The 144,179-nt window shown below is 39.9% G+C and overlaps 1 protein-coding gene, 1 non-coding gene and 1 pseudogene across 7 annotated transcripts; all 3 read right to left on the bottom strand.

Moving 5' to 3' along the window:
- Positions 1-32,869: 32,869 nt before the first annotated feature.
- On the bottom strand, positions 32,870-47,833 carry LOC134728879 (coxsackievirus and adenovirus receptor-like; annotated as a pseudogene).
- Positions 47,834-67,610: 19,777 nt separating this feature from the next.
- Positions 67,611-109,592, bottom strand: LOC129392909 (POTE ankyrin domain family member B3). Of its 6 annotated transcripts, none has more exons than XM_063595682.1 (12): positions 103,106-109,592; positions 98,615-98,729; positions 98,282-98,455; positions 95,350-95,456; positions 93,875-94,012; positions 91,296-91,366; positions 85,417-85,487; positions 83,965-84,009; positions 82,756-82,922; positions 74,188-74,311; positions 70,605-72,547; positions 67,611-69,001 (listed from the first exon to the last, which is right to left on the bottom strand). In XM_063595682.1, exons 1-11 carry the CDS (start codon positions 103,624-103,626, stop codon positions 72,326-72,328), a joined length of 1,755 nt encoding a protein of 584 aa, XP_063451752.1. In that variant the 5' UTR covers positions 103,627-109,592; the 3' UTR covers positions 67,611-69,001; positions 70,605-72,325. The 6 variants fall into 6 exon arrangements, with proteins under 6 accessions (XP_063451752.1, XP_054953189.2, XP_063451753.1 ...); XM_055097214.2 differs by having other exon boundaries at positions 67,611-70,259; positions 70,773-72,547; XM_063595683.1 differs by having other exon boundaries at positions 67,611-68,949; positions 70,788-72,547.
- LOC117977373 (U6 spliceosomal RNA) lies at positions 92,489-92,595 on the bottom strand. The gene has a single exon (XR_004668508.1). It is a non-coding gene; the product is annotated as a U6 spliceosomal RNA (small nuclear RNA).
- Positions 109,593-144,179: the final 34,587 nt, after the last annotated feature.

The following is a 144,179-nucleotide window of genomic DNA, read 5'->3' as shown; positions in this document are numbered from 1 at the left end:
TAGAGAGGGAAGCTGGAACTCATACTTCTGAATTTAAACGGGAAATAGACAAAGATGTTATGTGTTTATAAAAGGTTTTAAAATCACAACAAATGCTGAATATACATCACTTTCTAGTATATGTAATACTTACCAAATGGGACGCATATTAGGTTGCAAAAGAAATTACAAAAAACTGGAGCTAGGGACCAAAGGACTAACATAACTCAAAACAAAAAACACGCCCCATATAGTTTAGGAAAAAACGGCACAGTGATTTAATGGTAAATCACTATAAACATGAAGGGATTCACCCAGAGTTCAAGACAACAACATGTGTCAGCCTGACTTTCCGAATGACTGCACAGGAAAGGCTGCCATCCAAGGAAGCACAGAAAAGGACACCCCTTAGGTCCTGGATGGAGGAGGATGACCCCCAATACTGGATGGAGAAGGATGCCCCCCAGTCCTAGATGGAGAAGGATGCCCCCCAGTCCCAGATGGAGAAGGATGCCTCCCTCAGTCCTGGATGGAGATGGATGCCCCCTAGTTACTGGATGATAAAGGATGTTCCCCAAGTCCTGGATGGAGAGGGATGCTCCCCAATTCCTGAATGGAGAAGGATGCCCCTAGTTCTACATGGAGAAGGACAACCCCCAGTCCTGAATGAAGAAGGATAACCCCCTAGTCCTGGATGAAGAAGGATGCCCCCCAAGTCCTAAATGGAGAAGGATGCCCCCAAAGTCCTAAATGGGGAAGGATGCCCCCCAAGTCCAGTTGAAGAAGAATTTCCCCCACTCCAGAATGGAATAGGATCCCCTTCAAGTCCTGGGTAGATAAGACATCTCCCAAGTCCTGGGTGGAGGACACCCCTCAGGTCCTGGATGGAGAAATGATGCCCCCTAGGTCCTGGATGGAGAAGGATGTTCCCCAAGTCCTGCTTGGAGAAGGTGGCTCTGGGGACCGCATGGGGAAGGATGCCCCTTTTCCAGCCTCCCCATCCATACTTATCCTGACCTGTTAGTGTAGAACAAAGAGATTTGGAGGAAGAAACACAGGACTAAACTTTACTCAGAATGTTTTCCTTTTAATCAACATTTTATAAATTCTAATTTTTATTTGATAAAAATAAGTGAAATGTATGACATAAACACAGTGTAACAACCGATTAGACCTATTTTTCCAATCTGAGTCCTGGCTACCGGCTCTATTAGTTATTCTACTTTTCTGTATTTGTAAAGCTTCTCAAAATTAAAGATAAAAGAGTTTATTGCTAGTAACATGTATAAATAGACATTGAATAAAATGTGACTCTTTAAAAATTAGTTTATTCTATGGGCTTCTTTTGAAAGGTTATGGTGTACTAAAATTACTAGCGGATCTTTATTACAAGCTCACTGGTAAAAATAGACAACGTGGAAATGTTCTAATTTGTTAGAAATTAGTGTTGAATATTAATCAAAACTTTAAAACCAAAATACATGGACATAAGAATAAATTATTCGACTTAATTATCCACTGACTTTAAATTCTAATTGCTAAATTTACTTTTTGCCCATTTCACCTCCTTCAAATCTCCAAGTAACTCTTCATTGTTCTCTCCTGTCAATATTTTATTCTCCCTTATTTTTTTTTCTATTTCCTGATTTTTTGAACAACTCCAAGGGAGTTGTGTTTTGCTTGTGTTGAATGACGTCATTACACCAACCCGTTAGGCAACTAGACCCTCATCAAGGTGAGCACTAGGAGACTTCAGACCACAGAGCCTCTCCTGATTTTTGACTCAGGTTACCTGGCAACTGTGTTTAAATTATGAGTTGTTTAATTTTTTTAGATCCCCTATAGATAAAGAAGGATTTTAATAACCATCAATTTAAAATGCACTGGGACACTTCATGACTGACATTTCTTGCAGTTTCTGTGCTGCGGCCTCATGAGTAACTGTCTGTAAGAAACATCATGTTCCTCATTCTGCCCTTGCTCCTTGGGCTCCAAAGGGAAAGACCAGAAATTCTGTGGATATAAAACATGGAAACATTCATTCTTTAAAGAAAAAGGTGGTAAAGCAGAGATGAGGAAAGGATGGTATTGAATACATGCAAATGGATAAAATATGAATGATCATGTTCTCATGTTCAACTCAATTTTTAAAAGTGGATGTATGAGCAGTGCGAGCATTTAGTCAGGCCATGGTGGGCCTGTGGGCTAGAACAAGAGGCCACACTCAAGGAGAGATGGCACTCACGACGCGGGGCCTCTGCTCCTTTATGACTCCCCTTCCTCAGTGACCCAGAGCACCCTCCTATCACAGCCTGTAGGGGAGAGGAAGGTGTTAGGGCACTTTGAATCACAGCGGAGTGTGTGTATACATGCTCTCCTCACATGCCACAAATCTGCATCGCTTTATAATATTTCAATAGATTATGAGTAAGGAAGATCGCTGCAGAACCAGTAAAAGCTGCCCTCCCAGACAATGCGCTAAATTGGGTTTTACAAAGTATTGTGAGAGATCTCGGGAGAGGGGGAGCAACCTGCTCATAGATTTTGCCAAAATCAACATTTAAACACCTCCGTTAGGCAGAAGAGCAGCGCTACTGGAATTAGTTAGCAGCTCTTTCCTGCTGGACATCTCTCAGCCTCCAGACCCTACAGAGAAGAGGCCATGACCTAAAAGCAGTTTAAAAGCTTGAAAAAATAGAAGCTAAGGATTAAGCAAATATCGAAATTTAGAAAAGGAGAGAAGACTTTATTTCTTGTCACCCCACAGGCTGGGAAGAACAGCCTCCTGCCGAGACCAGAGATGGGCACTTCCAGGAGGAGGGGTTGGGGCAGGAGCTTTGGGGTGAAAAGGTTGGCTAAAGATACACAGTCATCAGGTGACAGGCATAACAACATAAAACCAGTTGTAGGTGACACAGAATGATTCTGATATTGATGTTCAATTCCACACACTAACAGACGTGAGAACCTCATTCACCGCACGTGGAGAAGGCACTGTATCTGCTCCGTGGTGGTCCAGATGACTTATGTTTATCGTTGCCTGGGTCTGCATTTTCTCTTCTCTAGAGTTTGCTTATCCTGCAAAGCTTGTGCTGGGAAATCATTTCTAGGATTGAGTTTAAGCTGAGCCTCAGAGTTTTTATTGCAGCTACGGTGGATATGGCTTGGTTCCCTGCAGTACTCTCTGGAAAGCACCTTCCTCCATTTGAAATCCCTGACGTGGTACCTCCTACAGCCTGCACAGCTCTGGCCTCTGCCATGGGTCTCATGGCCTCTGCTGCTAAAACTAGAGAGGAGGTTCATCCCCTGCCTCTTTATAGAGAAGAGCCACTTGCTGACTGAGCTGAAAAGGGACTCCCCACAGAGCAGGCTCACCAGTGTCCCGACAGCTGGGCAGATCATGGGGATGGGGAATTCTGAGCAGACCCTCTTCAGAAACTGAGTCTCAAGGGGCCTTGGGGAACTTGGTCAGCAGATGGCAAGACTTCATCTGTCAGTGGGCGGGTCAGCTCAGCGGGACTCCTGTCTTTGGAACTGAGACTCAAGTCTCTACTCTGTACCAAGACAGAGATGGAGGCCAGGAAAGAAGACACACAACCATTTTCCATCATCTAGGGGCAAGGCAGGGCTTGGCATGAGGCAGAACCGGGCTCCATCAATGCCACATGTCAGGAGGAACCCCTTTTCTGTTTCAATCCCTCCTGCCCATTTCTGGGAGCCATTAGAGAGGCCTGACATAGTTTTTTTTCTCCACGGTCTGAGGATGTGATAGGATTTCATTCCCGCCCCACCTTGTGGTTGGATGGAATCATGTGCCCAATTCTGGTCAAGATCAAGAAACTGAGGTATCATTTTTGTTTGTGTGGGACCAGGAAAATGGCTCTAATTTGGCTTTATGTTTGTGCATGTGTGTGAGAACGGACAGGTAAATGTGTGTAATGGAGAGTGGGTAGGTGAGTGTGTACGTGTGTGAGAGTGTGTATGTGAGTTGTGTGAATGTTTGTGAAGAAATGTGTGATAGTGGTGTTTGAACTCGGCAGTATGAGTGTGTATGTGGAATATAACTGCGTGAGGATGTGTAAATATGAGTGCATATGTGTGTTAATGTGTGTAAGTGTGTGAATAAGCCATGTGAGTGTGGTGTGTGAGCTTGGGCCCATGAGTGTGTGTGCGCGTCTGTGTGAGCATGACAGAGTGTGTGAGTTTGGGGTGTGTGCAGGCCACAGCCAGTCCCTCCTGGGGTACTAGATCTTTCCAACCCAAGCACCTCAAGTCGTTCTCCTTCCTCACTCCATCCTGAGCTTCCCAGCCAACTGCTTCTCATCCAAACTCCCACAGGGAAACAGTCCCTGGGACTAGGGGCTCTGAGCATGGCACAGTGCCAAGTCTCCTCCCTGGCCACCTCCTGAGAACCTGGGTGTAGCACAAAACAGTCAAATATGTTCCTCTTCTGTCATCACTAACTAGAGCTCCACAGCTTCCCAGATTGCCCTGTTAGCTCTTCACCATAATTAGCTACTTTCTGATATCATACTAACATTCCTTAATTATTCCCTCAGAAACAAAGCAAATCCGTGGGATGCAGAGGGTACGCTGATGACTTCTGCTGGGGAGAGAAGCCCAAACACACGTCCTGGGCAGAGCCCAGAGACCTGGAGTGTGGCTGCCAGTGGGCACCCGGCTGAGGGACAAGCAGGTGGGCCTCAGTGGTGGCTGCCAGGTCCCTGGACGCCGGGGGCCACCGGCCTTGCCTCTCCTCTGCCTCGGAAGCACCGGAGGCTTTGGGGATCTGGTGGTCCTCCAGCCCTGAACGTGGACCTGGTGTGATAAAGGGAAGTTTGCCATCTCCATCCTCCTCAAGCTGCCTGTGCACCCCAGTAGCACCCACCCTCTCTGTGCTCCCGTCTGCACCGCCTGTCCTGGGGTCCTTCTTTGTGCTGCACCCAGTGACAGGAACCAGTGTCCCGACTGTGACTTGCTTCCCCCCTCAGGGACACACAAGCACTTTCACATCGAGGCTACTTTTCACCCCTTCTGCCTCCTGCAGGGACGCTGCATGCAGAGGCAGGAGGACAGAAGGGCTGGTCTCAGGTGTGGCTTCTCTCACACCTGGCGCAGGTGGCCACTCCCCTTCCCCCCCACCCCCACTCCCCCACCCCACCTCAGCTCCCGGGTGTGAATGAGAAGGGGGAACCAAGAGATCATCGTTACACGGGACATGCCACAAACCCCAAAAAGACCCATTTGGTGAAAAGAAGTAAAACCACCACAAGGCTATTTTGGCCTGAGGTGGTCTCATGGCTGAAGCAGCCGCTGGTCTCTTGCCTGGGCTACTCAAATAGTAACCCGGTGTGTCCTCCCATGTGCATTTTCCCTCGGGTTGATCAAAAACACTTTGTCATCCTCCCACTCCTCAATAGAGCAGAAGGGAACGAAAGGCAACTACAGGGCCTTACAGAGCTGCTCCGGGGGCCACGGGAAACTTATCAGCATCCTAGAAAAGACAAAACCAGTGGGTTGCATGTGGCCTCTGACACCTGCCACCCTGACTGCAGGGAGTGGCCTCCCCCACCTTTCACCTTCCCATCATTAGTAAGCGAAGTGACCCCCTACGCCTGGACAAAGCGCTCGAAAGCCCAGGCCCGCGGGTTAGCTCCAGCCGCTCGGCTTGACAGGGGTCAGGGAGGCGGGCCAGCCCCACAGCCAAGTCACAGCTCCCGGGCCTGGTCGCACCTGAGCAGTGCGGCCTCGGGCTGCTGCTGGCGCTGCAGGCTCCGCGCCTGACCCTCCAGCCTGCGCAGCGGGCACTCGGCCGGGAAGCACCTCTCCAGCAGGCGGCTCAGCACCACGTTCACGCGCCCGCGCCTGTGGCCGCGCGGGCCCCAGCTCCACGCAGCGCTCACAGACCGTGAGGCAGGGCAGCGTCACAGACTTGTGCAGCAGCCGCGGGCAGCCAAGCAGGTCGCGGGGCGCGCCGGGCGCCAGGGCCGGCCTTCCCTAGCCTTGAGCTCGCCGCCCGGCTTCCCCGCCAACAGTGGCCATTCGCGCAGGCCGGGACACACCAGGCCGCCCGCCAGCTCCCCGAGCTCCTCCGGCCGCAGCGCCTCCAGCCTCCCGGCTACATGGAACGCGCCCAGGGCCACCGGGAGGCGACCGGCGCGGGCCAGCGCGTCCCCCAGCCTCAGGCACCGGCCGCGGTCGGGCTGCGCCAGCAGGGCCAGCATGGAGCGGAAGAGCCCGACTGCTTTCTGGTACTCGCTCGCGCGGAAGGCCTCGTCGCCCTCCTCCAAGCGCTGGGCGATTGGCTTCCCGCAGCAGCAGCCCGACACTGGGGCGGCGGCGGCGGGACCGGCTCAGTGCTGATCCCCGCGGGGCTGCGACCATGCGGGCCTGGAGCGAAGGCGCGGAGCAGGGGCGATGAGCTGCTGCGGGGAACTGGCTGGCGGGAGCGCGGCCACAGCCTTCGCCTGCAGAACCAAAAAAACGGTTTTAAAAATCTTTTTTTTTTTTCCTCCATATACATCAAATCATAGGAAATTTTATTAATTTCAGCCAGCTTACTTCCCCCCTTCATTTCCTTTTATGAATCATGGCATTAAAATAGACAAATCCCTTTTTGCTCTCCCGTGTTTTGGTACAATAACAGATAACAATCTTTAGTCCCCTAAAAGGCAATGTGAGATATGATTTTATAAAGTATGTTGAATTAGAAATGTTTCCCAGAATAAAAAATAAAAATAGAAAACAAAAACAAAAAACAATCAGAAGAAGAAATATTTTCAAGGGCAAGCTTGTCTGTGTATAAAATTATATATACAGTATAATCATAATTAAAGAACAAAATGAAAACAGGAATGGATAATCAAAAGTGTTAAGTGGTCTGATGTGGGGGAATGTAAAAAACTAAAAATGTTAATATACGGCAATTGGAAAATTTCATTATGAATTTTCATGTGATAGAACACTACGTATTGGAGAATTAAGTAAAGTACCATGCAAAAACTGTGCCTGGGTCATTGAGATACTTAAGTTCTCTTCCTCTAAATAACCAACTGGATCAGCTTTTATCGTTGAAAAATAACCAATTAGCATAGTAGAATTGTAGTTGATCTGCCCGCCTCAGCCTCCTAAAGTGCCAGGATTACAGGCGTGAGCCACCGTGCCCAGCGGTAGTCATCTAACTTTCTAAGAACACATTGTGGCCTAAAGCTCAATGCTCTCTTTGTTGTTCTCCATTACTACAAAAGGTTTAACTAATTTTTAAACATACATTACATGCTGAATTGTACTTAAATAGAACATGCTCATTGTAGGAAATGCAAAAAATATGAAATGGAAACCAACTACAATTCTACTATGCTAAAAATCTTTTTAACATCCGCAGAACGTGAAGAATTACATTGGAAATTGGTTAGAGATTGTATTGGACCTATAGATTGATTTGAGTATGATGGTCATTTTAACAGTATTAACACTTCTAATTCAAAAAACGGGATAACCTTGTCTTTATTTGTATCTTTTCAATTGATTTTTATCAATGTTTTATAGTTTTCATTTTAGACGTCTTTATTTTGCCAGGCATTTTTTTTTATAGCTATTTTCAATGGGGATTCCTTTTTCAGATAGTATGCTGTTGGGTATAGAAATGCACCTGATTTTTCTATGCTGATTTTGTATTCTAAAACTTTACTGTATTCATTTACTATTTCTGTTTTTCAGTATAGGGTCTTTTATACATAAGATCATGTCATCTGCAAACAGGGACAATTTGACTTTCTTTTTGTTTTTCAATTTGGATGTCTTTTCTTTCTCTTTTCTAATTGCTCTAGCTAGGACTTCCAGTGCTATGTTGAAGAGAAGTTATTAAAGTGAACATCCTTGTCTTGTTCTTGATCTTAGAGACACAGTTTTCAATTTTTCCTTATTCAGTATCATGTTGGCTGTGGGTTATCACATATGGCCTTTATTTTATTGAGTTATATTCTTTTTATAACTGATTTGTTAAGAGATCTTATGTTTACAAAAAACATTGAATTTTGTCAAATGCTTTTTCTGTATCTATTTAAATGATTATATGATTTTTATCTTACCTTATCGAATGTGGTGTATCACATTTATTGATTTATATATCATAAGCCCTCCTTGCCTCCCTGGAACAAATACAACCTGATTATGGTGAATCATCTTTTTAATGTGCTTTCAAATTATGATTACTAGCATTGCTGGTTTTGAATTTTTGCATTTATGTTCATCACTGATATTGGCCTGTAGTTTAGTTTTTCACTGTTCTTGTCGCATTTTGGAATAAGGTAATTCTGTCTTCATAGAATGAGTTTGGAAGAGTTTCCTCCTTTTCACTTTTTTTGGAACAGTTTGTAAATAATTAGTATATGTTCCTCTTTAAATGTTTTGAAGAATTCAGCAGTATAAGCATTGGATCCTCAATTTTTATTTTCTTCTCCTTCCCTCCCTTCCTTCCTTCCTTCCTCCCTCCCTCCCTCCCTCCCTCTGTCTCTCTTTTCTTCCTCTTTCTTTCTTTCTTTTTCTTCTTCTTAAATATTTTTGGTTTAGAGACATGGTCTTTCTTTGTCACTCAGGCTGGAGTACAGTGGTGCAATCATAGCTCACTGCAGCCTCAAATTCCTGGTCTTAAGTGATCCTCCTGCCTCAGCCTCCCAAGTTGTTAGGGCTGCAAGTGCACACCACTACACCTGGATAATTTTTATTTTTATTTTTGTAAAGACTGGGTCTCACTATGTTCCCCAGGCTAATCTGGAACTTCTGGCTTCAAGTAATCCTCCTGCCTTGGCCTCCAAAGTGTGAGATGACATGTGTGAGACACTGTGCCAGGCCCTCCAGATTTTCTTGTATTGAGAGACAATGCTTCAACCTCATTATTTGTTATTGGTCTGTTCGCATTTTGTATTTCTTAATTCTTCAATTTTGATAGGTTATATGTGTTCAGAAACGTATTTATTTCTTCTAGGTTTTCTAATTTATTAGCATATAATTTTAGTACTTTCTCATGATTCTTTGTATTTCTGTAGTAACCATTTTAATGTCTTTTTTCATCTCTCATTTTATTTATGTGAATCTTCTCTCTTTTTTCTTAATCTGACTAAAGATATATCAATTGCGTTTATCTTTTCAAAAAATAACTTTTTATTTCATTGATCTTTCATATTTTTGTCTCCATTTTGTTTATTTGTGCTCTGGTCTTCATTATCTATATTCTTTTACCAATTTGGGGCTAAGTTTGTTCACGTTTCTATAGTTCCTTGAAATGCATTCTTAAATTATTAATGAGAGTTTTCTTTCTTTCATATAGAAATTTATTTCTACGAACTTCCCTCTGAGGACTTTTTCTGCTGTATTTCATAAGTTTTTATATGTTATGATTTCATTTTCATTTGTCTTAAGAATTTTTAAAATGAAACAAAATTTATTTTTTAACCCATTGTTTGTTTAGGGACACGTTGTTTAATTTGTATGTATCTGCACAATTTCTGAAGTTCTTGTTGTTTATTTCTAGTTTTATTCTATATTGTCAGAAAAGATGTGATATAATTTTGATTTTTTTTTGAATTTGCTAAGGCTCATTTTGTGCCTAATTTCCATGATATGATCTATCATGGAAAATGTTCCATGCGCAGTAGAGAAGACTGTGAATTATGCAATTGTTGGATAACATGTTCTGTAAATGACTGCTAAGTTATTTGGTCTAGAGTTCAGTTTAAATATGATGTTTCTTTGTTGATTTTCTGTCTTGATAATCTGTTTATTGCTGAAAGTGGAATGTTAAGGTTTCTGACTATTATTTTATTGCTGGCTGTTTCTCCTGTTAGATCTATTAACGTTTGTTTTATATATTTAGGTGCTTCAATATAGAGGGAATATATATTTACAATTATATTATCTTGTGATATTGATCCCTTTATCATTATATAATGGCTGTATTTGTCTGTTTTTATAGGATTTTGCTTGAAGCGTATGTTATCTGATATAAATATATCTATACTGGCTTTCTTTCGGTTTCCATATTTATAAAATATATTTTTCCGTCTGATCACTTTCAATTTATGTGTGTATTTACAGATGAAGTGAATTTTCTGTAGAAAGTTTATAGTTAGGTCTTGTTTTTAATCAGTGTAGCCATTATATGTCTTAAATGGGATAATCCATTTACATACAAGATAATTATTGATAGGCAAAGACTTGGTCCTGCCATATTATTACTTGTTTTCATTTTTTTTAAATTTGTACTTTGATTTATTGATTGATTTCACTGTCTTCCTTTGTGATTAAGCGATTTACTCTATCAGTGTGTTTCGGTTTCTTTTTTTTTTAATTTTTAGAGTATCTTTTAAAAATTTTTGCTTTGTGGTTACCACAAGGCATGCAAAGAATATTTTATGGTTACAATAAGTTATTTTAAAGAGATAGCAACTTAATTTTGATTCAAAAAGAGGGGAAAAGAAACCACTCTACTCTTTAACTCCCTCACTCCCTCACATTTTACATTTTTGATGTCTTAATTTACATCTTTGTATATTGCGATTCCTTAACAAATTATTCTAATTATTATTATTTTATTTGTATCGTATTTTAACCTTCCTACTAAGGATATATAAGTGGTTTACATCCAATTATTACCATATTAGAGCATTCCAAATTTGTCTGAATCCTCACTTCTATCTGTGGGTTTATACCTTCAGATTTTTTGTGTTACATATTGCTGCTATTTCCTTTCAGTTCGAAGAACAATATTTAGCATTTCTTGTAAGGCTGGTTTGATTACAGTGAATTCCTTTGCTTTTTGTTTGTCTGAGAGTGTTTCAATCTCTCCTTTATTTCTAAATGATAGCTATGCTGGATACTTTATTCATGGTTGACAGTTTTTTTAATTCAGCACTTGAATCTACTATCCTACTCTCTCCTGGCCTGTAGTGTTTCTGCTGACAAGTCTGCTGCCAGGCATATTGGAATTCTCTTATGTGTTGTTTCCTTTTTCTTAGTCCTTTCAGGGTCTTCTCTTTGTCTTTGACCTTTGAGAGTTTAATTATAATATGTCTTTGGTTGTCTTATTCAGATTAAATATGATTGGGCAATTTGACCATCCTAAACATTTTAATCTTTCTCCAGATTTAAAAAGTTTTCTGTTATTTCTTTGAATAAACTATCTCTTTTGCATTCTTAGTTCCCCTTTAACACCAATGATATGTAGATTTGCTCTTCTGTTGGTGTCCCACAAATCTCATAAACTTTCTTTGTTTCTTTTCATTCTACTCTGACCATGTATTTTCAAACAGCCTGTCTTTGAGCTCACTGTTTCTTTCTTCTGCTTGATCAGTTCTTCTGTTGATGCCTTCCATCGGATTTTCAAAGTGTCCATTGAACTTTGCTGCTCCAGGATTTACATGTGATTTTTCCCATTATTTTGATTTCTTTGTTGAATTTCTCTGGTACATTTCTGAATTGTGTCTCTGCTTTCTCAGTGTTCAGGCTCTTCTTAAAACAGCCATTTTGAATTCTTTGCCTGCCAGATCGTTCACCTGTATGTCTTTAAGTTCAGTTGCTGACACCTTGTTTTGTCCATTTGGAGAGGCAACTTTTCCTAAGCTATCATTATTATATGTAGATATACATCTGTGTACACATTAATGATTTAGATATTTATTTGAGTCTTCTCAGTTTGGGTGTGTTTGTGACTACTTTTAAGTGGGCTTATTAAGAAATTTTGAGCGGACTTATCATCGTATTCCATTTTAGGGTTAGAGAGAGCCCAAATCCCACGTTAGACGTAAGTCTTCCAATGGCTCCATCACTGATGCAACATTTGCTGGATGGGCCCATGGGTGATCCACAGGGAGCCCCTGGCTATGGGGGAGAACAAGTCAGGCCGTCAAGCCTGTAGAGTCTGTGTATTATGTTTCACATGGTGGCTGTTGCTGGCCCCACCTCCGCTTACGTCCTTAACATGCCTCAGGTGGTTCATCCCTTTTGGCACTCATGGTGCCCCCTGTGGGCTGATACAGGAGTGAGTCTACTGTGAAGGCACTCAGTATAGTGGAAAAAACAAATATCAACCTCCTGCTTTTTTTCAGTGTAAAAACTATAAGCTCTATGGGAGTTTCTGCAGATGGTACCATAATGGCCTGAGGGAGGAGTATCACAGTCACAGAGTATTGGTTCTCTCACTGCATAAGCCATGGTTTTACCCACCTTCACAGGCTAAAGGTGCTTCATAACCTTGTTCATGTATTGAGGTTCTGTTGGCTCTTGTAATGGTAATTTCACATGTGGGAAGTTGTTCATATTGATGTTTCTATAGGGATACGATAGCTGGAGAGGTCTGTGCCACTGTCTTGCTCTGCCTTGATCATTTTTTTTTCTAACAAGAATCTGTCTCCTCCTAGTTTTTCTTTTTCTCTTAACTGACCTAGGTTTAGCCTTTTAATCCTTCTCCATCCTCTGCTTCTAATGTCATTGTTTCTTTGTATGCCTATCATATCTACATGCTACATGACCTTCAGCTGGTTATGTATAATATATAAGACTTAATATCCTATAAAATAGAGGTAATAGCATCTACTTGATAGGAAAGTTAAGAATATTAAATGACACCATTGATGTTAAATGGAAGTAACTTTCTGAAATGTATTAATGAGACATGATTCTTTGTTCTAGTCTTCACTTTATAGACTAGACTACTTTGTTTGAGTTTTCTCTTTTCAGTCAGAGAAAGCAATAAAATTGTAATAGTAAAAATTAAATAAAATTTAACTTAAAATTGTGTTCTGGCCTTCTTGTTGTTCAGCCATGGAAAGCAATAAAATTGTGATAGCAGAAATTAAAAGTGAGCAGAGACTTATTTGAAAATTGGTGTTCTCCTTTTCGGTGCCAAAATAAGAACTAGAAAGTTTTAATACGGCAATAGTCTGAAGAAACAATTTATTGAAGAGAATATGGGTTTCTAAATCCTAACAAGTTTTTTTTACATATGTGAGTCAAGTTTGGCTGCCTTGAATCCTAGTATGACTTTAATGGAAGTTCTAGTTAGGGTGGAAAGTGTCAAAGAAAACAATTGCACCAGACAAAGTTAAACACATAAAAAAGCTGTTATTGAAGGCTATTGCAAAAGGGCAAAGAGGCCAGAACTTAGTCTGAACTCAGCTCCACTGAAACAAACAGCAGTAGAGATTTTAAGAGCTGGGATGAGGGGGAGATCATAGACCCCTTGTCTTTGCTAGTTATCTTTTTCCAAAGGAATATTAAACTATCTTTTATCTTTATGACAGAAGGTAATTTTACAAATTAGAGCAATATGCCTACCAATATTTGGCTCTTACTCTTTCATGGAATCTGGGAGATAATGGTGTTATCTTTCTTGAGGATTACATTTCAAAGGCATGGCTCTGAGGTCCTTGAAATGGACATTTCTGAAGTGTAAAACTGGCAAGTGGGCTCTTAAAAAATTTATTTATCAAAGAGGCAGAGAAAGAATTTACAATGATAACATTTCTAAAATATGCTAAAGAAAAAAAGAGGCCAGGAGCCAAGAATCAGAAATAATCCTGTCTAAAATTTTATCAAGCTGAGGGGATGGTTTTAGTCAAAGGTTTAGTGTAAGGGGAATTTCTATGAACAAGAGGAAGAGAAGAGCTTTTAACTACACAGGAAGAAGAAAGTTCCCAGGAGATGTGACTATGGCTCTGCCTGTGTCTCTGATCAGGTATTCAGCCACAACATTCTCCTGGGACTCGCTCAAACAGATAGATAGGAAAAAATAGACAGTTAAAGATGAGAAAATATGCAGGCTGGTGTCTTACTTCTCTAGTGCACATAGGGTGTCCCAGGAATGACAGAGTGGCAGGACAGGGGGAAGTGCCTGAGAGATCAATTCCTTTACTCTCAGCTTGTGAGTGCTGTCTGAAAAGCCAGTCTCTCCAAGCTTGGTGGGAGGGGGACTCACAACCGGTTTGACAGGACCAGTGGAGGCCCCTGGTGGGACATGCTGGCCTCAGAATGTGAGGTCTTGGTGGCTAGAGGAAAATGGCAGGTGACCAGAAACTTCATCAGTGGGTGACAATACATGCAAAATCAAAGAGATGAGCCATGTCAGCAGATATCAGTGAAGAATGCCCAGAGAAGACTCCACTGACCATGCACAGCACAGACCAGCCTGTTCCAGAGGACAGTGCAAATGGCACGCTGCAGCAACAGAGGCGACTTCGACCCCGCCCACGCCACCAGCAGCTCGGACCCTAGGGTCAGATACCACCACAGAGGCTAATTCCAGTGGTCGCCCCGCATCTCAGGAAGACGGGAACCTGCACTCAGCACCATCCCTGTGGCTGCACAGGGCCCAGGACTCGTAACCCGGCGCTCTGGGTGCGGGCCAAGAAAGAGCATAAAATAGGGTGGCATGTCGGTGAACTCGGTGACCCTCTGACAACCTGGGAGCAGCCCCAACAGCCTCAGTTGTGGGCTCAGCTGCAACTGCCACCTGCCGATGGCGCACGGGAGCAGCAGTGGCAACCCTTGACCCTGTCCCCGCCACCAGCAGCGTGGAGAGCAGGGCCAGATAGCGCCGCGGCGCCTAAGACCTTAGGCCACGCAGCTACAGGAGGACGTGAAACTAGCGCTGACTGCCCGCCAGAAGCTATGCAATCCCCAGCGCAGGCGAGCCCGCAGTCTGGGCGCGGGCCAAAGATCAGACACTACGATGAAAGGACGGTGAACTTCGTGACCCTGAGTCTCGCAATGGGTTTAGCTTCAGCTGCCACCTGCAACCAACCCTGACCCTGCCCGCGTCACCAGCAGCAGTAACTCAGGGCCAGATGACGCCTCAGCGGCTAATTCAGGTAATCGTCCTCCAGCTGCAGCAGGGCGGAAATCCGCTGCTCAGCCCCATCTCCGCGGCTGCACGGAGCCCAGCGCCGGCACAGAGCTCGGCGCCGGCACAACCCGCTCTGGGTAAGGGCAAAGGAAGAGCGGACCTAGGGTGGGAGGACCCTGCACTCCCTGACCCTCAGGCCGTCTGGGGCCAGCCTTGCCAGCCTCGGTCTAAAGCTCCGCTGAGCTGCTACCTGCTCATGGCGCGCAGCGGTGGCAAACCCGGACTCCGCCCACCACCACCAGCGGCCTCGAAACCCTAGAGCCAGACTCCACCTAGTGGCCAAAATCAGGCAGTCGGCCCACAGCTGTAGGAGAGCGGGAACTTGCCCTTCAGCGGATTCCTGGAGGCTGCACAATGCCCACCGCCAGCCACCGGGTGATCTGGGCGCGGGCAAATGACCCTCAGGCCGTCTGGGACCGGACCAGCCCTGCAGCGTCAGCGGTGGGCTCAGGGGCGGCTGCCACTTGCACACGGTGAACTATAGCAGCTGTGGCAGCCCCCAACCCTGTGCAAGCCACCGGCAGTGCGGACCGCATGATCAAAAGCCGCCGCGGCGCCTAACTCAGGCTGCCGGCCCCCCAGCAGCCAGAGGGCGGAAACTTGCAGCTTAGCCCCATCTCCCAGCGCCTGCACTATGCTCAGCGCCTGCAATCCCACTCTCTGGGCGCGGGCAAGGAAGACTGGACCTTAGGGTTGGAGGGCGATGCATTCGGGGACCCTCAAGGCTTTTGGAATAAGCCCTTCCAGCCTCCGACGCGGGCTTAGCTGCAGCTGCCAGCTGCACACTCCTGGAAGCAGCAGCGGTGGCAGCTCTGGTCTCTGCCAGCTCCAGCAGCAGCGCGGACTGCAGAGCCAGAGGTCACTGCAGCGCCTGTTAGGAGGTTGGCCTCTCAGCTGCAGGAGGGCGGGAATCTGCGCCCAACCAGATCCTCATGGCTGCACAGTGTCAGTGTCCAACGCCCACGACCTTGCAATCTGGGCGCCGGCCTAGGAATAACGGACCCTGGGGTGGAAGGGCGGTGCACTCAGCCACCCTTAGGCAGCCTCAGACCAGCCCTGACAAGATCTGCCTTGGGCTCAGCTGCAGCTGGCACCTGCGCATGGCGCACGGCAGTAGTAGTGGCAGTCCTGACCCTGCCCGCAGACACCAGCAGCAAAGACCCCAGGGCCGGATGCCTCCAAGGCATCTAAGTCAGGTGGTCCGTCCCATAGCTACAGGAGGGCGGGAATCGGCTGCTCAGCCCCATAGCAGCTGTGGCAGCCCCCATCTCTGTCTATGCCACCAGTAGCACGTACCCCAGGGCCAGATACTGCGGTGGCGCCTAATTCAGACTGTAGCTGCAGCAGGGCAGGATTCCGCCGCTCAGCCCCATCCTGGAGGCTGCTCAGAGTCTAGCGCTGGTACACCGCGTCCTGGGAGCAGGCTAAGGAAGAGCAGACCCTAGGGTGGTAGGGCGACGCACCCAGAGACCCTCAGGGTGTCTGGGACCAGCCCTGCCAGTCTCTGCCACGCGCTCAGCTGCAGCTACCACCGCCAGGTGGCTCCCTGCAGCAGCGGTGGAAACCCCGCTGACCTTGCCCGCCGCCAACAGCAGTGAGGATTCCACGGCTGGATCCCTCTCCAGGGCGGGAAGCAGCCGCACAGGGCCCAGCGCCTGAAACCCCGAGCTCTGGGCTCGGGCCAAGGAAGAGTAGACCCTAGGCTGGGAGGGCGGTGCACTCGGCGATCCTCACGCTTTCTAGGACCAACCCTGCCGGCGTCTACTGAGAACTCAGCTACAGCTGCCACCTGTACAAGGGCGCCGCAGCAACAGAGCAACCGGGCACTTTGCCTGCACCACCAAGAGCCAGGACACCGGGGACAACGCCGCCTCAGCGCCTAATTCAGGCAGTCAGCCCCGCAGCTGCAGCAGGGCAGAAACCTATGCCCTCGGCGCAGTCCCCTTGGCTGCACAGTTCCCAGTGCCCGCGACCCAGAACTCTGGGTGCAGGCAAGGGAAGAGCGGACCCTAGGCTAGGATAGTGGTCCACTTCATGACCCTGAGGCTGTCTGGGAAACGCCTTGCCAGGTGATGGGCTCAGTTGCAGCAGCCACCTGCACATGGTGCGGGCAGCAGCCTTGGAGGCAACCCCAGACCATGCTCCTACACCAGCCAGGCGGATCCCAGGGCCAGACGCCACCCAGCGGCTAATTCAGGTGGTCAGGCCCCAGCTGCAGGAGAGCGGGAACCGGCCGCTCAGCCATTTCCTGGCTGCTGCCCTGTACCCAGTACCTGCACACCCCGCTCTGGGCTCCGGCGAGAAAGAACTGACTCTAGGGTGAAAGGGCCGTGCACTCAGAGATCCCCAAGCTGTCTGGGACGAGCCCTGCCTGCCTCTGATGTAGGTTCAGCTGCAGTGGTAACCTGCACAAGGCACGCAGCAGCAGCTGTGGCAAACTCCGACCCTGCCAGTGCCACCAGCAGTGCGGACCCTTGGGCCAGAAGCCTCCACAGCGCCTAAGTCAGGGTGTTGGTCCCCAGCTGCAGGAGGGCAGGAACTGGCACTCAGCCCCACCTCAGAGGCTGCATGGTGCCCAGAGCCAGGGCCCAGCTCTTCTAGCGCAGGTTGTGGAGGGGCCAGGGGCCACCCAGGCTGGAGGGCAGTGTCATGATCACAGCTCACTGAAGCCTCAATCTCCCAGATTCAAGCTATGCTGTTACCTCAGCCTCCTGATTAGCTGGTAGCTGGGACAACAGCCAGGTGCCATCATGCCTGGCTATTATATTTTATATATATTTTGGAGAGACAGGGTCTCACCATGTTGCCCAGGCAGGTCTTGAACGCCTGGAGTTCAAGCGATCCTCCCAACTTGACCTTCCTCAGCGGTGGGATTATATGTGTGAGCCACTGTGCCCTACCTGCCGCTTTTCTTATAAGGATACTTGCCATTGGATTTAGGGCCCATCCTAATCCAAGATGAGATGCCCTCATCTCAAGGTGCTGGATTTAATTACATCTGCAGATTGTTTTCCAAATAAAGGCACATTCACATGTTCCAGGTAGACATATCTTTTGATAGACCACCATGCAATCCACTCTAGGAGTATTAAAGTGCCAGTGTGGACTGAGGCACCAAAGAATCACATTACTATGTCATATAACTTGCCTTATTTGTAGTGACCCGTGGGCTTGGAAACAGAACCATTTGCAGCTGTCAGGGAAGTGCACAGTGCCTGACCTTTCCCGCAGCCTCCTCCCCACTGGCCTTCCAAGAGAGGATCACCCCTTGGAGTGTCCAGAGATTCCTGTTAAATGCTGAAGACCGCAGGGGAATTTGGGAGGGGGAAGATGTTTGGGGAGCAACTTAGTTGTCCTGAGGTGCCCATCACCCTTCACCATTTCAGCAATATGGATCTTCCAAGGATCTGAGAATGGGAACCAGGCATAAGACAGATACATGTAGATGAGAAGAGGCCAGAGTCTTTCTCTGTGTAGGCACCATCCAGCCCAAGATGAGCATTGCTCCAGAAACACATGCACTCATGATGCTAAACCCAATCTATTGAGGACTTAATACAAACTGCGATTTTTTTAAAGCATTTAATTCTTACCACTGTCCTTTGTCATCTTATTATCTCTATTTTACAGATAAAGAAACAGGCACAGAGGGTTTAAGTAACATGTACGAGGTCACACAATCACAACTAGTAAAGCCAGGATTAAAGTCCAGTCAGTCTGCATTCAAAGCCTGTGCTTCTGCCCCAAAATGACAAGTAATGACTTAAAGGCAAGAAAAACAGACCCTCCTCTACCCACCATCCTCATACACAGCGTTCCAGCCCAGGATCTGAGCCATTCATTCATTTGCTCTCATATTCATTCATTCATTCATTCATTCATTCAGTTCTTCATCACACATTTAGTGAAGCTCTGTCATGGAATGTCCACACAGAGGTTACAAAAATGAGGCAGGTGTATTTTCTCCCATCTGAAGGGGGATGACAACATGAAGAGAACTGATGGGCTGTGTGTCCCATGGCCTTACAGGGCAGTGGTGGAGGGTGGCCCAGGTCATCCACTCTCTGGGGAGGCAGAACCAGAAGCACCAGTTGGACAACTGCTAAAGAGATGTTTATGCAGCCTCATATGTTAAGTCCTATATTTTGAAAGCTTTTTTAATTTTTTATTTAAGATTTTAGATGCTTACCACTGAGTACCAGAGGGATGTAGCCTGATGCCCTTATCAACAAAGTCAGGGATGGTGGCACACAAGGTTTGACTACTGCATACACAGTCACAGTGCTACCTCCAGATGGCCTGAATTCCCCTGCCCTCTCTGGTGGGGAGAAGGGCTGGCAGAGCCATTAGCATGGGCTTCAGCCAATCCTGGCCACTTTGATGCTCCTGGTGCTGACCCAGGGTCCTGGAGGATGGGCTGAGGTGGGGGGGTAGAGATGTTCAGGGCAGCGGCTCCTTTCCATCCACACTGGAACTATTTCAGTATTTTACCACCAATTCATCTATTCCCTTGTGCGCTGACTGAACATCAGCCCTGCTCCAGGTCTCAGTTTCCCCTTTGTAAAGGGAAAGCTCTGGATTCAGGGGTGACGAGAGGTCATCATGGTCTTGAGATTTCAGGCCTGTAGGCAGGGGGTGAGAGGTTCACTAGGAGTGCAGAAGACCAAGGCTGGGGAGAGGCAGAGGAGAGAGTGGCCTCCCTTTGGCCCAGGTGGGAGGTTCACAGAGACACCCTTCCTTCTTCTCCAAGGCAGGACTTGTTAACAGTGAGCTTCAGGCAGTCTGGCACTTGGGACTAACTAGGATGTCACCCTCCCTGCAGCCTCCACTCCACAGACAACATGAGAGGAGTGTGTAAGTATAACTAGGAACAGGCTAGTGTCCTGATATTCTCTGTGATGGAGGGGACAGCCCTCCTCAGAGACCCGGGGGAGCCCAGAACCATGGACAGCCTGAACACAATTTACTTTCTCAGCAGTGACAACCAGAACCCTGGCCTACTAAAGCAGAAATTAGAAGGAGAAAAGCCTAAATTCCTGCCTGTACCAGGCTGACTCACTCCAAGGTCCTGCTAGGACTAAGCTAACTTTATATACAAGGCCAAGCAGAGCCCAGAAGGAATGGACTCCAGGAACGGGGATGAGAAGAACAAGTTCTTCTTATCAGCTTCCCCCTTTGAGATTCTTTCCTAGGCCAATATGTCTTTGCTCTGCTCTCATAACTATTTTTGTAAGTATTTCTGTAAGTTTGTAAGGATTTTGTAAGTTCCTGTTTTCCATCTGTGCAACACTGAGAAGGTCACAAGACATGTCTGAGCCAGCCTAAAATAGTGACCATCTGCTGAGAGCCTGCTGAGTGGCCCAGCAGAGGTCACCAGGCAGGTTTGAGTCATACACTTGTCACTGTTTGATTAACTGCCTTCGTTCGGCTTCTATAAGCTTGCTAAGTCTGCCCTGTGAGTTTCACGCAGCTGCATGCTGAAAAACCAGGCCCCATCTTTGTTTGGGGCTCAGCCTTTTGGATGCGAATCCACTAGGCCAGTGGCCACTTTAATAAAATCCTCCTGTCTCATCCATTGGTCTCTCCAGTCTCTCAAATCCCACAACACTACAATGGCTCCAAGACAGCATGTGGGATCTAAGTAATAACTTTTTTGTTTATTTGTTTGTTTTTATTTTTGTACAAGACTGGGTCTAGCTTTTTCACCCAGGTTGGAGTGCAGTGGTGCAATCACAGTTCACTGCAGCCAACTCCTGGTCTCAAGACACCCTCCCACCTCAGCCTCCCAAGTAACTTAGGACTACAGTTGTATACTACTATGGTTGGCTAATTTTTGTATTTTTTGCAGAGACAAGGTCTCACTATATTGCTCAGGCTGGTTTCAAATTCTTGAGCTCAAGAGATTTACTAGTCTCAGCCTTCTAAAGTGCTAGGATTACAGGCATGAGACACCATGCCTGGCCAGTAATTTTGTTTTATTATATTAAGGTGAGGTTTCTACCACATTCTTCTGGTTACAGAAGTAATACATGCTCATTGTATACACTGAAAAATGTAAACAGTATAAAGAAGAAAATAAAAAAGAATATGAAAATCACTAGTGGTCCCATTGCCTACCATAATATTATGTGCTGCTTCCTAATCTTTACTTCCTCTCCCTCCATGTGTGTCTTTGTGTGTGTGTGTCTGTCTGTCTGTGTGGTTTTTTGTTTGTTTGTTTTTTTGGCACATAGTACTATAGCTGACATTTATATCTCCCCGACCAGTGCTGAGCATGGTGTTAAGCAATTGACAAAGTGTATTGTATTTAACTCCTACAGAAAACCTAAAAAGGGAAGGGCAGTATAATTAATAGAATTTTCCAGATGAAAACACTGGGGCCTGAGTTGAGGTCACATTTTATATACGGCATTATATTGTACTTCAGACACGTAATATAGTAAGTGTCCTGGAGAATCTTGGTCTCTTAGTCTGTATAATAACATAAGAATCTTTTGTGGGATTAATAGTTTTTCCAAAGCATGCCTGGGATGTTTGCATTATATTCTAGTGTTTAAATATGTTGTTTATTGCCAGGTGTGGTGGCTCATGCCTGTAATCCCAGCATTTTGGGAGTTCGAGACAGATGGATTGCCTGAGCTTAGGAGTTTGAGTTCAGCCTAGGCAACATGGTGAAACCCCATCTCTACTAAAATACAAAAAAATAGTGAGGCATTGTGGGGTGTGCCTGTATTCCCAGCTACTTGGGAGGCTGAAACAGGAGAATTGCTGGAACCTGGGAGAAGGATTTTGCAGTGAGCTGAGATCGTGGCACTGCACCCCAGCCTGAGCAACAGAGTGAGACCCCGTCTAAAAAAATGTTATTTATCAAACCATTTTCATCTTTGAAACATTTCAGTTCTCTTCTTTGGCTTTTTCACATTATTAATAATACTGTGATAAACATCCTTCAGCAGAAACCTTCATAGGCTAGCTTCCTAGAAGTAGAGGTATTAGGTCCAAGGTTTTGAATTGTTTTAAAGCTATTGATTTATCTGGATAAAATTGCTTCCAGAGATATTGTCCCATTTTGCATTCCAATTAGTGGATCTCACCTTCAGTATTTTGTGCAACTAAAAAAAATAATGTTTCTCCTTTTAAAGATTATATTTAAAATAGCTTTTAAATATGAAAAATTTGTATCTACAAATAAGAGATAGTGACAAAAAATAAATAATAAAATAAACACAAGAGCAGAAAGTAGATTGAAACATTAAAATTCAAATCACAGACCTCTGTTATGGAGAAGACAGCTGCAATAGCTTTTCTGTTCTTTTATCTACATTGGTAGAGTCTTCTTTTAATTAATTTTTACCCCAACTTAAGTGCTGGCTGGGTTGGCAATTGGTTGCTGGGATGGAAAGAAGGAATGTGTACCTTGTCTTTTGCAGGTTATGAGAGCCTTGTCTGTCCTTGTGGTTGTGTGGGTGTCTGCTAGATTATTGTGAATATTGAGCTTTGAAAATAACCTAACAGTCAATCAATTGCTGAGCTTCTATTACCAGTAGTGGGACATAATGTACATCATGTAGAGAGGCAGACTTGTCACTGACAAGGGGGCTGACCCCTGGAAAACCAGCACAGAGCCAGCTCTTCTGTGTGAATCCACTCTCTCCAGAATATACCATAAGTCATAGAAAGAAATAAGAGTCTCAGGAAATGAGACTCTTACCGCGATGAGAGGTGAACCTTGAAAAGCTATTTTAGCAATTAGGAAGAGAAGTCCCCTTTTGCATTCCAAATCAAGTAGAGGCCTGCTAGTCCAAACATAATTTCTGAATAACCTGAGTCACCTGGGCCCTGAGGAATCCTGGCCTCTTAGTCCACATTTGCAGAAATATCAGGAGGTCAATCAGGAAGCTGGTTAGGCAGCTCAACACAGAGTCAGAAAGCTCCTATGTATGCAAATAAATGTGCACACTGGAAATTGAGCTGTGTAATTTTTCCATGACCTAGAAAACTATGATGATGAAAATGTTCTACATTCATGCTGCCTAGTTCAGTAGCCACTAGGCACATGTGGCTATTGAGTAATTGAGATGTGGCTAGTACAACTGACCAGCTAATGTTAAATTTTGTTTTATTTGAATTAATTTTAATTTTAATAGTCACCTGTGGCTATTGGCTACTGCACTGGATGGCACAGAGATGAGAAATAATAGAAACCTTTTTTGTTGTTGTTTCAATGGCTAACATTGTCAAAAGCTGAATTCATGTTTTATGTAAAAATTTGGTTTATATTTTCTCAAAGAAGTGAAGTACAAAAAACAAAACAAAACAAAACAAAAGGATGATCAAGCAGAACTTTAGTAAGGAAGGGTGAAGCAGAGACACTTAACTCAGAGTGGGGACAACAGCAATGACCTTGTTTGAAATGCAGCTCCTGTCTGTGTGGCTCTCTGTGCTCTGTTGGGGTGTCAGTTCTTTACTTCTTAGTTAAAGCGGTTATTTCGGTGGTGCAATGCTTTTTTGTTCAATAAGCATGATTTTGTACACAGCTGGTTTATCTCCAGTATGGAAACTCTCTGCTTAATCATCTTGATTTCTCTGGGCTTGTTCCTACTCTGCAGATGTAGGCATGACACTTGTATCTCTCTCTCCAGGCTCTGATCTAGGATGACAGTTTCTATGATGTGCCCACCCACAGAAATATGCAAATTGCAACTTTAGGAAGATTGAAAGAGGGCCCTGCAAAAGGCATCTACAGGCCCCATGTGCTGTTCACCTTTCTTATTTATTGGTGAAGTGAGTCCTCATCCATTTATTGGGCAGTTGCAAGCAAAGGAATTAACTGACTATGACAATTCACCTTGATGTACAACAATTTAGTCTGTTTGGAGTTTCCACTGTTGGAAAAAACCTAGTTATCCTAATTAAGAATAGTTATAGATAGTATAGTGATAGCTTTTTTTTTTTTTTGAGACAGGGTCTTGCTTTGTCACTCAGATTGGAGTGGAGTAGCATGATCATGGCTCACTGCAGCCTCAACCTCCCTGGGCTCAGTGATTCTCCCACCTTAGTCTCCTGAGTAACTGGGAATACAAGCACATGCCACCATGCCTGAATATTTTTTCTTTTTTGTTTTCTTTTATTTGTTTTGTTTTGTTTTGTAGAGATGGGGTTTTGCCATGTCATCTAGGCTGGTATTGAACTTCTGGACTCAAGTGATCCTCTCTCCTCAGCCTCCCAAAGTACTGGGATTACAGGTGTGAACCAGCATGCCATGCCTATAGTGATACCTTTAAGTAACCCTCTCTTTTCTTCTTTTGAGCAATTTTTCAAAGCAACAGGCACTTTATTAAATAAGAAAGTTGATGTGCTTTCCTAATGCCTGCTAATAAAGTAAAGAACCAAGGAACCTCTGTGATTTCAATGAAATCCCTCCAGATATTATAGGCTACTTGTTACTGACAGGTATGGTAGGAACTGTAGGTCAAGCTGTGATAGGCAAATAGATCTTGCTGAAGAGGAAGAATGTGTCTAAAGACACAGCTAAATTGAATGCTTTCTGAGGAGGAGTGTATTAGTCTGTCTCACGTGCTATAAAGACATGCCTGACAATGGGTAATTGAAAAACAAAAGAGATTGAATTGGCTCACAGTTCTGTGGGCTGTACAGACTTATGCTTATAGGGAGGCCTCAGGAAACTTACAATCATGGCAGAAGGTGAAAAGGAAGCAAGCACATATTCACATGGCTGAAACGAGTCAGGGGAGGTGCTACACACTTTTTAAACAAGCAGATCTCAGGAGAACTTTATCATCAGACAGCACTAGGAGGATGAGGCTAAACCATTAGAAACCACCTCCATGATGCAAACACCTTCCACTAAGCCTCTCCTACAACACTGGCAATTACAATTCCACATGAGATTGGGGATGGGGGGTGCACAAATCCAAACCATATCAAGAAGCATTTTAAAAATTGAGGGAAGTTCTAATCAGATGGCAAGTCAGGACAGGGCATTCCATCAACATAACACTCCTCTCAATACATGCCAAAATGGGAGAAAGGAAAAAGTGCAAGGATGAAGAAGGGACACAGCAAAATGACAAGATGACTAACAAGATGACCCCTGTGGAAAGCATTTACTGATTCAACAACCAAATAATGAAGAAAATAAGAGCAAATTTGCTGAGTTTCTATGCTCTTTATGTTTATTAGGGAAGGGCAAAAGCCTGTCCCTCGACATTGTTACTGTTAATTAACATCATCACTGCCTGCTCTTAAGAGTTTAGATACTTTCAAGAATCTAGTATTATCTTCACTTAAATGTTTCTTGGATGTGCCCTGTCATGCATGTGATATTGCAAAAAGATTCTACATTAACCACAACAAGATGGCTATGTAATAACTGGGATCACTTTAGGGGAGCACATTTCTACCACATTTTGAGATGGAAAATGAAGTAAAGATATCCATTTGTCAATTTCTTCTACATTATGCCAAACATTCAAAGAGATTATTTTATTTATTTCAAAGATGTACACATGTTGAAATTAAAATTTAAATTAAGAAAATTTATAAACTGAGTCAAAAGAAAAGTAAGCGAGGCAGTTCTGCATGCCCTGAAGTGTCAGGCATATACGACTAAAGTATTCGGCATTTGGCCAGGTGTGGTAGCTCATGCTGTCATTCCAGGATGTTGAGAGGCTGAGGCAGGTGGATTGCTTGAGCTCAGAACTTTGAGACCAAGCAAGGCAACATGGTGGAACCCTATCTCTACGAAAAATATGAAAATTAGCCAAGCATGGTGGTGCCCGCCTTTTAGTACCAGCTACTGGAAAGGCTAAGCTGAGAGGATCATTTGAACCCAGGAGGTCAAGGCTGCAGTAAGCTCTGGTTGCACCACTGCACTCCAACCTGGGTGCAAGAGGGGGACCCTCTGCCCAGGACTCTTGGGATATGACTATACCCATAGGGACTGCCCGCAGTAACCTCACATTTGAGTGGAAGTGGAGATCATATGTACCTGTACCAATATGTAGTGAAAAAGGAAAACATAAGAAATCATGGCAGAAATGGCACAAAGTATAAAAGAGGCTTGGTGTAATTGAGAGAGGCATTCTGGTGATAAAATTTGAATTGATTTCTGGAGAATGGGTTGAATTCCAATAGAGGGAGATGGACCAAAGTTAATTCTGATGAGGGAAATGTCTTGAGCAAAATCTAGAAAAGGGAAACATGCCCATTTTAAGTGTTAATGAGGGTCCAGTTGGGGTACAGTGCAGGAAGAGAGTTCTAGTAAAAAGGTAGTTGGTCTGATAGGACAGGGTCTTGCAGGCAGAGGCAGATACTATCATTATTCCATTGTTCAGATTGGAAAACAGACACAGAGAGCCCAAGGTCACAAAGCCAGAAAGTGAATCTGGGCAGTCTAGCGGTAGCACCCTCTTCTTAAATGATCTATTAAAGGGCCTCTTCTCCAGGCACTATAAAACTCTTCTCCATCTTTAGCTCCCCCAGAGTACAGCGAGGGCCCCTGTCTACCTCACAGGATGGGGTCTCAGAAAAGCAACAGATCCCAACTCATACTAGCTTTTAAATAAAAAAAAAAACCTTGCAAAACAAGAAGTGCAGAGGTTGGGAGAGAGCCAGCACTGGTTAATTCAGCAGCTCAACAATAAATCCAAGACCTGGGTATTGGTTCACCTCTCCACACCACCATCCTCATGGGCCAGCTTCTACCTCCTCCTGAATGCTGTGTCTTTGCCTAGTTTTCTCCCTGATTTTAGCTCAAGTGCTGCTTCCTGGGGGCAATCTTTCCTGCCTCCCTCTTGGGGTCAGTCCACCTTCCCAGGCTCTTGCAGCACCCCTGGGTCTGCTGAACTTTCCCTTATTACATAATTCTGTGACTAACATCACCTCTTTCTGTTAGACTCTCAGCTCCACTAGAGAAGAAATTCTGTGCATTTTTGCTCACTATTGAACCCTGGAGTCTACTACTCAAATATTTGTCAAATGAGTAAATGGTAGCTCTGTGCAGGGCCAAGGAACACAAGAACCACAAGAAACATGCAATCTGCCAAAATACTCATTACAGCTCACTCTCCTCTGGTGACATTTCCCTGAGGCACATTCCTGTTGGTTTCTTCCCCTCAAGAAGCATTCTTCTTTCTCCTTCCTATAAAAGCCAGGATTTTCTCAGATAGCCACACCATGCCCCATGCAAAGAGATTTGGATTATTCTATCATCTTGAGGCATTTCTGTGGAAACTGCTGTCAGTCCAGGTGGCCCATGACCTAAGCTGACCCAAGCCGACTGAAGGGAGGGCGTATTCTATGCACCCTATGCAGTTCCACAGGGTGCTGGTTGTCCCGGCTGCTGCTGGTGGTCTTCATGTAGCCAAGGTATCACTAGTGCATATGGAGAAAACAGAGCAACTGGAGAGAAACTGAGTAGGTAAAAGTGGGCAGGGCTTGGTGATGTTTGGGGATATGATATGAGGGATAAGACAGAGGATGGTCTTAGGAAAATCTCCTGTATTTTCCTTTTGGACAATGGTATAAATGAATAAAAGTTCCAATCACTGGGATAGAAAACACTTGGAAAATATGAGATTCATTCAGGCAAGCCTTTCATACACTATTCCATAATCAGTTTCATAAGTGAAAGGGAGTCAGAACTCATTTCTACCTTGTTTGCTTCTATCATACTGTGTTGTACCCTGTTGGATCTACTTATCACATTCCTCCTGCTAGTGGACTTACCTGCTAATGTTTGCACTTCTGCCTTGCCAGCATGGAACCTCTGAGACAGCAGGAGCAGTGTGTGTGCATGCATGTGTGTGTGCACTTTTGTGTGTGTGTGTGTGTAATTGGATTCCCCACAGCACATTATTGTTTTATCCATAGTAAATGGTGGATGAATATTTGCAGGATTTAGCTGGACTGCAGCATTGTGGAGGTCAGATAACCACATTTTGACAGACAAGTTGCATTCTAACCTTGAAGCAGACAAAATGCCCATCTTATCAGCCTCGCTCACATCGGCTGTGCCTTTCCTTTGTGGTTGTATGTTTATGAAGCTCATCCAACAAGCTTCTTAAAAAGGGGATTGGACCTTCACCAGCCTCAGGCTGCATGGCAGGGTGACTGTGTCTTTGAATATCCCAGATGGAGGCTGGTCACCCTTTTGTCTTTGGGTGAATAGACTACTCAGGAAGGCAGGGATGCAGGCACCCCCATTTCTTGTTAATGAGTTTGCAATTTATTTTGGCAGATCTAAAATAATAATTCAAAGGCAGTGTAGAAGAAGATGGGGACATTACTTTTAATTGTTTAATATTGTTATGACATGACATGTGCTTACAGAAAGAGAGGCAAGCCACCATCTTCAAGGGAGGGCATAGTCATCGACTGTGATCCTGGTGTCCATCTTGGAATATCATGGCAACTGTCTCCCAGCACTGAACTCGATGACTTCTGCTGCATTCCCAGTGTTAGCTGAGTTGCTTAATTTACTTTCTTCAACGCCATGTGTGAAAGGGAAGCTAGAAAACTGCACTATGTGTGGCTTCGTGCACTGAAAATTTGACATTATCAAAGGAGGCATGATCTTGTCTCTCTCCATCCCTCTCCAAATGTTTTCTATAATTATATTCAGAGGCTCATGGGTCTTACCATGGGTGATCAAGGAAGGGCTGGTAACTCTTTCAACCACAGGTAAAATATTACAAACGTCTGAAATACGCATTTTTACAGGTGAGAGAAATGAGGCCAGAAAAGTTAAGTGCATCATGTTGAGTACAATTTTATTTGGTGATCAGGCAGCCCTGGGTTCAAATCCTGGCTCTATGGCTACCAATTAAGCCACTTAACTCCATCTGAGCCTCAGGTTGCCCATCTGCATAATAAGCAGTAATAGCAGCTGTCCTGCAGGACTACTATGAGAATTACAACTCAGGCAATGATCACGATATTTCTTGGCACAGAGGTGTTCACTACCTAGGTAGTGTTATTATTATTAGGCCTAAAGTCACAAAGGGAGTTTTTGAGAAAGCTGGAATGAAAACTTGTTCCTCTCAGCTCTGAGCTTATTAGAGCACACCGTTTTGCTTGAATAAAGCAGCCCTGGAGTCTCTCAGGGGAGGGTGTTTGTAACATCTGCTCAGGCACGGTTTCATTTGCTATATACCCAGAGACTAGCACGGTACAAGTTGTGGGGAGATACTCATGTGAGTTGGCGGACTTTGGGTCAAATATTTTCCCTAAACCCAGGTATCTATGGCATTCTACAGAACACTCTGCATCCTTCTAAGGGACACTGGAAGAGCAAATGGATTGTACAGTGAGTTACAAATAAAATGGCCAATCTCAGCATGAAAGGCTGGGGGTGTTACCTGAATGAGGATGCAGACCACTCCATCTACATACAAGCAAACCTAAGTGACCATGAGCCTGCCGGAAAGAAATCACATGCTATGTAAAGGCTTAGTAACAGTGATGAATATTTGAACTTGAACTCCAGCTCCAGAGAAGTTCAGTGGCCTCTCTTCCAGGAACAGAAGCCAAAGCAGCTCAGGATTCTTGAAGGCTCTGAAAGGTCAATGACAATCCTGGTATATGTCAAGACTTTCCCACCAAAGAAGGGCTCCATGTGTAGAGACTTAGAAAGGATTCCCAACTTCCGCCCCTTCAAAACCAGAAACAAAGCTGGGGGAGAGCCCAATTAAGTGGCCCTAGAGATTTGCCCAGGAGCTGGAGCCCTCTGGAGAAGTCCAGTTTTCCTATGCAGGGAGAGGACTGGGAGTTCTCTGGTCACAAGCGTTCTGCCTTTGTTTTCATGAAGCTATGTCTCTTACTTGGTAAGAAAAATGGAACTTCATGCAGCCGCTGAAAACTTTAACCAAAACCCAAAGATGCTGGCACAAAGAAAGGAGGCCTGAAGAAAACAAGTGGCCATGGAAACACATTTAGCTCTTAATCTGACCAATTTCTCATGGGCCAGGCCTGGTGCCAGGAATGTGGTGATGAATAAGGCCTGAGCTGAGATTGTGAGGATGAGAGGGAGCCCACCCTGTGGGGATCTGGGATGATAGAAGGGCTCCGCAGATAGAGGACCCGGTGGCCAGAAGTTCTGCTGAGTGGAAAAGGGCTCGGAGTAACTGAGGTCAGCTGGATTCCTTAAACACTGCCCAGAGCCCTTGAAGCCATCTAAGGGCACACTTCTCAGGCCTGCTCCAAACCACACTCAACTGGGAATCTTTTAAGGACAGCTGCTCTGTTAGGTTTGCCTGAGATGGTGCAGTTTTCCCCCGCGGCGGCAGAGGCACAGACAGTTAAGAATGCAGGAGCGGGGCCTCACAATGCCTTGGACTAGGGCAAAGGAGGACCCCCGCCTCTCCCCTCCCGGGGCTAAGACATGGGAGGACCCTCGACCGGTGGATCCATTGACTCTGGCACCAGAGGATCCCCGCTCTCCAGCGCCCTAGACTGAGGCAACAGAAGACCTCAGACCTGCTCCATCCTGAACTAGAGCACAGTGGGACCCGCGACCTGCCGTGGCCTCAGGCCCTGGAGGACACCTGCAACGCCATGCGCTAGACTAGGCTACTGAAGGACCTCTCCCGCGGCTCAGCCCTGGACTAAGGCACCGGAGGATCCCCGCCCTGCCCCGCCCCGCGGTGTCCTGGACTGTGCACTGCAGAACCCCCACCCCTCCACACCCTGGACTCTGGCTCCCGAGGACCTTGGCCCTGGCTCGCCCTGAACTACTCCTGCCCCTCAGTGCCCTGGACTGTGGTTCCAGAGGACCTGGTCCTGCGGCAACTTGGGCTACCACGTGGACTCCAGGACCCCAGTCCTGCCAGGCCCTAGACCAAGACACGGGAGAACCTCTGACTCGCCGCCCCCTGGACTAGGGCACCAGAGGACCCACACCTTGCCGTGCCCTGGACTACAGCAGAGAAGGACCCCCGATCCGCTGGGCACTGGGCTCCTGCACAGAGGGACCCCTGCCATGGAGGTCTGGACTACCCCTGCCTCACCGCACCCTGGACTACCGCACGCCAAGACCCTCGCCTGAACACGCCCTACACTCTGGCATGGGGGAACCCGGCCCCGCAGAGCCCTGGACTCTGGCATTGGAGGACTCCTCGGCTACGTCCTGGACTCCTGCACCAGAGGACTCCTGCCCTGCCACACCCTGGACACCTGCACTAGAGAACCCTGCCCCGTCGCCCCCTAGACTATGGCACGGGAGGACCCCTGCCACCGACTTCGGCACGGTAAGACCCCTGACCCGCCTTGCACTGTATTCCAGCACTGGAGGGCCCCCTGCCACGGCGCTCTCTGGACTACCCCTGCGCCACCGCGTCCTGCACTACAGCACAGCAGGACCGCCGTCCCACTGCACACTGGACTGAGGCACAGCCGCACCCGGGCCTCCTGCGTGGTGGACTGCAGGACGAGGTGACCCCCCGCCCCGCTGCGCGTTGGACTACGGCACAGGAGGACCACCATTCCCGCATGCCCTGGACCACTGCAGGACAGGTCCCCCACTCCGCCGCGGCCTGGAATATGGCACTGCAGGATCCCCGTCCTGCTGCTCCACGGACTCCACCACCGAAGACCCTCGCCCCCCTGCGCCCTGGACGAAGGCACGGGAGGACCCGGCTTCACCGCCCAGTGGGCTATCGCATAGGAAAACCCCCAGCCCACCCCCATCGCGCCAGAGACTCTGACAAGAGAGAACCCCTGCCCCCTGCTCCCCAGACTACAGCAAGGCAGGAACCACCCTCCTCCAGGATTCTCACTATGGCAACTGTGGACCCCCGCCCTGGTACGCCCTGGACTAAGTCACCGAAGGACCCCGACCCCACCACACCGTGAACTCCAGCACTGGAGGACCATTGCCTTACTGCGGACTCAAGCACTGGACTATTGCAGGGCAGGATCCCTGTCCCGCCATGCCCTACACTATGGCACGGGAGGACCCAGCCTCACTGAGCTCTGGACTCCAGCACCGGAGGACACCTACACGGAAGACTCCTGCTCCACCACGTCCTGGACTCCTGCACAAGAGAACCCCCGCCCCGCGGCACCCTGGATATAGCAAGGCAGGAATCCCACCCTGCAGTGTTCTGGACTGCGGCACCTGAGGATCCACGCCCCATCGCGCCCTGGACTGCTGCTCCACAGGACTCCTGTTCCACTGCACCCTGGACTATGGCACCAGAGGACCCAGCTCCCGGCAGCCTGGACTATGGCACCAGAGGACCCAGCCCCCCTGCGTCCTGGACTATGGCACCAGAGGACCCAGCCCCCCTGCGTCCTGGACTATGGCGCCAGAGGACCCAGCCCCTCGCATCCTGGACTATGGCAGCAGAGGACCCAGCCCCCTGGCGTCCTGGACTAAGGCACAGTAGGACCCCGCAGCATCGTGTACTCCTGCACAGGAGGACCCTCGCAGGGCTGCGTCCTGGACTGAGCTACTGAAGGAGCCTCACTCCTGCCTCACCCTGGTCTAAGGCACTGGAGAACTCTTGCTCCACAGAGCTGCGGACTCTTGCACGAGAGAACCTGCGCCCAGCCGTGCCCTGGACTGTGGCACAGTAGGGCCTACACCGGGCCATGGACTCCTGTACTGGAGGAAGAGTAGTAATAAATGTCCAGGTTTACAAGTTGAAAAGTAGCAGTCAATGTGCTACAATGGATGGATTTGATGTAAAATTACAAATGCTGAAAACATTATGTGTAATTGCCTAGCCAGATCAATTACACAAGACAAAGAAATAAAAGAAATCCATATAGGGAAGGAAGAGGTAAGATTGTTTCTGTTTTCTGAAAATATAATTTTAAGATACAGAAAATCTTTTTTTATTATTAATGTTCTATTTACTTATTTTTATAATATTTTATAAACTTTATTCATATAAAACAGGCCAAACATCTGACATTCAAAAATGGCTACTGTTATAAAATCAGAAACATAGTCAGAGTGTTGGGAATATTGAAATTTCTAAATCTTTATGAATAACACAATCACTTAAGTTATATCCACAAAGAACAGAAAAGAGGCAAGCTTGAAAATATGCGGATAGAAAGATGTCACAGTGATGTGTTTTTAGAAACAGTACCTTCACCTCTAAGCAATTTTCAGGTAGGTGATAGCTAGCTCATAGGCACCAGAAATTCATAACAGAAATTAAATTACCCAAAAGGCACAGAAGAAAATGTTAACACAAGTATAAAAGTAATTTTATGTAAGCTTAAAACCTATTTTTAAAATGCTTCCAAATATGTAAAACTATACACAAGTCCATTACACATTCAGCTTAAGTTTACCATTAAAAAGTGTACACACAATACTGTAACTGTAAATACATGCCACCGTTTATAATGTAGCATTTACCACCACAGCACCCAAAGATATTAACAGAAACCAACTCCCCACTAAAATCTAGGGAAAGGGTTTAGAGCTAGTGAAATAATTTATTGCAGACCGTATTTATTATAAAGAAACTATTGGCTCATTCTACTGTATCCACACTCCCTCACAATCTTAAGGGAGATACAATAAATCCACTTTCTTCTCCTAAAATGATATTTAGCACATTTGACAAGGAGGAGTGGTCGCTTTACTCCTTTTTCTTATCTTTTTTTCTTTTTTTCTTTATTTTTTTTAAGAATAAATCACTTTCACAAAACTAAGACTCAAACTTTTTTGAAGCTCAGCTTGATTTGCTGGAACTACACAGAGACATGTTTGATCACACAACAGCAACTTTACATCCTCCCAAGTCTGGAATACGGAATTGATGGAGGACACTTACTTGCTTAAAATGTATTTGATTATTCTGCATTTATGATAAAAATATCATCCAGGGATCATATTCAAGAGGTTAAATTTAGGATTACATGTTTCTAGAACATATAATATGTAATGCCATCCAAAACCAACAACAAACAACATAGAGCACTGAAACCGAAGAGCCACTTAAAATTTAGAATTAGGAAATTTCAATCTATAATTGTCAAACAATAAATCAGTTATAATATTTTTCTAATTAGAAAAATATCACCTAAAGTGGAAAGCCAGCATTTAGTTGGGGACTATGAGATACTACATCCTTGGTCTGGCTGGCCACCATTTTAAAGACCACCACAGATCTCAAGGCATGAGACCTCTCACCAACAAAATCTATCCCTGCTATTGCACCTAGTGCCATCTCAATATGTGGCAGACAGCAAATGTTCTAACTTAATCTGATAGATGCTCCTTTAGCATATAAAAGAGCTTGCTAAGTCCCTATTACCTGTAGCAGTCTATCAACTAAATATTTAAGAAGTCATTTCATAGGCAAGGTTTATGAATGACTTAGAAGTAAAATTAGTTATTTCTAAACCACTGTAGTGTTTTCTATGTTTTTAGAGATATTCCTAACACGGAGTTTTCCAAGGAGCTGTGAAAACAAGTACAAACGTACATAAGTAATTTTGTCAGGGATGTTTCTGTACTAATTTGGGGGAGACTTGTGGGCCATAAATAAATGAGATACACATCCTAAAAATAATGGTAAAAATTATCAAGTACCACTTTCAGATGGTTACTCAAGTATCAACTTGGTATGCAAGTAAGTTCACCGATTTCTTCACCTATGATTTCATACTCAAAGTGCTACATCTTACTTAGGTACTGATAACATTTAGAAACCTTTATAATCGGCCTCTTAAAGAAAATCCAGCCTTTTCAGATGGTAAACTTGTCTTTACTAACTTTAATGCCCGTAACTATTTCGATATAACCAAACAAAAATTTTTAAAAATATATGCCTTACAGCTCCTGATTAACTTATTTTTTGATACATTTTGAGGCTAGTAACAAAATTTAGACCAGAATAGGTTTTCATATATCAAAAAAAGGAAAGGAACACAGAGAGCACAGATGAGACGTATGGAGGCTGTATACTATAGACCCATCCTTGCTCTGTGCGGGAATCATCACAGGAATCGTGCCCATTCGACTTAGATTAGGGGCAGCTACCTTAGCAGGTGGGAGAGTCGGACTCTGAGGAGTGCGTTCAAAGTCTTCACTTGGTACTTGTTTATACTGAGTCTTGGAATATCCTTCCATGTTGGAAGGAGATATGGATCCCAGGGATGAATGATTACTGCCTATGTAGCTTCTGGCAGTGGACGTACGGCTCTTTGGAGGCGGCACATCTTCCTTGATATCGTGATGAACTTCCTTTTCATATTTTTCTTCTCTGCGCTTTTTACGACAGCAAAAGATGATAAGACCAATGAGCGCTAGAGCAAGCAAAGTTCCTATAATGGCTCCTGCAATTAGTCCAGCTTTATTTGAAGGAGGGACAACGTTTACACGCAACAGGCACTGATCAGAGCCCACTCTGTTTCTGATTTACAGCTTTATGTCCCAGAGTACTCAGAAGAAGCATTTTTACAGATATAACAAATGAAGTCATTTCTGCTAACCATAAAGTGGGCATTTTCTGTGAGTCAGACAATTTTTGCCACTCATACTGTAATGGAAGTGAACCTTCTTTTGGTTCACATTTTAATTTAAAGTCACTTCCAATTTCTTCTGATCCATCAACGTAACATCTTGTACCTGAAGGCTTACCAAGAACTACCAGCTGAATCTTCTTATTTGCAACACCAGGAGCTCTTTTCACTTTGCACTGATCTGTGCCAATATCTGACAGCTGAAAATTCGTTACATTTATTGATGCATCACCAGATTTGAGATCATTACTCTTAAAATGTACTCGGCCTTTCAGATCTGGATAGTAGTCATCATAAATTTTGTCTCCAGAATATAAAATAATCACTTGATCCACCTTCTGATTATCAGCTGGTGATACCAGCCACTCGATGTCCAGTGGTCCCTGGTCTTCAGGACTAAGCATAAATTTGCATGGCAGATAGGCCAGTTTCCCCTTTGGCTTTTTCAATCATCTGCTCAGGAGTAGTGATACTCCAACCTCTGATGAAATCCGCGACTCCGCACAGGAGCACGAAGCGCAGCAGGAGCGCTATGGTGGCTGCTGTGCCATGGGCGGCGGCTGCAGGTAGGCGGCTCTCGCTCCAGGTCCTAGGCTCCCCGCGCCTGGCGCACTCAAGGTAGAGAAAATCTTAAAGACTCCACCAAAATAAACGGTTAAAGCTGATAAAGAAATTCAATAAAGTTAATAGTTACAAAATCAACATACAGATAGCATTATTGTTTCTATACATTAATGACAAACTATTACGTGAAAAATAAATTAATAAGGCAATTCAATTTATAATAGAATCAAAACAGGTATAAAAATATATAAAAGACTTAGGAGTAAATTTAATCAAGAATGTGAAAGATTTGCACACTGAAAACTATAGCACATTGATGAAAAAAATTAAAATGGCATAAATAAATGGAGAAACATCCTTTATTGATTGATTCAAAAATTAGTATTGTAAAAGTGTCAATGCTACCCAAAGCAATCTACAGATTAAATGCAACCACTATCAAATTCCCAGAAATAGAAAAATTACTGCTAAAATTTGTATGAAACCACAAAAGACCCTGACTAACCAAAGCAATCTTGAACAAAAAGAATAAAGCTGGAGGCATCAGACTACCCGATTCCAAACTATATTACAAAGCTATAGTAATTAAAACAACATAGCAGTGGCATAAAAACAGACATGTTGAACAGTGCAAAGGGATACAGAACCCATAAATAAATCCGTATGTCTGTGGTCAATTGACTTTTTGATAAAATAACTAAAAATACACAATGAAGGAAGAAAATTATTTTCAATAAATGGTGTAGAAAAAACTGACTATCCACATACAGAAGAATAAAATTTGACTTTTCTTTTGCTCTTTATACAAGCATGAAATCAAAATTAAAGACTTAAATGTAAAACTACTACAAGGAAATATAGAAGAAGACTGTATGACATTGGCCTGAGCTATGATTTTCTGTAGATTATTCCAAAAGCACAGGCAACAAAAGCAAAAACACATGAATGAGATTGCATAAAACTAAAAAGCTTTTCCACAGGAAAAGAAGTGATAATAGAATGAAGAGAACCCACAAATGGGATAACATTTTTAAACCATACATCAGATAAGGGGCTCATATAATAATATATAAGTAACTCAACCTACTCAAAAATAAGAATAAAACTATACTTATTAAAAAAAAATAAGCAAAGAACCAGAATAGACATTTCGTAAGGCATACAAAAGGCCAACAGGTACATGAAAAAATCATAAACATTTCTAATTATCAGAGAAATGCAAATCAAAGCCACAATGAGATATCACCTCACACATTTTACTAGGGTTATTATAAAAAAAGATGGAAGATAAGTGTTGATGAGGATGTGGAGAAAAAGAAACCCTGTGCACTGTTGGTAAGAATGGAAATTAGTACAGCCATCTTGGAAAACAGTATGAAGCTTCCTCAAGAAATTATAAATATATTTACCCTATGATCCATCAATCCCACTTCTGGATACGTGTCCAAAGGAATTTTAATCAGTATGTCAAAAACAGACATCTGCAATTTCATGTTCATTGCAGCATTATTCATAATACCCATGAATTAGAAACAACCTAAGTGCTTATCAACTGAAGAAAAGATAAAAATATGTGGAAAAATTGGAACCCTTCTACACCACTGGTGAGACTTTAAAATGTAAAGCAGTCTCGCAGTTCTTCAAATGGTTAAACATAGAGTTATCACGTGACCCAGCAATTCCATTCCTATGTGTTTACCAAAAAGAAAATAAAACAAATGCTACACAAACAGTAGTACACGAATGTTTATAGCAACACAAAGTAGAAAACAACAGAAATGTTCATCAGCTGAGGAGTGGATAAATAAAATGTGTGTCCATAAAATAGAATCTTATTTAGCAAGAAAAGGTAAAAAACTGTTAATGCATGCTCCAAAATGGATGAACATTAAAAATATGTTAGGTGAAAGATGTGAGTAAAAAGTGACTATGTGTTATTATGATTCCATTTATGTGAAATGTCCAGAATAGGCAAATTCATAGTCAGAAAGTAGACGAGTGGTTGCCTAGACTAGGAGGGGTTTAAAAAAGGATGGAGAAAATGGGGAAAGATTGCTAATGGGCACAAGTCTCTTTTAAGGAAAATAAAATGTTCTAAAGTTATACTATGATGATTATTTGTCCATCCAGTTAATATACTAAAAGAATTTGAAGTTTGTACTTTAAATGAGTGAATTACACAATGTATAAATTATATCTCAATAAAGCTGTGGAAAGTTAAAAGTATATGTAGGATGCATACAAAAATACTATTTATCTTTATAAATGAATGAAATTCTGTCATTTGCAAAAACATGGATGAATTTAGAGGACATTATGCTAAGTAAAATAAGCCAGACACAGAAAGACGAATATCTCATAGTATCACTTATATGTGAAATCCAAAACTGTGCACTCATAGAAGTTAAGAGTAGAATGGTGGTTTATCAATGGCTGAGCAGGGTGGGGGGCAGGGGTGGAAAAAGAGGAAATATTCAATGGGATAATGCTTCAGTTAGGAGAAAGACATTCTGGTGATATGCTGCACAGCAAAGTGACTGCAGTTACTTATAATGTAGTGCATATCTTAAAAGTGCTAAAATAGTACATTTTAAATGTTTCACCATAATGTAATAAATATCTGAGGTGAAGGATACGTTATTTAGCCTAATTAGTCCATTTCACAATATCTACATGTATCGTACCACATTGTACCCTATATATATTTATTTATCAATAAAATCAACATTTTAAAAAGTGAGGAACACAGATGTGCTAGATCTTCATCTAAAGACATTTCTGAGAAAAATGTATCTGTTTTCCTTCAGAAGAAATTTACACTTAATAGATATTATGGTAACTAAAGTAAGGCAGAGAATTTTGGCCATCAGCTTTTATTATGGGATAATCTCTTTTTGCTGACCTTGTAAAAGCTGTGGAATATTAACAAGTAGGAACATTTTTTTTTATCATGATCAGGTAAAGGTTCTGCAAGTTTCTATTTTGAATATTTCCCCAGGAATCACAAAGTGTGAATGCCTTTTATTTCAGAGGTCTAGCCCTAAATGGTTTAGTCAATTACATCATGCATTCTGAAATAAGTACTGGTGCAGTTGGGAAGGTATTATATATAATTGTGTTTTAAATTTAACTATCATATAAATCTACTTTTCTAGTTAACAGTTTATATTTTATAGAGGCCCTCCATATATATAAGAGCTTTTCTGATAGTATATCCATTAGATTTCAAAGATAAGTAAAGGAACAATTTTGCTTTTATTTATTATTATTATTATTTTTTAAGGCTAGTCAAGTGAAGCAGTGGGAGTGGAGAAGGAACTGCTTTAATTTTTATGTGTTGGTGTTACAGGCTATATGTGACAGGCTATATATTTTTCTGCTGAATTTTAGAAACAAAATGAAATATTTATTTCCTATTTCATTAGATTTAGGGATGATGATTACATTGAGGGGTTGGGACTAGACTGAAGGCACCACATCATCAATCACTTGGAAACAATATTTTGCCTATGTGTTATGTTATATTGACAAAAACTTTTATTGTGGCAGGCAATATAGCTCCCTATTGAAATATGTGAAAAATGTAGAGAAAAAAAGACAATATTAGTTATCAAGGGATATTTAGGCCTGAGATGCATGATGCTAATATTCAAAACATACACTTTTTAAAAATTAGATTTAAAATGTAAATTGAAGCAGAACATTTAGAAAAAGACATAATATCTACTATAAAAGTCCTGGGTTAGAAAAGTTAAAATGCTAAATGAAAAAATAATGCTTCTTGGGTGGCTTAAAATCGAATATGAGACAAAAGATTACTCAGAAATTTTTCTAAGATTAAAAACATGTATACAGTTTGATATAAAATGAAATAAATGTCTGGATATAACTTTAACAGAATAGAATAGGGAGACAAGGGCAACGAGCAGGTGTATGTAGAATAAAGTGAACATATTATTGTAATAATGAGAGGGACTGAGTTGAATGATTGCTCTTGGAGACAAGGGATTTTGATGTCTAAGTTAATGACAAATCTTTTGTTTGCAAGTTTAAAATGTAACTTAAACCTGGTGAAGGAATAAAGGGTGGTTGGAGGGATGATTCTTTGTACACTAAACTTATTTTAATGACTAATGAATTAATCATAAGTTCAAATGATTTTATGGAGGCCCTTTCTTTATTTGATATTTCTGGACTCCTTTTTTCTTTGTGTGTGCTCCATTTTTACCTACTTGAACAATTTTTACCCCCAAAGTTTAGGAAACACTGTAACCAAATGTTCCAACATGATATAATCCCTGAAGGCATTTGCAGCTGGGGGAGTAGGGGAAAAGGGGTTTCTCTTTCAACAAATGCATGTTAACCTCGGTGAAAACTCAGAAGTTTAAACATGGTCCCCCTTGGGTCATGTGGCTACCCCAGGACCAATCATTGCACCAGACATAGGAGATAATCTCAAAAGCCAGGTTGGAGTCAAGGTTCTCCAGTGGAATTTCCACTTTAGAAATCAGTTTTGTCAGACTTTGTGTTTGCATATTACAGACATGATAGCCATATAGCTATCTATTCCAGTAGAGATGAAAACCTAAGAGCATATTCCCATTCAAAGGATTTTACATGAATCTTCATAGCAGCTTTACTTGCAACAGCCAAAACCTGAAAACAGTCCAAATATCCATGGACAGGTGAATTTGTGACTTATAAACTTACTATGGTATCTGTATATAATGAAATAATACTCCCTAGTAAGAACAGAACAATTGATAGATGTAGCAACATGAATAAATCTCAAAAATAGTGATGCTGAGTGATCAGAAAGTATACATACCCTATGATTTTATGTATTTGGAAATAAAAACTCACGGATAGTGACTAGAAGTGGATCAGTGGTTGCCTGTGGATGGAATGGGGATAGGCAGGAAAAAGTGAGTAGAAAAAGCACAAGGAAACTTTGGTGGTAAAGGTAATGGATATGTTTGCTATTTTCATATGTTGTTGGCTTTGTAGAGCTACAAATGCCAAGAATTATCAAAACGTACAATTGAAGTATGTGCAGTTTATTGCATGTAAATAAACCTTTTAAAAAATAACCAATACAAATTGACTTACATGACCAGAAAGCTCTTGAAAAACTCTCTTGTTTTCTCCCCTATTTTTATTCTTGCATGCCCTTATAGACTGTGTTAACACATTTCTCATCTTATCGTTATTTTGTGTCTACATTTCACCAAGTCAATATAACTATCACCATAATTTCTTGGTTTCTCTTTAGTTCATTAGTAATTATGAGTAATGTATTGAAATGTTAAAGATATGTTCATGCATTCAGAATCCTCTGCTCTCTGATCCACATAATAGTGAATTATGCTCTCAATAATTACAAAGTATAGTGCTTTTTTTTTTTTTTTTTTGAGACGGAGTCACACTTGGTTACCCAGGCTGAAGTGCAATGGTGCATTCTGGGCTCACTGTAACCTCCACCTCACGGGTTCAAGTGATTTTCCTGCCTCAGCCTCCTGAGTAGCTGGGATTACAGGCATCTGCCATCATCCCCGGCTAATTTTTGTATTTTTATTGGAGACAGGGTTTCACCATGTTGGCCAGGCTGGTCTTGAACCTCTGACCTCAGGTGACCTGCCTGTCTTGGCCTCCCAAAGTGCTGGGATTATAGGCATGACCCACCACCCCCGGCCAGAATATTGCTACTTTTGCAAATAGCTACAATTGACCCTGATCTGGACTTTGAGTTGATCACAGCTTTGTAACAGAGGATAGCATTGTAAAACTGCAAAATTAGACTAATAATAACATAGAATGCTTTCAGCATAAGAAATAATACTATCCTAAGCAAAAATAAATAAATAAATAAAACTGGAGGAATTATATTATCTAACTTCATATTATACTACAGAATTACAGTAACCAAAAGAGTAGGGTACTGGCATAAAAAGAGACCCATAGATCAATGAAACACAATAGAGAACCCAGTAACAAATCTACATACCTACAGTGAACTCATTTTTGACAAAGGTGCCAAGAACATACACTGGTGGGAAATGGTTTTGAAAAAACTGGATATCCATATGCAGAAGAATGAAAACAGACTAGTATCTATCACTGAATACAAAAGTAAAATCAAAGTTGATTAAAGATGTAAAGCTAAGACCTCAAACTATAAAACTAGTACAAAAAACTTTGGGGGAAATTTCCAGGATATTGGTTTGGGCAAAAATATCTTGAGCAATACCCCACAAGCACAGGCAACCAAAGCAAAAATGGACAAATTGATCACATTAAGTTAAAAGCTTCTGCACAGAAAATGATACAAGCAACAAAGAGACAATCCACAGAATGAGAGAAAATATTTGCAAACTACTCATCCAACAAAGGATTAATAATCAGAATATATAAAAAGCTCAAACAACTCTTTAAGAAACAATCTAATAACCTGGTTAAAGAAAAGGGGGCAAAAGATTCGAATAGATATTTCTCAAAAGAAGACCTACAAATGGCAAACAGGTATAAGAAAAGGTGCTCAATATCACTGATCATCAGAGAAATGCAAATCAAAACTACAATGAGATATCATCTCACCACAGTTTATAAGACTTGTATGCAAAAGACAGGCAGTAACAAATGCTAGCAGGGATGCAGAGAAAAGGGAACACTTGTACATTGCTCCTGGGAATGTAAATTAATAAAACCACCAAGGTGAACAGTTTGGAAGTTTCTCAATAAACTAAAAGTTGAGCTACCATATGATCTAGCAATCCTACTGCTGGGTCTATACCAAAAATAAAGGAAATTAGTATGTCAAATACATATCTGCACTCCCATATTTGTTGCAGCACTGTTTACAAAACTAAGATTTGGAAGAAACCTTAGTGTCCATCAACAGATGAATGGATAAAGAAAATGTGGTACATATACACAATGGAGGACTATTCAGCCGTAACAAAGAACAAGATCCAGTCATTGTCAGTAACACTGATGGAACATTATGGATCATTATATTAAGTGAAATAAGCCAGGTGCAGAAAGACAAACGTTACATGTTCTTACTTATTTGTGGGATCTAAAATCAAAACAAACTCATGGACATAGAGAGTATAATGATGGTTATCAGAGGCTGGGAAAGGTAGTTGGGGGAGGATTTTGTGGGAAGGTGGGGATGGTTAATGGGTATAAAAATAGGGAGTTAATAAGACCTACTATTTTATAGCACAATAAGGTGACTATATCCAATAATAATTTCATTGTACATTTTGAAATAACTAAGACTGTAATTGAATTTTTTATAACTTGAAGGATAAATGCTTGAGGGGAGGGATACCCCATTCCCCAAGATGTGCTTATTTCACATTGCATGCCTGTATCAAAACATCTCAGGGACCCCACAGATACATACACATACTATGTACCCACAACATTTTTAAACAATCTAATGCAATTTTTTAAATGGCTCTTATTTTTTGTTACCTTCAATTATTGTAAAATATATTCTGTCATTTATGATTTGCCTTGTTTGAAAACAAATTTTAAAAACACTATTTAAGACCAGATAAATGGACTAGGAGTAACTTGCATAAAAATGACAGAAATTGCTGCTACTTCTTCTAATTATTGAGATGGTATTTCTATATTTGTGAAATTATCTGATAGAAAATTGAATTGTTTCCAACATTATTTTTCATAATTAAACATGTTATATTGCTACTTCTTTAAAAGTAGCCTTTAAAATATTACCAATCTATTTTAAAGTCTACTTGCCAAAACATTAAACTATTCTTAAAAAAAGTAATTTATTTAATTACCTAACATCCTCAAGCAATGTCCTAATTTTCTCAAGCAATTATCTGATTTTCTCAAGCAATTGATATTAGTAAGTTGTGCTAGCTAACTGCTGAGAATCATTGTCTACATATGAGATAAATCATCTATCAATCCTTTAAAGAAGACTTTATGAGCCATAGAGATTGTAGTCCAATCTGTATCACTGACTTTAAACATTGGATAATTGACACTCCGTGTTGTCTGTAAGCCTATTTCACAGCAGCTGAGTGATGTTAATAGGTACCTCTTGGAGTGCCATTTTCCTTGTAACCCTTAGATTAATTCAGATTGACTGAGTTCTGTGTCAGTGGAAATTGCCAGAATTATATCATGCTGCTTTGCATCTAGTTTCACTTTTCCAAAAGCCTACACAGATTTCAGATGTTTAGAAAATATCTCTTGTTTTCCTTCTGGGTAATCTTTTTCATGTCACCACTCTTGTCAGCATCTGCATTGGGCAAATTTCTTAGGACCTCCCTTCTGCGTCTTTTAAAATATGAAAACAAAATCAATGTAGCGCAGCAAGCCAGGGAAAGTCTGCTTTGATTGACTTACAGCCATAGTCACCCAGCAGTTCCTTCAGATGTGGCTTCCCAGGTCAGCCACTGAGCCCACCGCTGTCCTCCTGCCTGCAGAAGTGGCTCTGTGAGCCGTTTGAGGAGAAAATGGGGGACTTTGGGCTTCAGTCCGAGGAGAACACGGTGGAGATGGAGGAGCCCCTGGGCGTCTGCAGGTTAACTGAAAACATGAGAGGACACAAGCACGGGACCAAGTCTGTCATGAACCTGTAAAGTACTCTCACCAAGCCGACTGGGCACTTTGTCTGAGCTCCTGCCTTTGCCACCACTGTGTGCAGGAATGCCTGGGGCACAACTGGGCCATCCCAGTGTTCTTATTTCTATACATTCCGAGGTTAGCCCTCAGCAAAATGCCAGAGGCTGGCAGACACAGCGGAGCATCGTGCAGTAGGGATCCGAAGCCGTGGAATCTCCAAAGGACCACTTGACCGCGTCCCAGAAGCTCCAGCTCAGGCTGGACATTGCCCAGAAAGCCCACATCGTCTTTGGCAAGACCTTCCGGATTGTGGTTTTGATTTGCATTTCTCTGATGGCCAGTGATGATGAACATTTTTTCATGTGTCTGTTGGCTGCATAAATGTCTTCTTTTGAGAAGTGTCTGTTCATATCCTTCGCCCACTTTTTGATGGGATTGTTTGATTTTTTCTCGTACATTTGTTTAAGTTCTTTGTAGATTCTGGATATTAGCCCTTTGTCAGATGGGTAGATTGCAAAATTTTTCTGCCATTCTGTAAGTTGCCTGTTCACTCTGATGGTAGTTTCTTTTGCTGTGCAGAAGGTCTTTAGTTTAGTTAGATCCCATTTGTCAATTTTGGCTTTTGTTGCCATTGTTTTTGGTGATTTAGACATGAAGTCCTTGCCCATGCCTATGTCCTGAATGGTATTGCCTAGGTTTTCTTCTAGGGTTTTTATGGTTTTAGGTCTAACATTTAAGTCTTTAATCCATCTTGAAAAGTTAATAATAATAAAAATAATAATATGGAAGAAATTTAAAAAAAACCTCCCGGAGACCAGGAACTTGGGGCGCGCGGCCTGAGATCACCCCAAGCTCTGGGTGCCTTCCTGTCCTTCTGCTTCTTCCTTGGCCGCTTTAGGGGGCACGCCTTGCCATGCGTCTCCCTGCGGGCGGCGCGGTGGTGCTCCTGGATGTCACCTCCAGGCGCTTTTGAGACTGAGGCCGGCACCGGGCACCAGGCACCTGCGGATTGGCCTCCCCACGCCGGGTTCAGGGACCTCCAGCGCTCTGCGGTGCAGGCTGCAGGCGACCTCAACGTGGAGCTGCTGCCAGCGCCACAGGCCCCAGGGGAGGCCCAGGATGCTGCTTCCCCGCCCCAAGAAGGGCAGTTCGGAGGAAAGTCTTTGGCCTGATGGAAGGCGGTGCCCATCGGGGGCGGGGCTGAGAACTAGGCTGGCGCCGCTGCCTGGTAAGCGGGGACCAAGAGGCCCACGGCCTCCATCAGGAACCAGGTGCTTCTCCAAATCCCAGACGTCCAGGAGGAACAACGGCGTCAAGCTGGCTGACACCAGGAACACTCAGAAGTCCCCGCTCCTGTCTGTCCTTCCGCACTCAGGAGCGGGGATGGCCACAGGGACACCATCAGCCCACAAACCGCTGGCGTTTGCTGCCATGGTGCGCGGAGATGCGGTCCCCTAGGAGGCCACTTTCGGCCAGGACGCCGGGATCGTATCAGCGGCAGCATCCCGCGCTGACACTCAGTATTGACTTTCCCCGGACATTGCTGGATTTTTTCCTTTTTAAAACAATTTTGCAGTGGGAGAACAAAAAAGGGCATCCTCAGAGCGTTTACAAAATTCTCCTGGACCTGTGGTTCCATGGTGTTCACCTCTGCGTTTTACTGACCACTAATTGGCCAGAGCTCCTAAGGCCTATAAGGGCCTAACCCAGCGCTTTAGACACCCCTGAGGGACACTCGCGGCTCAGGAGGATAAAGGTTCTCAGGGGCCTGCAGCGAGGAGGACATGCAGCCCCTCGGCCACCACATCTTCCTCCATTCCAGCCTGGAAAGAGAGACCTTGCCCTCCACCTTACAGGCCTTCCTGACCTTGGGACCCTCTCTAGAGGCCACGCGCATTTCCACTGCCAAAGCAATGACACAGGAGAGGGAAAGAAATTCTTGGCCAGGCGCGGTGGCTCATGCCTGTAGTCCCAGCACTTTGGGAGGCCAAGGCGGGCAGATCACTAGGTCAGGAGATCGAGACCATCCTGGCTAGCGAGGTGAAACCCCGTCTGTATTAAAAACACCCAAAAGGTGGCCGGGCTTGGTGGCGGGCTCCTGTAGTCCCAGCTACTCGGGAGGCTGAGGCGGGAGAGTGGCGTGAACCCGGGAGGCGGAGCTTACAGTGAGCCGAGATTGCACCACTGCAGTCCAGCCTGGGGGACAGAGCGAGACTACGCCTCAGGAAAAAAAAATTATTTTGCCTTCACTATATGCCTAAGTAATTTCTCTATTAGAGCCCAGAGTCGTGGGGCCCACACTGCCAGCTGACACATGAAAGTGTGGCAACGATGTGGTGGTGTCTCTGTGTGGCAGCGTGGTGGTGTGTCTGTGTGGTGGTGTGTCCGTGTGGCAGAGTGTCTGTGTGGTGCTATGTCCATGTGGTGGTGTGTTCGTGTATCTGCATGGTGATGTCTCCGTGTGACAGTGTTTGTGTATCCATGTGACAATGTCTGTGTGTCCTTGTGTCCACATGGCAGTGTCTGTGTGGTGGTGTCTGACAGTGTGAAGGTGTGTCCATGTGACAGTGTGGCAGTGTGTCTGTGTGTGGCAGTGTCCATGTGGCAGTGTGTTTGTGTGTTCGTGTGATGGTGCGTCCATGTGACAGTGATGTCTCTTGTGTGTCTGTGTGTCCCTGTGATAGTGTGGTGGTGTGTCCATGTGGTGATGTCTCCGTGTGTCTGTGTGTCCCTGTGATAGTGTGGTGGTGTGTCCGTGTGATTTCTCCGTATGTCTGTGTGTCCGTCCATGTGAATGTGCCAGTGTGTCCGTGTGACTGTGTGACGGTGTGTCCGTGTGGTAATGTCTCCGTGTGTCTGTACATGTGACAGTGTGGGGGTGTGTCCATGTAACAATGTGGCGGTGTTCCCTTCCCGGCTTGCGGAGCTGGCGTCTTTCCCTCTCAGCCCAGGACGCCCCAGGAGACCCCCAGCTTGGAGGGCAGGAGGTGGCTTCTGTGGAGGGAGGCGCACGGAGCCCCAACAGCCGAGTTTTGGGGTCCCCTGCATTGGGTGGGAGTGAGGAGAAAGGCGCCGGGGCAGCCAGGACAAGCCTGGGCCTGCCCTAAGGAGGTGACCCACTCCGGGCCTACATTTTGGGGCGAGCACTCTAGCTCGGTAATCTTGTCCTAAGTCCTTTGTGTGCCGTGGAGATTGCCGAGTTTTGAAGAAGGGAAGGTCATCTTTGTCGCGGAAAGCCTGATGTGTTTCTCTATTGCTGTCACCTTTCAGCCTCATGGCTGGCGAAACATCAAACATTGGGCACCTTCTGCCAAGAAAACTCCCGGAAGAAAATGTGGGGACTGGCAGTATCCAACCAGAGGAGTCACACACACATTTCTGTTTGGTTGGAGATCGGCCGTTTTTCCCTGTGGGTGGGGGAAGCGCAGGAGCTCTGCAGCGGGAAGGAAGGGGGGTTCTGTGTGGCCAGGAAGGTCCTGGCCCGGGGCGGAGGGGCCAGAGGTGATGTGCGGCAAAAGGCTGTGCAGGGCAGCGGGCTGTGTGCATCGCCCCTACTGCCGGGCGCCCAGGAGGAGGACAGGTCCCGGCCTGGCAGGAGCAGAGGTGCACCAGGGCTGGAGTCCCCGCACCAGGCTTGAGGGCTGGCGGAGCCGCAGGCTGTGGCGGAGGGGGACTCCCGGGCACCTGGTGGGTGTCCCCATGACCAGGATGCACACCGGGCTCCGGAGGCCAGGCGGACCAAGCTAGGGGTGCCAGGGGAGGCTCGAGGTTCCCGCGGTGGGAGGTGGGTCCCTGGACCCTGGTCTCCTGCTGCTGTCCCGCACATGGGCCGCCTTCACTCAGGGGCGCCCCGGCAGGGTCGCCTATCTGGGACCTCAGCGCAGCTCCTAGCGGGCGGGAGGCTGAGGCAGAGGCCTCGGGGCCCAGCTGGGTCTGCAGTTTCCACCACTCGTGATGCAGGGCGAGCTTAAGCTGTGCCACCCAGGCAGGAAACCCTCCGACCTTGCCAGCTTTGGCGCCAGCCTTGGTGACTCTCCAGCTCAGCTTCAACACCTTTCAACAGTTCTGTGTTCTCTATTATCACAAGAATTCTTTCTGTATTTCCTATCCTTTATCAAATAGGAATTTAAATATGCATATGGAGTAATTATCACAGTTGAAACATTAAACAATATAGAATTTCATTTGTCTTTTTTTGTTTAATGCATAATTTTCTAAGAAGTAAAATTATGACTCTACTGCAAATATAAGATAAACACATATCAACAACGTTTTTCAACTCAATAAGCGATGAGGGTTCCAGTAACAGGTTCAAATCATTGCAAGGGACATTAAAGGAGCTTTACAGCCAATGTTAACGTCAGATCGCTGGGTACTTACAGTACTGGTTAGTATCCAAGATATCCAGAAGCTGTCATCTTTGTGAGTTCTCTCTTCCATGGCACAGAAATGATGTGTTTTTCTACTGTACAAAATATTTATCTTTTCTACTACTTCTGCACATAAAAATATTGCTAGTCAGAAAAGACCAGAATTGCACTGAAAGAAAATCTCAGTAATATCTCTCACCTGTATTCTTACTTTTTCTTCCTTTATGAAATATCTTTCAACTGCATTTTCTATCTGAAGGTTTATAGAGAGATGAAAATGAATAAAAGCATAGTAAGTGAATATTTTGATAACATTTTGCAGCTTTATTCATGTCTAACGAACATAAAACACACTTCCAATATTTAAAGTGTAAATGAGATGAATTTGATATGTACATGTGCCCATTAAACAATCACCATGAAGGGGACAATGAGCATATCCAATACTCTCAAAGCTTCCCAGTTCTCTTTTGTAATGCACACTCATACCTCTCAGGTGTGAAGTATTGAGCTTCACACATACACACAAATATATACTGGGATATCTAATTGTTTCAGAAGCATTTGTTGAAAATGTTATGTCCATGAATGGTCTAAGAACTTTATCAAAAATTAGCTGATAGCTGATATACATGTGTATATCTATATTTGTACTACATTAAGTATTACTGTAACGTTATAAGTCCTGAATCCAGGTGCTGTTGATTCTCCAGCAGCACCTGGTTTCAAAGTAACTGTTTCCTTTCAAAGTAATTTGAAAGGTCCTCCACCCATCGATGTACATTTCAGAATTTTAGTTTCTCAATTTCTAAAATAAGAAATCCAGCTGTGATTTGATTGGAATTGTTATAGATCAATGTGGGAAGAGTAGACATCTTAACAATATTGAGATTTATGACTCATAAATTCTATTTATTTAGGTCTCATTTTAGCAATATTTTGTAGTTTTGTAGTTTTCAAATGTTTCTCTTTTTTGCTGGTTTATCTCTAAGTACATATTTTGATATTTACAATAATATCAAAATTATGGTCATATTAATGCAAATGTTGTTTTATTTTTTCCTCCATCAACTGTCAGGTAGCTTTAAATCATAATTGTATGATAAAACTGAATTTTGCGAGAAATGTATACATATTGTATATATACTGTTTGTCAGTTTGGCAGATTGACTGAATTATCATATCATAATTTAAAATTGCACTAATTACCACTCAGCCTCCTCTCAAGGACAATATATCAAAATATATAGCATGTTTCAGTTTATTTAGCATCATGAAACTCTCATATTGCACTTACTTTTGGAAACCTGGAATAATAAAATAATGTAAATATCAGTTCCCAGGCGACATGAGTACATGCGACAATTTTCTAAATATCGACCTATCACTCTTTAATTCTATGTTAATATTGTCAATTTTTTCCTCCTCTTGAAACTCTCTTATGCAGCTTATTGACTTTTGGTTCAATTCCTTCCCTGTTTTTCCCCCTAATTTACTTTCTAATATTTTACTGATGTTGTGCTCCTTTTTATCTGGACACTTTTAAAAAGCTGTGTGATTTCTCCTTTGTATTAAAATGCAATTCCATATCCAAAATAAATGAGCGGAGGGACCAAACAGATGTTTGTGCAGCGTGTCCATTAGCAATATTATTCACAATAATCAAAGGGAGGGAGCAGCTCATGTGAATATTGATGGATGAGTGGTTAAACAAAATGTGGTATATACGGCAACATAATAATATTCAGCCTTAAAATATATTCTCACACATGCTACAAAATAGATGAAACTTGAAGACATGCTAAGTGAAATAAGCCAGTCAGAAAAATTCAAACATTCTATCATGCCACTTCTATGAGTTACTCAGTGAAAGTTGTAGAGACAGAAAGTAGAATGGTGATTGCTAGGGGGAAGGAGAGGGAGAGGAATGGGAAGTTGGTGTTCAATGAGTAAAGCATTTTAGTTGGAGAAGAAGACAAGTTTTGGAGGTCTATGGTGGTGACTGTTGCACAATAGTGCAAATATACTTAATGCCACAAAACTGTGCACTTAAAGTGATTAAAAAGGTAAATTTTATGTTGTGTATATCTTTCCAGAATTATAAACCTGCCATCACAGTATAGAAATAGAATATATTATATAGCGTTAGGTGATGATATTTTACACATTTGCACATAATTAGAATTTCAAAGCCTTAATTTCAGATAAGGTAGTCTAAGACATAACAATATTGATGTAAGAAAGCCATAAGCAATGTTTATTTTCAATCAGATTTACTAAAAAATTTTATTGACCTGGTCAATTTTCTTTGCCAATATTACTGTATTCTTATTTCTAGTAATAGAGGTGTGAGAAAGCATCAAGGAAACTTAAATTGCATTCTCATACTGACAGCATACAATAATTCTGAAAACAGCAGAAGTTATGTATATCCCCCATAAGTAAAACATGAGTAACACAACACAACAAAAATTAATAGGAGACAATTCAAATAATGGTGACTTGTTATTCTTATCTAGTTAAGTACTATTCTTTTCTAACAGGAATTTGCTATTTCAAATGTGTTTTCTGAGATGTCTATATTTATATTTTGAGATGACATACAAACTTGAGTCAATGACATAGAATTTTACAAATCACGCAGCTTATTCTGGGGCCATTTCTTTTGACATTTTCTCTAAACTACTAAAGAGGCATTAATGATCCATAAATTATATTATCTACATTTACAGCATTTAAAATGTGTTCAGCATGAAATATTAGCTACAGGGTAAGCTAAATAAATTAAACATGGAATAAAGATTTATCCTTAAATATAAATTACAAGAAAACTTTGATATTAGCTTTTCACAAGTGAAGCATTCTTATAAAATGTCATAACCTTTTTGGGGAAACTCTGGGAAAAATGGAGAAACTCTGAAGGGTTTTAAAGTATCTTTCCTGAAGCTACAGACTCCATAACCTCTCTTTACAGGGAGCTCCTGGAGCTCTGACAGAAATGAGTGGCTGAGATTCCTGGTTGCATAGCAGAGCTTCTCATCCAAACCCTTTCCCTTTTTAGTGTCTGTGTATCAGTATAAAAGTTCTATAAACAGTAGTTACTTATTTTAATCCCAAAGCACAGTAACAACATATTTCATCCAAGGGTTGGCAGTTTCTGTGAGTGTTTTGTCTAATTCTCCAAAACTCTATCTACAGGATTCCAAAGAGCCTAAAAAGTAAAATATTTTAAAAAGGGGAAAGGGAGAAAGGGAAAGAAAATAAAATTAATAGCCCATTCTGTCACTATTAAACACCAGAATACCTTTCTGTTAATCTAATTAAAATTAGTGACATCATTTAACATTTATGTCTTCAATAAAAGTTTGCAATCCTGAAAAAGACATTTAATTTGCTAATAAACATATTTGAATTGAATTGAAATCCTTACATATTACTTTAAATAAAGAACGCAAGATGATTTATGATGTAGAAAATTCTATCCCTCATTGTCCAAAATCTAACAGTTAAATTGAACTTGTTAAATAATATTTTTGGCCAGGCATGTGGCTTACACCTGGAATCCCAATACTTTGGGAGGCAAAGGCAGGTGGATTGCTTGAGCTGAGTAGTTGCAGACCAGGCTCGGCAACATGGTTAAACCCAATCTTTCCAAAAAAAAAAAAAAAATTTAGCCAGGCGTAGTGGCTTGCCTGTAGTCCCAGCTACTCAGGAGGATGAGGTGGGAGGATCACCGGAGCCTGGGGAAGCTGGGGCTGCAGTGAGCCATGATTGTGCCACTGCACTCCAGCTTGGGCAACAGAATGAGACCCTGTCTCAAAGAAAGAAAGAAAGACAGACAGATAAGAAAGAAAGAAAGAAAGAAAGAAAGAAAGAAAGAAAGAAAGAAGAAAGAAAGAAAGAAAGAAGAAAGAAAGAAAGAAAGAAAGAAAGGAAGGAAGGAAGGAAAAAGAAAGAAAGAAAGAAAAAGAAAGGAAGGAAGGAAAATTAATAGTTTTGGTGCCAATAATCTTTATGGAATTTTGCTTTAATGAAATAGATTTAACTAAGTAGTGACATGATCTGCTTAAGTGTATTGACCCTAGCAATCAGAGGCCTCCGTATCCCCACAATGACTTAACAGTTACATTTGACAAGCCTTGATTCTCCTAACCTACACACAGCATAGTCAGAATTTCAGAATTCCAGCTTTCCCTATGCTATTTGGGAACATTGCTTAACTTATCTAAGACTTGATATTTATACTCTTAAGATACTACTAATAGTACCTAGTTTTTATGATATAACGTGCATCAAAAGCATTATACTTTCAGGCAGATGGCAATTTCTCAATAAAAATTTGCTAATGTTTTAGTACAAACAGGAAAATTGGATTATGATATTTATGACACTGTTGATTCTCCTTCTAGAAACATTTGTTTCTAAAACTTGTTTTCAAATTAGAGCACTATTTTGTATTCAGATTGAAAATACTATATGTTCAGATTTTTTAAAAAACAGTATTGCATGAATGTTTTAATTAAAATATTCCTAAATGAGCTTGAGCAAGGAGGACAGGGGAGATAAGTAAAATAAGGCTTTGTGGCTTAGGAGACATTTGGTGGAAATCTTTCAGCTCAACTAAGATTTGAAAAAAAAAAGAATTTTTATAAAAAATGTAAAGGCAGGATTTACCCTGATGAGTTTGTGGAGAAAATACAGAGTCTAACATAATTCAAAAGAGACTAATCAGTCTAAGTAGTTTGGAAGGAGTATCTTGAAGAGAGAGAACATAAAATGAAGATCAAGTATGTAGTTATTTTAATAATCTATCCATGAGATAAAAAGCATTGGGTTTTATTTGTCAAAAAGGGACAATAGTTCTAAGAACCATTCTTTGTTGAGCCTAAAGAGGTTTTTACATTTTGAACCAGCGACATATTGTGCTAAGTAGGATAATATCCAAATTTGTGTCTATATCAACAATTTTGTTCTCAATTAGAAACACTTCATTCACACAACTGATGATTATCTGCATTTGATTTAGTGCTGAACTGTCAAAGGGGGACTAACAAAAACAAAATATTAGAGTTGCAAGCAGTGTAAGTGGAAAATAATGATCATATTGAACTCATCATTACTGAAATAAGAAACCAAAGCAAAAAATAAATAAGAAAAAAATTGACTACATGAACATTTGCTTGTCTCCTAAGAATCAAAACCCTTAATTTGCTGTGGCAAAAAAGCATCTGGGTCCATGAACCCATGCAAAAGTCTACTGTTTCTGGGAGATAAGAAGAAGCAAAACACATCAGCTTTCAGAGAAGGTTAAGAAACCTCTCATACCCTACCCTACCCCACCTGACACCAGGCAAAGGATCACTGCTTCTGGGAGAGGGATGCAAGAAAAATACTCCTCCATCAGGAGAGGAACAAGGATTGTTTTGGGGCCCAGGATTTTGCACTAATGCAGAGTAGTGCTACTGTTGTAAAGGTTTGGAAAGTCTCCATCCAGTGACCACAGACAAAGGTACATTGTTCCTATGGAAGGAGAAATAAAAGAGTTTGTTCTTATTGTGGGGTTGAAAACTTGCAATGATATAAATCAGAGGTTTTCTACTACTGAGGTGGGAGGAGGGTAAGGTATTATTTCTTCTGCAAAAAACAACACAGATAAGTGACAGTTTGACTCCCACTAGAATAAGAGTCAAGAAGTGCTAAAAATACCCCTCCTCTGAGTGTCCAATGATGAAACTGGCTCAAAAATAACATGAATCATCCCTCTGTCCCCAACCTGAATTTTTTGCCTAGTCACACACACACACACACACACACACACACACACACACACACACACAAAATGATGTTCTACAGTTAGAGAGGAACAAGAAAGTGGAGAGAGACCCTCTCTATAACATAGGTTGTAAGGACTACCGAAAGCTAACTGTGGAACAGGATCATTGGCATATGCTCTCCAGAGTCTAAGGCCGCACACAAGGCACATCATATAGCAGCCTACTGCTGGAGAAATCTGAGTTACATTGGTCACTGAATGTTTCAGACACCGCAGCAAAAAGCAACCTTTGTTCCTGCCCACACTAATAGCATGACATAAAAATGAAACAGAAATATAAAACAATCTCGACATACATAATTATCTCATGATCTACTGTTTTTCTACATCAGATGATTTGCATTTTTTAGAAATTGGGAGACACATAAAAGCAAGTTAGAAATTTGAGTTACGAGTTATAATATTTTCAAAGGATAAAAAGTCAACAGAATCAAATTCAGAGATAATTCAGATGTTGGAACTAAATGCAAGTAATTTAAAATAATAATGATCAAAATGTTAAAGGATCTAGTTAAAAAAAGACAACATGTATGGAAAAATGAGGAATTTCAGCAAAGATGGGAACAGTATAAGGCAAAATCTAGAAATAAGTGAAAGCATGAGAACAGAGATGAAGAATTACATCAGCAAGCTGATTAGCAGACTGGTCATCAGAGTTAAAGAAAGAAGCAGTAAATTTTATACTAGGTCAATACAAATCATTTGAATGGTAGCACAAAGGGAGGAAAGAGAAAAACCAAATAAACCAATAAACCAAGCAAATAAAATACTCCAGTCAATCCAAGAATTCTCTGGTAATATGAAATTAACTAAAATACAATTAATTGGAATTACAGAAGGAGAGTAAAAACAGAATGTGAGAGAAGAAAAATTTGAAAAACATGACTAAGGAGACCAAATGACCTCAAAATATCCAAGAAAGATTAATACAAAATTTAAAGAACACTAGAATAATCACACTAGTCAAACTGCTGAAAACTAATGATTAGCATAAATCTTGAATTCAGTCACAGAAAAAATAGGAACACTGTGTAGAGAGATAAACAGAAACAAACATTATAATGAACTGCTTGTCAGTAACTCTACAAGTCAGAAACCAATGATACAAAATTCTTAAATAACTGAAGAAAAGTCAACCCCCAATCTTATATCCATTAACTGTAATACAGCAAAAATAACAATTAAATGACATTTGCAGATTAACATTGGAAGAGTCCCTTGCTAACAGGTATGCACTAAAATAAATGTCAAAATCATTTCTTGAGGCAAAAGGAATATGGAAGCAGGTGAAAGTTGAAACTACAACAAAGAAATAAATAATGCCAGAGAACATATAAAGATATATAACCCAATTATTTTACATTGCTCTAAAGATAATTGTCTAATTTTTTTAAAAAAGAGCAACTTTATATTATGGAATTCATAATATTTGAGACTATAATGCATGACATAAATAGTATAAAGGAGAGAGGAAACAGAAATATACATTTTAAGGTTTTTATACCATAGTTGGTATAGTACAAATTATAGGTTACTGTAATAAGCTAGAATAGGTATTGAAATCTCTAGAGAAACCATGAACATTTTTAAAAAATGGTATGTGCATTAATGTTTTCATAGAACTTCCAGCTTTTGTTTTTATTCATTTAATTTTATTTATTTATTTTTTTTGAGATGGAGTCTTGCCCTGTTGCCCAGGCTGCAGTGCAATGGTGTGATCTCAGCTCACTGCAACCACCTCCGCCTCCCAGGTTCCAATGATTCTCCTGCCTCAGCCTCCTGAGTAGCTGGGATTACAGGTGCCCACCACCATGCCCAGCTAATTTTTGTATTTTTAGTAGAGACGGGGTTTCACCACGTTGGCCAGGCTTGTCTCAAACTCCTGGCCTCATGATCGGCCCACCTCAGCTTCCCAAAGTGCTGGGATTACAGACTTGAGACACTGTGCCAGGCCCCAGCTTTTAGTTTTTAAGGTAGTTGTTGTGTTATTACATGTGAAGTAAGGCTACTCTTAAATATCCATGTTTTGAGAATTAATGATAATGACAAATTAATTTATCTCAATCTAAATGACATTTTAGTATTAAATGTTTAAATATTTTTATTATTTTTCCTTTTTAACAGAAGTCATTCTAACTGGTGTGAGATGGTATTTCACTGATGTTTTGTTTTGCATTTCTATGATGATTAGTGATGGTATGCATGTGTTAATATGTTTGTTGGCCACATATGTGTTCTTCTGAAAACTGTCTGTTCACGTTCTTTGCCCATTTTTTAATGGGGTTATTTATTTTTTGCTCGTTGATTTGCCTAAGTCTCTTATGGCTTCTGGATAATAGGCCTTTGCTGTATGCATAGTGTGTGAATATTTTCTTCCATTCTGTAGGCTGTCTGTTCAATCCCTTGAGAGTTTCTCATGCTGTGCAGAAGAAGCTCTTTAGTTTAATTAAATCATACTTGTCAATTTTCATTTTTCTGGCAATTGCTTTTGAGGACTTACCCATAAATTCATTGCCAAGTGCAATGTCCAGATGAATATTTCCTAGGTTTTCTTCCAGGATTTTTATAGGCAGAGGATGTAATCTCATGTCAATGGGTCTTAATAATTAAATGACTCCACACTGAGAATCATTACTGTGAAAAATCGATTTTGTTATAATGATGGAAATTTAAACATATAAAAGTAAAAACAGATGCCACCTCTTTGCTAGAACTGTACAAGGCAAATTACTATAAGAGAGGCAGAGGAAACACTATATATATATATATATATATATATATATATATATATATAATCTCCAAAATATAATTTGCAGTGAAATAAATGAAAGCACATTATAAATAAACTTACCTGATTTTACAAACTAACCTGTAAAGGGATTTGTACTAATTTTTCCATTGCCTGCATTGCCCTTTCTTCTAGATCCAATTTATATTTTTGTACTTCACCAATGTGTCTTCACCAATGTGTACTTTCCATACGTTTTTTAAGATTTAATATTACTTCTTCCAACATCATTTTAGCCTCCTCTAGTTTTTTACATTCCTGTTGTATTTTTTCATACATAATAACTCCTGTTGAATACCTTGATTGTTTTGAGTCAAACAGACATATTTTGAAGATACAGCTTCCAGCTCTGCTGTAAGATCATCAAACTACATTAATAAAATAATATAGCTTGAAAATGAAGTAGGCTGAGAATCTCATACAAAACCAACAACAAATTTTGAAATACATTTACTTGCAATAAAATGTTATCTATAATGTAGATTCTTTAAACGTTAACCCTTAAATTACTCAGAAATTCAAGAACAAAGTAAAAGCCACCATAAGTCAGATATATTCTTTACTATCATCATCTTTGCCACAGAACTTTTGCACTTGAGTTTTCTTTTATTTTTCTGATAATTTGTGTCTGTTCCTCCTTAATGGCTCTACGTTAACTCTTATTAGAAAGTTTCAAACCCCTTTCTCTCATCATCATGCCCCAAAATTTGTCAAAAAAAGTTTCAGAGATATAATATTGAGTTATTTAGGCCAAAGTCAATAAATGGCTCTTAGAATAAGACTTTGAAAATAATGTAATACTCTATGCTAGGCATGGTGGCTCATGCCTGTAATCCCAGCACTATAGGAGGCTGTGGCAGAAAGATTACTTGAGGCCAGGAATTTGAAACCAGCCAGAGCAACATAGTGATAACATAATCTCGACAAAAAAAAAAAATTTTTTTAAATTAGCCAGGCATGGTGACTTATGCTTGTAGATCCAACTAGTTGGGAGACTAAGGCACAAGGATGGCTTGGACTCAGAGTTCAGGGCTGCAGTGAATTATGACCAAGCCACTCCACTTCTGCCTGGATGACAGACAGAGACCATATCTCAAAAAAACACAAAATAATCCTATAAATAAGGATTCTAATGTCATAAGCCTTTCCCTAGGCTGTAAATGTTTTATGCTAATTTGAATTGCATTTTTAAAAGTAATGACTCTTGGAGTAGAGGCCATAGAATACAGCACCCAGATATAAATCCACATATTTGCCTTACAAGAAATAAATCCATATTCTTGCCTTTCAAGAGCTCCTGAAGGAAGCACTAAACATGGAAAGGGACAAACAGTATGAGCCACTGCAAAAACATACCAAATTGTAACGACCATCGACACTATAAAGAAACTGCATTAATTAATGGGAAAAATAAACAGCTAACAACATCATGACAGGATAAATTTCACATGTAACAATATTAACCTTAAATGTAACTGGGCTAAATGCACCAGTAAAAAGACACAGACTGGCAAGCTGGAAAAAGACTCAAGACCCATTGGTGTGCTGTATTCAGGAGACCCATCTCACATGCAAAGACACACACAGGCTCAAAATAAAGGGATGGAGGAATATTTACCAAGCAAATGAAAAGCAAAAAAAAAAAAAAAAAAAAAAAAAAGCAGGGGTTGCAATCCTAGTCTCTGATAAAACAGACTTTAAATGGAAAAGATCAAAAGAGACAAGGGCATTACAAAGCAGTGCCATCTGTTTTTCCTCAGGACTCTGCTCCATCAGCCATCAGGTGGCAGCCATTCAGGCTGTTGGAACCTGGCCATCCATGCTTCTTTGAGTGGGTGAGGTTAAAGGCTGGTCCAACTGCATGAGGAGCATGCTTGCAGAGGTGGCTGCTTGCTCTTTGAGCCAGCTTGGCCTTGCCTGGCATGCACAGGCCCCAGTTACTGACATGCTGCTCTGAGTGAGCTTGTCCTGCTTGGGGCCAAATTCTAAGTCTGGCCAGGGCCACAGAAGGGCGAGTCCCCTGTGTGGTAATCCTGACTTTTTTCTGCACTTGAACATAAAGTCCTCCTCAAGACGGCCTGTGGTCTGCCTCTTGGCAACCAAGAAGCCTGCAGTGCCATATAAGCTCAGAGGCATGGACTAGAGCCCCAAAGGCAGTGAACACCCTGCTCCTGAGCCTGCTGCTCATTTCCTCTGTGTGGCTCCATTTGTAGCACAGTTGTTGTACTGAGGCTTGTGCATGCTGGGCAAGGCCAAGCTGGCTCAAAGAGCAACCAGCCACTTCTGCAAGGGTGTGCCAGGAGCAGGTAGACCAGCCACCAACCTCACTCGCTGCCTGCCAGACATGGCACATCAGTTCTTCTACCCTAGAGGTAGGGCCCCAGTGCCATCTGCTTTTCCTGAGGCCTCTGCTCCATCAGCCATCAGGAGGCAGCCACACAGGCTGTGGGAACCTGCCTATCCTTGCTTCCTTGAGTAGCCGAGGTTGGTGGCTGCTCCACCTGCTCCCGGTGCACCCCTGCAAAGGTGGCTGGTTGCTCTTTGAGCCAGCTTGGCCTTGCCTGGCATGCAGAGGCCCCAGCTACTGATATGCTCCTCTGAGTGAGCTTGTCCTGCCTTGGCCCAAATTCTAAGTCTGGTCAGGTCCACAGAAGGCAGAGTCCCCTGGGTGGTAATGCTGGCTGCTTTCTGCATTTGAACACAAAGCCCTCCTCAAGACGACCTGTGGTCTGCCTCTTGGCAATGAAGAAGCCCGCAGTGCCCTATGAACCCTGAGGCATGGACTGGAGCCCCAAAGGCAGTGCACACCATGCTCCTGATCCTGCTGCTCATTTCCTCTGTGGTTCCATTTGTAGCACAGTTGTTGCACTGAGGCTTGTGCATGCCGAACGAAGCCAAGCTGGCTCAAAGAGGAACCAGCCACCTCCGCAAGGGTGTGCCAGGAGCCGGTGGAGCAGACACTAAACTCACTCGCTGCCGGTTGGGGCACATCAGTTCTTCTTCCATAGAGGTTAGGCCCCAGTGCCATCTGCTTTTCCTCAGGCCTCTGCTCCATCAGTCTCCAGGTGGCAGCCACTCAGACTGTTGGAACCTGGCCATCCATGCTTCCTTGTGTGGGTCAGTTTGATGGCTGCTACATCTGCTCCAGGCACACCCTTGCAGAGGTGGCTGGTTGCTCTTTGAGACAGCTTGGCCTTGACTGGCATGCACAGGCTCCAGCTACTGACATGCTGCTCTGAGTGAGCTTGTACTGCATTAGGCCAAATTCTGAGTCCAGTCAGGGCCACAGAAGGCAGAGTCCCCTGGGTGGTAATCCTGGCTGCTTTCTGCACTTGAACATAAAGTCCTCCTCAAGATGGCCTGTGGTCTGCCTCTTTGCAACCAAGAAGCCCACAGAGCCATACTAGCCGAGGCATTGACTGGAGCCCCAAACGCAGTGCACACCCTGCTCCTGAGCCTGCTGCTCTGTTTTCTCTGTGTGGTTCCATTTGTAGCACAGCTGTTGCACTGAGGCTTGTGCATGCTGGGCAAGGCCAAGCTGGCTCAAAGAGCAACCAGCCACCTCTGCAAGGGTGTGCCAGGAGCAGGTGGACCAGCCACCAACCTCACTCACAGCCGGTCGGTGTACATCACTTTTTCTACCCAACAGGTAGAGCCCCAGTGCCATCTGCTTTTCCTCAGGCCTGTGCTCCATCAGCCATCAGGATGCAGCCATGCAGGCTGTGGGAACCTGGCCATCCCTACTTCCTTGAGTGGGTGAGGTTGGTGGCTGCTCCACCTGCTCCAGGTGCACCCTTGCAGAGGTGGCTGGTTGCTCTTTGAGCCACCTTGGCCTTGCCTGGCATGCACAGGCCCCAGGTACTGACACACTGCTCCGAGTGAGCTTGTCCTGCCTGGGGCCAAATTCTAAGTCTGGCCAGGGCCACAGAAGGCAGAGCCCCTGGGTGGTAATACTGGCTGCTTTCTGCATTTGAACATAAAGTCCTCCTCAAGATGGCCTGTGGTCTGCATCTTGGCAACGAAGAACCCCGCAGTGCCACACGAGCCCTGAGGCATGGACTGGAGCCTCAAAGGCAGCGCACACCCTGCTCCTGAGCCTGCTGCTCGTTTCCTCTATGTGGCTCCATATGTAGTACAGTTGTCGCACTGAGGCTTGTGCATGCCGGGCAAGGCCAAGCTGGCTCAAAGAGTAACCAGCCACCTCTGCAAGGGTGTGCCAGGAGCAGGTGGACCAGCCACCAACCTCACTTGCTGCCGGTCAGGGTACATCACTTCTTCTACCCTAGATGTAGGGTCCCAGTGCCATCTGCTTTTCCTCAGGCCTCTGCTCCATCAGCCATCAGGAGGCAGCCACTCAGGTTGTTGGAATCTGGCCATCCCTGCTTCCTTGAGTGGGTGATGTTGGTGGCTGCTCCACCTGCTACAGGCACACCCTTGCAGAGGTGGCTGACTCTTTGAGCCAGCTTGGCCTTGTCTTTCACGCACAAGCTCCAGCTACTGACATGCTGCTCTGAGTGAGTTTGTCCTGCATTAGGCCAAATTCTAAATCCGGTCAGGGCCACAGAAGGCAGAGTCCCCTGGGTGATAATCCTGGCTGCTTTCTGCACTTGAACATAAAATCCTCCTCAAGATGTCCTGTGGTTTGCCTCTTTGCAACCAAGAAGCCCACAGTGCCAAATGAGCCCTGAGGCATGGACTGGAGCCCCAAAGGCAGTGCACACCCTGCTCCTGAGCCTGTTGCTCATTTCCTCTATATTGCTCCATTTGTGGGACCATTGTTGTACTGAGGCTTGTGCATGCTGGGCAAGGCCAAGCTGGCTCAAAGAGCAACCAGCCACCTCTGCAAGGGTGTGCCAGGAGCAGGTGGACCAGCCACCAACCTCACTCGCAGCCAGTCGGGGTACATCAGTTCTTCTACCCCAGAGGTAGAGCCCCAGTGCCATCTGCTTTTCCTCAGGCCTCTGCTCCATCAGCCATCAGGAGGCAGCCACTTAGGCTGTGGGAATCTGGCCATCCCTGCTTCCCTCAAGTAGCTGAGGTTGATGGCTGCTCCACCTGCTCCTGGAGCACCCTTGCAGAGGTGGCTGGTTGCTCTTTGAGACAGCTTGGCCATGCCTTTCATGCACAGGCTCCAGCTACTGACACGCTGCTCTGAGTGTGCTTGTCCTGAGTTAGGCCAAATTCTAAGTCCGGTCAGGGCCACAGAAGGCAGAGTCCCCTGGGTGGTAATCCTGGCTGCTTTCTGCACTTGAACATAAAGTCCTCCTCAAGATGGCCTGTGGTCTGCCTCTTTGCAACCAAGAAGCCCACAGAGCCATACTAGCCCTGAGGCATTGACTGGAGCCCCAAACGCAGCACACACCCTGCTCCTGAGCCTGCTGCTCTGTTTTCTCTGTGTGGTTCCATTTGTAGCACAGCTGTTGCACTGAGGCTTGTGCATGCTGGGCAAGGCCAAGCTGGCTCAAAGAGCAACCAGCCACCTCTGCAAGGGTGTGCCAGGAGCAGGTGGACCAGCCACCAACCTCACTCACAGCCGGTCGGTGTACATCACTTCTTCTACCCAACAGGTAGAACCCCAGTGCCATCTGCTTTTCCTCAGGCCTCTGCTCCATCAGCCATCAGGATGCAGCCATGCAGGCTGTGGGAACCTGGCCATCCCTACTTCCTTGAGTGGGTGAGGTTGGTGGCTGCTCCACCTGCTCCAGGTGCACCCTTGCAGAGGTGGCTGGTTGCTCTTTGAGCCACCTTGGCCTTGCCTGGCATACACAGGCCACAGCTACCGACATCCTGCTCTGAGTGAGATTGTTCTGTTTTGGCCCATATTTTATCTCTGTCCAGGGCAGATTCCCCTGGGTGGTAATCCTGCCTGCTTTCTGCACTTGAATATCAAGTCCTCCTCAGGATGGCCTGTGGTCTGCCTCTTTGCAACGAAGAAGCCCGCAGTGCCACACGAGCCCTGAGGCATGGACTGGAGCCCCAAAGGCAGCGCACACCTTGCTCCTGAGCCTGCTGCTCATTTCCTCTCTGTGACTCCTTACCTAGCACAGATGTTGCACTGAGGCTTGTGTATGCCAGGCAAGGTCAAGCTGGCTCAAAGAGCAACCAGCCACCTCTGCAAGCGTGTGCCAGGAGCCGGTGGAGCAGCCACCAAACTCACTTGTTGCAGGTCAGAGCACATCAGTTCTTCTACCCTAGAGGTAGGGCCCCAGTGCCATCCACTTTTCCTCAGGCCTTTGCTCCATCAGCCATCAGGAGGCAGCCACTCAGGCTGTGGGAACCTGGCCATCCCTACTTCCTTGAGTAGCTGAGGTTGGTGGCTGCTCCACATGTCCCAGGTGCACCCTTGCAGAGGTGACTGGTTCCTATTTGAGTCAGCTTGGCCTTGCCTGGCATGCATAGTCTCCAGCTACTGACATGCTGCTGTGAGTGAGCTTGTCCTGCCTTGGCCCAAATTCTAAGTCTGGTCAGGGCCACAGAATGCCAAGTCCCCTGGGTGGTAATCCTGCTGCTTTCTGTACTCGAACATAAAGTCCTCCTCAAGACAGCCTGTGGTCTGCCTCTTGGCAACCAAGAAGCCCGCAGTGACATATGAGCCCTGAGCCATAGACTGGAGCACCAAAGGCAGCATACACCCTGCTCCTAAGCCTGCCTCTAATGTCCTCTGTGTGGTTCCATTTGTAGAACAGTTGTTGCACTGAGACTTGTGCATGCTGGGCAAGGCCAAGCTGGCTCAAAGAGCAACCAGCCACCTCTTCAAGGGTGTGCCAGGAGCAGGTGGACCAGCCACCAACTTCACTTGCTGCCGGACATGGTACCTCAGTTCTTCTACCCTAAAGGTAGGGCCCCAGTGCCATCTGCTTTTCCTCAGGCCTCTGCTCCATCAGCCATCAGGTGGCAGCCACTCAGGCTGTGGGAACCTGGCCATCCCGGCTTCGTTGAGGGGGTGAGATTGACGGCTGGTCCAACTGCTCTAGGCGCACCCTTGCAGAGGTGGCTGGTTGCTCTTTGAGCCAGCTTGGCTTTGCCTGGCATGCACAGGCCCCAGGTACTGACACGCTGCTCTGAGTGAGTGTGTCATGCCTGGGGCCAAATTCTAAGTCTGGCCAGGGTCACAAAAGGCTGAGTCCCCTAGGTTGTAATCCTGGCTGCTTTCTGCACTTGAACATAAAGTCCTCCACAAGATGGCCTGTGATCTGCCTCTTGGCAACCATGAAGCCCACAGTGCCATATGAGCCCTGAGGCATGGACTGGAGCCCCAAAGGCAGTGTACACCCTGCTCCTGAGCCTGCTGGTCATTTTCTGCGTGGCTCCATTTGTAGCACAGTTGTTGCACTGAGGCTTGTGAATGCCAGGCAAGGCCAAGCTGGCTCAAAGAGCAACCAGCCACCTCTGCAAGGATCCACCTGGAGCAGGTGGACCAGCCACCAACCTCACCCACTTAAGGAAGCAGGGAATGTGTGTTTGTACCATGCATTTCACTACAAGTACATTTCTCCTGAGTTTGGTGGCCTAGGTTTTCTTCTAGGTTTTTTATGGTTTTAGGTCTTAAGTTTAACTCTTCAATCCATCTTAAGTTAATTTTTGTATAAAGTGTAAGGAAGTGGCCCAGTTTCAGTTTTCTGCATATGGCTAGCCAGTTTTCCTAACACCATTTATTGAATAAGGAATCCTTTCCCCATTGCTTGTTTTTGTCAGGTTTGTCAAAGATCAGATGGTTTTAGATGTGTGGTGTCATTTCTGAGGCCTCTGTTCTGTTCCATTTGTCTATATATCTGGTTTGGTACCAGTACCATGCTGTTTTGGTTACTGTAGCCTTGTAGAATAGTTTGAAGTCAGGTACTGTGATGCCTCCAGCTTTGTTCTTTTTGCTTAGATTGTCTTGGCTACGCGAGCTCTTTTTTGGCTCCATATGAAATTTAAAGTAGTGTTTCTAATTGTGGGAAGAAAGTCAATGGTAGCTTGATGGAGATAGCACTGATTCTATAAATTACTTTGGGAGATATGGCATTCAGGCACAGAAATGTCCTTGTGTTAGGCAATACCATTCAGGACATAGGCATAGGCGAAGACTTCATCACTAGAACACCAAAAGCGATGGCAACAAAAGCCAAAATTGACAAATGGGATCTAATTAAACTAAAGAGTGTCTGCACAGCAAAAGAAACTATCATCAGAGTGAACAGGCAACCCTCAGAATGGGAGAAAATTGTTGCAATCTATCCATCTGACAAAGGGCTATTATGCAGAATCTATAAAAACTTAAACAAATTTACAAGAAAAAAACAAACAACCCCATCAAAAAGCGGGCAAAGGATATGAACAGACACTTCCCAAAGGAGACATTTATGCAGCCAATGAACATGTGAAGCAAAGCACTGGTCATTAGAGAAATGGAATTCAAAACCATAATGAGATACAATCTTACGCCACTTGGAATGGCCATCATTAAAAAATCAGGAAACAACAGAAGCTGGAGAGGGTGTGGAGAAATAGGAATGCTTTTACACTGTTGGTGGGAGTATAAATCAGTTCAACCATCGTGGACGACAGTGTGATGATTCCTCAAGGATCTACAACTAGAAATACCATTAGACCCAGCAATCCCATTACAGTGTATATACTCAAAAAAATATAAATCATTCCAATATAAAGACACATGCACACGTATGCTTATTGCGGCAGTGTTCACAACAGGAAAGACTTGGAACCAATCCAAATGCCCACCAATGATAGACTGGATAAAGAAAATGTGGCATATATACACCATGGAATACTATGCAGTCATAAAAAAGGATGAGTTCATATCCTTTGCAGGGACATGGATGAAGCTGGAAACTGTCATTCTCAGCAAACTAACACAAGAACAGAAAACCAAACACCACATGATCTCACTCATAAGTAGGACCTGAACAATGAGAACACATGGACACAGGAAGGGAAACATCACACACAAGGGCCTGTCAGGGTGGGGGGCTAGAAAAGGGATGGCATTAGATCATGGGTTGGTGCATGCAGCAAGCCACCATAGCATGTGTATACGTATGTAACAAACCTGCATGTTCTGCACATGTACCCCAGAACTTAAAGTATAATTTAAAAAAAAGAAATTTGCTTTTAATTAAGCTTTTCAACATAGAACTTGTAAAGAAAATACTTCTGAATCTTTTACTACCACATCATAGCTGGGACAAACTGCTGATATTTTAAAAGTAACACAAATATCAAACAGAAAGAACTAGACTTAGGAACCAAACTCAGGTTTCTGTAGTGAACAGGGCAGAATCTTAACTTTGGGTCACCACCACTACTCCCTCAGTTTGGCCTTGGCTAGCAAAAGATGCAACCACTTATGTAAAAAATAAAAATAAAAAAGTTAAAAAAAATCATTTCTGCTAACTGGAATTTTTCAGCCACATGACATTTAGCCAATTCAGAAGCCTTGTTCCCCACAATTTGGAGCATTCTTTGGATTTGACCAAGTCAGGAAGAGATGGGAGAAAAGTGAAACAATAATAACAAAACCCCAAACATAAACAAACAAAAAGAGTTAAGCAAACAAACAAATGCACAATTCATATGATTACTGAGTGTTCTAATGGTAACGAGAAATTAAAAGCAGCTGGTGAGTAATCTTAAATTTTAGTCATTAAGGAAAAATTTTAAGACAAAACTCTAATTCAGCTACTTACCTGGAAATAAGTCTCAGGCTGGTGCTTGTTCTCTGCCATCTTAGAAGCTGGAAAAAACTTACACTCACCTTCCCTGTCAGAAGCAAGCTGAAACTCAAGAAAGGAGGTGCCTGCTCTCCATCATCATGGAAGCAGGAAAACTTGCCTTGTTGGAAATAAGAAAAACTTCAGAAAAGGAGTTGTATGGCAATCAACCTTAGATATCAACCAAATTTTGGGAGATCAGGGATTCTCTGCAGGGGAGAAGCTCCCTAACCTCAGCACATTATCCTATTGGTTTGGGCAATAAAGATAGCCCAGGTTGGTATCAAGCAATAATGAGATTTATCAAAGGTCAGGACCACCTTTGTAATCTCCTTCTTTTTTTTTTTTTTTTGAGACGGAGTCTCACTGTCTCGCCTGGGCTGCAGTGCAGTGGCACGATCTTGGCTCACTGCAAGCTCCACTTCCCAGGTTCACACCATTCTCCTGCCTCAGCCTCCCAAGTAGCTGGGATTACAGGCACCCGCCACCATGCCCAGCTAATTTTTTGTATTCTTCGTAGAGACGGGGTTTCACCGTGTTAGCCAGGATGGTCTCGATCTCCTGACCTTGTGATCCATCCGTCTCAGCCTCCGAAAGTGCTGGGATTACAGGCGTGAACCACCGCGCCCAGCCCTCTGTCTTTTTTTTTTTTTTTAATCTTTATTGGTATAGTCTGTTTTGTCAGAAACTAGGAGTGCAACACCTGCTTTTTTCTATTTTCCATTTCCTTGAAGTATTTTTCTCCATTCCTTTATTTTGAGCCTATGTAGGGCACTGCATGTGAGATGGGTTTCTTGAAGATGGCATACTCCAATGGGTCTTGGTTCTTTATCCAGCTTGCCCCCTGTGTCTTTCAATTGGAGCATTTAGCCCATTTCCATTTAAGGTTAGTAATGGTATGTGTGGATTTGATCCTGTCGTCATGCTGTCAGCTGGCTTTTTTGCAGACTTATGTATGTGGTTGGTTTTTAGCATCACTTATCTGTGTACTTCAGTGTGTTTTTGTAGTGGCTGGTGGTGGTCTTTTCTTTCAATATTTAGTGCCTCCTTCAGGAGCTCTTGTAAGGTAGGTCTGGTGATAATGAGTTCCCTCAGCATTTGCTTGTCTGAAAAGGATCTTGCTTCTCCTTCACTTATGATGCTTAATTTTGCTGGACATGAAATTCTGGGTTGAAATTTCTTTTCTTTAAGATGTTGAATATCTTTTCTGGCTTGTACAGTTTCAGTTGAGAGGTCTGCTAAGTCTGATGGAATTCCCTTTGCAGGTGATGTTGCCTTTCTCCCTAGCTGCCTTTAACACTTTTTCTTTTATTTTGACCTCAGAGAATCTGATGATTATGTGTCTTGGGGATGATCTTCTCATGGCATATCTTACTGAGGTTCTCTGGATTTCCTGAAGTTGAATGTTGGCCTGTCTGGCTAGGTTGGGGACATTATCATGAATGATATTCTGAAATGTGTTTTCCAAGTTGGTTCCATTCTCCTCATCTCTTTCAGGTACATTAATCAGTCATAGATTTGGTCGTTTATATAATCCCATATTTCTCGGATGTTTTGTTCATTCCCTTTCATTCTTTTTTCCCCCATTCTTGTTTGCCTGTTTTATTTCAGAAAGCCAGTTTTCAAGCTCTGGGATTCTTTCCTCTTCTTGGTCTATTCTGTTGGATGGTCTTGCACATGAGATGGAGCTGGTCTGACCTCAGCCCTCCCTAGTCTGCTTGCCTCTCCCAGGACCCCAGCCTGGCCACACCTGCTTACAGGGCACTCTCAGGTGCCCACACATACTACAATAATTTTCATAATGCAATCACACACAATCACCATGTGACTGCATTATGAAAATTCTTCTAGTGTGATTTACAGCTCTGTCAGGTCAGTTATTTTCTTCTTTATACTCGCTATTTTGTCTGTTAGTTCCTGCAATGTTTTACAATGATTTTTAGCTTCCTTGTATTGGATTACAACATACTTCTTTCACTCAGGGAACTTTGTTCCTACCCATATCCTGAACTCTGCTTGTATCATTTCAGACATCTCAGCCTCAGCCCAGTTCTGAACACTTGCTGGAGAGTTGATGCAGTCATTTGGAGAAAAGAAAGCATGCTGAATTTTTGAGTTTTCAGTGTTCTTGCACAGAGTCTTTTTCTCATCTTTATGGGCTTATCCACCTTCAATCTTTGAGGTTGCTGAACTTTGGACAGGGTATTTTTCCTTTATTATATCTGATGACCTTGAGGATTTGATTGTGGTGTAAGGTGGATTCAGCCAACAGGTTTTGTTTTTGGAGGATTTTAAGGGGCCAACATGCAGCTCCCAATTCTTGGACTGTGTGCTTTAACTCTGGGGAACTTGTATTGGGCCACAACTTTGTTCTCTGGCTCCTCGAGGTTTGGAGTCCACTGCACTGAGGGGACCAAAGTGCGGCAGCTGTGGCAGAATGCTAGCAGATGCAAAAGTCCCTGCCTCCCTGTGGGCATTCACCTAGTGGTAGAGGAAAAACAGCTGGGGTGTGGGCCAGGGGGCCCCTGCTGACTGTGTGTGCTGTTGCACTGGAGGTAGTGCTGGTTTGGGGTGGGTGGCTGGCCAGTGAAGGTGCCTTCTCTGATCCCCCCCAAGCAACAGTGGTCACTCAGGGTATAAGAAGGTCCCTTTTCCTCTGCACAGCATTACCTCAAGGGTGAGATGCTAGCAGGGGTGGGGTTTTTGGTTCTGTGCCCACCATGGCTTCATCTTCAGTGGCAGTTGGTGTGGGTTGGGGTGTGTGCTGCATTCCCATATGCTGTTAGGGCAAGTACAACAAAACCCACCTGTGTAAACACACACAGCAAAGTGATGTAGGAAGTTTCCATATAAAGGGCTGCAGTATGGAGAGGTAATGTGCAGGCTGGTACGTGGCTGTAGAGGTCACCTTGCTGCAGCTCTCCACTGATCAGCCACGGTCCGCTTGTACAGAAGCTATGGTGTGGGCACCCGAAAGTGCCCTCTAAGCAGGTGTGGCCTGGCTGGGGTCCTGGGAGAGGCAAGCAGACTAAGGGGTGCTGAGGTCAGACCAGCCCCATCTCATGTGCAAGACTGCCCAGCAGAGATCAGGTCTCAGAGGAGAACTCTCTCAAAAGTGAATCCTCAGCACAGCACAACTGCTCTACACAAACGCGGCCAGACTTCTTTTTTAAGCAAGTCCCCTTTTTTAGGAAGAGAACTCTTAGACCCGATCTGTGCTGGGCAATCTTGCACATGAGATGGGGCTGGTCTGACCTCAGCACTCCTTAAGTGCTGGGATAAAGTGTCTCATAAGAGCAAGTGGAGCCTAGAGACATAGATGTCCCTGCCCTCCGGGCTCCACATCAGCTGACTTGCGGCTCCACCACTTTCCTTGTCTCCTGGGGGCTCCACCCTAGAGAGGTGTAAGTTAGCAGTTACTTAATGTAATCACCCCAGGATGGAGGGTCTGTGCTGTGGGCCCAAGCCAGGGTTCCTTGTCTGGTGATGAGCAGTAAGGGGTGTGTTGTACCCATGGAAGATGGACTGACTTGTTCCTTGTGTCAACTGCAGCTTGTTGGAGGTGTCAATATGGCACTTAGGGTCTTTGCTCCCTTGATATTCTGAGGGTAGCAAGGGCAGTTCCACTGCAGAGGCAGTGGCAGAGAGGATTTCTGTTGCTCCTGGAAGCTCTGTCCAGGGAGTTGCTGAGTTGCTACTGGCTTGAAAGCTCAAGTGGGGGGCTGGCTGGAGACCCAGGCCAGGAAGACCTGCCCATCAAGGAGATATGGAAATGGGCACCCACATAACAGTCTGGCCACTTTTCTGTGGGGCTGCCGTGGTATGCTGGGGGTCCACTCCAGTCGCCAATTGCCTCGTATTTTCCAGTGGCTGAAGGTATCAGCAGTGAAGCCTGCGAAAAAGCAAAGACGATAGCCTGCCCTTTCCTCTGGGAGCTCTGTACCTCTGAGGTATGAACCTGTTGCCAATCTGAACACACCTGTTGGATGTGACTGGAAGCAAGTTGAGAAGTCTTGCCTAGTCAGGAGGAACAGGAATAGAGACTTGTTTAAAAAAGAAGTCTGGCCACGTTTTTGTAGAGTGGCTATGCTGTGCTGGGGGTTCACTTCAGCCCCTGGTCTCCTCAGACACTCTGAAACTCTAAGACTGAACTGGCTGAGTCATCCAAACAGCAAAGATGACAGTCTGGTCCTCCCCCTGGGAGCGCTGACTCAGGGAGGCCTGAAACCTCTGTCAGCCAGAGAACAGCAGTGAAGGTGGCTGGAGACCCTGGTTGAAAGGCTCCACCCAGTGATTAGAAATGTGGTTCGGGACTGGCTTAAACAAGAGTCTGGCCACGTTTTCGCAGGGTGGCTGTTCTGTGCTGAGGTACCACTTCCACCCCTGGTCAGCTTGGGCTCTCCAAAGCCCACAGGCCAGAAGGGTTAGTTGCCCAAACAACAAAGGTCATGGCCCACCCCTCTCTCTGGGAACTCTGTCCCAGGTAGGTTTCAAATCTCCATTGGCCAGGGAACACTGGTGGGTGTAGCTGGAGGCCTCAGGTGGGAGATCCTGTCCAGTGACGAGGAACAGGATCAGGGGCCTGCTTACAGAAGCATTCTGGCCATGATTTGGTAAAGCAGCTGTGCTATGCCACAGGATCTCTTCTGCCCCTGGTGAGTTTGTACTCTCCAAAGCCCACACGCTGGAATGACTAAGTTGCCCAAACAGGAAAGATGGTGGCCTGCCTCATCTTTTCTCTCAGAATTTATCCTGTGTGATGGAGCTTAATTTTTAGGTTGTTAATTTTACTGTGAGCATTAGAGTTGTTCAGAATCTCACTGTTATCTTTTAGGTGAGATATATGAGAATTCATTTTCTCCTGTAAATAAACCTGTTGATGTTTGTTCTCTGGAAAGAAGTCCCTTTCAGCTATCTGACTTTGATCACAATCATGTAGAGCAGTCGTCAGTCTACAATGACATGATTGAATTTCCATTTCCAGTGTTTCCTAGCTGTGTCTTACGTTCTCCAGTTCAGAACTGAGCATTCTCAGTTGTCAAAATCCTAAGCTGTCCACTGTACTTAAATACTGGTTTTCGTTAATGCTTCTTCATTCAATTGTATAGCCTTTAGAAGTTTATCACTCTTTTCTTTTACACTTTCAATTTCCTCCAAAATTTTATTTTCCCTTAGCTGGTTCTGATGTTTTGTTTCATCTAGTTCCAGTCTTAGCATGGCAATTTCTTCCCGCAACATGCCGTTTTCACGCAAGAGATCTTCTTCTTTCTTATGACTAAGAGAAAGCTAAGTAAACAAAGGGAACTTTTACTTAGCACTCAATAGAATGACATATCATGATTTCTTCTCAAATTAAAGAATGACATTTATATTTGTATAATGAAATAATTCCCACAGTGGATATTTAACTGGAAAAAAGTTGGACAAAACTTCAAATCTAAAAGAGTGTAAATTCCAAAAAGTTGAAATATTTATCTAAAGACCATGAAAAATAAATCACTAGAGGATTTTTAAGAATTTCAGAATTGGAAAAGCCTTTCTCTGAATTACAAAAAACCCAGAGGCATAAAATAGAAGATTAATACATTTGGCTACATTTTTAAAATTGGGTTTACACTCTGATATCTAACCTACAAACCACACCATCATAAGAGCCTTAGCTATGCATATATTAGGACAGAAGCAATTCCTCAAAGTTCTTTAAGTTCCTTTTTCTGAGGAATGTTTTATCAATATACTGCTTTTCTAATATTTTTACAGTCAGTTATAAGAATTACATTTATTCATAACTGTTAAATCTAAGCATTGTACCCTTCTACAATGTACACACCGGCATCTAAGCATTGCACTTCTATATACAACACTCAACTCATTTAAGATCACGATTCTTAAAAGGAGAGGTCAAAAAATATATGCAGCCAGGACCAGTGGCTCACACCTGTAATCCCAGCACTTCAGGAGGCTGAGGCAGGAGAATCGTGTGAACCTGGGAGGCAGAGGTTGCAGTGAACTGAGTTTGTGCCATTGCACTCCAGCGTGGGTGACAGTGCAAGACTCCATCTAGAATACACACACACACACACACACACACACACACGTATATATGCAACGTGCAAGATTTTTGCCAGGTCTTCTGATGCTACTGCTAGTGATCCTCCACAAAATCAGTTGCTTCTGTGGTGTAAATATATAAATACAAAAGAAGCCTTTTATTTCAAAATACAAATGGTAAATAAGATATAACTTACAAGGCTTTTCTTAGAAATCATGAGATTATTTGCCATTGCAATAACTTTTCTTTCCTCTTCATAATGTTTGAAACATTATAGTAGTAAGTGTGAAATACAGGAAACATACTGAACTATTCATCTGGGAAGAAAATACTTATCAATAAATTATCACTAAATGTGTATCATGGCATGTCATTGTTTTCAAAGCTCTTTGCATTGAAATGAGAAACTACTCGGAGCAAACTGTTCCTCTCCTCAAAAGCAAGGATAATGACATCCACAATGTGGCCTCTGACCCAGCTGTACATTTCCTACTTTCCTATTAGTGAAAATAACAAACTGACTTCTCTATTAATATTTTAAAAAGAACTAATGTCCCAAAACTAGCAAATCTGTTGTTAGTAGCAAAACTTATTTTTGATATTGGAAAGATAATCAATTCTTATGAAAAATATCAAATGCTTTTCCTTTGGATTGAGGCCATTGTGAAGGTCACTACTCGACTGTTGCAGGCAAATGCAGTTGAATTAAGAACATGGCTTTATCCTATGTGTACATATATAGATATATGACCAAGGATATACAGGGTGTGTATGTGTATATATATGATTTAAAAATCCTTTATACCTTCCAAAATAAAGCTTTTTAAAAATATACACACATAAGAAAACATTTGATAATGACTAAAGAAAATACCTCAGAATTCATTTCCTTTTCAGCCACTTCTATCTGCTTTTGTTTATTAGTCAGAATCTCATCTTGTGATATTCCAGTGTTCTGTTCTTCAGAAAGTTGTTTCTGGGTACCATTTTGTTCGTCACTAGAAGAAATTTTAATTTTCATGAAATACTGGAGGTGTCCCTAAAATGATCTACAGGGCAAGATGGCACCATCAGATGTCATTCACACAATGTATATCTGCACATTAATCCAAGACAAGGCAAAGGGGTCTCACATCTGTTAACCCTGCTCTCCCAGTCATGTTGGCACCAGGGACTAGTTTTGTGGAAGATAATTTTTCCATGGACCTGAGGTGGGGGATGGTTCCAGGATGATTCAAGCACATTACATACATTGTGCACTTCATTTCTATTATTACTAATATATAATGAAATAATTATATAACTCACCATCATGTAGAATCAGTGGGAGCCCTCGGCTCATTTTCCTGCAACTAGATGGTCTCATCTAGGGGTGACAGGAGATGGTGACAGATCATAAAGCATTAGATTCTCATAAGGAGTGAACAACCTAGATCCCATGCATGAGCAGCTTGCAATAGGGTTCAAGTCATGCTCTTATGACAATCTAATGTCACCGCTGATCTGACATGAGGAGCAGCTCAGGTGGTAATGTGACAGAGAGTGGCTGTAAACAGATGAAGCTTCACTTGCTCACCTACCACTAACCTCTTGCTGTGTGGCCCAGGTCCTAACAGGCCAGGGACTGGTACTGGTCTGTGGCCTGGGGATTGGAAACCCCTGTGTTAGCCCAAACCTTTTATGTTTATTTTTTTGGAAACAGTTTCCACTTATATTCTTGATTCCTCTGTAATTTATAGACAACTTAGAAATTCCCTTTGGAACAAGACAGGGTCTAATATTGTGTTTTTAACATAGAACTTTGAATTAATTTTATCTGTGTATGAGAGAGAGATGTGAAATAAACTGATCATTAATCGCTTTCAATTTTACTTTTATTTCATGCATATTAAGAAGAAAACTGGGAAGCCCTAGGCAGAGCAATTGGGCAAGAGAAATAAAGGGCATCCAAATTGGAAAAGAGAAAGTCAAACTCTCTCTTCACCAATGATATGATCTTATGCCTAGAAAACCCTACAGACTCCTACAAAACACTCCTAGATTTGATAAATGAATTTAGTAAAGTCTCAGAGGTTACAAAATATACAAATACCAATGAACAGTACCACTATACACCAACTACAACCAAGCTGAGAGTCATATCAAGAATCCAATCCTTTTTACAATGGCTGCAAAATAGTAAAATACCTAGGAATATACTTAATGAAGGAGGTGAGTGATCTATCAAAGGATAACTGGAAAATGCCACTGAAGAAAATCACAGATGATACAAATAAATGAACATACATTCTATGTTCCTGGACTGAAAGCATTGATATTGTGAAAATGCCATAGTGCCCAAAGTAGTCTACAGAGTCAATACAGTTTCTACCAAAGTACCAATGTCATTCTTCACAGAGTTATTTTAAAAAGCTGTCATTCATGTAGAACCACAAAAGAGCCTGAATAGCAACAGACATACCAAGCAAAAGGAACAAACATGTTGGCATCACATTACCTGACTTCAAATGATACTCTAAGGCCACAGTAACAAACATCATGGTACTGGTATAAAAGTAGATACACAGATCAATGGAACAGAATAGACAACTCAGAAGAAAGGCCACTTACAACCAAATGATCTCTGAGAAAGGATACAAAAACATACACTGGAGAAAGTACACGTTATTCAACAAATGGTGCTGGGAAAAAAAGATAGTCACATATAGAAGAATGAAATTGGATCTCTATCTCTCACCATGTAAAAAAATTAATTCAAGATAATGGCCTAAACCTAAGACCTGAAGACATTAGCCTAGGCAAATAATTTATGATGAGGACCCTGAAAGCAAAAGCAACAAAAATAAAAATAAATAACTAAATAAATAAATAAAGACCTAATTAAACTAAAAAGCTTCAGCACAGCAAAAGAAATAATCATCAAAGTGAGCCAACAACCTACACAATGGGGAAAATATGGGCAAATTATGAATCTAACAAAGGATTAATGTCCATAACCTACCAGAAACTCAAACAAATCAGCAGGAAAAATACAAATAATTCCATTAAAAAGTGGGCACATGACATGAATAGACATTTCTCAAAAGAAGATGTACAAATGGTGAACAAGAATATAAAAACATGCTAAATATTACTAATCATCAGGGAAATGTACAATAAAACAACAGTGAGATATCACCTCACTTCAGCCAGAATGGTCACTACTAAAATAAAAAAAACAGCAGATGTTGGTGTGGATGTGGTGAAAAAAGAAGAGTTATACACTGCTGATGGGGATACAAATTAGTACAAATCTATGGAAAACATTCTGGAGAGTTCTGTTAAAGTAGATCTTACCATTCTATCCAGCATTCTCATTTCTGGATACCTACCCAAAATAAAAGAAATCATACTCTCAAAAAGACACCTATATACGTATGTTTACTGCAGCACAATTCACATATGCAAAGATATGTTATCAGCCAGTGTCCATCAACTGATGAGTGGAATAAAGAAAATTATATATATATATATATATATATATATATATACACACACCTGAGACTGGGTAATTCATAAAGGAAACAGGCTTAATTGATTCACAGTTACACATGGCTGGGAAGGCCTCAGGAAACTTACAATCATGGCAAAAGGTAAAGGGGAAGCAGGCAACTTCTTCAAAAGGTGGCAGGAGAGAGAGAAGTGAAAGGGAAAGAGCCCATTATAGAATTATCTGCTCTTGTGAGAACTCACTATCAAGAGAACAGCATGGAGGAAACCAACCCCATGATCCAATACCTCCCAGCTGGTCTTTCTCTCAACACCTGGGAATTACAATTTGACATGAGATTTGGGTGGAAACACAAAGCCAAACTATTGGGGGGGGTGTGTATCCTTACTTTTAAAATATCAAAATGTCATTATTTATATTTCAAAAGTAGCAATTTTTATTAGTAATGATTTTGTTTGAAAATAAAATGACCTTGTAAATTTTCTTCAATTTTAGCCTAGTATTTAGTCAAAATATAAAAAGCTGAATTTGCCAGCAGAAAACTGTAATTACTTTTAAATGAGGTAAAGATATATAAGAATATCACTGTTATTGTACTGAGAAGAAAGTGAACAAGAAAAGGAATTTAAAAAGAGGGTATCACTACCATATACATACATGAACTGACAAAGAGACTAAAATCTCCTACTGGAGATTATGTTAGGACTTGAGCAAAAGCTTCTAAAAATACCAAAAACAGAAAGAAAATAATTAATTTTAAGGAATAAATTATACAGAGAAATATGTATTTTTAAAAAAAAGAAAACAGATCTTCCTGAGGGCTATTATTAACCAATTCATCTTGACCAAAATTTTCAAATGAAGTCTACAATTCTGGAATATAAAATACTTTCATTTTGAACATAGTTAATTGAAGGCAACTTTTATACAGAAAATTTTTGGTTAAAGTTGACTCTAACTTAGGAAAGAAATGACTTGTACCAATGGTAACAACAAGCCACCCAAAAGCCAGTTTGAAATGTAGTCAATCAATCAATGACCACTGCTCTTGCTCACCAACCAATATCAATGTGAGCAGCTTGCTTCTGAAATACAGCCACGCAGCAGCACCTGCTCCATCAGAATAGACAGTGCCTGACCAGTATTCCTCTTACTATAGGAAGCAAAAAATTCCAACTCTGTATCTTTATTTCAAATACCAAAGGTTCATAATCCCTTGAAAAGAATTTGTAAGTCCATTAAATGTGCCACCCTAATTTTTTTTTAAATAAAATACTAGTGGCCAGGCGCAGTGGCTCATGCCTGTAATCCCAGCACTTTGAAAGGCCGAAGTGGGTGGATCACCTGAGGTACAGAGTTTGAGACCAGCCTGACCAACAGGGTGAAACCCCATCTCTATTAAAAATACAAATATTAGCCAGGCGTGGTGGCATGCCCCCGTAATCCCAGCTCCTTGGGAGGCTGAGGGAGGAGAAATGCATGAACCAGAAAGCGAAGGTTGCAGTGAACTGAGATCATACCACTGAACTCCAGCCTGGGGGATACAGCGAGACTCCATCTCAAAATAAAATAAAATACCAGTAAAGTTTGCAATTCCTCTGACTCAGTTTACCATAATTACAATTATGATTACTAGTAAAAGAATAAATAGTGAATAACCACAATATTGGGCTTTTCTCTCTAAATAAAAAAATAATATAAAGAATGTAGCTTATTATAAAGAGCCAAAACCATTTTTAAAATGCATGTAATTACCAGGTAAAACTGTTAGAATGAACCATGTCAAACATTTTTAAAGTGAGAATTAATCAAACAATATATCCAGGATAAACTCCATTCACTCATTTAATAAGTATTTATTAGGTAGCTTCATCCAATATGCTAGGCCTTTTTCTAGGCAGTGAGGATATGGTAGTGAAAAAATAAAAACCCTATTCATGAGAGTGAGAAAAACACACAATAACAACAGACAGATAAGGCAAAATATACAGTATGTTAGAGGAGAAAAACTAAAGTAGGAAAATGAAATGTTTATGTGTTTGGTGGGGAGGGTGGTGGGAAAGTTGGGGTGGTCAGAAAAGTCCCTGCTGAGAAAGGGGATTTTTTTTTCTAATACAAAAAACCTTTTATTTGTATATCAAAGACTCTAAGAAATGATGACATAAGGTTAACAGCGTTGATGTCAAGATACAAATGGGTTTGAAGTTAGAGATGTTAAATCACTTGGTTTCACTGAACCTTCCCTTCATTACGTTAGAGAGCATCCCTGGTAGGCACCCAATTGAACCTCAAGCATGACGCGTCTAGGTAGCACGCTGTTCTTCCTCAGAAAGTGGTTGTTCCTTAATGTCTTTCTTTTTACCCTTTTTCCTCTTCTTCTTAGAAAGGGGGTTTTAAATAAAGAACTGAAGGAATGGAAAGAGAAAGCTAGGAGGATAACTGGGGAAAAAGCACTCCAGACACAGGGAACTGCGAATCACAGAGGTGTGCCTGGCGTCTTTAAGAACTAGGGGTAGATAAGGGACGGCAAGAATTCAGTTTGGCTGAAGCAGAGCAAGGGAGATAATGAGGAGGAACTTTGACACATACTCTGAGTGAAATGGGAGATAATCAGAAGGGCTGGGGCAGAGGAATGACACAATTTGACTTATGTTTTAAATACATCCACTGAGTTAAGAATTGATGAAAAGGGAAGTTTTTAAAAAACAGGACTATCAATTCCCAGTCTATGACACTCATCTAGACTGCAGATGAGGGTGGCTCAGATGTACAAGTTATGACTGGCTTCTGGACATATTCTTCAGGTAGACCTGACAAGATTTACTGAGAGATTAGATGTGAGGTGTCAGAGAGAGAGAGAGATGAGTCAAGAATGACACCGAGATATTTGGCAGAGCAACTGGAAGAGTTGCCCTTAACCAAAAATAGGAAAGACTACATGAGGTGCAGATTTCAGGAAGGACATCAGTAGCCCAATTTTGGATCTGACAAGTGTGTGATACCCAATAACTAACCAAATAGAGACGTCAAGTAGGCAGGCTGATATAGAAATCTGGAATTAAGGAGAAAGATCTGAGCTGGAGACATACATTCAGAAATCACTAGCATATACACAGTAGAAAAAGTCATGAGGGGCTGGGTGCAGTGGCTTACACCTGTAATCCCAACAGTTTGTGAGATCAAGGCAGACAGATCCCCTGAGGTCAGGAGTTTGAGACCAGGGTGGCCAACATGGGGAAATGCTGTGTCTACTAAAAATACAAAAATCAGCTGGGCATGGTGGCATGCACCTGTAATGCCAGCTACTCAGGAGGCCGAAGCAGGAGAATCGCTTGAACCCAGGAGGCAGAGGTTGTAGTGAGCCGAGATCACACCACTGAACTCCAGCCTGGGAGACAGAGTGAAACTCTGTCTCCAAAAAAGAAAAAGAAAAAGTCACGAGAAAGAAGACTGAGGAGTGAGCCCTGGGAAACAACAACGTCCAAAAGGAGAAAGATGAGGAGGAGCAAGCAAAACAGACCATGATGAATGGACTAGAAAGGCAGGAGGAAAAGCCTGAGGGAGTGAGGTCCTGAAAGCCAAGTGAAGATGCCATTAGGGAGGAGATGCCCTCCATTGGCTCAAATATTGCTGACAGATTAAATAAAATGAGGTGGAAGAAAAGTGCCTAGATTTATTACAGAAAAAAATTAGTGATAATCTTGAGGAAAAACAATGTTGGAGGACTGCTGAAATTGAAGACTTACTGGCATGAGATCAAGAGTGAATGAAAAGAAAATTTGAGTTTGTGAGTGTAGACAGTTCTTTTAAGGACATCATACTTAGGAGTCATGGCTGAGAATGTTGTAATTTTCTTCCACAGTCATGGAAAAGTAATAGACAAATAGTTTCAAATTTTACATAACAGGTGTAGTTTTCAAATTTTATATAACAATTATATATTTTAAAGCTTATAAAAATTATACACATGTGGCATTAAAAATGCCAGACCAAGGTGTTAAATTCTTAAAACTATAGAACTAAAAGTTGCCTTGACCATTTCTAGATTACATAAGCTAATTATCATTTTGTTCATGCTTATACATAAAGACCAAGAAAAACTAAAAGCTTCAAGGAGAGTATTTCTTGCTTGATAAAAATCAGCCAATTCTAGGACAGTTGATACTCATCGAATATACAAAGTAATTGATCACCGTAAAATACTGAGTTCTATTAACAGGAATAAAGTGGCAGAAATGCAGAAAATAATCTTATTTTACAAATGAAATTTTTAAAATTATATGAAGTCACTGTGGAAAAATATGGTGAGGTGAATACTGAAATATATCCTTTTCTCAAAGGAAAGATAATGTCACACATGCAGGGCACTTTTACAAATAAGTGTTACTGCATTAGCAGCACCTTCCTTTTAGCACACGGGTCAGCAAATTAGCACCTGTGGGCCAAATCCAGCCCACTGCCTGTTTTTGTAAGTAAAGAATCTTGGAACACAGCCATGCTTATTCACTTTACAGTCCATAGAGTCAATTAGCTGGGTGTGATGTTGCACACTTGGGGTCCCAGCTAATAGAGAGGCTGAGGTGGGAGGATCACTAGAGCCCAGAAAGTCAAGGCTGCAGTGAGCTGTGATCACAAAATTGCACTCCAGCCTGGGCAACAGAGACCCTGTCTCAAAAAAATATATATATATATAGTCCACAAAGCCTAAAATATTTACTAACTGGCTCTTTGCAGAAAAAGCTGGCCAGCTCCTGGTTTAGCAGATGAAAGATACTTTGATATATTTTAATAAAAGTTTTACTCAATATACTCAAATGTTTATATTAAATATAGATCCCCATGTACAATCCCTTGGCAATATTCAGATTGAAGGTCCAATATTTTGGCACTCAGGCACTGACAACAAAAATTTAATAACTAGCAATCTCGTTGCTAACAAGGTACAGTGTCAATGTAGCATGTAGCTTCCATTTGCAACACAGCAGATATTACAAGAATTCTAACAAAATTATCTTAAGATATGTTACCAAGCTAAATGCTTTAAATACATTTTAATTGTGAAATAATCAGTATACTCTAGATCTAACCTCATTTGTAAAAAATGTTTGCATACTGTATTATTTTCTGGGTATGAAAATTGAGCTATTTCCTATCGGTAAGGATTTACTTTTGATAATGATAAATTCCTATTGATAAGGATCCATCTTTTTGATATAATAATGCTGTAAGAAATGTCCTTATACATAAGTACATATGTGACAAATCTATACAAATATCCTTAACATACCTATATATGCTTACTATGTTATATATGTGTGTGTGCAAATATGCTACTAAATTAATGTTCAAAATATATTTACCAACAGTGTATGAAATGTCTTTTTCAATGAGACCATTTCCTTTGCAGCAACACACATGGAGCTGGAGGCCATTATCCTAAGCAAACTAATGCAGGAACAGAAAATCAAATGCCACATATTCTTACTCATTTGTGGGAACTAAACAATGAAAACTTATGGACACAAAGAGGAGAATAACAGACACCAGGGTCTACTTGAGGGTGGAGTGTGGCAGGAGGGAGATGACCAAAAAACTACCTCTCGAGTATTTTGCTTATTATGTGGCTGATGAAATAATCTGTAGTCCAAACCTCCATCACACAGTTTACCTATATAATAAACCTGCACATGAACTTCTGAAGCTAAAATAAAAGTTCATTAAAAAGAAAAGAAAATGCCTTTTCCCTCACATTTGCCAATACTGGTTATTTTTCAAATAAATTAATGACTGGAAAAAACGGTAACTCATTGTTTACTGATTTTCATTTTTCTGATTAACGGGCAAGGCTGAATATTCTAGTAAAAGTATAAAATTTGTTCATTATGAAAGCCCAAATTAGGATTAGTTTGACAGCATATAGTTATCTCCTATTAAATGTTGCCATAGGCTTACCTGTGATACTCTTCATTCTCAGTGTCAGGAAATTGCTGATTTTCAGGTTTTCTGCTCTTCCTTTGTGGAAGTAATCCATCATCACCATTGCCAGCACTGGCACCATTAGTCAGGTTTTCTGGTAATCCCACAGGATTACTTCCATGCTTCTTTATTTCTTCTTCAACCTTGAGTGGAAGTTTGATATTAAGGATGGTTATCACTTTATTGAATAAAAATAACCTTTTTAATTGATTTTATCAATTTACTCAGTTTGCCATTATTTTAGTCATTAAAAATATCTCACACTTAAATTTGATCATATATACAGAACTATTACCGTATAATTTTAAGATGTAATTATCATGTCATTAGTATATCATTGAAATTTTTGTAAAGTTTGCTTGATTGCTGTTTGACTGAATAAAACAGAATTTTCCAAAATTCAAAAAGGGCCCTCCTTCATTTTGTGCTTTTATTCCCAAAAACTCTTCAAAATCTTATATATGAATTTACCCCATTTGACTCATGGGAACACAAAAATAAAACGACATAGACACAAAATGTGTCTTCTGTCTTTACCACCTAGATTTTACATTAAACACTCAGATGTAGAGGATGAGACACTGGGGGGCTTCAGGAATAGAAAGGAAGATGGCCCTTTTCTGCACTAAGATATTCTCCTCCCCCGCTGCCTTTGATCGTTCTTTTTTCATTTGGTTCCTGGATATCAAAAACATGATGGTGCTCACTGAAACATGAAAACCAAAGTCTGCCACAACACAAGGAGCAGAGTGAAACTGCTGAGGTGCAAGCGTGGAATTCCAGAAAATTAGATGCTCCCCAAATTTCACATTCAATAACTATACAATTTTCCAGCTGGAAATTAGAAAGAATAAGTAATTATCTTATTTAGCCACATTATCTAGTGATAATCAGACTAAAACCAAGAAAGATAAAATGATTGGTCCAAATCTCCTGAAGTGGCATTATCTAGCATTTTATGGCACCATTCAGGATTGTTCCATAATAATGAAAGAATCTCTCTAGGGTTTGTATCTCTTGAAAACTCAATGTACAGAATTCTTTCTGAGTTAAATATTAAATTTTTCACTGGTGATTTATGCTACTTACATGATAGGATCATGTATGCCTACACTTACTACACTTTGTTAAACAGCATAACATAAAAATCTAATTCCACAGAAACATTTGAACATAAAGGTATACCTCTCTATCACAGTCCTTATTTATTTCTGGTTCTTGAGACATTTTCTGCAGATGCAAAAATAGAAGGTTAATTTGCTTGTTGTATTTCCGTGTATGTCTCCTCTTTTGGAATGCATGTTAAAATAATTTTATTCTTAAGTAATCAAGTATGGACATGAAAAATTAGAAAATAAAATAAAATTTAACTGTTAAAATAATTAAATAAATAAATAATTAAAATTAAGAATTAACTTTTTAATCTATGTTTAGCTACTGCCACATCATTGGCTTCTGACTAACATGTGAAAAATAATTCACCTTAGACAAAGGGAGAATAAAAACATGAACCAGCAAACTTAACTTTGTTACCATTTGTTTGGACTAAACTTAATTTGTTATGTGTTAAATCTACCAAAAATGAATTAGCAGATGATTTGTAGTGTTCCAAGGGCTTCCTCACTTGAAAAGAGTATATCTCATGAAACCCTAACTAGTGAGCCCCTATAGTGCACTGAAGTGCTTTTTTAAAAGATTCCTAATTGGATTGTAGGCACGCTTTAAATTATTAGGAGCGGAAATCAACACCAAACAGGAAGAAATGCAAATTCTTAAATTGTAATTGAAATTATATGCTGTAATATGATAGTGTTATGTATCTAGATGATCTGCTTAAGTCCAGTTCTAATATATTCTAAGGTGTACTAATTACAGTGGATAAAAATTTTTTAATAATCTGTACTGATTTTCTGCAACTAAAATAAGGTAGAAGGTTATTGTGTTTGTGCACTAACACCAAATGTCCCATTCTGCAAGATATGATTCTTGTAATAGGCAGTTGGGTTGCTTTTATGACCTGGTTCCCTCCCTGAACAGAAATGCTGAGGTCAGTGAGAGACCACAAGGCAGAATATGTCTTTAACCTTGGTTTCAGTGACTGACAATATAAAACTGCAGATTTTCAATCACTGGCCGTGATTATTCTTTAACCATGAATCCAGCTCAGGGACCTTCAGTGTTACATTGTTCACAGTTCTATTGCTTAATAATATAATCCAATAATTGATGTTACTTTCTTTATCATGTTAGGGTGTTGTAAAAAAAAAGAACAAACAAAGGTCTGGAATATGTTTTTGCCTCTATTCCAAAAGGAAAGATTAGCTATAAGCTAATCAAAAAGGCAGATAAGAATATTTTAAATAAGAATACTGTAAAATAAGAGTATTTTAAATTTTGTAGTGGTTATGTTTTTAAGCTAAATATCAAATGTTAAATTAGAATTTATTGATTCTTCTGTTAATGAGATTGCTGAATTTATTAAAATAAATTTTAAGAATATATTAAAAAATTCTTAAAAAAAGAATCTATTGATTCTTAAAACCTAGTCTGAAAGGTAATTTCCCTTGGACTATCTAATATTATTAAAGCAAAGAAAACAACATTAAATCAAAAATTTAAATTTAAAATTTTCCATGCCTCTGGCTGGCTATTTTCACTGACTTTAAGCCTTTGTGACTCTTCCTCTGATGTCAGCTTTAAGTCTTGTTCTGTTGAGAAATCCATATATTCAGTTAAGATGAACCACTTAGAACAGTTAAAAACTATTGCCTTTATAAAAATAGATTGAAGACAACATTTTATTTTATTTCATAAATTGAGTGTTTAGTCTTTCATGAAATAGTTACTTAGGAAATAATTCTCCAAAACTTCAACAAACCACTTGGGGAGACACCTGATGTGATTCACTCACAAATTCATCCACCCCACATAAATGAACAAAACCACCAGAAACACAACTTTAAAATACAGTAGAAACATATAAGGTAACTCAGTATGTTGTTCACTTCCTAATAGTGAAGCAGTAAATGTAAAGAAAAGAAAATTTAGTTTTAAAGAGAAACAAGTTTTCCTGCACTTAGCTACTCTGACTCTAAGGACAGTATCAGGCAGGGCCCAGGAAAGGTTGTGGTGACCCTGTCTGAGAAGCCAGAGCCCACAGGTATGGGCTCCAGACATCCCAGAGAAAAGTTAAGAAAACAAATTCCTTTACCATCTCCCCTCCCCCTCAGCATTTATTCATAGCTATTTTTACAAATGCATATATTTTGCAAATTCTTGTTTTCCTTCAATGCAGCTGCAAGGTCACAAGCTATGCAGTGGTTGCAAAACTGTCACTATACAATTAACTGCCTTTGTTCTGCTTCTGTAAGTTTGCCTATATAAGCCAAGCCCTGTCTTTGTTCAGGGCTCAGGTTTTTGACGCAAATCCGCTGAGCTGGTGTGCACCTAAATAAAATCCTCTTGTTTGACCCACTGGGTCTCTCCTGCCTCCTGTTTTCTGCAAAAATAGTAACTTACAAATGATTTCCAAAATTACTACTGACACCTTTGTTAGTGTACAATGTCTTCTTAACATCTAAAATGTTTCCATCCACTATTATGACAAATTTATATTCATTTTTCTTTTTTTTTTGTTTTTTTGTTTGAGCCAGGGTCTTGCTCTGTCACCAGGCTGGAGTGCGGTGGCACAATCTCAGCTCACTGCAACCTCTGACTCCCTGGTTCAAATGATTCTCCTGTCTCATTCTCCTGAGAAGCTGGGATTACAGGCACACACCATCATGCCCAGCTAATTTTTGTATTTTTAGTAGAGATGGGGTTTCACCATTGGCCAGGATGGTCCTGATCTTTTGACCTTGTGATCCACCTGCTCCAGCCTCCCAAAATGCCGCAATTACAAGCGTGAGCCACCACACCCAGCCTTATTTTCATCTTTTAAAACAATGCTATGGGAAGTCTTCCTTGATTCTGCAGATCTTTCCCCAGATAAACAGGTAACTCCTTCCTTGAGGTAGCCTTAGGACCTCACTGATTTTTCTACTGTACCTTTACCACCTGAACTGTACATTATTCCTCCACAGGTCTGTCTTCTCTACTCCAAGACTGCAGAGGACAGTCTTGCACATCATCTTTGTAAAAACAGTCTTTATTTTACTCAGAAATTTCTTATTGAGTCCTGCTACATACATGCTAGGTGTTAGGGTTTAAAAAGAATGAAAATAAAGCCTGTCAGGGATGGCTTTTCTAGAACACCTGCCCAAGCAGAGACTTAAATATTGAGGCTAGCTAGATTAAAAGTGGTAGAGGGCAAGAAAGGGTGACAGCATGCCACACAGCAGCAAGAGCAGGAGTGAGGCCTGAAAGAGTGAAAGTATTTGCCTGCAATAGAAGGAGGAGTGAGTAGGGCATTAAGAGCCACTCAGTAATGCCAGAGAAAGGGCACACAGGGAAAAGGGCTAAAGATGTAGAGTAGGGCAGAAGTCAGATTATGAAAGCCTTATGCGTACTTTTAAGATGCTTAGACATTAACGTTCAAGAGTGGTCCCTGGTCCTATCTGTATTTAGATGTAGATCATTTTAATGCCAAAACCAATATTCCTAGTGAGCCATTATTCATTAAGACAAGGTGACAGCTAGCTCATGTGGACACAGCTGAGATGATACTATGTAGCAAATTCTCAATAATTCTAATGAACGCTTGGAAAGTCAATTCTATAATAAGTCATGGAAATTATAGGCCGGGCACGGTGGCTCACGCCTGTAATCCCAGCACTTTGGGAGGCCGAGGCGGGCAGATCACGAGGTCAGGAGATCGAGACCATCCTGGCTAACACGGTGAAACCCCGTCTCTACTAAAAAAATACAAAAAATTAGCCGGGCGTGGTAGCGGGTGCCTGTAGTCCCAGCTACTCGGGAGGCTGAGGCAGGAGAATGGCGTGAACCCGGGAGGCAGAGCTTGCAGTGAGCCGAGATCGCGCCACTGCACTCCAGCCTGGGCGACAGAGCGAGACTCTGTCTCAAAAAAAAAAAAAAAAAAAAGAAATTATAATAAATCACTTAATATTTGGGAAGGTGCTTTATAAAGTTATAGTGTATATGAATATAACTAATAGTTGTGAATTCAGAGCTGTGACAATAAAGCAAAAAAATCACACTGTGTTTGAGTCAGCAATCTTTAGATTTCTATCTAGTCTTCCTACCCAGTCCATAAATTCTAAGTATAATCCTAGTACTCGCTCTCAAGTTTAAGTTAAATGCTAGCCTATACAAAAAACACTCTTTCTCTTACTTCTTTTTTGTTAGTTATATGTTGCTTTATTTAAAGGAAGAACACAAAAATACCCTGCTAAAGGGATTCTGTTTGGCTGCAGGCTGCAAGAGGGGAAAAACACAAAGCACATTTTGCAGAAAATGATTTTTTAGAAGTCAGACCTATGACATGAAGTCAAGCAGGGCACTCTAGGACTGACTTTGCTGTGCTTCCTTAATATGCTCCTTGCTCTCTTTCTTTTCTGGAAGCTGTGACTCACACAGGTCATGGAGAAAATTTCCTACTCCTTCCTCACGTCCAGGTTAAATACTAGTGTACAACGTGGAAACCTGTAAATTATCTGACATTTCTCTCTGTCCCCCAAAACTTTCTCATTCAATTATCACTAAATCATATTGACTACACCTCTCTTCTTCCTCTGCTTTATATTACCACTGCCACTGAGAACATAAACATTTACAAAATGGCTTTTATTACAAACAACCCTTCCAACTATTAATGTTATTTCTTACATGAAAAAAATTAAGCAAAACAAATGAAAAAAGCATAACACCAAAAAAAGGCCAACACATTAAAATGAGTAACTGAGATTCCAAACTTTATTTCGCCACGGGCAAGTGAAAACCTTAGAATACATTGATACTAATCCAAGGATGTGTGACATGGAAACTATAGCTGACTACTGCAAAAGCTTCCTTTGTCTCCTGGTTTCTTTACATGGTTATCTTCCATCAGTCCCAGCAAACTATAGGCCACAGGCCAAATCCAATCTGCCTTTTGGCTTTGTAAATAAAGTTTTATAGGAGCTCAGTCATGCCTGTTTGCTTACATATAATCATGGTGGCTTTCACACTACAACAACAGACAACAGCCTGGTTAAGTAGATATGACAGAGACCACATAGTCTAAAATATTTCCCACCTGGTCCTTTACAGAAAAAGCTTGCTAACCCATTTTACACCATAAGCAGAATATGCCTTAATATTCAAATTTAATCTTGTAACTCCCCTGCTCAAATTTCTCCAATGAGCCCCTGCAGCACACATTGTTGGCTCCTATCAATAGCCATTCCTTATTCTTTCTTGCAGAAGAAACACAAGTCTATTGGGATATTTATTATCCCAATCCCCCTCCTCAGCCTCAGAAAGAGAAATGTTTATTCTAAGCTAATCATGTATTTGCCATCCCATTGCCTGGTTTGGGAATGAGCATGTGGTGTGACCCAGCCAATGAAATGTTACAGGAAGCCCCTTGCATGCTTCTAAGTTTTCTCCCTGTTTAAAAGACATATGTGAAGAAAAGCAGTCCTTGAAATGTTGTGTTGTGAGAACAAGATGTTTGGAGCTGCTGCGGATTAGCCAACCATGAAAGGAGACATGAAGAAAACACTGCCAACAGCACAGCTGAAAGAGGGACAAATGGGATCCTAGGATATCACTGAACAACCAAAACAACTCTGGTTCCTACTGTTTTAGCCACTGCTCATCTAGTATTTACAGTCCAAAGCATTCTACCTGGTAAATTTCCCATGGCCCACAGGGTAAGACCTACTCATTTCTATAGTATTAAAAAAGTCTATCATAAACTTGCCTTAGCTAAGTATTCACCTCATTCCCAACCTCTGGTGTCTCACACTTTTGGTACTAGCAAAAGTGAACTGCTCAGAAACCCTGCAAAGTTCACTCAGCATCTTGTCTTTTGCACTTGTTGCTCTTGCTGCCAAACAGGCAATCTCATTAGATGTTCTTCTGGCAAACACACAAACTTGTTGCATGTTCCTTCTGCCAAAAATTATTCTTCTGCTTCTTTACCTAGAAAAATTCTTCTCACTCTGCACGCTTACTTTGAATCATACCTACTTTTTTTCAAAACTTTCAGTCCTCATCACGTATGTCTGGCACATAATACATAATAAATCATAATTATAAGCTTCCAGTTGGCATCTAGCACACAGTAAGCACTGAATAAAGTAGTAAAATAATAAAAATGACAATGATAATAACAAGCTCCTGTCTGTATTTTTAATTGTGTGTGTTCTGTAGCATTAGAAAAATGATTAGTATCTAAAAGACATTTGATAGTTATTTGTTAAGTGGACAAGTGAAAACATAGAAATGTTTTCTTTGTAAATTCTGTTGAAAAAGCACAGAAATGAAATAGAGACACCTCTATTATGAGCACCTTAAAGATCAAAACTACATCTATTCCATCTTTGTCTTCTGCAACTTATAAAACCTAACTTACAGAAGCTTTTTGATAAATAGATGGCTAAATTAAAGGTGTCCTCATCCAGTTTGGATTATACAATGTATTAGGTGTCCACAACCAGGTAGCATACTAGTATTTTTGTTAATGTCTTCACATTTTTCTACTTTTATTATAATCTGCTGAGCCTAGAGTTGGGCAATTTGTATATTTATTATGACAATCTTTTGGTAAATGGTAGCAGAGCATCTTGTTCTAACAAAATTACTGTTATCAAGACAATTGACCAGCAGGTAGAGAACACATCTTGTTCCAACAAAGTAAATGTATCTCTTTCCAACTTCAAATGAGGAGGAATGAAGTCAGTAAGAGTGAGACCTTGTTGGGACAAGGATATGCAACATGACTTGTGCTTTGGCGTTCTTTTGTGATCAAAAATTCCTTACTTTTATTTTTTTATCTACGGTAGGACCACCCAGAGCAGGGGTCCACAACTCCCAGGTCACAGACTGGTACCAGTCCATGGACTATTATGAACCACACCACACAGGAGGAGGTGAGCAGCAGGCAAACCAGGGAAGCTTCAACTGTACTTACAGCCACACCCCATGGCTCATATTACCGCCTGAACTCTGCCTCCAGTCAGATCAGTGATAGCACTAGATACTCATTGGAGCATGAACCCTATTGTGAACTGCTCATCTGAGGGATCTAGGTTGTGTGCTTCATATGAGAATCTAATGCCTGATGATCTGTCACTGTCTCACTTTGCCCCCAGATGAGACCACCTAGTTGCAGAAAAATAAGCTCAGAGTTTCCACGGATTCTACATTATGGTAAGTTGTATGATTATTTCATTATATATTACAATGTAATAATAATATAAAGTAGCACAATAAATGAAACATGGCTGAATAATCCTGAAACCATCCCCACCTTCCCCCAGCCCATGGAAAGACTGTCTTCCACAAAACCGGTCCCTGCTGCCAAAAACATTGTGGACAACTGACCTAAAGTAATTCATTATCACAAGTCTTACCTGGATTGTTGTTTTCAGAAGAGATTTTTAGCATCTGTTTTTCTTTATAGTCAGAAAGTAATTCACAAATTCTATGTATAAAAATGTAAGAAACCAAATTACTATTTTAATACTGATATAAAAAATACTTACCAAATGTAAAATTCTTAGAGTATTTCAAACAATATCATAATATCAGAATTTAACAGTATTATCCCATACAGTTATGAGTACATTCTACAAACTTTTCTTTAAGCTTCTAATTAAAGAATAAAAAAATTAGGTGAAATGCTCATAAATCAAGGGCACTGTGACCCAGTAAATCAGCATGCATTAGCATGACATAATAGAAAGTGTCCCAACTCTGCATAAGTCCTAGCTCCATAATGAACAGCTATTTGTTCTTGGACAACTTTCTTCTCTTAGGCTCAATATCTTCTTCTACAAAGTGAGGACTTTGCTGCCTTATTTCACTAGGTTGTTATAAAGATTTAACAAGGTAACATTTTTTAAATGCTCAGAGAAATAGTAAAGCAATGGAATAATCTGTTCCTAAACTTTATGACTAAAATTATCTTGGAATCCCAGATAAAACCCCATGTGTATTTTGTTCATAGGTTCTAATATGCAAATGCTGTAGTTTTTAGAAAATGTTATTAAGTCCTAATTTTGCTTCTTAGTTGTCCTACTCCTTATGGCTCATAATTCAGGGCATCTCAACTGTGTCATAGTTTGTAACTAAATTTTTTCATAAATCTCTCATTAAAGTAGATAATGTGATTGTCCACTATTACGGAGTTGACCAATTTGTTGTGCTAAGGGCAGAAAAACCAATGGATGTTAAGACCTGGCTTGGAGCAATGATCCTTCTCTACAGACTCAAACTCTGAGCCAGCAGATGTTTGTTAGGATAATGTTTTATATTGATGTTCAATTCCAGCTGACATGGGAGACCAAAACTCTACTTTTATTTTTTTTCCGTTTTCATGAAGAAGCTGCAAATTGACATTCTCTAATTTTTGACGTACATAGTTATAACATATTTTGCACCGAACACATTATTCAGCTCTAAATCATCTCACAGACCATCTTCCATGACTATTTTTGCAGCACAAATCACATTTTGATATTTTGGTGGCACCCATTTTGCTTTGATTCACACTGTTTCCTTAGAGCTAGTCAGCAAATAGTGAAACGATCTTCCAGTGACTGCACAAAATATGGAATGCTTCAAAGAGTTGTGCTGCCTCCTTATGCAGAAGCCATGCTAACTTTCTCTGTATTGTTCCAATTTTAGGATATGTGCCGCCAAAGCAGGCACAAAGCCCTACCTTTACACATGATTTGTGATGAGTCATGGACAAGGCTTGGCTCTTGTCCATGACTCATCACTACTTACTTAACCTACTTGAGATTCTGAGAATTCTCTTCAATGGCTTCCTGTGAGGTACAATTTGAAAATATTTTAAAATCTTGAGCTAGAGATGGAAGTAGCTTGGACGATTTTTCATTATCATGTAAATCAGATCACTCAAGGGGCCAACCACAGCTGGGAGCCACTGCTTGGGGAAGGCTCATATGGGACTTTCTACTGCCTAAGGTTCTACACAAGATATAAAGGTGCCTCACAGTGTAGATCTGGTAGCAAAGAAGAAGAAACAAACACTGATCTCTTTCTGTCACATTATTTGAACCACTCTGACCCTTTATAACAAGCCCACCTAATAGCTGCTAGAGAAAAGACCAACAACGGCCTGAAAGGATCTCTTACCATGAAGGTCTCAGCTAATTCTTGGCTAAGATGTGGGTTCCACAATAGGTTCTGAATACAGGAGGAAGGGTCAATTTGCTCACTTTGTGTGCGGATAAAGTCAGGATGCCCAGCGGCCAGAGCAGGGTGCTGGTGCTTTGGGAACAATGGCTGAGCATATAAGCATAGGTAAGGGAACTAAAAAATGTTGTAACTTCAAAGTCACTGTATGAATCCCCATGAAGACTTGAGGGATTTGAATCAGTAAGGGCATCTTGGTGTCAAAGGTCAACAATTACCAGTCAGCAGAACCAGTTTGAGTGGCAACAATGCAGCAACAGAAACAATGGAAACAACAGAATGATTGGAATGTCCTTTTTTTTCTCCTCCTTCTGACTTGATAAAAGGGACTGTCTTCCTTGGATTTAGTGAACCCCTTTGGTTCTTGAAAAATTCAAGGAGTATGTAGGAGATAGTCCCCAGAAGACAGTACAAGGCTTTCTGCTAAACTGGACATTTCAAGACCCAAATAACTAATCAGAAAAATCAAAGATGTGATACTCTTTTTTATCCCATGCATAGGTGTTATACTTGGATGAAATGAACAATATTGGGATCTCTAAGGATAAAGGTCTTAAAAGTCCTGAGGTAAAGAATCCTGCACCCATTGGTACTTCTAACTTGTCTTGCTTTTTGTCTGATTTCTGGCTGATGCAGGGGACTAACTCACTGCCACTCTAAAACTACCTGAACCAAACTATGACATCTCACCTGATATGTAAGATGCAATTGTTATAATTATTTTAAACCTCAATTTAGCATTAACTAGCCTTTTCATGTAAACACTTACACATGATGATGACTAGAAACAGCATACTCTCTGGCCGTCTGTCCAGATAGATCTTGAGAAGATACATCAACATTTTGCTCAAGTAGAAGATTGACTATACTTGCTGATCCACAACATACAGCAAGTATGAGGGCAGTTCTAAAATTACAGAGATAATTTCTCCTTTAGGAACTGTAATAAAGTTATTTTAAAAGCTAATTTGATATACTTTACCAATTTAACATCTTGCCTGTCCATGCAGAATCAAACATTTACATGCGCTAAAAGACATAAGCATCTTGGGTGCTCAAGAGTTCATCTTTGTAAAATACCACCAAGGTTAAAAGGAAGGGACAAAAAGGAAACCTCTTATCTCAGTGGGGTATTGCATAGCAGAATCTACTAATTTAAAGTCCTTTGATGGGCAAGAAACAATGTTAGGGCCACTTATCTGAAGTGGACAAAGATTTAAGTGAAGATTTTGTCACAGCTTCCCTAGACTGATATGCTGTAATAGAAAATTAGCTAGGGGCTAAGATAAATAAGAGCTCTCTGCATGCTGAAAGCAGTAATATTAATAATAATGGTAAGAATAGTAGTCACAGGAGTTTCAGTTAATGATGCCAATAAGCATGTGCTATGCACTGAATTAAATGCCACATATATCTTTCTTGCTTATGCACAGCCAACTTTGAAGGATATATTCTCCTACTTTTCACATATGACAACATATTGGGTGGTAAATAACGTTCCCAATGTCACACACGTAGCAAGTAAGAAAGTTAGGAATTAAACCCAGTCTTGTGTGAATCCAAAGCCTAGCTCTTTTCTCTTTATCACCCACCTACAGCTTGCCTTCATTAAAGGAAAAGTGTATCCACTTAAAACTATCTTCACTCCCTCTCTCCATACCAACTAAAAATAAAAACATCAAAATACACTGGAAATAAAAAAGGAAAAAAGCTGTTGAACCCACAGTATGTGGGAATAGCAATTAATTGTCATGTAGGGATAAGCTAATATTAACATTCTTCAAAGAAAGCAACTTAAAGCAGAGTCATTGAAAAGATAAAAGGATTTTCAACTCCTATTTATGTTTAATACAGCATATTTAGTGGAAAAGCATATAAGATATAGAGGTTAAAACCTACTAGAAAGGGTTAAGAAGTTCAATACTGAGTCATAAAGTAAACTGAAAGTTAAAGTTCAAACTTCATAAAATTAATATGAAATCCCTTTAGCTAACATAAGATCATGTAACCAAAAACATCATACAACAAGTAACATCAGTCAATATAATAAGAGAAGATGAATCCTACTAAAACAATTCTTTATGTTGCCCAGTCCAAATAATTGCTTTTCTACTTAACTGATTTGTGTTGATACTGATCACTATGTCCCAATAAGTATAATTTAATCTTATTAATTTATTATTTATGACTTGAGTGACTGCTATCAATCTAGAACAACACACAGATTAAAAGAAATAACCATACCTTCCATATCTATCAAGTGCATTTAAATTAGCTTTTTTCTTGATTAAAAATTTCACCACTTGCTGTTTTTGTTCATGTACGCCAAGCAAAAGTGGTGTGAGGCCACACTGTAAAACAATATAAAACAAAAACAATATTTAATTCAAAAAATTATGTATTTCTCAACTGAACTGGAAGCTTATGGACTTACACTCACAGAAAGTAAATAAAATTTGGTCGCTTCCTTCTCACTGTTCTGTACTTTCCCACATGCCACTCCTTCCCTTGGAAACATCCCTTCTCTGCCTCACCACATTAAATCTGATCATCTCAAAAACTCACTTTAAACATTTACTGTTTCCAAGACTCTTTGTTTCTAAATGAGCATTTGGCATGGCACTTTTGGATGATTTTTTTTTTCATTTAAACAAAAAGCTTCTTGAGGGCAGGGGCTGTATCTTTTATCTCTATATTATCCAACCCTAAGACAAAATTGTTGTGTATAAAGCAAGAATTTGAATGTAAAATATTTCTTTAGTTTCACATGTTTTACCAAAGTTCAAGCTCCAACGTGCAATAAATATTGCTATTAATACTCACACTGCCCATTTCAAGAATTTTTCCAACATTTATTCATTTAAAATCTATTTGTATTTAATTTTTCCAGATTGTTAACTAGATAGATAATCAGTTCATAGGATTACTGAAACTAAGAGATTTCCTATCTGTATTCTTAATAACTCCATGGTTTTTAGTGTTTAAACCTGCCATCCTGATTAAGCCAAAGCTCTACAAACTTAAGAGACATACTGGATAGCCCATAATACAGCTTCAATTGACAAAAAAGGTTTAGAATTTGCTACAATTCTGAGAAAACTCTGCTCTTAAAAATGACTTACTGACCTAAGCACTTGAATGATTGAACAAAGGGACACAAAGTCCTGAGAGAGCCATCCTCTACTTATTGGAAGACTACTCACTGCAAATTTCTAAAGACCTTCTGAATGGCAGTGAATAACTGATGGTAGAAAGGAAAAGGTATTATTCTGTAAGCTGATAGATAGTGCCAATAATATTCATTTTAATGTCCCAATGACAGAGATAAGTCAGACTAGCCCAGGAATGGTGGCTCACAGCTGTAATCTTAGCATTTTGGGAGCCTGAGGTGGGTGATACACTTGAGCCCAGGAGTTCAAGATCAGCCTGAGAAACATGGCAAAAACCTCATCTCTACTAAAAAAAAAAATACAAAAACAGATTGGAGGACCACCAGAGCTTAGGGACGTCAAGGCTGTGGTGATCTGTGACCGCACCACTGCACTCCAGCCTGGGGAACAGAGTGAGACCCCATCTCAAAAACAAACAAACAAAAATTTAGATTAATGTTATTGGAAAGGAAAGATTTAAAGGAATTAGCACATATCCAACTCCAACTCTTCTAGAAATATCTGAAGTTTCTGAGATATAAGAATTTACATATTACACTTATGTATTCAGTGGTTAAGCAGGAGTGTATCCGGATTTTGAGAAATTTGTTGTTGTTGTTGTTGTTGTTATTAGAGACAGGGTCTCATTATGTTGACCAGGCTAGACTAGAACTCCTAAGCTCAAGCAATCCTCCCACCTCAGCCTCCCTAGCAGCTGGGACTACAGCCATGCACCACCATGCCTGGCTTCAAGGAAACCTTTTTAAACGTACATATCCAGGCTTTATTAGACTTACTCTATCAAAATCTTCAGGGGAAAACCTAGACTTGAAGATTATTTAAAAATTTTCCTGAGGTAACTGGAATGCACAACTCTAGCTGGAAGCTAGTGCAATAGACAATTATTTCAGTCTCATCTCTCATCCACATAAACAATTCCCTTTATCATTTGAGGATTTGGCCAAAAAGAGGAAAGAGTAGGAGAGAGACTCATTTGCTGAAAACACCACAAGATTTTCCCCGGTAAGAGTAGAACAAGGTCTAAGGTCTAGTAAACTCAAAATCCAACCTGATCTTTTTACTTATAAGCCCCTTATCTCCCACCTTCCCATCGAGACATTCTAGAATTGAAAGCAGAGTTGAGATTCTAATTGGCCATTTCTACCAGAATAGGATACTAAGTTGGTTAATTACTTGTTATTCCTTCTACTCAAGGGTTTCCCACTACATTACCACATATTCACTGCCAATCTCAGAGGCCTCCTAAAATTGATCTCTAGGCAGTTTACAACCCACTAACTCCCTCTCCCAAACTGAAAACTGTCATTCTCTAAAATGGAAAAGAACCCTGTCTCACCATATAAAGGAAACAAATGAATGAACAACAATAACAACACACACACACACACACACACACACACACACACACACACACACACAAAAAAAAAAAAAAAAAACCTCTTCATGGTCTTTTCCCCCATTACCTAATTTCCAAGTTGGCCTTGATATTTCTGATTGCTGCATTTTTCCCTTTCCACTTCTGCCTCATGAGCAATCAGAAATATCTTAAGCCTTGCCACTGAGAGATACATCACCTCATATCTATTAGTGTTTTTTTAGGAATTTGCCAAAGTAGCAGGATTACTATTCACTGAAACATGTTTAAGTTTTCTTGGAGTTTTAATGTAAAACCTATTTCCAGGGCAAATTTTGTCATTTTACATTTGTTAGGGAAAAAAAACTTGGCAGGGAAAAATTGAAAAAAAAAAGTATTACCTTTTACAAATTCAGTGTTTTTTTTTTTTAAAAAAAGCATTAACCACAAGTGCACTGAAAAAACTGTACCCTCTAATGCTTCTTTAAAAGTAACAATATTTAAAATAAAGTCTTAGATAATTAAGTCATTTCAAAATATTTTCATTCAGGTTATGCTTGAGCTTCCAAATACGGAAAACTGGCCCTTACACAGGTCAATGTTAACACGAATGCATTTCAGTATTTTGAAGATAAAATTGGTAGATCTATACCTTGTTTTTTGATTCAATATCAGCACCATATAAGAGCAGTGCTTTGGCCATTAATTTATCTTCATTGTAGACAGCATAGTGTAGAGCGGTATTTCCATACTCATCTTGAATATTTTGATCAGCGCCATGTTCCAGCAACATTAACACACATTCATCTTCCTGGCATTGTACGGCCTGTCAGTATTAGACCAAAAACAAATTATAAGTCCTAGGAATTCAAAATAACATTCCACAGCTTTCACCAACTAGTTATATTTAAATGAGAAAACTCATTTTTATGCTATCTATTGAAATCAAACCCATCTCACGCTGATATAGTTGACTACTGCATACCTTTATCAGAGCTGTCCTTTTTTTGTTGTCAAGGACATTAAGTTGACATCGTCTGTCCAGCAGGAGTTGTACTACTTCTGAATTTCCATTGGCAGAGGCCAAATGTAGAGCAGTCCTATGAGAGTGAGAAGACTTCAGGAAATTGTAGTGCACTAGCTAATGCCACATTAATGATTCATGTAGTTGCAAACACTGAATAGCCTATTACTCTGCCTTCAAAACAAACTCAATTTTCCTTTGAAGAAAGCACACTACTTATTACCTCTCATTAGTCACTGTATTAATGAAAGAGCAGCCTATTTGAATAGAAAGAGCATAGCTCTTGGATGACATTCAACTTGGGCTGGAATCCTACTTGAAGCTCTGTCGCTTCCTAGCTGTTGCTTAGCCTTTTTGTGTCTCAATTTCCTCATCAATAAAATGGGAATGAAAATAGTCAGTTTCTCAGAGGAAACCACTGTAATGCTTAAATAAGACTCTACACAAAGTATAGAATAGTTCCTAACACAAATAACAGCTCAAAAATTGTAAGATATTATAATTTTTACTAATACCACTAAAGACAACATTTGAATTAAGTGAAACGATACAATTATACCTACACTTTCAGGTACATTTTAAAGATTACAGGTAGCGTTGTACTGTATTTTATTGAGTCTAAGATGATCATTGTCTCCATGTTTTAACATTTCTTACACTGAAATACCACTTATAATTCATGATTTACTATAATTATAATTGGCAGCATTTAAATAATTTTCTTAGTGAGACATAAAATAATGGGGCATCATACAATCCCTGGTGCCTTACATTAAGTAGAATATGTTATAATATAACAGGTCTGGGGCAGTTCCAGTCAGATGACTAGCATTTAGATAAATTTTAGTTCTTAAAAGAACTATGGAATAAGAGGGCTGAGGTGAAAACAAAAACAATTTTCTAAAATAATCTATTTCTTACTTTGGTTTTCAAAAACTTTAAGCCAAAGAAAATTTGAAATTCAAATGAATAGCATGGGCTCATTTTTTTCAATACTTAGATTTATACAATGTATGTACATCAGATATTTCCAATCATTCATATTAGGATTTAAGACTGTTATAAATTTTCTCTTTTTAAAATGGATTTAGGAAACTATTTGTGGAGCTTTTTTCAACTTTTACATTCGGGGATACAGGTGCAGGATGTGCAGGTTGGTTAACATAGGTAAACGTGTTCCAAGGGGGTTGGTTGTACAGATTATTTCATTACCCAGGTGTTAAGCCTAGTACCCATTAGTTCTATTTCCTGCTTCTTTCCTTCCTCCCACCCTCCACCCTCTGATAGGCCCCAGTGTGTGTTGCTTCCCTCTAGGTGTCTGTGTGTTCTCCTCATTTAGCTCCCACCTATAAGTGAGACCATGCAGTATTTGGTTTTCTCTTCCTATGTTAGTTTGCTAAGGATAATGGCCTTCAACACCATCTATGTCCCTGCAAAGGACAGGCTCTTGTTCTTTCTTTTATGGCTACATAGTATTCCATGCTGTTTATGTACCACATTTAAGTTCTTAAAACAGCTAAAACAGCCTTTACCCAAGTCTTATAAATTTTCAAAACGGCAGTTAAGGGTTATCTTTTACTATTTTCCACCTTCAGAAGTGCTTTTGTTTGAAAGGAGGGAGGAAAAGCTTCAATTGAGATTAAGTCCTAATGCCCCAATTTTGATTCTCTCAGCTTGCTCAGGCGCAGCAGGTAAACATGAAGTTTTCAAAGGTGGAAGGATCCTGAGAGATAGCAGAATATGCCTGCCATATAATAGGTGTCTGGCTTATGTTTGATGACTAAACGGATTGAAAGAATGGATAAACATAGGTTGGAAGTTCAATATTTATAAAAGAAAACTCCTGTTGAGTAGAGCAATACATTTGCGATAGTAATGATCATTTATATTTGCTATTTTAGTTTTCATAAATATATAACTAAACTAATTAATCCATACTATTTACATGTTAATCTATATATAATAAAATATATATACAATAAAATCTACCAGAAGAGGTAAACAGAAGCCCTCTACTTCTGAAGAGGGTAAAAGTTCACAGAAGATAGCCATCCACAGGTATAAAAATAAATAATAGAATGTGAGAAATTATTCGTACCTATGCAAGTAGCATATTCCTTCTCTTCCCAAGAATTATTTCATTACTAATGAAACTTAACGAAAACTTTTCAGATGTTCATTGCAGAAATCACAGATAAGAGAAAGGGAAAAACTTCACTTACAAATCCCCAGAAATAAGTTTGATTATATTTTCCACATATTTCCAGCTAACACAAGAGCAGATTCTGTTTGTGTATATGTATAACAAACTGATTTTTTCTCACTTGATATAGCAAAGTACATCTCTGCATGCCGACATATCTCTGTATCTACTGACACCCTCAATGGTTACATATTATTCCATCCTATGGATGCACTGAAATTTGTTCATAAAATCTTTATATGAGTTCTTCTCAATACATGGCTATTTTAAGCAATACTAAGAAAAACAGCTGTGTCTGTTTCATATAGATGTTTCAGTATAATGGAATAGATGGGTAAAAGGCATACACATTTTAAAAATGTGGTTCTTACCATCAAAGTGTCTACTTGAAAAGTCGCAGCAACTTAAACTTTCAGCAAGTATATAAGTACCACTGTTCTTCACCCTCACAAACTTTGTGGACACAAAACAGTATTTCATTCCTTTATATTTATTTATTTATTTTTATTTATTTATTTTTTTGAGATGGAGTCTCACTCCATCACCCAGGCTGGAGTGTAGTGGTGCAATCTCAGCTCACTGCAACCTCCATCTCCCTGGTTCAAGCAATTCTCCTGCCTCAGCCTCCTGAGTAGCTAGGATTACAGGTGCATGCCACCATGCCCAGCTAATTCTTTGTATTTTTAGTAGAAACGGGTTTCACCATGCTGGCCAGGCTAGTATCAAACTCCTGACCTCGTGATCCACCTGCCTTGGCCTCCCAAAGTGCTGGGATTACAGGCATGAGCCACCATGGCTGGCCTTTCATTCCTCTTCTAACTTAAACAGAAAATAGTCTTTCATTCCTCTTCTAACTTAAATTCCTTCTCTTAGCAGGAATGCTATGTTTTCCTGTGTGCACAGGTCACTGGTAGACATGCAAAAAAGTACCTTGCCCAATTTTAAATTGAGCTTATTTTATTATATCTGCATATATATGCTGGTTTCAGTGGCTCATGACTGTAATCTCAGCACTTTGGGAGGCTGAGGTGGGTGGATCACAAGGACAGGAGTTCAAGACCAGCCTGGCAAAGATGGTGAAATCCCATCTTGATTAAGAACACAAAAAATTAGCCAGGCATGGTGGTGGGTGCCTGTAATCCCAGCTACTTGGTAGGCTGAGGCAGAGAATTACTTGAACCAGGAACCAGAGGTTGTAGTGAGCTGATACTGCACCACTGCACTCCAGCCTGGGCTATGGAGTGAGAGTCTGTCTCAGAAAAATAAATAAATATTTGCACATATAAATAGGCATTTGTGTTTTCTTCTGGTACTTTTCTCCTTTTGTATCTTTAAAATTTTTAATCTATACTCCAGGAACTTATTTTTGTGACATAAAAATCTAGGTAGTTTTCTCCAAACAGCATGCATTTAATTTATGAATAATTCACCTTGTTTTACCAATATGAAACATCACCATTATCAAGTGCTAAATTCTTACATATATTTGGGTATTTCTGGATTTCCTATTCTGTTCTGTTCATTTATGTCTTTTCAGCTGTTAGTAAACAATTTGTGGAAATAACACACGCACATTTTGATATCTGGAAAAGCAAGTCTTTTTCCATTCTGTTACAAAAAATCAATTTATCACAATGATAAAATACATCATGTGCAATTTAAAGACACTAAGACTTTGCTATTTTTATTTGGCTTATGTAAAAGTGATAAACACAGAAAAAGCTCACATCTTAAGAAAAACGAACCCTCCTATTCAAAGATATGAACCATACTTCCCATTTCAGTTTCCTTTTAAGGTTACTCAGTAAAGAACGTATTTACATAGGGTACACATCGATATAAAATCCATATTGGATTTTATTTGAAAAATATTTAGCCCAGAAGTTGATATATTATGGGACTTAGTTCTCAATATACACCTTTCTATAGTGTATAGAACATTGTTTTAAAATGTGTACATTAAAAATAATCTGCTGCATCGACTTAATTTTGCGAGTTAAATCACTTTAAAACCGTCTATTAGTGTTCTATAAGGGAAATTATAATTGGATTGGAAATCAGCTAAAGTTTTGTTTTTGTGTTGCTGTTTATAAAGGGACCTGGGCCCTGACCTCTCTGAGGTTTCCACACCCAGGGTGGTGTGGGGCCTGCGGAGGAAGAGAAAGCCTGGCTCCTCCCTCCCTGTGCCAGGAGGGTATGTCCCCATCATCCCTCCATGTCCCGCCTCCTCCCATCCCAGGCCCGGTTACCTCTTTTGCTTGTCCCTCTTGTTCATGTCAGTGTCCCTGAGCATGACGATGAGATCCTTTCTGGGGACTTTACCCCACCAGGCAGCTCTGTGGAGCTTGTCCAGATCTTCTCGACGGACGTGGTACCTCGGCTCCATGAAGGCGCTGTCGTCATAGTCTCCCCAAGTGCCCACGTTGCTCTTGCCGCTCCCCCTGCAGCAGGGGAAGCAGTGACAGCACCACTTGCCCATCTTGCTCCTGAGTGTCTTCATAAAGTTGTTGTCATGGTCTCCAGAAGTGCCCACATTGCTCGTGCCGCTCCCCCTGCAGCAGGGGAAGCAGTGGTGGCAACACTTGCCCATCTTGCTCCTGAGCGTCTTCATAAAGGAGTCGTCATGGTCTCCAGAAGTGCCCATGTTGCTCTTGCCGCTCCCCCTGCAGCAGGGGAAGCGGGGGTGGCACCACTTGCCCATCTTGCTCCTGAGCTCAAACGGCTTCTTCACAGCAGAGGCAGCGGGCATTGAACAAACCTCAGCCACCATCTGCTTTTAACAGCCAGGGGAGGCCGGTAGTAGCGAACAGATCGCGTCTACCAACCAGTTTCACCAACTAGCAGGAAACCCTGGGTTTCCAATCTGTTTGAAGAGAAAGGTCAATCCCAGCCAAAACTTGCCAACCCCAGCAAGGGAGCCCAGCCCACCCCACCCAGGGAAAACCCACACCCACCCGGGGAAAGCCCACGCCCACCAGGGGGACCCCACGCCCACCCCAGGAAAGGCCAAGCCCCCCCTCCCAAGGAAACACCCAGCCCAGTCAAGGGAATGCCAAACCCAGCAGAGAAAAGGTCAAGCCCAGCAAAGGAATGCGAGGGAGGAAACGCCAATCCAAGCAAGAAACACCAGGCAAAGCGACTAACAGCCAAGCCAAGCTAGGAACGCAAGGCCAAGCGAGGAACGCGAAGCGAAGCGTACCCGTTACAGGTAAGCCAAGCCGTTATGCGCGTGCGGGGCGCGCGTGCGGGGCGCGCGCGCCTCAGACGTTATGCGGCGTGCGCGTGAAGCGTGCGCGTGTCATTGCACGTGGTGCAGGAAGTGGCCGATGTGTGCAATCCGCGTGCGCAAGTCTTGGCGCCACAAATGTCAGTGACAGCCTTGCGTTACTGGCAAAGTTCATGGGAGTTGGCCCAGCTTTCTGGCCACTGAGGAGAAGCCTGTGGTGGGAAAAAGCCTCTTGAAGCAGGACTGGGGCTAGAGCGCCTGGAACTCGAGGATGCTGACAGCCTCCTCTGAAGAAAGCCCCCAAGACACTAGTGGTGGCGCTGTTGCGGGTGGCCGCTGCTGCAGCTTAGAGCTCTGGTTGGCGGAGCTGGATGCAAATGGCCTCAAAATCTCCGACCACAAGACGCCCACGGAGCCCAGGGCCTGCCTGAGGCGCCTTCCACACCTGCTCCTCCTTGGTCCGCACCCAGAACACAGGGCCATCAGCAACGGGGCACTCGGGGCCACAGAATCGGGGCTGGGCTGCTAGCTCCTGCTGTGGTGCCCCCTGCCTGGTGTCCAAACCAGGGCCAACAGCTGTGGGGCTTCTGGCCCGGGGTGCTTCGCTTCACTGGCATGCAGTAGGGTTGAGGTGCAGGCCGCTGTCTCCAGGCCTGCAAGAGGGGGGGCTGGGAGGAGCACCTACCACTGATGGGGAGATGCAGGAAGGCACCCCCACGTGCAGATCCTGGGAACAGGACACTGCCAGCACCAGGGAGCCAGATCAGAGCCTCCCTGGCAGCCTGTGAGCTGGACCCAGGCAGTGGCACCTCGACCCTCCTGCTGGGACCTTCCTGCTGTGCAGGCTTATGCAGCCAGGTTCCAGGCTGCTTCACCCATACTGCAGGTGCTTTAGTGTGGGAGGAAAAATGCATTCTGGCCAGGCACTGTGGCTCACGCCTGTAATCCCAGCACTTTGGGAGGCTGAGGCGGGCGGATCATAAGGTCAGGAGATAAAGACCATCCTGGCTAACACGGTGAAACCTCATCTCTACTAAAAATACAAAATACTAGCGGGCATGGTGGTGGGCGCCTGTAGTCCCAGCTACTGGGGAGGCAGGAGAATGGCGTGAACCCGGGAGGCGGAGCTTGCAGTGAGCCGAGATCGCATCACTGCAACCTGGGCGACAAAGCAAGACTCTGTCAAAAAATGAAAGAGAGACAGAGAGAGACAGAGACAAAGACAGAGACGGAGACAGAGAGACAGACGGAGAGAGAGAAAAATGGATTCTAAGCCTGGGACACCGACCTGCTCTTGCCAACAAAAGCAGAGGGGAAGCCAATTACAAGTGCAAAAAAAAAGTTTTTATTTCAGTGGGATGAATGTCTAGGTGTGCAGTCACTGGAGTAAACGTCACTGGGACATGCTGTGTAATTCTTTGTGTACATTGCTGAGTTCTACTGCTAATGTTAGCCCATTTCATTCATGAAATTGGTAATTTATGACATCCCTTTTTTCTTTATCATTATTAGTTAAGGTTTGTCAATTTTATAGATATTTTCAAAGAACCAGCTTTATTTCTTTGCTTTTCTTTGTTGTTTTCTTTTGGCTGTTTCATTTATTTCTGCTCTTATCCTTATTATATTCTTTCTTATATTTGTTTTGATTTTATTTTGCAACTATTTTCTACTTTCTTGATGTGATAGCTTGAATTTTTATTTGAGAGATTTCTACTTTTCTATTATATATATTTAGTGAAATGCATTTTCCTCTCAGCACTGACGTCAACTGTGTTAAATCAAGTTTGGTATGTTGTATTTTTATTTTTATTCAGTTTAATATATTTAATTGTTTCCCTTGAGACGTTCTCCTTAGAAGTGTGCTTGCTGTTTAGCACTATTCACAATAGCAAAGACATGGAATCAACCTAAATGCCCATCGGTAATAGACTGGCTGAAGAAAATGCAGTACCCATACAACATGGAATACTATGCAGCCATAAAAATGAAGGAGATCATGTCCATTGCAGGGACATGGATGGAACAGGAAGCCATTATCCTCAGGAAACTAATGCAGAAACAGAAAGCCAAACATCTAATGTTCTCACTTATAAGTACGAGCTGAACAATGAGAACACATGGACACAGGGAAGTAAGCAACACACACTGGGGCCTGTGGATGGGGGAGGGAGAGGGAGAGCATTGGGAAAAATCTCTAATGCATGCTGGGCTTAAACCGAGGTGATGGGTTGATAGGTAGGGAAAACCACCATGGCACAAATTTACCTATGTAACAAACCTGCACATCTTTCACACCTACCCCAGAACTTAAAATAAATAAAAATGTAAAAAAAAGAACTAAAAAAGTATGCTGTTTATTTTTCAAGTATTTAAGATTCTGCTGTTATTTTACTTTTTTATTTTTAATTTGATGCCATTTTGGCTGGAGGATACATTCTACAGGATTTCAGTTTTTAAAAAATTCTTAATGTTTGTTAAAATCCAGGATACAGTCCATTTTGGTTTATGTTCTGTGGGTACCTAAATGTTCTGCTGTATTCTGCTGCTAGGGGGTGGAGCCTGTTTTTTTCTTCTTTTTTTTATCTCCAGGTACAATTTGCCCTATGAGACACCTGATATAGTAAGTAGCCCATCAGGTATCCAGCAGTAAAAACTAAATTAGTGGAAGGAAGTCCTGTCCCAACTGGTTTGACATATTGTGGCTGAATTTTTAGGTTTTAGTGAAAATAATAATGATGGCTTGATCTTCAAAGTTTTTTTTTTTTTACCATTTCCCAAATAGCTGGGGATTATCGTAGTGTAACCACTTAAAACTCTGATGAAATGTGGAAAGAATTTCTTTTTCTAATTGATACTTTGTGAGTGCAACTACTTTGCATTGTGCAGAGAGAAAAAAATATATTCCAGGCATTCGCCAAATCAAAAGTGCACGAACAAGTCCCTAAATTTCTTCCTGTCCTCAGATTTCCACCATAAAGTTTCAGACCAAATAAAAAATTGTTTTTTCACTAATTTTCTTTGAGGAAATGTAAGAGAAAAAAAAGAAAGAAACAAGTGTTTTGAGGGGTAGAATTTTGGCAATTATATGAGATTGTAAAATCCGAATGTGGATTAGCTTCAACCCATCAAAGATTCAAGAACAGCTACAGTTCTAAGAATGAGCCAAAAAAAATGGGTATGCATTGAGGGGAGGGAATTAGGAAGGGAATTTATAGCCATTCAGACATTTCCCAACATTAAGCCTTCATGAATTTTGCATTGGAAAGAAATATTTAAAAATTAAGAAACTCAGTATCCAGTCCACCCTGTGATAAATACTGCAATGTGCCCAAGCATTCCAATTTGAGCATGGCTTTGTGCTTTGCCAATCATAACAATGGGAGATAGAAGTAATAAGAGCCTGCATGAAGCACTGTGCTAATGATAATTTTCCCAGTAAGAACAAAAGAGAGGCCATTACTTTTAAACATCATTGAATATAATCAAACACTGGGTAGGCTTGTCTGTATTTAGATTTTATAACTCTACGGTTATAGCTATAAAGTAAAAAAGACATATTATAAAATTTCTGTCATTAAGAAAACTATTTATTATTACAAATGTGAATTTCTCTAGATGGTAAATTCTTTGGAATTAGTTGACTTCATGTAAGTTGATTTGTTCAGTAACACAGAATAGACTTCTTGTAAATAGGAACAAGTGTGCATCTGATCAAGATCCACTATTTTCTTATACGTATATCCCTTTTCTGCCTTCCCTCAGAATACTATCTTTCACAAAACAACACACATCTCTTCCACCAACTTCTCCCCCGAATACTGCATATTCGATCAGTGTCCACAAATGTTAGATACCGAATGTTAAATTACTATTAGGTTCGCACAAATGTAGTTGTGATTAATGGCAAAAATCGCAATTATTTTTGCACCAACCTAATAGTAACATTGAAACACAATATTAGTTATTCAACATCAGAAAGATCTTCCAGAACAGTCATCACCACAGATGGGCCAAACTATTATTTGTAGGGCACTGCAGTAAGTTAGAATTTTATCAAATTCATAAATTAATGGATATTTTGTTAAGGGATATGAACAGCCTATAGTATAAATTTGAGCTATACATTGTTGGGAGAACAAAATAGTAAAACGATATAATAGTAGCAATCACGTGGTGACCTTTCTGTCACACTTACAATTTTCAATGCACTTGTCTACTTATTATTTCATGTGTGGATGGGTTAGCTGAGTGGCGGGGCCATCAGATGTCATATATACAGATGACTCCCTTCTATACACCATTCTGCCATTAGTTGATGTCTATTTTACTTTTGCTTTTCCCTTCCCATTTCACTACTAGTTAAAATCCTAATCTTGAGTTCTAAATCACACATAGTTTTACTCATGTGTAGTTGTACCTGACAAAGAATTACACTACATAAATTCCATCCATTAGAGGTGTGGCCGAATGGACAGAAAACCATTAACATTGATTACTTCAGTGCATGTGGGATTGCAAATGCAGATGAGAAGGAGAAGGTTTTTATTTTTTCTTTATATAAGTTTACCTTATGTATTCTAATGCAAGGCTCAAGTATCATTTATAGTGAAACATTAAAATGTTCTTAAAAGTTCATGTCCTTAATGTTCTGTAAAGAAAGCATAAACTCATTTATTGCAAGAAATGCAACAATTTATTTCATTCCTCAGATTATTGATCCTAATATAAATAAAACTGTTCTGAACTTGCACAGAGATATTTAAACAAACAAAAACTAGAGAAGAAGTGAAAAAAAAAGAATGCTTTTTAAATTACTTAATCATTGTTGATGGACTGAAAACATCCAACTTACATCTCCTGAATTAAATCTGATATTTTCCTGGAGAGTAGTGAGGAGTAGTTGAGGGTAGATAGAAAACAGAGTGTATTTTGAAAAATGTAAAATTTAGAGAAGCTTAATTTAAACACTCCCTGTGTGTCAAAGAGCTATTAAATAAAATTTTCATGATTTTAATGTAAGTCAATCTGAACTAGCATATGGTCTAAATTTCTCTTAGGTTGCACATGGATTTAAAATGTAGGGGGAAAAGATCACTTGGCAAATATGCTTTTGGTTTTGAAAAACTTCCAAATGTTTAAAAAGTACTTTTCAAATCAACCATACCCATATGCATCCAGGTTTTCTCATTCTCACCACTGAAGGATAAAAAGAACTAGAATTAAGGCAAAATGGATGGAGAGGTCATACATATGCTGTAAAACTAAAAATCAGTTGATTCTTTAGGGAATTTGTTAAAAAAAAAATTTAGTCCTTATGGCAATTTAACCCAAAGAATCTAACACTTATTCTTAGTGGCTTAGGATCATGGATGATATTAATCTGTCAGAAAATGATTCTATGACTATTTCCAGAAGTGGAAAAGTGCAGAAATAGAAAATGCACATGATATTGCTATTTTATTTTGTTCCAAGTCTTGTTACTATTGGTGGAAAACAGTGTTCCAAAGGAATGAATATTTAGATAAATTATGGCATGAAGAATCAGTTTCAATCGTTTATGCATAGATACATTGATAATAACTGAACATCTTTGGCATCTGGCTTCCAGATACAGTGACGATTCCCTCATGATATCTAGAAATTAAATAGATGTGCATGAACACTTTAAAAAATGTAAAAACATTAAATGTCAGTTATTTTGAAATAAGTTATATTTTTAAATAAGAAGCATTGTTAATTAAAAATTAGAAAATAGAGAGCTATATTTGGACAATTACTCAATGTTTTTTCCAAATAACAGATGAAATATATTTTGACTTTTTTTGTTTTAAATAAATGCAAATATATAGATGCAAAACAAATCAGACATTGCTACAAATGAAATATGTGTGCTGTCTGTAATTCTCAAACATTGAATAATATTCAGTGAACTTCAACACATGCCTTTGGTGGCCCGTTAAAATTCATTATAATGAATTTTGAATTAGATTCCAAAATGAACACACTATTTTCTTAGCTTTTAGTGTCGGTCGGTTTTTTCTATTTTCATTTTTTTTTTTTTTTGACTGAGGTGGAGTCTCACTCTGTCACCCAGGCTGGAGTGCAGTAGCGCAATCTCGGCTTACTGCAAGCACCGCCTCCCAGGTTCAAGCGATTCTCTTACCTCAGCTTCTCAAGTAGCTGAGGTTACAGGTGCGTGCCACCACGCCCAGCTAATTTTTGTATTTTTGGTAGAGATGAGGTTTCACCATGTTGGCCAGGCTGGTCTTGAACTCCCGACCTCAGGTGATCCACCCAACTTGGCCTCCCAGAGTGCTGGGATTACAGGCGTGAGCCACTGCACCTGACTGGTTTTTTTTTTTTCTATTTTCATTACTAAGACTAAACAATAGTTATGTGACTGAATACAGCTGATCATTTTACCAACTCCTTTCAGCAAATTCATTTTGTCATTTTAATTAAGTACAAATTTAAGAAGTGAATAAATATAGATACTATAGCACATATATTTCCCAAAACATAATATGTGTGTGTGTGTGTGTGTGTGTGTGTGTGTGTGTGTGTGTGTGTGTGTGCATTTGGGAAATAAAAGAGTATTATATTTTACTCAAACAACATCAAACATGCAGTCAGGTAAGTTTGATGAAGAAGGTAATATTTCAGCCTAAGAATGAGAATTCTGTAAGACAATGTGTTACTTTATAGTATCAGTTATGTGACCCTTCCACACTGATATTTTGGGTGCAATTGCACCCTCTTTGCCATATACTCTTGGGAGAATAGAAGGTTCTTCACATTTTTCCATTCATTATAACTTCTCCTGTAGGACGGCCCACAAATACATTTCCTGGACTATATTAAGGAAACAAAAGCAAACAAATATGAGAAAATAATAAAGGTAAGTGTCTGGGAGGGTGGGAAATCAAATTCAGTGGGGTTTAAACTATATCTCATACAAGTGCCCCAAAGTTGTGCTTTTGGAGAAATTCACCTTGGATAGAGACATGGTCAAGTGATATATTCCCTTTACCTTTTTTAAAAAACAATACATAGCTATATCCTTGGAAGAGAGGCAAGGAGTGCTGTAAGGGTGACTATCTTTGATTTCTGTTGTGCTTCAGAGGAAGTGTAACTTTCTTAAAAGATACCTTGACTTTTGTCATATTTAGCTATTCGTTCCTTTTTATTTAGGAAAAAAAGTCTGAGCCTGCTGTGGCTTGGGCTCTTATTATCTTTTCTTGGGCTTCTTGGATCTCATAAATGATAACTCTACTTTTATTGTTGCCTTCTCCAAAGGAACCTGAATACCAGCGTCACCTTCATTTACTCTAAAGCATAATTCTCTGCCTAAGAAAACCCCTATAGCTGACATTTACATTTACTTTATACCTCTCTTAATCTTTTGAAGAATGCCTCTCTACCTGTTCTGCATAGTAAAGTTCTAATTAATTACAACTATGAAACAGATATTTCCTTCTTTTCTTATGTTTTATATATTGAATTACTTCATTATTGCCAAGCATAATCTATCTGCTTTGCTAAATTATTCAATATAAGCTTGCCTCTTCCATTAGACTTTGGAATTCCTGAGATAAGAAATTACGTTTTATTCTGAAAGTGTGCTTAAATCAATGGAAAGATGGTTTGTCCAAACAGGATATAGAGGAATAGAGTTATTCTGTACACAGCCACCTTTAGTTGCAAGAGCAGCTAGAAATAGGAGTTATGCTACCTTTTTAAAGACATGTCCTCAGCTGGGCGCAGTGGCTAGTTCCTGTAATCCCAGCAATTTGGGAGGCTGAGGCAGGCGGATCAGGAGGTCAGGAGATCGAGCCCATCCTGGCTAACACGGCGAAACCCAACTCTACTAAAAAATAAAATAAAATAAAATAAAATAAATTAGCTGGATGTGGTGGTGAACGCCAATAGAGGCAGAAAATCATTTGTTTTAACATCCATTCATGTCTGTAAAAAATTCTAAGTACATTGGAAATGAAAGGGAACCTCTCCAGTCCAATAAAGGGCAATTATGAAAAACCTATAGCAACCATTATAACATATGATAAAATCTTGAATGCATGCCCCTTTAAGATTAGGAAGAATGCAAGTATTCATGCTCTCACCACTTCTATTCAACATGTGCTAACCACTGAAATAAAGTTTTTTTTTAAAGGTATTAATATTAGGAAGAAAAAAATAAAAATCTATTCATAGAAGAAATATATGTGTAAAGCATACTATGGTGTCTTTAAATAACTATAATTTACAAGGAAATTTATCAAGGGTTGCAGGATACAAGATCAACATTTAAAAATCAAATCTTGGTGAGAATGTGAAACAACTATTAACTCTGAAAAATGAAACAAAGTAAACTTAAATGTTCTTCTTCTTCCTTTGATTTTTTTGTATAAAGTGTTAAGGATATAAAAATATTAGAAGTCATGCCATAAAAGTAAAAAAAGAAAAAAAATTCTCTTTGAATTTTTATTTTTTGACTTTTCTTTTTTTTTTTTTTTTTTTTGAGACGGAGTCTCGCTCTGTCGCCCAGGCTGAGTGCAGTGGTGCGATCTCGGCTCACTGCAAGCTCCACCTCCCAGGTTCAGGACATTCTCCTGCCTCAGCCTCCTAAGTAGCTGGGACTACAGGCGCCCGCCACCACGCCCAGCTAATTTTTTTTTTTTGTATTTTTTTTTTTGTATTTTTTATTAGAGACGGGGTTTCACCGTGTTAGCCAGAATGGTCTCAATCTCCTGACCTCGTGATCTGCCCACCTTGGCCTCCCAAAGTGCTGGGATTTAAGGTGTGAGCCACCGTGCCCAGCCATTTTTTGACTTTTTAATAACAGTCCTTCTGACTGGTGTGAGATGGTATCTCATTGTGGTTTTGATTTGCATTTCTCTAATGAATAGTCAAGCTGAGCATTTTTTTTTCATATGCTTATTGGCCGTATACATGTTTTCTTTTGGGAAGTATCTGTTCATATAAAAAGTGGTAATATTTTTTGAGAAAAAAATGAATAAATTCAGAGACAAACTCTTTTGTTGGTTAAAAGTAATATTATTGAATATATACATGCCAATGCATAAATTGAATACAATTTAATAAAATACCAGTAATACTTTTCATTGTAAAATTAATTCAAGATTATCTAGAGGAAAAAAATCTATCCAAGGTGATAAAACTTTCCTAGAAGGATTAAAAAGTCTCCATTTTGAGAACTATTTTAGATCTTCAGATTAATTTTATCTTATGTATTAGAGTGAACATTAAGAGGTGAATAAGATCCCGGATTATATGCACAATTATGAAAAAAATCATGTTTTTAAAAGTTTTGGTGGCAAGACTAACCTACTCCAAGATGGGGTTATTATTCCACCTAAGAATGTATCTAACCTCATTCATTTTGCTTCCTTTCTCTATTTTCCTTTGTGCAGCTCTCTTTATCATTGTTTTCTTTTTGTGGTTATATGGATTTGTAGACTGTGCATTTATATGGACTGCCATGCGAGCTGTCACAGCCCAGGCAGTGGAGTGTGGTTGGCTTGTGGGTAGTAAGAAGAATTTACCAACAATTGTATAGATTTGGAAAGGAAAGCTGTATTAGATGGAAAGAACGCTGCAGAGGAGTGCAGCAGGGCTCCTCAGCAAGAGAGGACTGAGTACGCCACTGCAGTAGATTTTTCCTTAGGGTATTTATGGACCTTAAAGTGGGAGCTTAAGGGTAATTTTTACCATATTAGCCACATAGGTCATGGTAAACAATTACATTTATAGACATTTTGGTGCCTTGATGTCAGCAAGGGTTGCACAATGAGTTTAGAATACATGCATTCCAGAGATGCATAGAAATTCTGGTTACTCACAAATTTTTGGAAAAGAAATCTCATACCAGATGCCAGCTTTACATAATAGGGATGTCTAATAACTTCTGAATTCCTTGGATAAGGAGTTCTGCCTCTGGATGGTCTTGCTCTCCTCGTGGACTAGTATCTCTCTGTCTCTTCACCTTTTTTTTTTTTAAGTCATACGACTATCTTTCCATTTATGCCTCTGCTAGTCTTTCTTTTCCCTTTTCTCTTGATTTTTATTTTGATTATTGTAACTTTTTCTGTACTTCTCTCTCTCCTTTCTTCTTTCTTTCCTTTTTCTACTCTTACACTTTGTTTTTGAACTGTGAAATAAATTAGAACAAATATATTTGGTGCTAAATTATGTTTATTACCCCCAAATCTGTGTTCTTATTTCACTTGTAAAGTGACCCATAAACTCAGTGTTTTCTTTAAAGCAAAAGATTAAAATAATTATAAAATAAAATAAAATTAATTTGCATTTATTTTTTCTGACTCAATTAAGTTTTAAAATTAATAATCTTTAATGGAAAAATGTTTGTCATCCTTGTTTTAGTTGAGCAGAGTGAAAGGGAACAAATTACAAATACCAAGATCATGACACATCTTTTCATGCTATGTAGGAGGTCACCTTCCCTCTAGCAATTGTTCTATCCTATACCAAGAAACTATTTTCTCTAAGAAGAATTATGCAACAGTATTCATGAGCTTTTCAATATTTCCTTTGCTAATACCCTTATCACCGTCAACATCCTACAACTGAGTAAGGTGCTTATCTTGCATGCAAAATTTAAAGGCGTGCCCAAAAACTCAATAGTAGAGACAAACATTTTAATCAATATTTTGAGAAATCAAAATTAATTTTAAAATTTGTGATAAAGTACCAAATTTTAAGCAAAGTCAGGATCAGCAACTGCCATGTTGAGCCACGTTGGAACCTGAGGCAACAGGAAAAATAAATAATATTGGTGAAGTCTTTTTTAAAAATTATACTTTAAGTTCTGGGATACATGTGTAGAATATGCAGGTTTGTTACATAGGTAAATATGTGCCATGGTGGTTTGCTGCACCCATCAACCTGTCACCTACATTAGGTATTTCTCCTAATGCTATCCTTCCCCTAGCCCCCCGACCCTGTGACAGGCCCCCGTGTGGGATGTTCCCCTCCCTGTGTCCCTGTGTTGTCATTGTTTAACTCCCACTTAAGAGTGAGAACATGTGGTGTTTGGTTTTCTGTTCCTCTGTTAGTTTGCTGAGAATGATGGTTTCTAGCTTCATCCATGTCCCTGCAAATGACATGAACTCATCCTTTTTTATGACTGCATAGTATTCCATAATGTATATGTGACCCATTTTCTTTATCCAGTCTATGATTGATGGGCATTTGGGTTGGTTCAAAGTCTTTGCTATTGTGAACAGTGCTGCAGTAAACATACATGTGCATGTGTCTTTATAGTAGAATGATATATAATTCTTTGGGTATATACCCAGTAATGGGATTGCTGGGTCAAATGGTATTTCTGGTTCTAGATCCTTGAGGAATCGCTACACTGTCTTCCACAATGGTTGAACTAATTTACCCTCCCACCAACAGTGTAAAAGGGTTCCTATTTCTCCACATCCTCTCCAGCATCTGTTGTTTCCTGACCTTTTAATGATCACCATTCTAACTGGCATGAGATGGTATCTCATTGTGGTTTTGATTTGCATTTCTCTAATGACCAGTGATGATGAGCTTTTTTTCATATGTTTGTCGGCTGCATAAATGTCTTCTTTTGAGAAGTGTCTGTTCATATCCTTTGTTCACTTTTTGATGGGGTTGTTTTTTTCCTGTAAATTTGTTTAAGTTCCCTGTAGATTCTAGATATTAGCCCTTTGTCAGATGGATAGATTGTAAAATTTTCCTCTCATTCTGTAGGTTGACTGTCCACTCTGATGAGAGTTGTTTTTTTTTTTTCTGTGCAGAAGCTCTTTGGTTTAATTAGATCCCATTTGTCAATTTTGGCTTTTGTTGCCATTGGTTTTGGTGTTTTAGTCATGAAGTCTTTGCCCATGCCTATGTCCTGAGTGGTATTGCCTAGGTTTTCTTCTAGGGTTTTTATGGTTTTAGGTTTTCTGTTTAAGCCTCTAATCCATCTTGAGTTAATTTTGTATAAGGTGTAAGGAAGGGGTTCAGTTTCAGTTTTCTGCATATGTCTAGCCAGTTTTCACAACATCATTTATTAAATAGGGAATCCTTTTCCCATTGCTTGCTTTTGTCAGGCTTGTTAAAGATCAGATGGTTGTAGATGTGTGGCATTATTTCTAAGGCCTCTTTTCTGTTCCATTGGTCTATATATCTGTTTTGGTACCAGTACCATGCTGTTTTGGTTACTGCGGCCTTGTAGTATAGTTTGAAGTCAGGTAGTGTGATGCCTCCAGATTTGTTCTTTTTGCTTAGGATTGTCTTGGCTATACAGGCTCTTTTTTGGTTCCATATGAAATTTAAAGTTGTTTTTTCTAATTCGGTGAAGAAAGTCAATGGTAGCTTGATGGGGATAGCATTGAATCTGTAAATTACTTTGGGCAGTATGGCCATTTTCATGATATTGATTCTTCCTATCCATGAGCACAGAGCATTTTTCCATTTGTTTGTGTCCTCTCTTTTTCCTTGAGCAGTGGTTTGTAATTCTCCTTGAAGAGGTCCTTCATATCCCTTGTTAGTTGTATTCCTAGGTATTTTATTCTCTTTGTAGCAGTTGTGAATGGGAGTTCACTCATGATTTGGCTGTTTATCTATTAATGGTGTATAGGAATGTTTGTAATTTTTGCACATTGATTTTGTATCCCGAGACTTTGCTGAGGTTGCTTATCAGCTTAAGGAGATTTTGGGCTAAGATGATGGGGTTTTCTAAATATACAATCATGTCATCTGCAAACTTTGACAATTTACCTCCCTCTCTTCCTATTTGAATACGCTTTATTTCTTTCTCTTCCCTGATTGCCCTGGCCAGAACTTCCAATGCTGTGTTGAATAAGAATGGTGAGAAAGGGCATCCTTGTCTTGTGCTGGTTTTCAAACAGAATGCTTGCAGCTTTTGCCCATTCGGTATGATATTGGCTGTGGGTGTGTCATAAATAGCTCTTATTATTTTCAGATACGTTCCATCAATACCTAGTTTATTTAGAGTTTTTAGCATGAAGGGGTGAATTTTATCGAAGGCCTTTTCTGCATCTATTGAGATAATCATGTGATGTTTGTCATTGGTTCTGTTTATGTGATGGATTATGTTTACTGATTGGGTATGTTGAACCAGCCTTGCATCCCAGGGATGAAGCCAACTTGATCATGGTGGATAAGCTTTTTGATGTGCTGCTGGAATCGGTTTGCCAGTATTTTATTGAGGATTTTTGCATTGATGTTCATCAGGGATATTGGCTTGAAATTTTCTTTTTTATGTGTGTCTCTGCCAGGTTTTGGTATCAGGATGATGCTGGCCTCATAAAATGAGTTAGGGAGGAGTCCCTCTTTTTCTATTGTTTGTAATAGTTTCTGAAGGAATGGTACCAGCTCCTCTTTGTACCTCCGGTAGCATTTGGAAGGCAAGCTGATTAGCAACCTTAAATCCATCTACAAAGTCCCTTTTGGCAATTCAGGTTAACATATTCACATTATAATGTTGTAAGGTCTTATATATACTTGGTCTATATATAATTCATTGTTCTCAAGTCCCTTATATTGTCAGTTGTTTTCTGTGCTTCTCCAATATTACTTAGATATTACAGTTTTATAATTTGTTTGCAGATTTGATCTTCAACAAAGCTGACACTGGGGAAAGGACACACTCTTCAATAAATGGTGCTGGGAAAATTGGATAGCCACATCCAGAAGAATTAAACTGGACCACTGTCTCACTATGTACAAGAATCAACTCAAAGTAGATTAAAAACTTAAACAGAAGACCTGAAACTATAAAAATACTTGAAGAAAACCTAGGGAAAAATTTCCTGGACTTTTGTCTAGGCAAAGAATTTATGACTAACACCTCAAAAGCCACAAGCAACACAAATAAAAATAGACAAATGGGACTTAATTAACTTAGAAAGCTTCTGAGCAGCAGAAGAAATAATCAGCAGAGTGAAGAGACAACCTCCTGAATGGAAGAAAATATTTGCAAACTGTTCATCTAATAGTGGACTAATACCTAGAATTTACCAAAAACCCAAACAACTCAACAGGAAAAAAAAAATTCCACTGGAAAGTGGCCAAAGGATATAAATAGACATTTCTCAAAAGAAGACATACAAAAGGCCAAAAGATATATGAAAAAATGCTCAACATCACTAATCATTATATAAATGCAAATCAAAACCACAATGAAATATTATTTTCCCCTAGTCATAATGACTATTACTAAAAACAAAAACAAAGCAAAACAAAATATAACAGATTGAAAAAGGAACTCTTCTACACTGTTGGTGGGAATGTAAACCAGTATAGCAACTGTGGATAACATTATGGCAATTCCTCACAAAAGTAAAAATAGAATTACCATTGGAAACAGCAATTTTACTACTGGGTATTTACTCAAAGGGGAAAAAAATCAATATACCAAGGGGATACCTGCACTCGCGTGTTTATTGCAGTACTTTTCACAATGCAAAGATATGAGACCAACCTAAGTGGGGGTTTGGGCTTATGAAGGTGATAGTAAAAAGACTCAGGGTTTGTGAAGTTGGTGAGGGATTTTGCAAAGCTCTTCAAACTGCATGCAGAACTGTTGACCAGTGAAGATGGCAAGGTGGACGGCTCAGCAGCCAGGGATGTGCTGGTGTGCAGGGGCAGTAGCATGATGTGCAGGTGTACCCAGCAATGTTTGGGGTACTCAGGTCCCAAGTGGTGCTTGGAAGAGGTGATGAAGCTCTGAAATAATTTCCGAGCATGATCTATTATCAAGCCAGTAACATACAAAATACAGAATATTTCATGAAGATATCCTCCAATAAAAATCATGAAAAAATAAAACAGCAAACAAAACAAACCAACAAAAAATGTGGTGTATATACACAATGGAATATTATTCAGCCATAAAAAAGAATGAAATAATGTCATTTGCAGCAACATGGATAAAACCGGTGTGAAATAAACCAGGCACAAAATGGTAACTATCCCATGTTCTCACTTATATGCAGGAGCTAAAAAAATTTCATCACATGGAGGTAGAAAGTGGAAAAATAGATCACAGAGACTGGGAAGAGTGAGTGGAAAGGGCAGGGGAAAGAATAAAGAGAAGTGCACTAAAGGATAAGATAGGAGGAATAAATGGAATGTTTGATAGCAGAGTAGGATAACTATACTTTAAAAAGTATTGTACTGGAGTGACGAACACCCTAAATATCCTGACTTAATCACTATGCATTACATACACGTAACAAAATTCCACACGTATCCCATAAATTTGTACGATAAAAAAAGCTAAAACCAAAACATAAAGCAAACAAACAAAATGAAATAATATTTCTAATTCTTGACTACTTTAATCTGATTTTCCTTCAGACAAATTTTGAAAATTATTTTGTGAACTCAAAAATATCTCATGGTTTATTGAGTTTCATTTTATAGGAGGGAAAATGTATGTGTTGAACGATGTTGCATTTTTCTCCAATACCATAATAAGTATTTAAATTTATTTGTCAACTTTTTTCTTTTTTTAGAATAGTATAGTTTTTGTCATTTATAAACAACACATTTCTGTTTAAGATTATTCCTATTTACTTTATATAGCCTATTGTTCATCTGAATAGGTTCTTTTTGGCTACATTTTAACATATTACATTTTAATATATTACATATTTAATATAATGTTAAATATATTTATTTAACAATTAAATATATTTAAGTTCAATATATTTATTTAACAATTAAATATATTTAAGTTCAATATATTTAAGTTCAATATATTTAATTGTTGAATAATTTATAAGAAGGTTATTGAATTTATTTTCTCATTTTGAAATTTTCCCTTGTACTGAATTATCTGGGTTTACTTTTTAAAATTCTACTTTATAAAATTATCTTAAAGTAAAATGGACCTTTTCTTTGTTCTGGTAAACAATCCATTAATTTTAGCATATATATAGATTATGTAATCAGCACCACAACCAAGATATAGAACAGGTTACTAATACCAAAAAACTCCTTCATGCTCTCTCTTTCTGAATTATTTTTATTTCTATTCTTTTTCTGTTTATTCTCTTGCCTTTTCCAGTATTACTCTAATAATAATTATACCTGTTTTCCAGGATTTATACAGTTTTCCAGGATTACTCTAATAATTACTATATATCCTTATTTTTTGTCTTACAATTGGATACATATTTTAGATTTACAGCTAGACCTCTTTTTCTGTGGGTTCCATATTCTTGGATTCAACCAATAGCGGATCCAAAATATTAATAAAAAACAATACAAATAATACAAATTCAGAAAGTGATACAGTATAACAACTAGTTACATAGCATTTATATTGCATTAGGCATCATAAGTAATCTAAGATGATTTAAAGTATATGGGAGGATGTGTTTAGATTGTATACAAATATCATGCCATTTTAACTCAGGGATTTGAGCATCCATGGATTTTGGTATCAGCGGGGGTCCTGGAACCAATCTTCTATGGATACCAAGGGACAACTAGAAAACTATTAAATCTTTATACCAGTTTTGTTAAGTTTTTAAAAAGTCGTTTCCTTTTTCTTCGTAGAAGAAAAAACATCTTAAAACTAAATTTGTTTCCTTATTTCAAAGAGTGCTAGAAATGTGGTCAGCTAGGGAAGATTTTCTTGGGGTCTATTGCCAGACCTGTGGGGAATGTAGGATGGATATGACAGTTGTGAACAGTTCAGTCTTTCAGGTATTTGGGAAACAAGTCGTGCTTAGAGAGCAAGCCACAGATAAATGATTGACCTGCAGGTAAATATGGCAAGACCCTTGGCTTATGGTTTTGGGTTGTGTATCCACATCTGTGTCTTCCTGGATAATCCATTATGAACACTTCAAAAATAATGATAATTATTACAAACATCCCTGCTATTATTTCTACTATATTTTATTAAGTACTTTCCTTGTAGTAAGCATTGAACTGAATGTTTAAAGTTTATTTCTATAATTTAATTTTTACACTATTCGTCTAAGGTACTCCATACTACCTCTCTTCTCTCCTCCTGGCTATGTTGGACTTTCCAACGTCCCCCTCCTTTCTATGATTCACCTATCCCTCGAAACAGCTATCAGTATTAGTTTGTGCTAATTTTTAATGTATTGTCAGAAACTTTAATGCATGATACCTCCTTTAATACGCAACTTCCAGTAAGCAAGTATTTGCTGGAGACAAATTGCCTTAGCCTAAAAGAATAATTTTCCAATTGTTGTATTTTGAAAACTGGGTCATAAATATGGGAATATTTCCATAACTAAATAAGTAATTTTTGTTCCCCATATGCTCTGTAATTGACTGCTTCAATGTTTTCTTCTCCTAGGCCAGTCCCAGTTGTGCTTTTCTCCAATGAACATTGCTACATCACAGGTGTGCATTCCCACTTTAAATAGCAAAGACACACTTCACATTTCTTGTTGCAACTCTGTGAAAAGTTGGGTCAACATTTTAATGACTCCCACTGCAAGTAGATTATAGTGTTTAATCCTTGATCTAGTAAATGTCACTGCTTTCTAAGGGGTTTTATAATAAAGACAGGAGAAAAATATACATCCATACTACAGGCTTCTGATGCTTACTAAAGAACTATGGTGATTTCAGTAGGCTTGTGAATCTCGGAGGAAATGGTGTTTTTGATGCTAGGTGCATAACTCGTAGGTTAAAAGCTAGATATGATAGGGTCTTCAGAAGCAGTTGTGGTTTGCATTCTTCAGATAGCAAAACAATTGACATTTATTTAATAATTACATAAAACAGAAACAATGGAGGAATAGTAAAGAAAAAATTATATATAACTTAAAGACATAAAAATGAATGGTTCCATTAAATAGGAATTAAAACATTCTAGTGATGAAAAGGAGAAAAAAATGTAAATATAAACTTATGTATATGTTTAAATCAATATGAGTAGTTCCCAATAGTAAATAAATTGTCAGTAAAATAGAAATATTCAAATGTGTGAAGCTGAGGGTTTTCAATGCATTTAATATAAAAGGAACTTGTGCCATTTTCATATGAAAAATGCAATTTCAAACAGATGAAATTATTTTGGTAGTACATGGTCTTTTTCTAAATCCCTGAAGTTAAATAGATTAGAATTTTTATTGCATATGTTATTAATAATAAAACACACTATTTCTGAACAGCATTGTTAAATTTGGATTTTGAAACCTAGAAAATTCCTTAAATTTTGCCCAGAAAATATGCTTCAAGCTTTACATAGACCATCTAATATAATTCTCACAAGTAGAGGTCAAATCTTAGGCTACTGAGACATAAGTGAAGTCAAGAATACCGTAACTACTCTTAACTACCGGGCAATAGACTCCTTTTAAGAATTCTCAAATATCATTCCATGACAAAATTTAAAAATAATTTTTTTTTTTTTTTGAGATGGAGTCTAGCTCTGTCATCCAGGCTGGAGTGCAATGGCACCATCTCAGCTCACTGCAACTTCTGCCTCCCAGGTTCAAACAACTCTCCTGCCTCAGCCTCCCAAGTAGCTGGGAATATAGGCATGTGCCACCACTCCCAGCAAATTTTTTTATTTTCAGTAGAGATGGGATTTCACTATGTTGGCCAGGATGGTCTTGAACTCCTGACCTCATGATCCACCCACCTCGGCCTCTCAAAGTGCTGGGATTATAGGTGTGAGCCACTGCACCCGGCCAAAATAATTTTTCAATATTGACAAAACAATTTAAATATGTGCAAATAAATGGAGATGTAACCAGATTTTCCTCCACATGGGAAAACATGAGGTCATCTAAAGGAAAAATATTGCTGAGGGTAACATTTATTTGTATTTTTATTTTTGAGATGGAGTCTTGCTCTGTCTCCCAGGTTGGAGTGAGTGGTGTGATCTCTGCTCACTGCAATCTCCGTCTCCTGGGTTCAAGCAATTCTCCTGCCTCAGCCTCCCAGGTAGCTGGGATTACAGGTGCCGGGATTACAGGTGTCCACCACCACACATGGCTAATTTTTGTATTTTTAGTAGAGAAAGGGTTTCACCATTGTTGACCAGGCTGGTCTTGAACTCCTGCGCTCAAACCATCCGCCTGCCTCAGCCTCCCACAATGTTAGATTACAGGCATGAGCCACTGTGCCTGGCCCATTTTTGACTCTTTTTCCATTTGTTCATTCTTTGAGTTTGTAACAATGATTTTATTCTTTTCTAAGCATATTAATATTGACTATAACTTAAATATTAGTATACTGATATTTTAAAATTTTTGACATTCGTCCACCGTGTTTCACTGACATAATGAAATCTTTTTTAGTGTACCTTGTAAACTTTTATTGATGAAGGAATGAAATATTGCATTTTCAAAGACGGATAAGTTAGAATACAGGATTAGATAAAATTGCATTATCTATTATAATTAAATTATTATCAAAACTAGATAAATATTCAAATATATAAAGTGAAATATTCAAATGTGTAATATAACAAGGGAATTCATGTAGTTTTACATGTGGAAAAAGCAATTTAACTAAAAAAAAGATTTAGATGCATATAGATTTATAAATGCCTGATCTAACACTATATTTTTTTACTTAATTAATTTTGGTCTCATCAAATTTTCCAGTAACCTGGACAAATTTCCAGTTACTCAGCTAAAATTTCTGTAGTCAAAGGCTTAAATTTCATTAGGTGGCTGGCAAAGTAAACCCTACCTGGTCACAAAATTAGCTTTCATTTACTAGGACTAAGTTTCACTTGTTTTGTACCACACTTTTGACTGTTTGGTAAAGACATTGATATTCCATAGGAAATAAAATTTCTAGAACTTGGGAAGCACTGTAAATGAAAAAATTAATTTTGAAAAATAATTCTGAGTTCTTAATGTATCTTTTTTGTTTGTTTTTTCTAGTTTAAAATATAGCTTTGGGTAGAATGAAGAGAATTAAATGAGGGAGATTCTCTTTTTAAAACATGTTTCTATGAAATAATAAATTACCAAAAGTGGAGAATAACTCTTGTAGGTTACAAGAATGCCTTTTGGTTATCAGTTGTCTTATGGAATTAAGAAATTAAAAATTAAATAATTTATCACCCTCATAAGATATTAAATGGATCTTCTGAAATCATTAAAGTCTTAGTTAAGTCTAGTGTTTAACAATAGTTGACTCAAAATATTCACATTTTTGTGTGTAAGAGAAACCTTTGAGAGTTCAACACTTATTTTATTTTTAGTTTTATTTACATGCCTTATTCAGTAGAGCACACAAATGTAATGTAATCTGCCTCAATAAATGTGTATTACATAACTCGTTAAGTAGTATTCAGATAGGTGTATAATTGTATGGGCATGTGATGACTACAGCTCAATGTGTACTAATGCTAGTCAAAACCAAGAGGTTAAACTTTTCAGATTATATCTGGTAGCAACTGTTAAGTGATTCCCCCAAAAAATGTTTACCCTGAGAATTTTTAGTTGGATTCTAGTAATCAATCTTTAAGCGAATGATAAGTTAATATGTGGTTGTAGAAATATCACATTTTCAAACTCTGTAATTTTGTTCCTTTTACAATTATAAAGCCGAGTCTGCAGATGAATGGAGGGGTTCAACTATTCCAGAGTATCTGAATTCCTGTTACTTGGACTTACTGATTCTCCTGAACTCCAGATATTCTTTTTTGTGGTGTTTTCTGTCTTCTATTTAATGACCATGTTGGGCAACTACCTGATTTTGCTCACTGTCCTATCCACCTCACACCTTCACTCTCGCATGTACTTCCTGCTCAGCAACCTGTCTCACTGACATGTGCCTGTCCTCCTTTGCCACACCAAAGATGATTATGGACTTTTTTGCTCTGCGTAAGACCATCTCTTTTGAAGGCTGCATTTCTCTTTTTTTTACACCTCTTCAATGGGACTGAGATTGTGCTGCTGATCTCCATGTCTTTTAACAGGTATATTGCCATATGTAAACCTCTCCACTATTCAACAATTATGAGCCAAAGAGTGTGTGTTGAGCTTGTGGCAGTTTCTTGTTGGACAGTGGGCTTTCTACATACAATGAGCCAATTAGTTTTTCCCTCTATTTGCCCTTCTGTGTTCCCAATGTTGTAGACAGTTTTTTCTGTGATCTTCCTTTGGTCATCCAGTTAGCTTGTATAGATATTTATGTTCTTGGGACCTCCATGATTTCAACCAGTGGTGTGATTGCTCTTATAAGTTTTCTGCTTTTGCTCACCTCCTACATCATTGTTCTTAATATTGTCAGGGACTACTCCACAGGATCCTCCAAGGCTCTTTCTACCTGTACAGCACATTTTATTGTTGTGTTAATGTTCTTTGGGCCCTGTATTTTCATTTATGTGTGGCCTTCCACAAACTTCCTGGTAGACAAAATTCTCTCTGTTTTCTATACCATCTTCACTCCCTTTCTGAATCCACTTATCTATACTTTGAGAAACCAGGAAGTGAAGACAGCAATGAAGAAGAAACTGAATATTCAGTATTTCAGTCTTGGGAAAACTGCTCCGTGATACTTCATGCAATCAATAGCGATCTCCTTTGTGAGATATAATATCAACAGTTATGTTCTTAGAGCAATCAAAAAATTAAACTTAGAATTTACCTTTCAAATAATTTAGTTTAAATTTATGAAAAGAAGTCAGGGGTAAGAAATGTGCGACATCTTGACGAAAAGTTAGCGCAGTGTTTACAAACCTTTTGAGTTATGGGTCTATTTGATAATCTGGTGAAATGTAAAGGTGATTTTCATAGAAAAATGAACATATCATCAAAATTGTGAACATAAATTCAGGACTTCATAGACCTCTGGATCCTACAAACATACCTTGGATTAAGACTAATTAAAGAAACCTGAGATAAAATATGAATCTCCTGTTTTCTAATCCAGAATACTCCCATTCTGTACAGCCTTGTGGTACTCTGATGGTGTTTAGATTAATTTAGAAGTATAATTAGCAGTGTAGGACAAAACAAGTATAACACTGGAAATAGTTTTATGGGAAAATTTATACTGTGAAGAGATTCTTTTAGTTAATGTTCAACAATCTTGATTTAAGGGGTTCAGTTGTTTGAGTTCTGTGTCAACTCTGAAAATAAGAGAACAGTGCAAAGATTCAGAAATTTAACAATACAGTTTCTTAATAGGTGTTTATACCACTATCACACTTCATAATTAATATAGTAAATAATCAAATAATAATTTGTAAAGTTTAAATCATAGACAGTAAACTACTCAAATCTGACTGGCTTTCAAAATCGGGCTGAAAATTATAAGTATGATGAATTTATTTACTACCAAGACTCAATATTTGGGAAAAATATTAGCTATTAAATTAATCATAAGTTTTTCATTTCCAAAATAAATATTGCAGCATATTATTAGTCTTAGAAGAAGCTTTGTGTCTAATTTTCAACATAATATAACCTATGGAAAGAAAGGAAAAAAAGAATTTAAGAAATACATAGCATGATTCTCCCTAATTTGGTATATTATTGATCATGTTAAATAGATTTTTTATTACAAGAGAGTCTTTGGAAATCAGCCAGCCAGTCCAATTTCCTAACAGCTGAAGTATTGAAGGGCCAGAGAATTCACAGGACAGATTTAAGGCTGAATCACTGTAAGGGGCAAAGACATTTCTGTAGACAAACATGGACCCTGGAATTAAATCTTGATTCTGTCATTTCCTAGTTGTATTATCCCTGGGGATTCACTTTACCTCTCTCCCTTTTTCATCTCTAAAAATATTGTAAAAGGTAAATTAAATATTTGTCATGACTGCTTTATGGAAAGTAATACAGAATGGGTTCTAAAAATGTCCTTTCTATTTCCCTAAAACTTCTTCCCAAAATACATCTTATATTAAAGTAGTATGCCTTTGAAGAATAACTTCTTTCAAAAAAAGTCACTAGCAGGTTAAATTCGATATTCTAGTTTTAGCATGTCTCTAAGACTGCAGCTTGTTAAGACATATGACAGAAAAACGAATAGAACGTTTTCCAGTTTTTCATTACTAATATGGTTGGGGTGACAAAACTAGGTTAGACTGCATGGTATTTTGATATACTGATAAAAATGTGTCTACTTAAAATGACTGACGTATATAAAAAGAGTTCCGGAAGCAATCAGTCATCATAGATTTGAACAGCGAGTAGCATAAGAAAAACATGACTTTGCCTTGCAAAGAAAGAAATGGCATTAATAGTTTTGCCAATTAAAAGTCCAAGATAATTGTAAAACATGCTTCAACACAACCTCCAATCCAAATATTTAACATTAAATAATGTGCAGAAGGTTATGAAGAAATGTAGTGTTGGAGCTAGATAGAAAACCACATTTTAAATTTGAAACACTAATTCATTTTAACAAATTATAGACATAAAGTCCTTGCCCATGCCTATGTCCTGAATGGTGATGCCTAGGTTTTCTTCTAGGGTTTTTATGGTTTCAGGTCGAACGTTTAAGTCTTTAATCCATCTTAAATTGATTTTTGTATAAGGTGTAAGGAAGGGATCCAGTTTCAGCTTTCTACATATGGCTAGCCAGTTTTCCCAGCACCATTTATTAAATAGGGAATCCTTTCCTCATTGCTTATTTTTCTCAGGTTTGTCAAAGATCAGATAGTTGTAGATATGCGGCGTTATTTCTGAGGGCTGTGTTCTGTTCCATTGATCTATATCTCTGTTTTGGTACCACTACCATGCTCTTTTGGTGACTGTAGCCTTGTAGTATTGTTTGAAGTCAGGTAGCATGATGCCTCCAGCTTTGTTCTTTTGGCTTAGGATTGACTGGGTGATGCGGGCTCTTTTTTGGTTCCATATGAACTTTAAAGTAGTTTTTTCCAATTCTGTGAAGAAAGTCATTGGTAGCTTGATGGGGATGGCACTGAATCTATAAATTACCTTGGGCAGTATGGCCATTTTCACGATATTGATTCTTCCTACCCATGAGCATGGAATGTTCTTCCATTTGTTTGTATCCTCTTTTATTTCCTTGAGCAGTGGTTTGTAGTTCTCCTTGAAGAGGTCCTTCACGTCCCTTGTAAGTTGGATTCCCAGATATTTTATTCTCTTTGAAGCAATTGTGAATGGGAGTTCACTCATGATTTGGCTCTCTGTGTGTTATTGGTGTATAAGAATGCTTGTGAATTTTGTACATTGATTTTGTATCCTGAGACTTTACTGAAGTTGCTTATCAGCTTAAGAAGATTTTGTTCTGAGACAATGGGGTTTTCTAGATATACAATCATGTCATCTGCAAACAGGGACAACTTGACTTCCTCTTTTCCTAATTGAATACCCTTTATTTCCTTCTCCTGCCTAATTGCCCTGGCCAGAATTTCCAACACTATGCTGAATAGGAGTGGTAAGAGAGGGCATCCCTGTCTTGTGCCAGTTTTCAAAGGGAATGCTTCCAGTTTTTGCCCATTCAGTATGATATTGGCTGTGGGTTTGTCATAGATAGCTCTTATTATTTTGAGATACGTCCCATCAATACCTAATTTATTGAGAGTTTTTAGCATGAAGCATTGTTGAATTTTGTCAAAGGCCTTTTCTGCATCTATTGACATAATCATGTGGTTTTTGTCTTTGGTTCTGTTTATATGCTGGATTACATTTATTGATTTGTGTATATTGAACCAGCCTTGCATTCCAGGGATGAAGCCCACTTGATCATGGTGGATAAGCTGTTTGATGTGCTGCTGGATTCGTTTTGCCAGTATTTTATTGAGGATTTTTGCATCAATGTTCATCAAGGATATTGATCTAAAATTCCCTTTTTTGGATATGTCTCTGCCAGACTTTGGTATCAGGATGATGCTGGCCTCATAAAATGAGTTAGGGAAGATTCCCTCTTTTTCTATTGATTGGAATAGTTTGAGAAGGAATGGTACCAGTTCCTCCTTGTACCTCTGGTAGAATTCAGCTGTGAATCCATCTGGTCCTGGACTCTTTTTGGTTGGTAAGCTATTGATTAATGCCACAATTTCAGAGCCTGTTATTGGTCTATTCAGAGATTCAACATCTTCCTGGTTTAGTCTTGGGGGGGTGTTTGTGTTGAGGAATTTATCCATTTATTCTAGATTGTCTAGTTTATTTGCGTAGAGGTGTTTGTAGTAGTCTCTGATGGTAGTTTGTATTTCTGTGGGATCAGTGGTGATATCCCCTTCATCATTTTGTATTGCGTCTATTTGATTCTTCTCTCTTTTCTTATTAGTCTTGCTAGTGGTCTATCAATTTTGTTGATCCTTCAAAAAACCAGCTCCTGGTTTCATTAATTTTTTGAAGGGCTTTTTGTGTCTCTATTTCCTTCAGTTCTGCTCTGATTTTAGTTATTTCTTGCCTTCTGCTAGCTTTTGAATGTATTTGCTCTTGCTTTTCTAATTCTTTTAATTATGATGTTAGGGTGTCAATTTTGGATCTTTCCTGCTTTCTCTTGTGGGCATTTAGTACTATAAATTTCCCTCTACACACTGCTTTGAATGTGTCCCAGAGATTCTGGTATGTTGTGTCTCTGCTCTCATTGGTTTCTGGGATCTAATTAAACTAAAGAGCTTCTGCACAGCAAAAGAAACTACCATCAGAGTGAACAGGCAACCTACAAAATGGAGAAAATTTTTGCAACCTACTCATCTGACAAAGGACTAATATCCAGAATCTACAATGAACTCAAACAAATTTACAAGAAAAAAACAAACAACCCCATCAAAAAGTGGGCAAAGGACATGAACAGACACTTCTCAAAAGAAGACATTTATGCAGCCAAAAAACACATGAAAAAATGCTCACCATCACTGGCCATCAGAGAAATGCAAATCAAAACCACAGTGAGATACCAGGTCACACCAGTTAGAATGGCAATCATTAAAAAGTCAGGAAACAACAGATGCTGGAGAGGATGTGGAGAAATAGGAACACTTTTACACTGTTGGTGGGACTGTAAACTAGTTCAACCATTGTGGAAGTCAGTGTGGTGATTCCTCAGGGATATAGAACTAGAAATAGCATTTGACCCAGCCATCCCATTACTGGGTATATACCCAAAGGACTATAAATCATGCTGCTATAAAGACACATGCACACACATGTTTATTGCGGCACTATTCACAATAGCAAAGACTTGGAACCAACCCAAATGTCCAACAATGATAGACTGGATTAAGAAAATGTGGCACATATACACCATGGAATACTACGCAGCCATAAAAAATGATGAGTTCATGTCCTTTGTAGGGACATGGATGAAATTGGAAATCATCATTCTCAGTAAACTATCGCAAGGACAAAAAACCAAACACTGCATATTCTCACTCATAGGTGGGAACTGAACAATGAGAACACATGGACACAGGAAGGGGAACATCACACTCTGGGGACTGTTGTGGGGTGGGGGAGGGGGAGGGATAGCATTAGGAGATATACCTAATGCTAAATGAGGAGTTAATGGGTGCAGCACACCAGCATGGCACATGTATACATATGTAACAAACCTGCACATTGTGCACATGTACCCTAAAACTTAAAGTATAATAATAATAAAATTAAAAAAAAACAAATTATAAACTCTTCCTTATGTCAGCTAAGCAAATAAAAAAAAGGTTAAGGTGGAAATGTACTTTTACCTCATTTTGACTTTTCTGCCAAAATTCTCATCTTTGTTTTTGAATATTAATCTCTGCTCCTGAAATGTCAATCTTTACTTCAATAATTATTTGTTGGACATGTACTCTGTTTCAGGCCCTCACTGGGTGCCGGAGATCCACTAGAATACAAGATCTGTTTCTGTGTCTTTGAGGGACATGTATCCAGCAATTAGTTACATCAGTCCCTTGTAGATGTCAATTCCAGTGTCACAAATTTCTTGTTTTGCAACGTTGAGCAAGTTTTTTTCAATGTTTCTAAGCCTCAGTTTTTTTACCTACAAAATGTAATAATATTTAACCATTAGTAATGTTGTGAAAATTAAGCAAAAATACATGTAATATATTTAATAATGCTTGGTGTTCATTAATGCTTTAATATATACTAACTACTTATATTATTGTTGCTGTTGTGTTAAACATGCATAAGACAGCAGGTACTAGAATGGAAATAAGGGTTCTTACTTGAAATTAAATGGCAGAATTTCATACTGTAATAGGATGTATCAATTTACCTAGTATTAATTATTGTTAAAATACTGGATTTTTGTCAATTATTATTAGTCTTTGATGCATTTCTGTAGCTAGCATTGTCCTTTGTATGTGTTGGCCTTTGCATATTTTTCCAAAGAAGTATTATATACTTTTGGGGTTTCTTATTTTGAATTGAAGAATATGCCAAGATTGCATAAAGGGAAAAATAATAAATACACTATGTTCAACAGGTCAATGTCTTATTTTTTGTTTTTTGTTTTTTTTTCACAGCAATGATTTTAAATAAAATAAACATAGTTTAAAAGTCTGAAGTATTTTGTCCTTCATCTCTTACCTATTCAAAAGATAGTAATGGAAATGCTGTCTTCTATAAATTAACTGAGAAGTAAATGACTTAATAGTTATCTATTGAATTTTTTAAAAACACGTTAATAAACAAGGCAGACTTTGTCCAGATTTATAAAAATATAACAAATTGTTTATTTTGAGACATAGTAGAATGTACTGTTCAGGAAATTGTTAAAAATAGAACCATAAAATTAAAGCATGAAGTAAGACATTTCATCTAATAAAAGCCCTAAAGCTGGAGAATAAATAACCTCTACTGGGGAATTTCTGGTAGAAGAGCTCATCTGGGGGGAATCAGCTAAGTCCTGAACTGTGCCCTCAAAGCCTTACTCAAGGAGCCTAGTTAAAATTTCTGGATAAATACAGCACGTCAGATTAGCCATTCTTCAACTTGTTCCACATGCCAGTATCTGAATATGGCTCTCACATTTGCAGTACCCTTGACTCCTCCTCAGACTGCAGTTTAGGTGACTCACTTTAGAGGCCTTGTCATCAAAGAAGGAAGATGAATCAGAGGTACAAAGAGAAGAAATTGGAGGTAGAATGAGAGGAAAAATGGATGCAGTCAAATAAATAGTTAGCTATTAATACATTCACAATTTTGATTCCCCTTTTTTCTCATCCACTACTCCATACAATCCACTAAATAGTCCTCCTATTTTAAAAATATATATTGACTTAATTTATGTCTCTTCATCTCTGCTGCCATCTCCCTAGACAAGGCAGTTGTCTAGGCTACTAAGACAATGGCTAGCCAGTTATCCCAACACCATTTATTGAATGGAGAATTCATTTTCCATTGCTTGTTTTTGTCAGGTTTGTCAAATATCAGATAGTTGTAGGTGTGTGGTCTTATTTCTGGGTTCTCTATTCTGTTTCTTAGTCTATGTGTCTATTTTTGTGCCAGTACCAAACTGTTTTGGTTTCTGTAGCCCTGTAACATAGTTTGAATTCAGGGAGCATGATGCCTTCATCTTTGTTAGTTTTGCTTAGGATTGCCTTGATTATTCAGTCTCTTTTATGGTTCTATATGAATTTTAAAATAGTTTTCTCTAGTTCTGTGAAGAATGTCAATGGTAGTTTGATGGAAATAGCACTGTATCTATAAATTGCGTTGGACAGTATGGCCCTTTTAACGATATTGATTCTTCCTATCCATGAGCATGGAGTATTTTTCCATTTGTTTGTGTCATCTCTGGTTTCTTTGAGCAGTGTTTTGTAGTTCTCCTTGTAAAAATATTTCACCTCCCTAGTTAGCTTTATTCCTAGGTATTTTATTCTTTTTGTGACAATTGTGAATGGAATTTCATTCCTGATTTGGCTCTCAGCCTGACTGTTGTTCATGTATAGGAATACTAGTGATTTCTGAACATTGATTTTGTATCCCAAGACTTTGCTAAAGTCGTTTATCAGCTTAAGAATCTTTTGGGCTGAGATTATGAGGTTTTCCAGATACGGGATCATGTCACCTGCAAATAGGGATAGTTTGACTTCCTCTCTTCCTATCTGAATGCCCTGTATTTCTTTCTCTTGCCTAATTGCCCTGGCCAGAACTTCCAATATTATGTTGAATAGGAGTGGTGAGAGAGGGCATCCTTGTCTTGTGCCAGTTTTCAAGTGGAATGCTTCCAGCTTTTACCAACTCAGTATAATGTTGGCTGTGGGTTTGTCATATATGGCTCAATATTTTGAGGTATGTTCCTTCAAAGTCTAGTCTGTGGAGTGTTTTTATCATGAAGGAATGCTGACTTTTATTGAAAGCCTTTTCTGCATCTATTGAGATAATCATGTGGTTTTTGTTTTTAGTTTTGTTTATGGAACATTACTATTTTAAAATTGGTTTAGCTATTAGATTCTCACTAGATCTTATTCAGTGTGTTCAGAAAGCACTTGTATTACTATATCACCATTGAAAAAATATTTGAATACTACAGTTTAGTATAATTGATTTTCTTTGTGTTCTTATATTCTTAAGTTTAATTTATTTTTAATTGACAATAATTCTACATATTTATGTGGTACATAGTGATGTGATACATATAATATGTAGAGATCAGATCAGGGTAGTTAGCATACCCATCATTTCAAATATTTATCATTTTTTGTTAGGAATAGTTGATATCTTTTCTTCTAGCTATTTGAAAATATAAAAAATATTATTTTTGGCTATAGTCATCCTACAGTGCTATAAAACATAAGAACTTATGTCTCTAATCTAGCTGTGATTTTGTGTCCTTTAACAAATGTCTCTTTTCTCCTTTTTTCTCTACATTTTTCAGCCTCTAGTAATCTCTATTCTGCTTTTTCCTTCTGTAAGATCAAGTTTTTTTTTTTTGGTTTTTTTTTTGGTTTTTTTTGAGACGGAATCTCGCCCTGTTGCGTAGGCTGGAGTGCAATAGCACGATCTCTGCTCACTGCAACCTCTGCCTCTGGGGTTCAAGCGATTCTCCTGCCTCAGCCTCCCGGAATAGCTGGGAACGCAGGCATCCGCAACCATGCCCGGCTAATTTTTGTATTTTTAGTAGAGACAGAAACTCGCCATGTCGGCCAGGCTGGTCTCAAACTCCTGACAGGCGATCCGCCTGCTTCGGCCTCCCAAAGTGCTGGGATTACAGACGTGAGCCACCGCGCCTGGCCAAGATTAACTTTTTAAAATTTCCACATAAGAATGAGAACATGTGATGAACAGCTTTTTGTTCCTGCTTTATTTCACTTAACATTATGTACCCCAGTCTCATACATGTTGTTGCAAATAACATGATTGTTATTTTTATAGCTGAGTAATATTCCATTGTATATTTGTACTGCATTAAAAAAATCTCTTCATCTGCTGTCAGACACGGGTTGATTCCATGTCTTGGTTATTGTGAATAGTGCTGCAATAAATATGAGGCTACAAATGTCTCTTTGATATACTGATTTTCTTTCCTTTGGATAAATGCCCAGTAGTGGGATAAATGGATCATATGTAGTTCTATTTGTAGTTTTTTTGTTTTCTTTTGGTTTGGTTTTTAAAGGAAACTCTGTATTGTTCTTCATAGTGGCTGTGCTAGTTTATTTTCCCACCAATAGTGTATAAGAGATCTTTTTCTGGCTCACGCCTGTAATCCCAGCACTTTGGGAGGCCGAGACAGGTGGATCATGAGGTCAGGAGATTGAGACCATCCTGGCTAACATGGTGAAACCCTGTCTCTACTAAAAATACAAAAACTTAGCCGGGCGTGGTGGCGGGTGCTTGCAGTCCCAGCTGCTCGGGAGGCTGAGGCAGGAGAGTGGCGTGAACCCCGGAGGCAGAGCTTGCAGTGAGCCGAGATGGTGCCACTGTACTCCAGCCTAGGCGACAGAGCAAGATGCCATCTCAAAAAAAAAAAAAGAGTTCTCTTTTCTCCACATCCTCACCAGAATTTATTATTTTGTCTTTTTGATAATAGCCATCCTAACTGGGGTGAGACAGCCTATCACTGTGGTTTTGATTTGCACTTTCCTGATGATAAGTGATGTTGAGCATTTTTTCCACATATTTATTGGCCATTTGTAATTCCCTGTATATTTTACCTTATGTGTACAAGATATTATTCTGAGAAGGGTCCAGACTTCACCAAACTTCCAAAGGGATATATGATGTATTTGTATACGCGCGCACACACACACACACACACACACACACACAAACACACACAAAGAGCTAAGAATCCCTGGAGTGGGGATCAAGAGCACCGTAATTGAAACTGGATTGCCTGATTTGAATCTAGCTTTTCACCATTTTCCAGGTTTGTGGCTTGGGGAATGTTAATTAGCTTCTCCATTCTAATTTTCTCATCATCTTGTAAGCAGAATTTGTAAGTTACCAGGCTGCAAGCCATAACTGTCCTCTATTCCCAACGTGTTTCATGTTCCCTCAAAGATTTATAAAGAAATCAAGTTAATTACCAAAATGAGATAGTGGAAAATTTCACAAATAAATACAGATTTATTTATTTTCATGAAAAATGAAACAAACAAATATAAGCCCGGCAATATTTGGCCAGAATTCCAAGTTGGAGCTCAGCTTTTAGATCGAATTATAACCAGAGACCTCATCTCTCTGTTTTGTTTTGCACCAGGCCACTCCATTCATGTATATTACACCAGCAGTTCTGCCTACATGAATAGAGCAGCCTCGTGCAAAACAGAACATGCCCTTTCTACCACCATGCCTACAACCTTTTTTGCATTTCTAACTCTCACTTTACTGTAATCCACCCTTGTTCCTAGCCTTTCATGCCTTACTCTCAACAAACATTAGCATTTGTTGAATCACCAGGAATATAATGTTTTTACAAATTATTCCTATATGAGACTTTAGGTCAAGCAGGATCATAGAATCTGTTATACTTTTATCCTCTTCTTGTTTTATACCTCTCTTCCTTGTGTCCTGATTCGTTTTCTGTTTGTACTCTAGCAGAAATCTGTTTTCAGTCATTGGCATTTCATTATACACTGAAGAGCTATGCTAGCTCTTCCAAGGATATGTCTAATTATGAGAGGATAGGATTTTTCTCTAGGTGAAGTATCTCAGAATTAGTAGGGAGGAGATGACTGTCGTAAGTTGAATTTTCTGCCTTTTAGGCTACTCTTAGTAAAGATAATCCAAGAAATGTTTTTTGGCCCTTTTTACATATCATAATCTGTGAGATGTACTGAGGAAACAGAAATGATAACATAACTTTCCTATCCTTGAAGAGATTATATTCTAACAAGAGGAAAGATAATTGCCATGGTGTAAATTTGCATGTAGTGATATGGGAACCTAGGAAAAGGCAAGTCTAAATGTCCCTGGCAAAGGCAGAGTAAGCTTGGAGATCAGAGGTAGTGCTGAATTTGAGATCTGGACGACAGGTTGGAGTAAAATAAGCCAGGAAGGGAACAGCATGGACAAAGGCAGAGGAGCATAAAATGCCCAATGAATTCAGGACCTACATTTGGTTTACTATTTCTGGAGCACACGATATTAAGTTAGTAGTAGCGGAAAGAGAATCTGTGCTGATAGGAGGTGGTCAGAGCCTTGGTTGCTACTATAATAAAGACATTAGGCATATTGTAGAGGTAATGGGGAAGCATTGATTAAGTGGGGGCAGACTATCAGCAGCTGCTTAACTTTTATCCAGTTTCTGCTGTGAGAACTTTTTACAGACTTCTCGGGTGATTTGCTTAGGATGTTTTATCTTATTTTTCCCTGTAGTGGATAAAAGGATGCTAAACATACAGTCTGCACTTGAAGACTATATTGGAGCTACAGAAAAAAAGTTATCCTTGTTCTTTTTGTCTCTTTCCACCCCTCCTGTATAACTTTGAATTTGCTTGTTTTGACCAACATACTGAGACTTGGCTTATGTGGAGTTATGTGGACTATTAGCCTAAGTAATTTCCAGACCGAAATCTCTCTTTTCCCTCTTATTACCTTCTTTCCTCAACGCCTTATGTCTTGAAGCAACTTCTCAGAGTCTCTCTACCTCCCATACTCTGAAATGACCTTATTGGTTTATGGAAATCTGTTCCTCTACATTGCAATTCTTGCATTTTCACTGATGTGGCAGTTGGTGGAAGCCTAGACCTTAAGATGATAGAACACCTGGAGGGGAGCAGGAAGGATTGCCGAAGAGATCTAGATATCCCTCATGAGGGAGGCACTCCTCAGCACTTGTTTTTCCAGGTGTGAAGTATTCTGACTTGATACTAATTTTGACAATTTTCATCCACTATTGATGAATATCATATATTTATTTATTCTCAAATATTTATTACTGAAAGTTTATAATGTGATGGGCATTATTTTATGGATTACAGAAAAAATAGCAGTGAGGCTGCGAAATAGAAAGCAACAAATTACTACAGTGTAGGATTCTGCCTACCTCCACAGCCTTATTTTGCATTTTTCTCCTCCTTGAACACTAACTTCCCTTGTCTTCTAGTGTGCCAGGCTCCATTGCTGTTGGGGCCTTTTCCAAATGCCATATATCTACATAATGATATCCATTTGCTCAACCTGCCCATGTCCTGTACATGTACCCTCAGGACTAAACCTTGATGGAATTTCTCCAAGAAGTCTTCCAATGACCACAGCAACCGGGGAAGGTTCCGGCATTATATGTTCTTTCGCTATTCTATACATGTTCCTAATAGTGCCCAGCATAATTATAATTAGAAATGATTTTGCTATTCTTTATTGAATACCTTTATATCCCCCCTCTAGACTGGAATTCCTTGAGGGTAGAGCGAAATATATATTTACTCTCTATTGCCAACAAGTAGCAGAAGGCCTGGCATACACAGATACTCGTGCACTTGTTGAAATATTAAATGAGCTGCAATGATAGAAGTATCTGCAGGTTAGTTTTGGAATATAGAGGAGGGATTGGCCAATTATGACAGGTATAAAGGAAGGTTAATTGATGTAACAGAATGCGGTGATAGTCTAGTAGAATCTTAAAATAGGATCTTAGGACAGCAGGGTTGAGGGGAGAGCATTCTAGGCAAAAGGAAGAGCATATGCAAAATGTGGAGGGTAAAACAACATGATGTGTTCTGAGAACGGAACTCATCCATCAGTTTAGAAGAAAAAGATGCTGGTTAGGAGACTGATAAGATATGAAGCTAAAGATTTAGGCATTTAGATAGACCTTAAACTACTTATAAAGGCAATTTTCTATTTACAAATGTGCATACCTTTTGAAATAAAATCTTATTACTGAAGATTTATTCTATGAATACGTCTGATACATAAGAAATGGTATATGTTCACTATTACTTATTGTGGCACTATAATAAAATAAATAGGAGAAAACTTCATTAACTATCAATAAGATACAAATTAAATAAATTATCCATAGAGTGAAATAATATGAAATGGTAAAAATAATTAGAACTCTCTGTACTGATACTCAAAGCTTCCATACTATTAAGTAAACAAAAAAATAAGTTGAGATATGTAAAATGAATACTCATTTTAAATGATAAGAAGCAAAAAGTATTAATCTATATTTGAATCTGCTTGTATTTGGTTAAAGAAACCACAGATATGGTAATAAAAATTAAATAAAATTAATAAAGTAGATTCAGATGCGTGTATGTTTGTGCATGTGTATGCATACATGCAAGGGAAACTGGAGAGATAAGAGCAGGGATGGAAAGCACACTTTCAATTTTATATATTTTGATACTATTCTGATATTCCCTTTTTTATTATATTACCTTATTTTTATTTTAGTATTATGTCATGCATCAGTTTTATCTTATCAAAGTTGATATACACCTTTCTTTATAGAATTTCTTATCAATATCTTTTTTATTTAAACAGTTACATTTTTAATTATGAACATGACAATTTCAGCAAAAATAATGTACCAACTTTGTGCCAATAGTAGTGGAGGATGCAAAGGAAGGCAAAATCTAGTGGTCTGGAGAATCTTCCAATTTAGTCAGGAAGACATGCAGCACATAACTAGGTGTATGTTTAAGTATTTTACCATAGATCTACAACATTCATGACATAATCTCAGCTACACAGGGCAATAGGAACACCTTAAGTATTGTCAGGTAAACTAAGAAAATGTAAGTGATATTTTAGCAGTCAGTTATGCTCACTACCTGGGTGATGAGATCATTTATACCTCAAACTTCAGCATCATGCAATATACCGATGAAACAAACCTGTACATGTACCCTCTCAATATAACGTAAAAGTTGAAATTTTTTGTACATATTATGGGGTACATGTGATGTTTTGATACAGGCATACAATGTGTAATGATCAAATCTGGTTAACTGAGGCATCTATAACCTCAAGCATTTATCATTTCTTTGTGTTAGGAGCATTCCAGTTCAACTCTTTCAGTTATTTTTAAATATACAGTAAATTATTGTTAATTATAGTCACCCTATTGTGCTACCGAATACTAGACCTTATTCCTTCTAACTGTATTTTTGTACCCATTAGCCATATCATCTTTATCTCTCCCTCCCCACTACCCTTCCCAGCCACCATTCTATTCTCTCCATGAGTTCAATTTTTTTAGCTCCCAAATATGAGTGAGAACATGTGATATTTGTGTAAGTCAGCTTAATAGACAGCTTCTGAACAGCTTGACTAAAGAAACGTACATTGTATTTTTTTCTTTTTTTTTCCTAACTAATGTTGGTGAGGATGTGGATAAAAGGGAACCTTCGTATGTTCTTGGTGGGAATGTAAACTGGTACAGCCACTATGGAGAACATTATGGAAGTTCCTTAAAAAACTAAAAATAGTACTACTATATAATCCAGTAATCTCATTCCTGGGTCTATATCCAAAAGAAAGGAAATCAGTATATTGAAGAGATATCTGCTCTCTCATGTTTATTTCAGCACTATTCACAATAGCCAAATATGGAATCAACCAAAGTGTCTATCAATGGACGAACAGATAATTAAACTGTGGTGCACATACACAGTGAAATATTTTTCAGCTATACAAATGATAAAATCCTGTTATTTGCAAAGCATGGATGGAACTGGAGGATATCATGTTAAGTGAAGTAAATCAGGCATGAAAAGACAACTATCACATGTTCTCACTCATATTTCTCACTCATATCTCAGCTAAAAAAATTGAACTCATAGAGAGAGAAAGTAGAATGATGGCTACTGGAGATTAGGAAGGGTAGTGGGGAGGGAGATATAAAGAGGATATGGTTAATGGGTACAAAAATACAGTTAGACAGAAGGAATAAAGTCTAGTATTCGGTAACACAATAGGGTGACTATAGTTAACTATAATTCATTGTCTATTTAAAAATAACTGAAAGAGTTGAATATAATTTTAGAAAAACATTTTTTTCTGTATATATATATACACACACACATTTCTGTATATCTGTATATATGTAGAAAATATTTTAAGCTATTAAAGTTAACTAGTGCATTTAGCAATGTTGTTTGATAATGGTTAATTTTTCCCAAATTGATCCATAGATTTAATGCAATCTCAATCAAATTTCTAATAATATATTTGAGCAAACTGACAAGCTGATTCTAAAATTTATATGCAAATACAAAGAGGTAAGAATATCCAAAGAAATTCTGAAGGAAGGCATACACTACATATATCAAGACTTTCTTCAAATTTTGAAAGAAGACACAAGAAGTCTTCATATATGGTAGACTATGTCATCCTTTGAAACTTTCTTGACTATTCTTGCCTCTTTGCATTTCCAAAAACATGGAATTAACCTAGATGCCCATAAATAGTAGACTGGATGAAGAAAACAAGATACATATACACCATGGAATACAATGCAGCCATAAAAAAGAATGATATCATGTCCTTTGCAGCAACATAGGTGAAGCTAAAGGCCATTATCCTAAGCAAAGACACACAGAAACAGAAACAAAAAACCAAATACCACATGTAGTCACTCATAAGTGGGAGCTAAACATTGAGTAGGAATGGACATGAAAAAGAAAACAATAGACACTGGGGCCTACTACAGAGAGAAAGGTGGCAGAAGGGGGAAAATCCAAAAACCACCTATTGAGTACTATGCTTATTACCTGGGTAACAGAGTAATCTGTATAACAAACATCTGTGACATATAATTTACCTATAAAACAAACTTGCACATATACCCCTGAAATAAAAATAAAAGTTAAACAAAAGACTATATATTGAAATCTTGTATTGGTAAAGAAAAAAGAAACATGCTAGTGAAACACATTAGAGATTCTGGGAACAAAAAGAAAGTATATAGTCACGTGATCTATGAGAAATAGGATAATGAAGAGAAGAAACAAAAATATGATGCTTGGCATTTATACTCCTACCTTGAGCAAACAACTACAAAAAAGCTTGGCTCTAAATTCACAAAATTCACAAAAATAATTCAGAATAATATATATCTCTATATAAATAAAAATAAAGCTTTTAGAAGATGATATAGGAGATATAGGAGAATGTTCTCATGACTTTTGTATATGCAAGGATTTCTTAAATATGACAAATTATTTTAAACTTAAAAGAAAAAATAACAAACTAGACTTCATTAAAATACATTATCAATCATCATTAAAGACATTATGAGAGTGAAAATGCAGCTCATAATTTGGAAAAAGAAATTCACTAAGCATATAAGCAGCCCCCAAGATATTCCTCCTTTTAAACTTTATATTGAAAATACTAAAAGTCTGCTCATAAATCAGTAAGAAAAAAGCAGACTAATGGATAAATGGGCAAAAACTTGATAAGCCCTTTACAAAAGGAGATATTCAAATGCTCAATAAGCATATGAAAGTTTACTTAACTGTATTAATAATTATTCATATACATATTGAAATTTTAATGCAATATTTATTTATATACATCAGAATGGCTAAACTGAAAAAGTAATACTCTCCTAGATGTTAATTAGGATGTGGAGCAACAGAAACTCTCACAGACTATTACTGAAACATGCATTTATACAATCGTTTTGGAAAGCTGGAAGAATATACCAAAAGTGAACACACATATACTACTCCACCACACACTAATTCTACTAATTTTCTCCTAGTTGTATGTCCAACATACAATATATACTAAAAGGCATGTATGAAATATTCATAGCAGTTCTATTAGTAGCAGAACTGTAATACAAGCCATATGCCCATCAACAATAGACTAAATACTGGTATATTAATAAAATAGATGACCATATAACAACGAGAATAAAAGAACTATAATTGTACACCAAAACATAGATGTATGCTGAGCAAAAAGTCAGACAATAGTTAAAACAAACTGTATTACTTTATATAAATTCTAAAATGGCAAATGTAACCCATTTTGTTAGAAGTCAGGGGACTAATTACTCTTCAGTTAACAAAGTCAAAAACTGAAAGAAAGTTTAAAAGGAAGAATAACTTAGGGGCTGGTAATGTTCTTTAGATCAATCTATTAAATAGTCATGTGGCTGAGTTCCTGTGAAGGTATGGTAGTCTCCCAAAAGGTATTCATGTCTTCATTCCTGAAATTTATAAATTTTACCTTATATTTGAAAAAAGGGGTATTTGTTGTTGTGCTTCATTTATGAATCTTGAAATCTGGAGATCATCCTGGATTATCTAGCTGGGCCTAAAATTCAATCACATGTATCTGTGTAAGAGGAAGGCTAAGAGAGACCTTATACATAAAGTGGTAGATTGATATAAAGTTGGAGCAAAGAGATTTGAAGATGTGAGAGTGATGTGGCCAATAGCCAAGGAATCCTCAGGGACACCAGAAGCTGGAAACGGCAAGAAACAGATTTTTCTCCAGAGTTTCTGAAAGAAGTGTGGCCCTGTTAACATCTTGATTTTGATCCAGTGATACTGATTTTGAATTTCTGTCCTCCATAACTAAGAGAAAATATGTTTCTGTTCTTATGAGCCACCCAGTGTGTAGTAATTTGTTACTATAGGAAACTAATACAATGGTGATTCATCATTCATCAAACTATACATACACTTATGATTTGTGATTTTTTATGTTTCTGTTACACCTCAGTAAAGAGTTTACTAAAAATTAAATGCGTAAAGAACAGGCTTAAGTGATGTATGAACTTCTTCAACAAATATTAATAAAGTTCTTATTCTATCCAGAATTTCTGCTAACTACTGGGAATTTAATGATGAGAAAAATGAAAAATATCCCAGTCCTAGTGGAAAAGGCAGGTTAAACAAATAGCTATAGAGTCTAAATTGCTCTGATACAGACTTAAGAGCAGGTAAGAAAAATCTGAGGCCTGAAGTATGTTAGTAGACAAAGAAGAAAAGTGAAGTTCTCCCTAGTACAGAAATCTACTTACAAAGGAAATTACCTACAAAGGATAATCAGATAACCACTGCACTGGAGAAATTAAAAGCTCAGATTATAGGAGACAGAGTAAATTACGGGGAACTAAGTATTCATCAATTTTCTTATATCTTCTTCTAGAGTGTAGAGCTGTTACTGGAAAATAGCTCCCCTTCCGGAACTACAATTCTTAGTCACCTTTCTTCTAAGCAAGGCCATATGTCCTATTCTTACCAACAAAATATCATATTCTTATCAACAAAAAGAAATAATTTGACTAACATAGTAATAATGAAGTCTACCTTAACTCTTTAGTCCTTTGTCTGCCAACAGGATGCAGAAGACTCTGGGATCCTAAATAAATCTTAAATCAAGAAGATGCAAGAGGAAGTGACACCAATAAGATAGCTGACTAGAAGTTCCTAACACTCAACCTCTTCCCCGGCCACCACACAAAAGGACCAAAGAAACAAATAAATAACCACATTTCAACTAAAATATATGAAAGAGAGCCCCGGAGTACAACAAGGAAATGGCAGAGACCATGTGGATCACGGAGACTCAGGATGGCCATATAAAAAAGGGAATGGAACACTCTGCCTTTACCATCTTTTCTCTCCTAGTGGGATGAGGTCAGAGCCAGGGCAGAGTCTCCTTACAGAGAAAAGGCATGCAGGAGGCCCTCAGCAACACAAATTAAAATGTGGACACCCACAATCTTTGCTCCTGGTGATCACTGTAGTCCTTACAGGTCCTAGGCCCAGC

The sequence above is a fragment of the Pan paniscus genome, chromosome 14 (genome assembly GCF_029289425.2).
Source record: "Pan paniscus chromosome 14, NHGRI_mPanPan1-v2.0_pri, whole genome shotgun sequence".
In the NCBI taxonomy this organism is placed as follows: domain Eukaryota; kingdom Metazoa; phylum Chordata; class Mammalia; order Primates; family Hominidae; genus Pan; species Pan paniscus.
The sequence above is the reverse complement of the archived record's forward strand: the minus strand, read 5'-3'. Positions and strand labels throughout refer to the sequence as shown.

Coding starts and splice junctions, on each gene's coding strand:
- LOC129392909 (XM_063595682.1), bottom strand. CDS start 103,626: ATGGTGGCTGAGGTTTGTTCAATGCCCGCTGCCTCTGCTGTGAAGAAG. Junction 95,457..98,281: donor ATATTGAATCAAAAAACAAG/GTATAGATCTAC, acceptor ATTGTTTTACAG/TGTGGCCTCACACCACTTTT. Junction 85,488..91,295: donor TTCTGAAAACAACAATCCAG/GTAAGACTTGTG, acceptor ATTTCTCAACAG/AACAAGACTTAAAGCTGACA.